General features: G+C 43.3%; 6 protein-coding genes across 11 annotated transcripts; 4 read left to right on the plus strand and 2 right to left on the minus strand.

Moving 5' to 3' along the window:
* Positions 1–3,579: 3,579 nt before the first annotated feature.
* Positions 3,580–5,469, plus strand: C1GALT1C1 (C1GALT1 specific chaperone 1). Its single transcript, XM_064518184.1, has 2 exons — positions 3,580–3,656; positions 3,959–5,469. Exon 2 carries the CDS (start codon positions 4,077–4,079, stop codon positions 5,031–5,033), a length of 957 nt encoding a protein of 318 aa, XP_064374254.1. The 5' UTR covers positions 3,580–3,656; positions 3,959–4,076; the 3' UTR covers positions 5,034–5,469.
* A 3,803-nt stretch (positions 5,470–9,272) lies between these two features.
* On the minus strand, positions 9,273–16,837 carry MCTS1 (MCTS1 re-initiation and release factor). 2 transcript variants are annotated; one of them, XM_064518186.1, is made up of 6 exons: positions 16,567–16,837; positions 14,850–15,002; positions 13,994–14,130; positions 12,779–12,912; positions 11,666–11,733; positions 9,273–9,499 (listed from the first exon to the last, which is right to left on the minus strand). In XM_064518186.1, exons 2-6 carry the CDS (start codon positions 14,882–14,884, stop codon positions 9,418–9,420), a joined length of 456 nt encoding a protein of 151 aa, XP_064374256.1. In that variant the 5' UTR covers positions 14,885–15,002; positions 16,567–16,837; the 3' UTR covers positions 9,273–9,417. The 2 variants fall into 2 exon arrangements, with proteins under 2 accessions (XP_064374256.1, XP_064374255.1); XM_064518185.1 differs by lacking the exon at positions 16,567–16,837 and adding an exon at positions 15,758–15,926 and having other exon boundaries at positions 14,033–14,130.
* A 4,727-nt stretch (positions 16,838–21,564) lies between these two features.
* Positions 21,565–48,368, plus strand: CUL4B (cullin 4B). Its single transcript, XM_064518183.1, has 21 exons — positions 21,565–21,804; positions 22,608–23,123; positions 25,915–26,030; positions 30,744–30,847; positions 31,797–31,866; positions 32,348–32,421; positions 33,549–33,711; positions 33,806–33,895; positions 34,201–34,283; positions 35,413–35,480; positions 36,632–36,750; positions 37,576–37,768; positions 38,882–38,986; positions 39,300–39,410; positions 40,184–40,269; positions 41,134–41,241; positions 41,486–41,599; positions 42,505–42,610; positions 42,684–42,856; positions 43,444–43,596; positions 44,745–48,368. The coding sequence occupies exons 1-21, from the start codon at positions 21,792–21,794 to the stop codon at positions 44,838–44,840; spliced, it is 2,661 nt and encodes an 886-aa protein (XP_064374253.1). The 5' UTR covers positions 21,565–21,791; the 3' UTR covers positions 44,841–48,368.
* Positions 48,369–57,753: 9,385 nt separating this feature from the next.
* On the plus strand, positions 57,754–76,761 carry LAMP2 (lysosomal associated membrane protein 2). 3 transcript variants are annotated; one of them, XM_064518188.1, is made up of 9 exons: positions 57,754–57,948; positions 63,448–63,566; positions 64,081–64,294; positions 64,953–65,114; positions 65,827–66,044; positions 66,631–66,750; positions 67,008–67,086; positions 67,912–68,079; positions 75,384–76,761. In XM_064518188.1, exons 1-9 carry the CDS (start codon positions 57,867–57,869, stop codon positions 75,524–75,526), a joined length of 1,305 nt encoding a protein of 434 aa, XP_064374258.1. In that variant the 5' UTR covers positions 57,754–57,866; the 3' UTR covers positions 75,527–76,761. The 3 variants fall into 3 exon arrangements, with proteins under 3 accessions (XP_064374258.1, XP_064374257.1, XP_064374259.1); XM_064518187.1 differs by lacking the exon at positions 75,384–76,761 and adding an exon at positions 72,682–74,809 and having other exon boundaries at positions 57,755–57,948; XM_064518189.1 differs by lacking the exon at positions 75,384–76,761 and adding an exon at positions 69,395–71,838 and having other exon boundaries at positions 57,755–57,948.
* Positions 75,615–87,611, minus strand: ATP1B4 (ATPase Na+/K+ transporting family member beta 4). Its single transcript, XM_026123115.2, has 8 exons — positions 87,463–87,611; positions 85,410–85,575; positions 84,554–84,682; positions 83,506–83,610; positions 83,040–83,236; positions 82,325–82,381; positions 81,545–81,640; positions 75,615–80,567 (listed from the first exon to the last, which is right to left on the minus strand). Exons 1-8 carry the CDS (start codon positions 87,526–87,528, stop codon positions 80,406–80,408), a joined length of 978 nt encoding a protein of 325 aa, XP_025978900.2. The 5' UTR covers positions 87,529–87,611; the 3' UTR covers positions 75,615–80,405.
* Positions 87,612–89,779: 2,168 nt separating this feature from the next.
* Positions 89,780–121,520, plus strand: TMEM255A (transmembrane protein 255A). 3 transcript variants are annotated; one of them, XR_010391025.1, is made up of 10 exons: positions 89,780–90,022; positions 94,221–94,363; positions 99,673–99,735; positions 107,484–107,573; positions 109,504–109,566; positions 110,269–110,357; positions 112,643–112,805; positions 114,150–114,293; positions 117,952–118,111; positions 118,776–118,915. XR_010391025.1 is itself a non-coding variant. In XM_064518194.1 (9 exons), exons 1-9 carry the CDS (start codon positions 89,965–89,967, stop codon positions 118,932–118,934), a joined length of 969 nt encoding a protein of 322 aa, XP_064374264.1. In that variant the 5' UTR covers positions 89,781–89,964; the 3' UTR covers positions 118,935–121,520. The 3 variants fall into 3 exon arrangements, 2 of the variants coding, with proteins under 2 accessions (XP_064374264.1, XP_064374263.1); XM_064518194.1 differs by lacking the exon at positions 117,952–118,111 and having other exon boundaries at positions 89,781–90,022; positions 112,646–112,805; positions 118,776–121,520; XM_064518193.1 differs by lacking the exon at positions 117,952–118,111 and having other exon boundaries at positions 89,782–90,022; positions 118,776–121,520.
* The last annotated feature ends 376 nt before the right edge of the window (positions 121,521–121,896 follow it).

Genomic DNA, 121,896 nt, shown 5'->3' on the forward strand with positions numbered 1-121,896 from the left:
CATTTCTGATAACTTCAACAGTATCTTCTAAGGGTTCTGTTGATACTGCCAACAGCTGAACTGGTGTTTTAACTAGCCAGAAACATCCATAATAGCTCATCTCTAGCTTCCGCTACCCATTCTGAATGTTACAGCACTGCTTTATGCTAACCTTCTCTCAGCTGCACACTTACGTAACAGAAACAGAGGAGTCTGTTTCCAAAAGAGTGGACAGTCATTTGTGACCATTAACAAGCAGTCACTGTAAAATATGACAACTCATGTGTCAGCTGAAACATTTCACATGAATTGGAACAAACTTCCTCTCACATATGCTTTGATAAGAGCCAATCTCTCAAGGACATTTTGGATCACACAGTGAGAACGTACTGTCTGATGTCTTTCCTTGGAGGCAACAAAAAAACATCAGAAGGCAATGTACCTGCAGCCAATGAAGAACGACAAACAGAACTTAGCAGGGGATCAGCTGTCCGTTGAGACGGGTAACAAACAGAGGAGCTCTGCAGCTCTGTCTGCAGTTCAGATCCTGGCACAGGTCTGTAGGTTTCAAAAGCTGCTATTGTTTGAGAGTGTAGTAGAGTTACTACAAGCGATGAATAATAAGGAGTGAAGTTGCAGCTAAAGAACATCTCAGTCAACAGCAAGTCAGTATTCAAAGCTGAAATTTGGCTCATATTCTGTATGCATGCATAACTACACAGGTTTTAATACAAAACTAAAGCATGGCCATTTGCAACCATATTAGGGGAGCCACCTCTCCTGGCTTGGTCCTGTCTCAGAACAGACTGCTGCCTTGTCACTCAGCAGCTCCCCTGGCTTTCCCTGCTTAACTCCCATAGTCCTGGCCCTCCCTTGGTTATGGGAACTGACTAGCTCCCAGCCCATGGTGGAATGACTTTAAACACTGATCTCTGGTAGCTCTTAAGAACAAAACTGTTTCTTGACCTGATTATAGTAATTTGAGATGGATGGTGTACAGGGTTATGTGTCTGGAGGCTCTACCACAGCTCCAAAACACCTAGCTGGTGCAAGATCTCATGCATTCCTACACCATTTTACTCCTTTTAACACCAAGCAACAATTTCGAGCAACACAGAAGCCAGAAGAGTCTTTTCAGATTTATAACATGCTTTACATGCTGCTTAAACTTTCTCTTCACTGATCTGCTGTTGCATAAAGGCAATGTTGGAAATATATTAATGTGACACTCAAAATCTGTAGCTACATTAGTCATTCTGTCAGAGCCTTGGCAAGAACCTCACTAAAGTCAAGCAGGAAAACAATTTGTTGAAGCATCAACTGAAGCAGTGAGTTGCATCTCATTGAAGTATTTCTAAGTACATGATCAAGCAACTGCTGAAGCTATAAAAGCCACAGTTGGTGCTGCAAATAGGGGATACGTAACATAAACTTTGAACTGACCTCATCACTGGTACATAACCACCTGAGATTCTTCCTATTTACACCTCATAGGCAGCCAGGTGGGAAAAGATAGGATGAGTGATGTTCCTTCAGCGTAGCAGCAGAACCGCCAGAACATATAAACTGACAGTACTTTCCTCTCCATCATAGTGTGTAACTGGGGATCAGTCCAACTGAATGGAACCATTCTGGAGATACACTGATCTAACCAAAATCACCACTTTGTAATACCTGAACCACACACAACGGTTTCCAGGCCCAGAAGAGTCAAGCAGTCAATGTTCTTACAGAACTTTGCCACAGATAACATTGTTAAATCATGCTGTCTGCAATATAGCCACTAGCCTAGAAAGCAGCTTACCTGAGTAATCAAAGCATCTGGGGAACCCAGCCAGATGCCAGGGAGTCCAGAACAGCTGAGCTGTAAATTGACTTAAATCAAAACCACTATTTTCAGCCAACCAGGGATAAAAAAGAAATATATACCTTCCAATATAGGCAAAACCCAGATAGGACTTTATCCTATCCACTATGTTGGCCTCAAGGTACCCTACAAACAGCTAATAAAGGGGGAAAAAACTGCAAAACCTTTCTACAAGAGGCTGAAAAAGAGCTCTGTGAAAAGAGAGCAAATTGTTGTTCAGTCATGCTCCTTCAAGTCAAATGTCAATTCTAAATTCTTGAGAGATGATATGTAGAAAGCAATTCTGTCATATTTATTTCAATCTGGAGCTCAGGAATAGTTGTTATTAAAGGATAGGGTAGGGTAGGGTAGGAAAGGAAAAAAATGTTCTTGCTTTGCTCTTTAAATATTAACTAATCTTGTGTGTGTGTGTTGTCCTCTATTCTAGGGGCAGGAAACAACTGATATATACTATCATTATAGTATACCTCCAGCACAGAATATTGTGCTGGTTTTAAAATGTACGGCAATAAATCCAATAGGGGGTCAGCAAATTTATCCTGGATATGGTTTAAGGCTGGTTCCTCCTTTCATTTCCTGTCCTGTCCCCATTCATGTACCTTCTTATTTAAGAGCAGTGAATTTGTGCTACAAAATTAAACTGTTTTCCTAGCTAGTCACATAAATACATTCAGAAAGATTCAGAAGAGAAACACAGTAAACAAAATGCTAACCAGTCTCGGCAATCATTATTTTGTCGGTACAGTTCATTAGCACAGGGGCAGAGGTATTCCCACCACAGCAGCCCTTGGCTTTTCTGGAGATTTCAAGCTCAGAAGAGTCTGTATTTATTTCATGCTGATCAGCAGGGAAGAATCTGCAAGTCATCCTTCCCCACAAGATGGCAGGGTTTCTCTGCCTATGGTTCTCTCCTCTTCCATGAAATTCGTTACAAGTCCCTTAGCTCAGTAGCTAGTACATCTCTGACAGCCACCTTCAGGGGAAGTTGTGGGTATTTCTAAAAGCGAATCAGCTGTGTTTGCCTGCATTTTACAAGTCTTCTGCAAATCACAAGGACACTCAGGCAACCTCATTCTTCCCAAAACCTCCTGCCTTCACCAGTCTTGCAAGACAGCCTCCCTGCCAGGTCCATCACGGGCTTTCCAAGCGCAGCCCATCTCAACAGCCCCATGGGGGACGTCTGCCATCGCTGGGGGCCAGCCACCTCACCAGCCCCATAGGGATGCCTGCTTCAGTGCCGGGCCAAGGGGATGCCCACTGTCAGCGTGGGGCAGCCGCCTTGCTGTGTGGCCAACATGCAGGGCAGGGACAGGCCGCCTCAGGGGCGCGCGAGGCAGGGCAGGCCGCCCGAGGGGCGACGCGGGGGACAGGCCACCTCAGGGGCGCGCGAGGCAGGGCAGGCCGCCCCAGGGGCGACGCGGGGGACAGGCCGCCTCAGGGGCGCGCGAGGCAGGCACAGTCTGCCATGAGGGCGAGGCACAGACGGGGCAACCAGGAGAGGGCGGCGACGGGGGGGCCCCAGCGGCCCTAGGCGCTGCGTGGCGCGGCGGGCGCAGGTGAGGGGCGCGTGCTGCGAGCGCCCGGGCACCGGGGCCGCGATGAGGCGGCGCGGCGAAGCCCGACGGCGGGCGCGGCAGCAGAGGCGGCGGCACCGCAAGATGGCGGCCGCACCAGAGAGTAAGCGGGCGGAGCAGCTGCCTAGAAGGGCTGAGTACGGCGCTTCCGGCAGGCCGCGGGGAAGGGGCGGACCGCTTCCGGGGCGGGGCTGTGGGCGCCGGTGTGCTCACGCAGGCCGGTCCCGGCGGCGCCGGTGAGTCCCGGGCCGGGGGCAGGGAGAAAGGGTACCGGGGCCCCCCGGGAGGGCGGCCGGGCGGCCTGGGACAGCTCCGCGGGGCAGCACCGCCGCCGGGACTGCCGGTGCGCGGGGCGGCGACGTGGCGGCGGGGGGCGGGCGGCTCCGGTGAGCTGCCGGCGCTGGCGGAGCCTCCGGGAGCGGCGGGGAGACGAGCCTGAGGCAGTCCGTGACGCGGCTCTTGGCCCGCAGCTTCAGCACTAATGAAAACGTCATTTTCTTTTTTTTTTTTCTTTTTTATTCCGCTCCTCTTTCACCAGCGTTGTCCTGGTGCGTGAGCTGAGTTCAGACCCTGACGAGCTTCCTTAAACTCTGCGGAATCTGCGGCAGTCAAGTTCTCTGCGTTAGTCCTCAAAGCGCGTTTGCTCTCTAGGAAAAATGACTTCTGAAAGCAGTTCTTTCGTGAAAGGCATGGTGTTGGGAGGAATCTTCTGCGTGTTGGTCACGCTTCTGGGACATGTTAAGATGGGCCATGGGACTAAAGCACGTCACCACGAGCACCATCACATTCAAGCTCCCAACAAAGAAGATGTGTTAAACCTTTCAGAAGGTGAACGTATGGAGCTTAGTCAAAGCATCCGTGTTTACTGTATCATCCTGGTGAGACCAAAAGATCTCGGGCACTGGGCTGCCGTGAAGGAGACGTGGAGCAAGCACTGCGACAAGGCAGAGTTCTACAGCTCCGAAAACGTTAAAGTATTTGATTCGGTAGCCCTCGACACAAATGATATGTGGATGATGATGAGAAAAGCTTACAAAATAACTTACGAGCGTTATAAAAATGAATTCAACTGGTTCTTTCTTGCACATCCAACAACATTTGCCATTATTGAAAATCTCAAATATTTCTTGCTGAAAAAAGACCCCTCTCAGCCTTTTTATATAGGTCATACTGTGAAATCTGGTGACCTTGAATACGTAGATGGTGATGGAGGAATCGTCTTAAGCATTGAATCGCTAAGACGACTTTCCACTGTTTTTGAAGACCCTGACAAATGTCCAGAGCAGGGAGGTATGATTTGGAAACTTTCTGAGGATAAACAGCTAGCAGTCTGCCTGAAGTATACTGGAGTGTTTGCTGAAAACGCAGAAGACTCAGAAGGAAAAGACGTCTTTAACACCAAATCAGTGGGTGCTCTCATTAAAGAAGCCATGTCCAGTCACCCTCAACAAGTGGTGGAAGGCTGCTGCTCGGACATGGCCATCACCTTCAATGGACTGGCCCCGAACCACATGCATGTAATGATGTATGGTGTTTACAGGCTGAGACCATATGGCCACACTTACAATGACGCGCTTGTCTTCTTACCACCTGCAGGTTCAGACAATGATTGATTGTCTCTTCAGAGAAGGCATGTAACCATGAAGTCAGCCCTTCTTGTGACATGCATCTGTACAGACAGACTCAACTTTTGTATCTGATGGTACTGGTGAACATTTTTGCACATTGAGGTTTGGTAATGCTTTTAATTTTAAAAGTGGAAAGGAGAACTTTTTTTCTAAATCTTTTATACAGAAATGTTTCTGGCTTTTGACAGTGCTGGAATGAAATGATAAAGGAGCTGTTCATGTTTGTGATAAAGGAAATTAAATTTATATGGGGTGTTTATATATGTAAATATTTATTAATGAAAACAAGTGAACCTTAGTCTACTGTTACAAATATATTTTTGCAAGATTTTGATTCTTTGAATTCTTCCAGGCATTTCTAGAATGTCTTTATATCTTTCTAAGCTGTACCAATAAAACTGATTACAGATTCGTTATCGAAGATCAGCTTTAAGCTATTTCCTTTGCATTAAGCTATCAAACTCACTTTTTGTAGTCTCAAACAAATTTCAGTGGACTATAGAATCTTAGTTCATGTTTGTGGATAATGTGGAGGGATGCTACACCTACTAACTGATCGCTCGAATTGATTTTTGTGAGCAATACTCATTTTATCTTGTTCTGTTGAAACTACTCTAACTTATGGCACAGATCAGGCCGAACATGTTCCTATGCTCAGATTAAGAAGCAGCAGACAAAAAATGTAGGAAGTAGGGAGAATAACCTGAAAACCCAATTTTAAAAGATTTAGGTAGCCAGTAGGTAGAGTTTCAGATACATGGTTTTGCTTATTTGAAAAAAGGGTACTATTTTTAAATGAAAGAATATTCTTCACTAAGAAAAGCCTTGTGTTGTTCTTAAGAATTACCTAACAGCAGAAGAACAAACTTAGTATGTGCTACATCATATACTCCCTCAGGGGAGACTGCAACCATGCAAGCATGTAGACTGGAAGGTTAATAGTTTTAAGAAAGTATATCAAGTGCCTGGTAGTAGCAGTCAGGTGCCACTTACTGTAATCTGTGAACATCCAAGACAACCAAAGATTCTCAGTTTTAGTTCTAAAATAAAACTACGTATTCTATTCACTGAACATTATAAGAGACCAAGCAAGCTTTCTTCCCAGTAGGCAGTGATGCTTGCAGCACTAAACTGGAATCTTGGGTTGCCCAACATTGCTTGATGCTGTTTTCATATGCAATTAAAAAATGGAGAGGTTCCCTGTATGAAATGCTTTCATCTTACCTAAATAAAATTAGCTAGTGCTAATATGCTACTATTCACCTAAAAGTTAAGGGGCGGGGGGGTACTTACATTGAGCAATGAAAAGACATGTGCCTTGGGAAACTTTTCCCTCACAAGGAGAAGCTTGTACCTTCCCTACAATAGCTTGAGCTATGCTGCTTATACTGCACCGTCTCCTATCACTATGTGCAATCTTCTAACCCTGTAAGAGCAGGAAGCAAGCTTACAATCTTCTAGAACAACTTTATCAGACTTTTTAAAGTGACCTTTGGACTTTCATTCTCAAGTGGAAAAAAGAAAGATAACGAAATTTGAATAAATATTAACATGGTTAGGTAGCATGTTAGCACAAGAGTAATTGCTCATTTTAAAGTTATGCTTGATATATAGGCATATTAAAATAAAGATTTATTCTATTAGTTTTCATTCCTGTTAGTGGTGCTGATAGTATGACAAGAAGTTGGTTAGCTGTCAGTGCAAATGTAAAATATAGATGTATTTACATATATTTAACACCAAGAAGCAACATATACTGGCACTCTCAACCTTTCTTTGCAAGTGATTCAAAATAGGTAAGTGTGCAACAAAGCATCGTGTAGAACTCCCAAATACTTTTTTTTTTTTTTAAGCACGTCAGTACATTGGAAAGTGCACTGAAAGTTTTATACAAATGGCCAGATCACACTCCATCCCTTCCCCAGTCACAGTAAGTGACAATGACCAACACTTCAATATGTTTAGTCTATTTAAAATTCACCTACCTGACCTAGACATTTCAAGACTTAAGGAGGGTCCTGAAACTGTAAACTATATCTAGGAGCATTACAGGCATTGTTGGTACTAGTGAATCTATAAAACACCTGAGAAGATATTAGATTACAACACCTTTATCAGACCATTTGTAATATCTCATTCTATCCTCAGCTGCAGGAAAACACACAGTTGTGAAACAGCAGCTTCAGACCTGATGAGAATATCACACTTTTGATGGTGTCAGATCCTTCATTTTTTATGAGAAGGATAAGACAACAGCTCAGACACCCAAGCAAGCTACCAAAGCTCAGCTGTTTAACATGGCACGCTTCACCTCACGATTTCTGCATATTCTCCTCCTCCTCCTGCCAGTCAGAGCTCAGCCGACAAACCAAGACACACAAGTGCACAATGGTAGCTAAAACCTAGATAAAACTGAAGTTAGTATTTTTAACAACTGCAGCAACTTGCTAAATTGGTATGTGAATCAATTACAGCTTGATTTAACTTGTTTACAAAATCATTTTTAAAAGACAGGCTTCACAGTTTAGTGTACTCCAACAAAGCCAAAGTGAGAATTAAGTACAATTTTGATTTCAGTGATATTTCCAATGTTCAATACAATTCTGACCTTGCTGCAACAACGGTCATAGGTCAAGTAAGGAAAAGAGTGGGAGTTAACAATCCGAAACAAAATATACCTCATTTGTCAGAGATTTGAGATACGCTGTAACACAGCAGGGGAAGGAGGAAACAGAGAAGATGAGGGAGGAGAAAGCCACACAACTCCAACTGACTAGCTCCTTTTACTCACAGCAGAACCACCAAGGCACAAAGTGATTCCCCAAAGTGCTAACGAGGAATACATTTATAGCAGAGTCTTTAAGCTACATATTAATGCTCACTAGCATTCCAAAGGGAAGGTCTGAGGTTTGACTCAACTTCCTTTTTCTGTGACACTACTGTAATAATGACCTTAACCTTTGTATTCCTACATTAGTAAACAGTTATATTCCCTGTCATTTTCAATAAAAAGTAAGATCTTGTAAATTTCTTTGCAAAGATCATCATCTTTGCAGGAAGAAAAATTTTAAAGTAGCACATATTAGGTAATATATTACCATTGTAATATCTCCCATGTTGTAATTTGAGTTTAGGATCAGATTGAGAACACCTCTGTCACTGTCTTCTGCAGAGGTTGCAGCGCAGGAAAATAAAACATGCAAAACAGCACTGAGACAGGGCACTGCATACAGAATGAAGCTCTATCATTAATAAAATACAAGTGTTAGAATAGAGGCTTGAAATATTAATAAATGCTTCCAGAAACAGAGTTATGAGTGGTAGACCTTAAAATTTCCTTAGTTTATTAAATGATTCCACGGCACAGGCTGCTTTCCATATGCATAGCTTTGGGTATGCAGTCACGAAACAGAGTTGGGTTACCCAGACAAACACACAGTGCTCTTTAGCCAGTACTGCAGACGTACGTGTATGTGGTAGTGTGCACAAGCTGAGATCTCTTTTGACGTTCCACCTGAAGAAGAAACTCCTGGCTACACTGATAACCGCGTTTTGCTATCATGCCTTTGTTGAACAGTGATTTTGTTTCTGCTCCTAAAATAAGAAGGCAAATAGGGAGTAGAGCGTCAGGCACCGATTGGCACATATTCCATTTGGAGCATGCCTGCCATTACTATAAATTCCACTGTAAGGAGAGTGATATCAAACAGCGTTGGCAGGTAGAAACTCTAACGTTTATATATATATTCTTTAGATATGAACTAGCAAAAAAGAATTTATAGTTCACATACTAGTTTAAGTTCATAAATCCTATACAGATAAATGCATCTTAAAAAGAAAACCCTGAAACAAAATACTGAAGTTAATGCTGTTAATAAATTAGGTTAAAAAAATAACAGTTAAAAAAAAAGAGATGTTTCCATGTTCAAGAAACAGGTAGACTAAAGAGATCTTAATCAGAATAAAAAAAAATCTGAAATGTTTTAGAGGTTGTATAAACTGTATTAATTATATTTCATATATGCTTTATATTACTCTGTTAGAAGAGCATAAAAATGTAAACATTTCTTGGCTTTTTCCTCCTATTAGTTTGAAACAGTCTACTCACAGTCCATGCATGATCTTTCCATCAGATATCTTCAGTGACTGAAGACTTGGTTTTAAGACAAAGCAATTAAGAACTGTAATGAAAACAAAATCTAGAAAACTATTGTAGCCTAACAGTACTTTCGCATTCACTTGATTTATTTAGCATAGCCACAGAACAAAGTAATTTGTACATTCAGTCACATTAAAAACAGAAGGAATTACAAAGCAGTCCACATTTAATCTAAGTGCATTCCTTTGGAGTAACACAGTTCCTTTTGTTTCACTTGTACGTCTTCATATGCCAAAGGCCATCATTTAAATAATGGATATTTTCGATACCAATCCCTTTGTTGACCTTCTCACTGTAGAACAAGGAAGAAGGTACATAAGTATTAGTCAGTCAGGTCAAAGATTAAAGCAGTAAGAAATATAATAGTTAAAGTACAAAATACAGTATTTATCAATTGAACAGGCAGAAGCTATCATCCATAAAGTCATAATATCACACACAGGTGGAAAAGAAAATATTTGTTATTACATGTAACCACATTGCTGTACGATAAGACAATATTTGCTTCCAGGTTTTGTCAGCAACCTACCACTGTATTTTTTAACTGCTTCTTTGTGGGAGACAGTTCTTCACACAACACCTGCTACTTTTGTTAACTGCTTCATTCCTCTGTCAAATTAGTACAGCAATTGTGAGTGACCTTCTTCCCTGCACACGTGGTGGTGTAACACAAACAATGCTGGAATGCAGGATTTGACAAGTTCCGGTTCCAGATGTGCCACTGACACAACCCAACGCAGGTGATCTGCTTTGCTACTCTTTGCAGGACATCTACCCACTCCATAAAGAGCCGCAAACGCTAAATTTACATGCCAAGGACTTGCAACATGTTACAGTTGGAGATTATCCCTCTACACCTTTTGAGTTGTATCTTTTAAATCTGGTTTTGTGCATCTCCATTGGATTTGCCTGTATCTTTTCTCCAGCAGACTATTCCATGGGAGAATCTAGTTTTGTCACAATAAGCAAGACATTCTAGGACTAAGAACAGGCTTCGTTCCTCTGGGAACATGATTTACTGTACTCACACTAAAGTGCTCCATTATCCTGACAACTTGCCCGAAAGTAAACAGGAAAAAATTATTGGTTTATTGGAAATAATTAACCAATTGTTGCATTATGTATCATACTCACTCCAAACAGACATCACACTATTTCAGTTTTTTGTTTTATAGTATATCATGCAAAACAGTATTCTAACAGACCGCACAGATTAATATTAATCACTTCATTTTCCTCTCCATGCTGCTTTTTTCTCTTCAATTTATATTGCTTCTCACAGGAACCGGATATTCAGCAGTTAGGCTGCTGAATTTGAACATGGGATTAGGATTAGAGATATTCTAGGCCTGCAGTGATCACAGCAGGTCACACACACAGGGACGCAAGATCTCCCTTCTTCCCAGCTACTCCGAGTCTTTTGAAGGCAGTGTGAGCATCCTGAGGAACGTAACTCCTCAGCAGCTAGAGCAGGTCCAAATCTGTGTTGCTGCAGTCCCACTCTACCCTTGTCCTCACTAACGCACTCGCGCTCTCCCTCGTGCTGCCCTTACCACTTATGGCTGTGCAGTGACCGAGTGCAGAAGATGGATCCAGCTGAGAATTATCCCCCACAAAGAAGTGACTTGTTTTCATCACAGTCAACTTTCTCACCCACACGGGTGCTGGAAGGGGCTGGAACCAAAGCAGGACAGACCTGCTGGGTGCAACTTGCATCTTACTACAAGTCATACAACTTAAAATCACAAAATGATTTAGGCTTCTGATAACTTGGCATTACTTGAATGCTAAGGACAATTAACATGCATTTCCTTCCAATTAACATCCTCTTTGCCTTCTCAAGTAATTTTTCACTTGATGTTTATCCCTTGGACACACACTTCACGAGAAGCTTAGCTAAGCTATTAAGCATGCCAGGCAGGAATGCTGCATGTGGGAGCAAGGCAAAGAAAGACAGAAGGTCACAGAGAAAAGCCTGGCTGATCAACCAAGAACCAGCAGGACTTTGATCTCTGCTATCCCTGCAAACAAAAGCACTTCAGTACTTTCAGCCCCCTCAAATTCAAATTATATCTCTTGCCAAGTCCAGCTAGTAAGTAGTCCATATAGATATTTCTTTGTTCAGCAAGATCTTTGAGAAAAAATGATCAGAGAGGAAGAAATGTTAACATTTTAAATGTTAATGGCATTACTGATGTTGTGTGTCTTAAAATCCATATTCCCATAAAATAACTGTTTTGATTCCATTTGGTAGATAAATAAGTAGGAGAGATATTCTCTGTCTCTTCTTCTCCAGACTGAACATTAATCAACAAAATGAAGGTTTAAATAAATTCCGTATTTGAAAGAAATATGCTGCAACAGTGATTCAGTAACCATGGCAGTGGTAGTTCTATTCCAAACTAACACAGGAATTATGACATGGGACAGGTTATATTTCAATTTTTAAAAGACTTACATGTCCTCAGCTGACATCTTCATTACTCCCACACATAATGCATGTTGTTTTCCCTCTGCCATTATTGCCTACAAATTATTGCTAAGGAAAATGGATTTTTAACTATTCCAGAAAAATTAAAAGCAATAACATGAGGAAATCACTTCTCAAAGAAAGTATCAAAATCCCTAGTTGAACTTTTGCCCCTTTAGTAATTCTAGAGCACTAGCTTTTGAGGATAAGCAAAATAATGTGCTGTATTTAACAGCTGAATCACCATGCACAGAACTTAAAACATTTATGACCCTCAAACAGCAATTACATTAAGAAAAAAACCTTCCAGCACTACATTTAATTTCTTCCTTTCTGCCAAACAAGGAGATGATAAGTCCCTCCCTTTCTAGAACAGTATTACAACTACACAGAGGTCCATTTTAGATTCCAAGGTACAGAAGAATAGCAAAACAAATCTGAAAATGTAAGTGTTGAAATCAGATGAGTCTTTTTTAAAGCTCAACAACACGAGACGCTAACTACTAATCTTTTCCTATAGCATCTGAGTAACAACAAAAGCAGCAGAGTTTGGTATCATCAAGGTTGTATTTGCTCGTGATTCCTTTCTCAGTAAGATAATAGGCAGGAGTGAATTAGGATACTTTTCTTATTTCACAAGTTCATCAGATGCACAAAGCAAAGCCCTGACTAGAGCAAAGCTCATCACAAACCTCTCTCCAAATTCAGTCAGAACAGGACGAAGTTCTTCTACAACTGAAGGAGGTATAAGATTAAGGGGAGAGTGGACAAATTCCATTGTACCTCATCTCTTTGCACAGTTCTGCATAAATTCACAAAGGGGCTCCACTTATCCATTAGATTAATGAAACAGCATCCCACTTTAGTGGGCACAGCAGGAACAGTTATTTCGGGCTTGGAACACCACAGTAAGTAGAAAGAATTAAGAACAATGTTTACTCTGTCAAGTAACATCTCATTATCTGCGCCTCTTTTCAGGTTATTAGTTATTCCATGAAATACTATTAAAATCCAAAGTAATTCAGATTATGATCAGCTGAGAAAACACAAACAGAAATTTACTCATCTCACAGCAAGTGGTAATTCATCATTAAAGGATACAACAACAGTATCAATGGCAGCAGGGTAAAGTTTTGCTCCAGGAGATGTCAGGCCAGGGCACATTATATTAGCTCCACTTAGTACAAATTTAATCGCTCCTTTATCAACCTGCTGATGTGGTAGAATAAATGGATCTAGGAGGGGAAAGATACAGTGTTACAATTAATGTGGCAAGATGACAATAGGAACGACTCATTACCAAGTCAGGTTAGAAGGGGCAGTTAGATGTATGCTGTGCTGAGAAGGTAGGAAGTTTGAGAAACAGTTACCAGAGCTCCTGTGGGGCAGTACTGTCCCCAAAGAACATGAGTACTGGTGTCCCAGTTCACATTTTTTCCTCAGAACCAAACCCTAATCCAAAACTAAGCCTCCTGCATACACATGGAGCCTCTATACAGAATAACAATTCCAACAAGCTTTCACAAATGAAAGCAATCACTTAAGTGGCCACATACAAGGAGCCTTAAATCCCCCAAATTACAGGTATAACCTCTTAAATGAAAAAATAAAGTTTAATGTTAATAGGACCAAAAAAAAAGGCAAAAGACAGACAAAAGTTACAAAGACTGACTGTCAGTTCTCACAGCCACTCTTCAGGTGTCCACAGCTGCTTGAACTGTTTCAAACACAGTTTTCAAAGACTGGGATCTGACTGAATAACATCTTTAGGAACACCTGAGCTCATCAGAACCACAGCAACACAATCAAGAACAGCAAGAGCAGCACACAAAAAAAAACATCCAAGAGATTAAGTTTTGAGAAGTTAAAACCATGCAGTATAAGTTCCTGAAGAAGAGAAATAATAATACAACATTAACTGATGATTAAAGAATATTTTTGTAGCAAGCATCTACAAGTATTTGAAGGCAGCAAAAAGGGTTTAAAGGAACATCGCGAGAATAAAAGTATACAGCATGGGGCAACAGGACCAACAACAAGAAATTTAGACTCAGTCTTCGGGAAAACTCTCTCAAGAATTTTTAGAGCACTTTGTGCTATTTAACTCTTAAAAATGAAAGTTGGGGTTGCTTAACATCTAGCATTACAATAATTCTGGAGAAAGCAATCCATATAGGCAGTTGAAATATCAAAGCAATATAGTATATCTTCTAACCTGGATCTTATCTTTAAGATCTATTCTGGAACCTATCTATGCATGTAAATAAGTTCTTTTTAAGTCAGTTCTACAGAAGCCCTATTAAATCCTCCACTCACCCCTTTCCCCGCCACCAGAGCTGTCCTCAGGAAACTTACATTTGTGGAGTAACCTTAACGTTGGGTAAAAAATCCCTTCTCTTTGCCTGAAGAACAGCAACTCCCCATTCACAGTGAGGATTTCTATATGTTCATGACTGCAAGACAAAAAAAAAAAAAAGTTATTCAAGTAACTACTTAACCCTTTGATATTTTAGGTTAAATATTTCAATTTATACAGTCTGGTCTGTCTTAGCATCTGAGAGTTAAGGCAGTAAATTAACAGGAAAATTTGGAACAAAAAATATTGTCCTGTGGTATGCCCTATTCTTCAATATTTGCCCCCCTGCACATTTTCTTCCCCTCAAAAAAGATCTGCAGACAAACATCCAGCAGTTCTCAAGCTGATTTTTATTCCCCAAATTGCATAAAGGGAGCAGGCAAGGAGAAAGAAATTGGCAAAAATATACTACTCTGTATTCCTCCCCCCCCCCCCCCAAGAGAAAGAAAAATCCAATCACATATGGAAGCCTAAAATTAGTAAAAATAATACTAGTGGAAGCTATCCAAATAAGTTTGAGCTTTCACAGCCATAAAGCTGAAAGCTCCCCTTAAAAGACCAATCCCTGAAGAGTCCCTGAATACGTTGTACATGTACTCACTACTAAGGGATATTTTTATTTTCTTCAAACATCCTCCTAACAATCTTCAAAAACACGAGCACATGCAAACTTTATGGTTTGGCCATAACATGCACTATTATAAGAAGTGATACATACTTCTCAAAAACATTAGGTTAATCTACTACAGAAAGTAAGCATATAAACAAAGCCATCCAAATACCTTAGAAGCACAAGTTAAGAGAGAAGAAACTTACCATCTTACTATTTTGACAGGGTCTTTCTTTGGCATGATCTGGTTTAGCCATGGTTCAATAACAGGAAACTGATCTATCAGTTGATTCTTAATACCTTTAATAACTGAAGTCTTCAGCTGGATGCAGTTTGATACATTCTCCTTTTCATCAAATCTGTCAAGTCAGTGAGAGCATTTCAAAAAAGCAGCATTTGCTGCCTAAAAAATACCAAACCTGAGCAGCATTTTAAGAAATGCTTGCAAACTGGCTACAGCAGTATCACAGCTGTCCAACTTTCGAGTCTCAGAGATTGTTCACAGGGCTTAGATTTGTCCCCTGGAGACGCTGGGGGGGGGGGGGGGCGCGGGGGGAGGGCAGGGGAAATGTCTCCCTAGTAGCCTGTTTCTTCCTCAGAACTGTGTGCACACCCATGAAATGCCCTTTGCTGTCTCACAGCCACACCTCGGCACACAGGGGCATTTCATCCATCAGCAAAATCTAATTTTCTACACTAACTTTCATAACGCTGTTCATATGTGTTTATGAAAAGTCGTTCAGTTTTACCACGGACACATGAATCGCGCTTTATATTACCCGAAAGCTGAGGCAACTTAAAGATTCCACTTAAATTAAACAAGTAATAATTTAAAAAAAAAAAAAAAAAAAAAAAAAAAAAGCATACTACGCGCCGGACCAGCCAAACCCCGCGTGCCCGGGGGCAGCGCCGCAGGCGCCCAGGGCCCCGCGGAGCCCGAGCGGCCGCCGGGCCAGGCCGGAGCGCGGGGCCCGTCCGGCAGGAGCGGCCCCGGGACGACAGCAGCAGCCCCGCGCCGGGCCGCGCCGGCCTCCCCCGCCCCCCGGCTCGGCCCGGCATCACGGCAGCCCCACGGGGCCGGGGGCCCGGCTGGGCCGGGCGGCGCCGCACTCACTTCTTGAACATCCTGGGGGCGGCGGGGGCCGGGCGGGCGGGGCGGGCGGGGGACTGGGGCCCGGCGGGCGGCGGCGCGGGCAGCCACGGCTCCTCGCACGAGGCTCCCGTCCCGACCCTCCCCTCCGCGCCAGCCGGAAGCGCCACGCGCTTTACGGCCTGTCGCGCCGCACCATAACAACGCGACGCGCGCAGCCTCACCGGAGCGGCCGGCAGCGCGGCGGGGACTACAGCTCCCAGGAGCCCGCGCGGCGCCCCCGCGCCTGCGCCCCGCCCCGCGCCTGCGCGGAGCCCACTCCCCGCGCGCCCAACGGCCGCCGCCTTCCGCCCCGCGGCGGTGCCGAGCCAGCCGTGCGGTAAAGGCCCGCCCCAGTTGGCACCACGCCTGCGCACCGCCGCCCCGGGCAGGGCGGCTTGTGGCTGTGCGGCTGCCGGCTCGGGAGCTGGTTCCAGTCGGACACGAGCCGATGTAATCCCCCAGCCCCATTTTCCGCTGGACACGCTCCTGCGGGCACCAGAGCAGCTGTAGGCAACGTGATGGCAAGCAGCAGTGTTAAGTGGCCGCTGCTATCTAAGCCAGTCCTACTGCCGGAAAAGTGTGTGTGAAAGAGTGGACCGAGTGGCTGAAAACAGGCTGGTGTATGCATGCATGCATACCTATGATACACACAGTAATCAAGAGGAGCCTTTGAAGAGTAGGCTTGACCTTAATAGGAAATTCAGGGAATTCCACTTCCCAAATCCCTCCCCGTGCCTTCGTTGTGGCCTCGGCTTCCATCCTCTGCGCCTCAGCTCACGGCCCTCACTCACCAGACCCTCTCTGCGCCTCAGGTGGTGTAAAACGCCCTCCGGAGGAGCTCAGGCTCTGCAGGAGCCGCAGGCGTTAAGTACTTGCACCAAAAAAGCTGAGTAAAGACAAAATTCCAGCACGTGATTTTTAGGAGATGAAACTCAAAAGCTCGGAGAGACTAACAGTAGGAGCTCGTGAAATTCACACCAGACACACTGGCACCCCGGAGTTGCCTCCATTTATCTACCACATTCTTCTGACCAGAAAAGCCTGTCTGCATAGTTTTCACTATGACACAACTACTTTAAAACTCAGCAGATGCCTAATAGCCAATGAGTATCAGAGGGAAACATTTTATTGTGATTTCTCATTGCTGGTCAGTGCAATGTTAAAACATTCACATTTACCAGTAAGCTGCACAGTTCAGATAATCACATAAAGGCGTATACGAAAGGGCAATTTAACCTAATCTCTGTCTCTGCCAAAATGAGATTGGTTCCCGCATTGAACCATCAGTGCTTTTTTCTACCTAAATGAATTTAAAAAACAGAGAAAACTTCCAGTCAGCTACATTAGACCAACAGACTCTTAAAAGGAAATAGTACAAATCCTTTTTCCTGGCACCATATTCACACCTAAACTACTCTGCCTCCTTCGCAGTTTTGTAAGAACTATTGCATTCCACTTTGCAAATCTGTTCCGCGGCAGTTTACGTTACCTAACCGAGGCTGCCACCCCGTGCTCTCCTCACCCCAACACGTTCTCCCAGGCCCTCATGATAAACTAGCTGAAGGACCTGATTTACCCCAGAACTAAAATTAACCCTATCCCCCCTCAAATAAAAGGGTTTCCAGCTAGATCAGCCCAGGGAACAGGCTCAGAGCGCTACACCTCCCAAGCATTGCTGCTGCCGCACAGGATACGATGAACACTTGAGCAGGGCCGCAGAGGAGCCCACACCTAGACAGGCTCCAGCCATCTCGCAGCTGCGCCCTCGTTTATCTCATAACCTCATCGGTTCTAGTTTGTTGTTTCTGGTCTAACCACACGAGAGTCAGACCCCTACTTTCTTTCAAACATCATTCCCCTTAGCATTTTGATCATTTTTATTGCTCCCCTCTGAGCCTTTCCACTTTTGCAGAGCCATTATCCATCCCCAGGATGGCTGCAGCGCCCTGGCACCTCAGCTCAGCACGCGGCGCTGCCAAGGCTGCGCAGGAAACAAACCTGGACGCTCTCCTCGCAGCATCCGTGCTGTGGGACTACCAGGAGCTACAGCAGTAAAGCTATTTTTGTTTTTCAAGACAGCAAGATACAACCTGACTTCAAACGTGCCATTGTCCTATTAAGAAACTATTTTTACACAGTCACTTTTGAAAGTAAAATCATGTTTCTAAAAAGAAGTACCTGATTTTTTGCAAAAGGGAATCTCAGCTCAAACATGCCACTTAAATGGGTAAAATTGTTTGTTATACATTTTATACACATATTAAAATAACAATAATACTTAGTCAAGATAGTATGAATTAAAAATACATTTTCAAAAAGTCACTCTCCCCCAAGGGCAAATGTATTTTCTAAAAGTTTAAAAAGTTCCCTCGCAAACACATTCTCTAACTGCTGTAGATGTGTACCTGCCTCTGATGCAAGAGCCATGCACTGGATGGACTGATCTGATATTACTGCTCTCATGTTCCTGATTCCAACAACAGAATTTTGTTCTAAACTACAAAACTGCTACAGAGGATAGACTTCAACTTTAAAAACAAACTAATTTCTTAAAACTGTCAAACCATTTTAAAGTATTCAAATTGATCAAAGATACTTTGCTTGTAGTTTTTTAAAGCACATGTAAAAACCTACTTTTGTCAGAACATGAAGAAAGATACCGGATGGAGCAAGAATTCATCTCATTTTAAGATCTTTGGCATGCCCTTCTGTCATATTGCACAACAGTGTCTTTATTTTGCTTTCACAAGAACAACTTGCTCATTATTTGCAGGCATAGCACTGTTTTCTCAGGTATTGCACCACTTTTTGTAAAAAAAAAAAAAAAACCTTCAAAAGAGAAAGGAAGAGTTAATAACTACTATTATTTAAACACAAAATATATTTAACAGGAAAAAAATGCAGGCACCTTCAAAATAGCGAAGCAGAAGTTATTCTTCCCCAGTTTGAGAACAGGAAACAAGGTCCTATCTCCAGGATTGTGAAAGAGGTGTGTTTGTTGTCAAACAGTGGGTACTGGGGCCAGTCAGGAAACCTGTCAGAGGATAAGGTGACGGTGCCATGTGCCATCCTTCGGGGTGGAGGAGAAGCAGAACAAACCCGGCTTCCATGAAGATCTCAACCGCCAAACAGAGAAATGGGTTCTGGTGCAGACAATTATGCTTTACAGGGTTTATTGTGGATAATAATGAAATTGTATAATTGTGAATAATAATGAAAACCATAGATAGGGGATTTTATCATATTGCTCTTTATCTCCTTGAAGAGCAAACATGCATGATTTTGTTCTTCATGCAGCGAACTGCAAGAGCAGCCTACATATGGGCCACAATTCTATTTCCTTTGAGAGTAATGGGAACTATCACTGACATAAAGGGGAGGGAGGAAAGGACAAAAAAGATCAGGTAATCATTTTGCTAAGTGCTACACAAAAGGAAATCAATCAAGGATGTCAATCTTGATATTATATAATTAATTAAAACCTAGCAATTAAGAACAATAGTAGCCATAAAAAATAAAATTGTGCTTTTATAAACAGTAAAATTATTCAAATTGTAAAATACAGAGTTAGGAACACATTAATATTAAAAAAACAGGAAAGGAAAGAACTGTAGCATTATACAAATATTCAAGCATTTAACTTTAAAATACTCTTACTTCGTAGCATCACTTAAAATAGTAAGCTACAATCAAGGATCCAATTTTAACTGAAGCACAGTAACATTGCTCATGCTCAGGTTAGAAAGTGAGAGGGAAAATTTGTCACACCGACAAACTATTCCATACATTTTTTGTGTTCCTCAGAATACCTTTTTTAATAATACTTTGCCAAGTTAACTCTCACATACAATATTAGAAACCTAAGGCAAAATCTCTTACCCTCATAAAGGGTACCCTCATAATAAATGGCATGTCACTGAAACCATCTGAAAAATTGGTTTCACACAAGCAGAAAACAGCAAGATCAGCTCATAATTCAGAAAAATAATGCTTTTTTCAACCTGGAAGCTCTCATCTCCTTTCTTCCGGAAGCTGAATTCATCTGGCTCACTGACTCCCTTCAGAGCAGAGCTAATCTCCAGTTTGGTCTCCACACCTCCATCTTCTCTTCCAAACACCCAGGCTTTTTGTTGGTGTAGCTGCACAGACTTCAAGGCTAGCTAACTCCTTGCCCAATATAAACTTGCTTGCATAAAGAATTTGTGAAGAAGATCCTGAGCCCTTAGACTGAAATTTTGTAAGCCAGCTCTCATTGCTACTGAGCCTCACCACCAAAAAGCTGGGCACCGTTGCTCTGGTTGCACAGTCACTTCTAAGTAACAATTTTAAAAGCATGATACCTGGATAAGACTGGCAAAGCAACTGGGACATCTAGTAAATAGATCGACAACCCCTCCTGCTCCTAGAGAGATCACCTGGCAGGATCATATTCCAAGTACAAAGGATTCAGAATTTTCCCTCTCCTCCATCTGTTTCAGTGGGAAAATGGTGAAATCCATTGCACCCAGCTTCCCCTCCGTCTCCAGGACTGTCCCTCCTCTTCCCCCTCCCTCCAGGACACCCCAGACCACGATGGGTTAGGAGCTACGGAGCCGTGCGTGCTCGCTGGCGGGACACAGCGCCCGAGGAGCTGACTGCTGCCGAGCTGAACGATGAGGAAAGGACAACCCTACTGCTTCTCCAGCAAAGGGGACACCTCCTCCCATCTCCTCTTTTATACTCAGTTTCACAAATCATGAATCTGGAGAAATCTAAGCTATGATCTCTACACCTTTGACTTAATTTGGCTTGAGTAAACGACAATTACTGAGAAGAGAGGAAAACCTGACGGCATACTCATTAAAGCTTTGTTTATTTAGCAAACCCATTTACTTCTATTATACATGATTTGGAATGTAACCTCATGACTGCTTTTGCAACTATATAACTTTTTCTGCATCCAGTCAGGAACAAACTAATGTATTTTTTTTAATCTGGAAAAAACATTTTTCTACACAACATTATGATTAGGTTTCAGGCTGTAGGAGCTGTCTGAGAGTTACTCAGACACAAAACATGCTCCAGAAAAACCTCAGGAAAATTACATTCATATCTGTACGAACCACGGTTTCTGTCAAGACAAGTTAGCCTATCTTCTTCTATCAAAATCACCCCTGCCAAGAGCCTTCCCCTGAAGAGCTCCTGTCGGAGAGGCAGGTGTAAACTCTCAGCAGAAGTCCTTTGAGAGTCGCTCCTGGAACAAAATCTCATAGCTTGTGTTGTTACTTTCTCTGCAGCTATTTCTCAGCTCCGGCTGAACCATAACAGTATTCTTGGAGAGTTCATGTTTTCTTTGATAACAGAAAAACACCAGCATCACAAACAGCCACTGACAGGTCACAGTTTCTATTTTTGCTTCCAAGGTTTCTTTTTTTTTAAGTGCTAAGCTTCAGCCCAATGCAAGTCCATGTGCGTTAAACACATTTGAAAAGCAGCGCGATATTAAATAATTACATTGTTTATAAAAATGAAGACAAAAAAACCCTCCTTTCCCAAAAGGAGCCAACAGACAAAACCCTTAACCAGCAGAGCGCGCTCCGAACAGGCCGCCCGAGGGCACCCGGCCCTTGGCGCCGGTTAACGGCAGCCTCGCAGCGAGGCGCCCCAGGCGCAGGCCAGCCCGGCCGGCCGAAAAGGGAGCCCGGCCGCCCGCTCCGCCCCAGCTGCCGCGCGCCGGCCGCTCCCCTGGGGGGCGAGGGAGGGGCCCGAATTCGCGGCTCCGCGGCGCCCCCGCCCGCGGGGAAGGCGGCCCCGGCCCGGCCGCCACCGGCAGCGCCGCCTCCGGGGCCGGGCGGGCGGTACGGGGGCTGACGAGGGCCAAGCCGCGCCCCGGCCCCCGGCGCCGCGCGCGAGCGAGAGCCCCGCCCCCACGCTCCCGCCACGCGGAGGGCCGAGGCCACACCCCCTTCCGCACGACGCACCTCACGCCGGCGCGTGCGGGGGTAACGAGCGCGCCCGTCACCGGCTGCCGGCAACCATGATTACTTCCGGTAGGTCAGAGGGTAGCGGAAAGGAGCGGGGGGAGGTGGCTTCACCCGCGGCCGCCGGCGGCAGTGGGGCGCGCGGAGAGGGCGGCGCGGCGCGGCTCGGTGGCGCGGCCGGGCGGCGCGGAGGGGCCTGCCGCCGCCGCGGGGCCCCCGGCCGCGTTTCCGGGCGGCCGCGCCCCAGCATGCCTGGCGACCGGATGTGCCGCCATCTTTAGGCTCCCTCTCCGCCTAGTATTGACAATAACAAGCCCGGGCCGGGCCGTCCCCGCGGGAGCGCGAGCGGCCAGAGCGGCGCGGGGCCGGCGCGGGCGGCGGGCGGGGCGCGGGCCCGGGGCTGGAGCCGAGGCGTGCGGCAGCCGCGCTCGGCCCTCCCCGCTGCTGTTCGGCGGAGACGCGGCGGCCGGAGCCGGCGGGGAGCGGACAGAGCGTGCGGGGGAGCGGCGGCGGCGGCGGGGAGACCCAGGCCGCGGAGAGGAGAGCGGCCGGGAGCTGGGGGTGGAGAGGCCGGAGCGGAGCCGCTCCTTGAGACAGGCGTGAAGGCAGAGACGAGCCCCGGGCAGAGTCACTGTAATAAGGAAAAGGGAAGGAAAGGCGATAAAGCGATTCCTCCGCAGGAGAAGAAAGCGAAGGAGAGGGAATTTGGAGAGACTCCGCTCGTAAAAGGGGGAGAGAAAAAGGAGTTGAAAGAGTCCCCCGAGAGACAGCAAACGGAGACCGACTCTGAAACTCTCTCTCTGCCTCTGTCACACCACAAGGATTTGATGCCCCTCAGCCTGTTCACTTCTGTGTGTTCATGTTTCCCACAGGTTTCTCTTCCCCCAACCCCCCAGCAGCAGCTCAGGAGGTCAGACCTGCCACTGATGGTAATAGCGGCAGCAGCTCCTCCTGCAAGAAGAGAAAGTTAAATAACAGCAGCAACAGCTCTGAGAGAGAAGAATTCGATTCCATTTCCTCCTGCTCCTCTTCTCCTTCCAAAAACAACTCCTCCTCATCTTCCTCCATCATCACCACCTCCTCCTGCTCCTCCTCAGGGGTTGCCTCCTCCAACCATCACCTCCAGAAGAAGCTGCGTTTTGAGGACTCCTTGGATTTTATTGGACTCGATGTGAAGATGGCTGAAGAGTCTTCTTCCTCCTCTTCTCCTGCTGCCTCTTCTCAACAGCAGCACCAACAACAGCTCAAAAATAAAAGCCTTTTAATTTCTTCAGTGGCTGTGGGGCACCATGCAAATGGCCTGACCAAAGCTGCCTCCTCTACTGTTTCCAGTTTTGCCAACAGTAAACCTGGCTCAGCCAAGAAACTAGTGATCAAGAACTTTAAAGGTAACAGGCCATAATTTGTCACAACCTGTGAGGAGTTGGCGCTCAGCTTTGTGTTTTGTGTTCAACATGAAAACCAGTTGGCTTTCAAATAGGTCCAAATTTTACAGGAAATACTTTTCCGTGGTAAACTTTTCTATATGTATGTAAAGGGGGAAATAACGTGTTATGATGCATACTTGCCCAGTCCTGTTCCTATCTTGAGCTACGCTGTGTTGCTTGGGATTATTTTTCACTGTTTTCACTCTTACCTTTTGAGAAAAAGACCTTAAGTTGTATGTTAAATTAAATGTTTTACTGTATAAGTGTGTAAACCACCTTTATTCAGACTTGTACTGTTTGATACTGCTTTTCTATAATCCTGATTCAGGGTACGGTGTATAGTTAGCGCAGTTTATGATAGGCCTTGGCAGAAGATTATTTTTATATATATATGTATATATATATAATATTATTATATATATATATATGTAGGGCCCAAAGTTATATGTCTCGCTCCTGTCTCTTTTCTCTGACTATAGATTAATCAGTGTGTGCTTCATTTTAAATGTTGAAACTAAGGTGATTATCAGGCTATTATGGAGGATTTCCTTTCCACTTCCCCTGCTTGTCTTTAAAGTAGGTAGTTTGGAATTTTGCTGGGTGTTTTCCTCACAATATCCTTGGTACAGCTTTTACTGTTTAACCTTTTTATGGCGTTTTTTCTGTCATGACATATTCTTACTTTTTTTTCAAGTTTAGCTTGTTTTATAACTCCTCTCAACAAACAGGTGTTAGATCTTCTAAAGTACTGTCACTTGAGACCAACTGATATGGAGAAATGAAGCTTTCTGCTGATGTTGTTTGATATTCTAGTACATAAATTACAAATAGGTGTAGACAGAACATAGTTTCAGGGACCTAAAATCCTGTCAGTTTGCCTAAAAAATGGGTAAATCAGGAGCTTTCCTTGTTTCCTGCCTCTTGCTATCTTCTATGCTAGTCGAGTAGCTTTCTTTTCTGAGTGGTTTCTTTTCCCCCACGTGTCTGTTTCTGGGAGGGCGTTGTTTTGTTTTTTTAAAGATTTCAACATTATGGAGATTAAAACTAATATATAAATGTACTGCTGATACAGATGTTCTGTAAAGATATCACAGAAGGTAGGGCTTACTTTAGCCACTGTAACATTACAGTGATTCGTGGTTGCAGTGTAACTTCTTGCTTTAAAGTGCCCCTGATTCTCAAGAATGCTCTCCCTTCTGCCTCCCATGCTCACGTGTCATCATCACTTAATGTGACTGATTATTTTAAATTTTCTATTGATGATGCATGAAGGTGAGGAATAAAGGCTGCTCTGCTGCTTGTACTCTGTTATTATCTTTAAGGAAAGTCAGCTTTTCATGTTTAAAATACTTGCTAAATATCATGGATTGCATGTTGCTATGATCATCGTTGCCTATGAAATGGAATTTGAATCATGTGCTTAAAACGTAGGTCACGAAAATCTAGCAACTGTAATTCTTATTTATTCTCAGATCCCAAGCTGAATAACATTTTAGCATGCTTTTATCTGTGATAGCAATAACATCCTTTGCAACCTAAACAAGTTCTTAAAATCCAAAATCTTGCTGTTTGCTGTTGAGTAGCTTACTTGTTAATTGCATGTGAAAACAGGCAAGTTTCACTTATATTTAATTATCTCCACAGATTCTTGAGACAAGTGATGTTGCCAGTATTGTAGGAGAATGCTTGTTTATGGGGAAAAAAGAAACCTTACTTCTCTCTGTTGAGTTATCTCTAGAGAAATCAAAAGGCTTTATATTTTATATTTAAGTACATAAAAGTTAATTTTAATACAGTATAAACTCTGGGCCAATTTAATCTGTTGGTGGCATGGCTGTACATGTGACTTTCCCTGCTAAATTGTCTCCACCTTCCTTCTATCTGAGAACATGCCTATCAGAACAAAAATGGTCATTTTATTTAGTTAGTGGAACACACAGAACTTTAAAATAGCCACAGTATTCTGAGGATATGACTTAAGGAATCTCTCTTAGCCTATCGTAAATGCTTTACTTCTGTTGAAGATGCTGCTCAGCACAGGGTTCTCTGGAAAAAGCGGTTGAAAAACATAAAAAGAGAGAATCAAACTACAAAATTTGAGCTATGTGAACATAAGAGAGGGCTTAACTCTCTTAACCCACTAGGTCGAACTCAAGAGAGACATTCCTGAATTAGGTCAAAGCAGGAAGGTTTTCTTGGCCACCATAAAGCCTGTATTATAATTAAGCATTTCCATGTATGTTTCTTAGGGGTTTCCTTTCAAGTGTTAATACAGAGTAGAATTAGTGAGCAGTAAACTTCAAATATCCTATACACAACTGTGTGTTTTGGAATATTTATTATAGTGGTATAACTTTCTTAATCCATCACGTTCAGCTTTTATGTCACTTTCTCATTCTTTTAGCTGTGCTGTTCTGGTAGTGAAAAGGAGTGCACGGAAGATGCAGACCATTGCAAGTCACAGTACTGTGATTTTTGTAACTCATGCATATGGTTTGGGCTGTAATGTGTATCTGCAAGAGGGTGATACGAAAAGTACGCTAAAAACTTCAAGGCGTTACTATTTCATACGTAAACCAGATACTGCTTTTACGCTAATGCTTTCTTATTCATTTATGTATAAATAAAAACTAGAGCATCAATCTATACTTTTTTTCCTCAAAGTAATATTTTTCGTTTCTGTAAAAGGTAAAATGTTCTGCTGTCACTAAATACTTTCTCAAACTGTCTCTCTCTATATATTTTTTTAAAGATAAACCCAAATTGCCCGAAAACTACACAGATGAAACCTGGCAAAAACTGAAAGAAGCTGTAGAAGCTATCCAGAACAGTACTTCAATTAAGTACAATTTAGAGGAGCTCTATCAGGTCAGTGCTTTAAATAAAAGTTGTGTCTTTTTGTTTAAAAACAGTTTTGAAATAATAAGGGAAGCATAACATTTTGTTTGACAGTTGCTTTTCTATCTGACAAACTTCTCTTGCAACAGGTTCTCAGGTTTTAAAATTATCAGTAAAAGACTTGAAAGACCTAAAGTTGAACTAAGGGTTTTGTTTGTTTGTTTTTGGGGGGTGTTTTGTTTGTTTGTTTTTGGGGGGTGTTTTGCCATAAACATAATCTAAGGTATGGTTTCCCTTGCAACAGCTGACAAGAATTAAATAAGGCAAGGAGCTGTATTCTCTTTACTGTTTTTGGGTTTGTGGTGTGTAGCTGCTAAAGAAGTGTGAACGCTGGTCTTTAGGTTTAAAAAAAAAAAAAAAAGATGATTTGAATTAAAATGTAGTCTTCTATCTGAAGGCAAAATCTGCTCATGTTTGAGGATCATAAATAATGGTACTCATTTAGAAAACATTTTTGACTTCTTAAAAGTAAGTAAAATACCATTTTTCTTCATGAATTTTACTTTGATTTTGTTGTCATTTATTATTAGAATTCCAAATGTTCTAACAACTGAGAATCAAAATTCATTTATCCCTAATAATACTGCTGATTGTTTTGCTCTAAATGTTTCAGGAAGTGATCAGGCTTTTGAAATGCATCTCCCAACCTTTTTATAAGCTCCACTTCTGCTTTTTCAGCTTAACATGTTAGAGAGACCCTCCCCCTGCAACTTCCTAGCACTTGTATTTTTAATGACCTAGTAACAGTACTGCCTTAGCTAGGTATTAAGAAGCACTTATGTTTCTTTTACTGTAGTTTTAAAGCTTTTATTACCAAATTGCTTATTGGACTGGTTTCTGTGTGTATATATGCTTCTCCTCATCTGTTTTAGTGTCTCTTCCTCCCCTGTTCCCTCCTCTTTTTAATAAAAGTCCATTTGAATGTGACTGACTCCTATGAAGAGCTGGGAAAAAGTCCTATTTGCACAATGTTTGGGGAAAGATTTAGGGAAGGACAGTTTGCTCTTGGCATGGGCCAATTTCCTCTGCCCATTGCATTTTTAAGCTTAGGATATTCTTGTATAATGTTCAGTTAATTTAAAAACAGCTTTTTCTATGAGTTTGTTTTAAAATAATATATGATACTGTAAAAAAATGTTTTTTCAATATGTGGTGAAACTAGTAAATTACAATCCACTGTAGTTGTTGATATCAGGATGCTTAGACAGAGCATATAACTTAATCTAGGACTGGAAGGATAAACAATATTGGTTAAAGATGCACAGTTTTATTGAAAGCCTTACTTCTACTTCCAAGTTATCACTTGTATGATACCTATGATACCTATGATAACCTAATTTTATTAGTGTTCATGCTCAGAAAATACAAGCTTTCTGTTTTAAATCTCAATTTTAACATTGCAATAACTTAGATACTTTTCAAGGAAATAAAAAAATTTCATACTTGATTGTATTCTATTTATTATAAACCTGAAAAAAGTCTTAATTTAAAAATAGTAATAGCAATCACTAGTGTTTTAAACACTAACTGTAACAGTAACTAATGTCGTTTCTGAACAGCTGCTTGGTAAATAGATCTGATTCCAAATGTTCTTTGGCAGACATCATTATCCAAGCATAGAGGGGAACAGCAAAAGAATCTGCAGAAGTTCCTGCTTCACACCTCAAAATAACTTTTTTTTTTTTAAAACGGAGTTAAGCTTCTTGAGTTTTGTTTAACTGTTGTATGTGTCAGTAAAATTTCACTGAGGAAACATTTTGAGACTTTATTTCTTTTTGGGCTGTTAGCTTTGTGCTCATTTTTTCTCTTCCCCAACAAGAGAATACCTATCTGAGTAGCTGAAGCGCTACAGAACTGAAAGCTTTCCACAAGTGCTTCTCTCTCAGAATCATTTTCCTTCCCTTAGTACCAGAAAGTAAAGGTCTAGTAAGCTCTGGTGCCAGATCCCTACTTAACTTTTTTTTAATCAATCATATATTTAAGTACTTCTGGAAAGTTCTGATATTCTCTCATCAGAGCCATGTTTGTTTTTTTCGTACTTTCCCCAACACAAAAATACAGATGCAGATGCTGCAATTAAAAAACCAAAATGTTACACATTGGAAATGTGACATTTTGCCTTCAGATGTTCTGACCATCCTCTGGGCACAGTTTCCCTGATCAGGAACCTTTATTCCACTAATTCAGATTATGATAATTTTGTGAACTACAGCTCCGGAAGTTGTTAGAAATTGTTGATATATTACAATTATCATTTTGTAATGTCAGTAATTAAATTTGCACGGTATAACATTTTAGTAGTGTTATGCTCCGCAGAGTGAGTTTTAGTAAAAGACTTTGTGTGCTTAGACAATTTATCCTCTACCAAAAAAAAGTAATGCCAGTAAGTCAGGCTGAACTTGCAAATTAAAGTTAAAACATTTTTTTTGTGGATGTTCTCAGTGAAGATGCAAAAGGTTTGTGCTTTATGTTCAGAAACTCAGATACTAACACACATGGTGTTTAACATTTTGGAATTTCTGACATATAAATGGAAAAGCACAGCTGTATATAAAAATTACATAAAAATAAGTGCATATTAACATATGTTAATTTATTTCACTAAGTGTTAATGGGTATATGTGTTTTTTCCATCTACAGTGCAAAGACTAAATCTTCTAAGGACTGGAACAGCATGATTTAAGCAGTACTTGTTTTGAACTGTGAAAATGTGGGTAGTTGAGGTTAGATGGACTGACCAGAGATTTTTACATAAGAAATACAGCAAAGTAGCCAGTGGTGTCATAGCCTGCTAGTTAAAGTGATACTAACTGGGGCTCTGCAGGTGACTAGCAATTTCTGTCTAAAATATTTATCTTTACAGCTCTCAGTTGGCTTCTCCCAAATAAGTAGGTGAAAAGAAGAAATCTATTCATTGCACTTACTTGAAGGTTTAATCAGACTCTTTAAACTTAGTATTTTCCATCCACTTTTCTTCTAAAATCAAAGCAGCATTTATTTCTTGTGTTTTGCTGCTGTTTCATTTAGACCTGACCCTATGTACAACAGCAGAATAGAGTTGAGTGCTGTCAGTAACATGCTCTGGACAATGAACTGTATATGCTTTCATCACATGATTATATTTGTTTGTGGTTTCTTTTAAGACTGAACTATTTCCAAATATTAAGAGTTATATACTTCAGGGATAATTACGTTCTGGCTTTCCTAATAATCACCATTCAGACCTTAAGTACTTAACTTGTATTTGTATATCAGTGTTCAGACAATGCCCTTTTGGTCTTAATTGGTACACTTATGCTCTTACTATATCTGTTTGTTTCTGTCAATAAGCTTATGCACATTCAGTTTTCTTCTGGGGTTTCCTGTTTTTTTTAACTCCTCTATGTCCTAGAGCCAATATTAGCTATAGTGCACTTGCTCAGCTGTGGTGTTACCTCCACCCCCAGAATCATTCTTGTTGATATCCTAGGACAAACTGAGGAACTCCTTGATTAGATCTTTTGATTGTCATGATGACTGAACAGCCACAGTAGTGGTGGCTGTTCACTGTTTGCTGATTGTTTCTCTATAGACTGCTGGGGGACTTCAGAGTAGTGGAGTAGATAGGCTGTGTGTGCTTCTGGACTACATTGTTACTGCATGCTTGCTTACAGCTGCTGGGGAGTGAACTTGATTTTTCCAGTCTGTTGTTCCAATGAGTTAGTTTTACTGGCAATTGAAGTCCTTTACTGGCAATTGAAGTCCTTTTCACTTATAAATAAATAAAAGCACTAGCTGAAAATCAGATATACCTCTCCTCTCCAGCTTCAACAGATATGTTTTACACAGTAATCACACACTGTCTGTTTCTTTCTCACCCATCTGCAGAGTTAAGATTGCTACGGTGCTTTCCAAATCTGGGCAATTGAGATCAATTGTGGAAAAGTCTAGTTACACTTATGGGCTTTTTAAATGCTTGCTTGTTTGCTTGCTTGCTTGATCACTCTCCAAGATATGTTCCCATTAAACTTCTTTTTGCTTCTTGCTTAAAATCACTTGTGAAGCACAGCGACAATTCTCCTAATATGTAATTATGGTCTAAAAATAGGACATTTTGTTTTTGTCAGTCTAAATATCTGGAATACAATTATACTGCTAAAAATTGTTCAGAATTATAACTAAATTGTTTGGGGCAAGGGGTTAAGGAACACACACGCACGCACTCACTTTTGGGGTTGAGGGGAAATTTAATCAAGGTAAGGACTGTGAAAGGAGTAACACTAGCAGTGCTTTTCTACCAATGTTCGTATGGCTTGCAAAGCACAGCAGTTAATAAAATTAAGACCTTAAGCGTCTGCTCTGAAGTATTAAGCCCAGCATGTTGCTGGAACATATTAAACTAACATCCTCATTCTTTGAGAGGCAAATCCTGCAGTTCTTAATTAGATACCAATATTCCAACTGAAATTAATAAGCCCTTAGAAGCTAAGCTGTTCAGGGCATGGCTCTCTTGTCTCCTGTTCCTGTATAGTGCCATGTATCTCTCTGGAGTTTTGCATGCAGCTGAGAACTATGTTAAAATTCAAAGTTAGTAATTCTTGAGTGAGAAGCAGAAGAATTTGGTGTTTCTTTTTCCCCTTTCCTTGTAAAACCACATGTGAGAATACAAAGAGATTTCTTAGTATCTGTTTCTCTTTACTTTAGGCTGTTGAAAATCTCTGCTCCTACAAGATTTCTGCAAACTTGTATAAACAATTGAGACAGATCTGTGAAGACCACATTAAAGCACAAATTCACCAATTCAGAGAATATCCTTTTTTTAAACTGTTGGCAAGCCAAAATACTTTTCACCTGCCAGTATGTAGTGATAAATTTCTTTCACTAGTTCATGACATTAGGCAGTGGTAATCTAAACGCCTAGTTTTTGCATAATTGGGTCTGTTTTCATTTTTGCAATGTTCTTTGTGAGGTCCTGCTAGTTTCTTTATGTCTGTAACCATTTGAAGTTTGTGAGAAAGCTTCATTAGTATTTATGAAACAGTTTGACAAGTTTTTATAGAAGCTCAAATAAGACTGGGCTTTAAAACAGCTGTTTGCTGTATCACTTTGGGGGGGTTGTATGTTGAAGTTACCTTGCTGACATAAACATCAGTCTTGGAAAAACTAGCTCCTGTTTTCTTTTCGAAAACTGCTAGTGGTCTGGAAGCCTATGATGTTGGTGATTCTGAGGATGTAAACGTTTTATTCATAAAGTTTGGAGTTGGATCATACTGAAATCACATTAAGTTGGATATTAAAGAGACTCTGTTAGTATTAGAACTATGCCAGAAACCTGACTGCAAGTCAAATTTTGTAACCAAGAATGTTGGTTATCTCTAAACATCACCTGAAAATACAGTATCTGTGTAATGGTAGACTCTTACGTGTATTGTAGGTTGTTGGTTTTTGAGGTGTGGGGGTATCTTGGGTTTGGGTGGGGGAGAGGGAGAGACTGAATAAAACATTCAAATGTATTTAGATCCTTTCTAAAAATAGCTCAAATAGTTTTGTTGTTATCTGAAAATACTACTGTGTTAACACCAGGACCCTCATTAAAGATAAAAATAATTGGAAGAGATTTAAGTGGTTCTGTTTGGTAGTAGATGAGTCTGTGTACTCTGTTAAATATATTTTATTACTAAAAAAGGAAAAAGTAATGTTGGTTCATTTCACTGCTTACACTACTAGTAATCATAATTTTCTTAATGATCTCTTCATGGATTCGTTGGATAGCGTCCTTTTTCTAAAGAAAATAGACAAATGTTGGCAAGATCACTGCAGACAAATGGTAAGGTGTTTTTTTCTTTTTCAAAGAAAATCCGTTGCCTAGTTCAGCCAATGTTTTACTTATCTCTGTTCCTTTACAGACATACTGTGCTTCTGAAAGGCTTCTTTGTGAAATAAAATTGCATCTAGTTAATTAGAAATCATGCCTTAAACACTTGTATGTAGAGTATTTCTTGACACATTAGTCTGATCTTGGGGGGGGGGGTGGAGAGGAATCTCTTAGCTGTTGCTTCTATGCAAACCTTTTTTCTTTTATAGGTTTATAGAAGGAGCTATTTTCCTTTTATACAGAAAGATGCTAAATGTTATATTGATCATCTAACTGAGATCAGTGGAATATTTTAAACAAACTGAAACTCTAACAAAGTGCTGTCCAAAATCTGTCAGTGAGGTTTTCTGTTGTTGTCAAGCACGAGTTGTGTTGCTCTTCAGTTTCAAGAGTAAAATGATTCTGGCTTTTTTTCTTTTCCTTCTCACAACAGATCATGATTAGAAGTATCTTTTTGTTCTTGGATCGAACTTACGTACTTCAGAATTCAATGCTGCCATCTATTTGGTAAGGGAACGAAAGATAAAATGGGGGGGTGATGTTTAAATTATCCTATACTATCTTGGTGTTGGGCGGAGGTTGGTTGGTTCTGTTTGTTTTTAGTTGTGTGTGTATCTATATATATACACACATACATATAAATAGAAATAAAAAAACTTTCTAGTGACCCATGAATTAGATGTTGAATACCTGGCTGCATGTGGCAAAGGGGGATTGTATTTTAAATCTACTTGCCATGAATTGCAGGTTTTTTCTAGCATAGCTGTGATTGCAAATTTCAGCAAGTAGTTACTCAATCTTTAGTTTGCACAGTAAAAGGAAGGGCCCTGTTCAACAACTGAAGCACCAAGGTTTGGCTTGCCCAGTTATTGGCTTGAACATACTCAAAGAACTTTCAATAACTAGGTATTTTTGAAGGGGAAAAAATATTTCAAGTCGGAGCAAGCTATTCCCATTTGGACTTCAACCTCTCTGTCTCTTTCTAATATTTTAATAATTAGCAAATGTCCTACTGTGCTTTTACCACATAGCATTTGGCCCTTCACTGGGAGGTAAATTACCTGAGTTACTTTGTTTGCCACAGATTGAAGGAGTGGAAAAGGAAAGCCTGCTTTTTTCGAAAAGTGTCCAGCCCCCAACCATTTCACGTTCATGGAAGGTTTCGACTGGAATGCGCAAAGCAGAGATCCCAGTCTTTCAATTTACTGAGTTCCTCAAAGCTCTGTATAAGAGAATTAGAGATTAGAAAGTGATGGACAAAAAGGAGTATTGTTGAACAGCTTAAACATGGAATTGCGATCCAGGATATTATTCTCCATTTCTAGCATAGGCTGCTGTTCATTCAGTTTCAGTCATCCTGCCAACCAGGTGAAAAATAAAACTGCTGCAAAAATTAGGGGGTTATTTAGGAAAAATGTGTGCGCTGATCTGTGGTTTACTATTGGCACTTTGTCAGGGTTTACTTTAGTGTGTATGTGTTCATTCATCCTGTGAGTGATTTGGCAGCAGAGGTGAATTTGGGGAATGCATGTATTTATTGGGTTCTCCATTTGATCTAGATCAAATGTTGTCAATAAGATTATTTGGGGTTGATTCTTATGCAAATTATTGAAGAGGCTTTATTTTCTTTCTAGGGATATGGGGCTAGAATTGTTCAGGACTCATATAATTAGTGACCAGAAGGTTCAGAACAAAACTATTGATGGCATTCTTCTGCTGATTGAGAGGGAAAGAAATGGTGAGGCTATTGACAGGAGTTTACTGCGAAGCCTTCTAAGCATGCTTTCTGACTTGCAGGTAAGTAAACTGTTTCACCTGGAAATAAACAGTTTGGATTCATATTTAGAGCTCAGTAAGCTTTACCTGGATTGCTATCATGTTATTTCCCTAGATTTATCAAGATTCTTTCGAACATAGATTCTTGGAAGAGACTAACCGTCTGTACGCAGCAGAGGGACAGAGGCTTATGCAGGAACGAGAGGTATTTTGAATGTTTAACAATATTTGTTATGCCTAGTAAGGAAACATTTCTCAAGGAGAGGAACTATTCTGCTACTTTATCCAGAATATTATTCTCACTGAGTAGTGCCATATGAGTGTGCTGGGCAATAATACAACTTATATGTTTTATAGTACTTTGGGAAAGCAAATTCACATGCATTTGCCTTCATGGTGCTATTGCTTTCTGCTTAAAACTGGAGCTGCTGCTGCTGTCAGACCAGTATTGTCAATATTTTTTGTTCCTCTTGATTTTTAAAACACGCAAAATTACTTTGACATTTCCAGGTTCCAGAATATCTTCATCATGTCAACAAGCGCTTGGAAGAAGAAGCAGACAGGATAATCACTTATTTAGATCAGAGCACACAGTAAGTGCGATCTTTCATTGCTTTATATCTTTAACTGTTTGGCTCTATTTCTGTTGAGGGCCATCTAATAGCTGCAATTTATTTCAGTTATTGATTGACCATCAAATGCTTCTTTCCCACAGTTCCTTGATTACAGTAAAGCACTGTCTTGGTTCACACAGCTTATTCTTGTAAGCTTCTACTTATTTTGATAGAGTTGGGCATTTGGTTGGAGAAATACAGGTTGCCACCCCCAGTCCAAACAACACTCTCTTGCTAAAACGCAAATGATCAGCTGGATCTCTTTCCTATGTGGAAAAGAGAGGACCAAGGATAGAGAATTCTCAAGTAAAAGGCTCTGAATATTTACATAAGAATATTTACATATTCTTAGTGGACTGTGGGGAATTATTGAATAATGTCAGTCTTCAATCTTTGCTACTTAAAGGCAGGATTTTCTCAAATAGAATCAGGCGGAATTCATGACTTGCAGGGTAGAAGAAATTTCTCCTAATGTAAAGCCACAGCAGTCGTGGCTGCGAGGAAATGCAGGTCAGTGGTGTAACACAACTCTTTGAACAAGTGGTGGCAACTTGTTAAAGAGCAGGTACAGAGGATCTCTGAGGGGAAGGTGGTTTATTGCTATCTTCTTACATTTTGATTTTCTTCCTCCTTCAGCTGTTAAAAACTTTTGGCTTGTTTAGTGGCTTCCTTCTTCCCACCATCATTAGTGACCAGCTCCCTGTTTTGTTTTGATATCTCTTGTGTCAGTGAGCTTTTTTCTTTTTTTTCTTCCCTCCTTGCTTTCTGTCTCCCAAGACATGAATCTCCTCTCACAAGGCAGGAGAGGGTATATTCTTTGACAAACATTTGCCCAATTTCTTCTCTGATGGAATCATTGTCCAGCTGCTTAGAGGTCATGTGCAACAGGTTTGATGTGTGAATTAAATCCTCAGTCAGCAAACAGATTAAAAAAAGGTTGCTCACTGGGGAGGAACAAGTATAAATATGTATATATTCATTATAGGTCCTTGGCCACAGATAATTAGAGCCCTCCCAATGCCAAGTGTAGTTAATGTAATCTCAAAAAAGGATTTAAAACTGTCAATAATGGAAAAAGGAAAAGTAATTCTAAACATTTTTTCTATAGGAAGCCACTAATTGCTACTGTAGAAAAGCAACTTCTAGGTGAACATTTAACAGCCATTCTTCAGAAAGGTAATCTTTCTTCTTTATAGAAATGTTTCTAATTACTGCTTCGGGGCTTTCAATTCCTGTGCTGAAAAGAAAGTGACAGATACAGGTGCAGGGGGAGGACACAAGCTACATCATTCTTTAAAGCCCTTTGCCACTCAGTTCATGAAATAGCACTGACCGTTTTGCAAGAGGGCAAGTGCAAATCTCCTTGTCAGAGGTAAGGGGCCACAGTGGTATCTTCAGATACGCAGCAAAACAAACGAAAATTTAGAAATGAAAATTAGAAACAAAAAAATAGAATAAGAGTTTCTGAATTGAATGTGCTAAGTAGCATTTTGAAGAGTAGAGGTAAGGGAGTAGCCTTTGAATTATGGATGTACCAGAAAGGAAACTTCAATTACTTGCTGCTTATAAAATGCAGCTTGTTTAAAACTTAGTACAGTTCAAGCAATGAAGGATGTTGCTTCAGCACTGCAGTCATCTCTGGAGTCAAGTGACCCTTTGCTCTAAGGGGTAGTCTGGAGATAAGAGTGCAGCAAAAATGGAATAATAAGAAAATGATCACGTTCTTACTAGCAGATTCTGAATGAAACAGGTGTGTGAGCATCTCTATGTACATCTGTAACAGACTCTTTCTATTTACTGAGAGGAGCGTCAAGTTAGCAATATTTACCCATCTACTTTCTCAGAACCTTGCTGTGGAGCATCAGGCTTTCTTTGCCAAAAACTTAAACATGAAGATATTTCTTGGCTGCTTGAACCTGCTTGCCTTTAAACATCTGTAAAGTTTATTTTCCAGCTGGAATTGAGAGTCAGACCTCTGTCTTGCCACGGAACGCTTCTTACTGATCAGCAGAGCATAAAATTCTCAAATCTTTAGGGAACAGTGAATTAAAAGTAAGCAAAGGTGTTGTGATAAGTCTGTTATATAAAGTACATGTAGCCCAAGATATCCCGTCTAGTAACAGGAAGCTGTTAAGGTTTGAGTCAGTTCAGATAGCCACTCTAAGTTTCACTATTGTCTTTCAGTTAAATTGGGTAAATTTCCAAAAAATCTAATTGCTTGATTAAAAAATACTAGCTTTGAAGAAGTCCCTTACTGTAGTAATATGCTGTGTTCTGTTTGGATTACTGTATGTTAATAACTTCTACTTAAATTCTCTCATTTGCAGGTTTAAACCATCTCCTTGATGAAAACAGAATTCAAGACCTGTCTCTTCTGTATCAGTTGTTCAGCCGAGTGAGAGGCGGAGTGCAGGTTCTCTTGCAACACTGGATTGAATATATAAAGGTACTGTTTCTGAGACTCTTGAACAGGTATCCCTATTTTATTGATGATATTTATATACAGATATTTAAATCATCTCTAGATACTCTATTGCATTTTTCTAAGCATTGAAGACTATTTCTTGCTTATAATCATATATTTAATAGGCAGCCTCTGAAACTATACTTAACTGTTCTAGTCCCACTGAAGAAAGTATTGAATTTAATCAAAATATGTTTGGAATTCTTGTTTGTAGCTAGTTGGGGGGAACAACTAGATTTCTTCCACAGATTTTACTGGTAATGGGAGAATATTTCTATCATCTCCCTGCTAAAATTTCTTTTCAGAATGAGTGGTAGCTTAGGCTTAAGTCACCAAACCAATTGAAGTTTAAAAAACACTTGAATATCACTTAAGATCTTTCATTTTCTTATTCAGTGAAAATGTTATCGCAGGAAATATTGTTGTTGTGAAGGAGTGCTTTCTAATGTCATAGGATTAGTGTTAGATAAAGTTCACTTTATTGGTAGCTCTACCTGTGTAAGACCTGAGGATACAGATGGTTTAAAAAGATGTGTTAATTCTCTCACATGCAAGTGTATTTCTTCTGACAAAAGTTCGGATCTGTTTGTTTATGACAGATCGGTTTTGCTTCAAAATATTAGGTCTAATATCTCTATCTCTGATTATATAGCAAACACTTTATAGTGCTTTTATTTCTATTGCATTAGTAGAATAAGTATGAGATTTTGCAAATAAGACTTGAAAAAGATATTTTAGGCTTTTAGAAGTCTTGTCATTTAAATTCGTTACTTCAGGGCTGATTGAAGGATGTGTTTTATTTTGCAGGCATTTGGTAGCACAATAGTAATTAATCCAGAAAAAGACAAAACTATGGTCCAAGAACTACTTGACTTTAAAGATAAAGTTGACCATATTATTGATGTTTGCTTTCTCAAGAATGAGAAGTTTGTAAACGCCATGAAAGAAGCATTTGAAACATTCATTAACAAAAGACCAAATAAGCCAGCTGAACTCATAGGTATTTTTCTTCAGTTTCTTCCCATGTGAGAATTGGGGTGGAGGGACAGGCAGTAATGGCTGATGCAGGTTAAATAGATGAGATATGATGGAATTGTATATTAAGACATTACGCTCAATGCATCATCACGCTGTGGGACTGACTGTGCCCTTATTTACGCAGGTGAATTGTTTGATAGGATACCATTAAACATCATGAACCACCTCTATTCACCAGTTCACTGCCAATGCTAAAGAAAAGTGAAAAATACTAGTGCTAAGGCATTCCAGCAGTTGGCAGAAGTCCAGGTTGTGAGATGACACAGGGGAGAATACTTCTAGTAATTTGATTTTCAGGAGCTTATGTAACTGTGCTGCTATAAGGGGCTCCAGAAAATTATTTGTCTTTACGTATACAGGTGAAGAGAGATAAGGATACCCATAATCTCTATCATGTTATGGGGACAGAGCCTCTGTAGTTCGAAAAGAACATTGTTTACAGATTTGTATATGTTATGCCTGGCGCTCTGCACTTCTGAATACCTTAATTGTTTCCCCACACAGTGAATAACACCTGTTTTGCTATCTGTTGTGGTGTTAGGGGTGTGGTGTGATCCTCTTTTTGCCTTCCTTTTTTAAATGAATTCACTAACTGTAATGTGTTTACCAAACCATTTGAAGTTAAAACAAACCGTAACCTGCTGGAGAAATTGGGCAGTCTATTCAATTCAGTTAAATAACTAAGTTTTACTTATTTTTCTTCTAGATAATGATTTTTTTCACTTTTACTGCAATCGTGTCCATCTATAACAAAATTGACTTTTTGCTTTGACATCATAATATGGACCAGGTTTTTTTACATTGGCAAATATCATTAACGTTATGTACATTAATAAAGCTAGACTACTGTAATTGCTTACCGAAAGGGGACATTAGGCTGTAGCGTTTTTCTAACTTTACAGCGTCTATGAAAATATATTAAACTAGCTGTGGTGAAACGCATTTGAAGGTAACTTCCTTTACATTTCCAAAGGATCTCATAATATTAGGTTTAAAAACAAGTAAAAAAACCTAAATTGCTGTTTCATTTGATACTAAGAAAATATTAAACTTTTTATTCCTTAACAATTTTTAGCTAAATATGTAGATTCAAAGCTTCGGGCAGGCAACAAAGAAGCTACTGATGAAGAACTTGAAAAAATGCTGGATAAAATCATGATCATATTTAGATTCATATATGGTAAGTGTTTTTTTATGTGGGAACAGTTGTTTAATCAATAACATAAAGATACTTTGAAATGACTTTTGCAGTTGGTCCACCTTTTTAAGCATTCATACTCTGTATAGACAGTTTGCTGGTGTTGTGTTTTTTAACTAGTATGTGTGCCAGAATGTCTGTAACAAAACCTGACTCTGAATCTATTGAAATCTTAATGTGAAGGTCCTTGTTAGCTTTACTGAGCTTTGAATTGTGCCCCTTGTAGGCAATAGTTGTTTAAAAGTTCCTGAAGGTTTATGTGATCATTGTCATTGTCAACTCTGATCTCTTACAGGAAAAGATGTGTTTGAGGCCTTTTATAAGAAAGATCTAGCAAAGAGGCTACTAGTTGGGAAAAGTGCATCAGTAGATGCTGAAAAATCTATGCTTTCCAAACTTAAACATGGTAAACATCTATATTTCTTCTAGTTTGCTTTCTTTTTTTAAAAGATTAGTTTAACTGGACTTCTCAGAAGTGCTGTTTGTTTTTTCTCTGTTCGTAAGAGGGCAAAATTCTTTGTGTGCAAGTCTTGAATGACTGGTGTACTTGGGAAGCTTTTAGTTTCATAATTATAGCAAAAATTAGCAAAAATCTTTAGCTTTAAGTTTATTGTGTGTCTTACTCTTTGGAACAGAGCTGAGGTGCTTCTGCAGAATAAATCTGATATGTTCAGAGAACTTGAGGATCACTTTTTCCTCTTGTCACTTACTGCATATGAGATCTGAAACATGAAACTGTCAGCTAGCGATCTTCTAGTCTGGTCTTCATTGCTTCATAGTATGGAGTCTTTGGGTGATAAGAACAAGATTTCTAGAACTTGACCTTGATTCATCATCAAGAGACGAGGTTTGCTAGGAAACTGATTGAAATTAGAATTACGGTCTGAGTGACAGGTTGCCTGTGGAGTCCTAGGATGTTCGAACAGTTATGTTTGTGTGGAAAAACAGTGGGTTGCCAAAACAGCTGCCACATTAAGACACGTTTCCCCACCCCACCTGATTTTTTATTTTTAATAAACTTATTCTGCATCTTAATTGGAATTTAGGTCTTTATTTAAGCATACTTGCTGAAATAGGTTTTCTTGTATCAAAGTGCATTCTGGTATTTAGCATAACTACTCTATGGTGTTGAAAATAAGCAAGATTTAACCTTTAGGAATGAAATTTCCTCTCTTGTAGAATGTGGAGCTGCTTTCACCAGCAAACTTGAAGGAATGTTTAAAGATATGGAGCTTTCAAAAGACATAATGATACAGTTTAAACAGGTATTGCTGGAAAGCCTGCCATGGCTCCTTCATTTACTTTTTTTGAATGAATTATTCTCAAAAGGCCTAATATGAGGGTGCAGGATGTCTTTAGTTGTAAATGTTTCTATTGTAATTGAGTTAAATTCCTTTTGAATTACTCTTGTTGTCTATAATGCTCTTTCCCTACAGAGAGAAGGGCTTTGTAGGTCATTACTTTTAAAGGGAGTAGACAAAATTCCACTTAGAAAAACAGCTACCACTGAAAATCAGTGGGAGTTGATTACTTAATTCCTGTATGTACCTTTTGAAAATTTTACTGAATTTATTAATGGTTTTCCTGAACTGCAAAGCAGAAAACCTGGAACAAGATGCTGCTGCTTTTAATAATAATAGTGTAAAGGTATTAAAAGAAGAATTATAAACTTTTTAACACTGCTATATTCTGATGGGACTAGCTTGTAAGTTTAGTGGTCTAGTCAACCAGTGATGCCAGAAGAATACTTCTGCCTGTTATTTCTGGCAGTTATTTAATATTTTGAATACAAAGAAAGTTTAACATCCTTTCTTTCATTCACACATCTTATAATTGGGTACATCTTCACATCAACCTGCTAGAACACTTCTCGTGCAGGTGGATTTTTTTCTGTAATGTGCCTTTAAGACCATCTGAAAGGTGCTTTCTCTGACCCTGATCATCTTCCATGTAACTTGCATTTTAGATAGCAAAGACATCATAAGATCATTTACTTTCTGTGTGGGTAGCACTCACAATACCTGTTTTTTGGTTTTTGTTTGTTTGGTTTTTTACTAGCTTATCAGCTGTACCTGAAATAAGTTTAACAAACATTGCTTTGTTGCAATTTATTTTGCTTCTTTCTGCAGTATATGCAAAATCAGAATGTACCCGGAAACATTGAACTCACAGTGAATATACTGACTATGGGTTATTGGCCAACCTATGTGCCTATGGAGGTCCATCTGCCCCCAGAGGTAATGAATATACATACATAGTATATCCAGTGTTTGCATATCAGTAATGCATCTTGATATCAACTAGCAACTTGGTTTTTAAATATGGATATAAGCTTTAGGAAGAAATATACAAGTGTCTTTTTAAATAAAGCTTGCTTCCTTTTCCTGCATTTCCCTTTATTTTTCTATGCCTTTATTTAAGGCTCATTTGATCATGAGAGAGGGAGGCATGCTTTTGAAGTGGAATTTGTTTTGTTTTTAGATGGTAAAACTGCAGGAGATTTTCAAGACCTTTTATTTAGGAAAACACAGTGGTAGGAAACTTCAGTGGCAGTCAACACTAGGACACTGTGTACTAAAAGCAGAATTTAAAGAGGTGAGTGTCTTGCTTCTCCTTTATTCCTGTTACTTTGTCAGTTTCAAGTTTCTGGGTTGTACCTTAGAGATAGATAAAGCTTTTTTTGCTGTCGTAGAAAAATTAGCACTGTTTTTGCATTTACTCCTAACATATGACTTCTTGGTATCATCTCTGGATATGGTAGTTTCTGAAATATGTGTTAAGGTATAACATGAAGCATCTAATTTCTGTATTAGGGAAGAAAAAACTGTTGGTTACTGCTTGGGGAAAATATCCTGTGGGTTTGGTTCCATATTAAAAATGACACTAACTTTTTTTTATACTAAAAATTGGACCTTGTTCCATAGATCACCTTGCTTCATCTGACAACATTAAGGATGTTTACTATAGGCTCTTTGCTACTAAAATAAAGAAAAGTTTGGGATTGTATAAGACTATAACTGTTTTTAGAGGGCTTCCAATTACTCCAATATTTCTTTGTTGGCACAAGTATATTTCAAGGAAAAAAGATCTCTTGGAATAGGAATACTTACCTGCTGCACTTTTCTGAAAAGTGTTAATGATAGAACAAGTATTATCAAACCTGGTTATTTCAAAGATCCTTTAGTTCCTAATACTGTGTTTTTAAACCAGTGCTTGTCTTAATCTTTGGATTAAAGCTGTTTCAGACCACAGTTCTAAGTGCTCAATGGCTTTGAGATTTTTCTTGGGTATGTTGATGCATATCTTGGTGAGTTTTGTCAGTGGATGTGATAGTCTAGCCTTCTGACCTCTAGTTTACTCTGCATTTCACTGTTAATGCAAGATGACCAGCAACTTTTATTCTTTCACATTCCCAAATGAATAAAATAGCAATCACTTTCTTTAAGTGATTACACCCACCCACACACCCTAGTGATGTCTGTTTATTTTCTCTGTGACAGGGCAAAAAAGAGCTTCAGGTCTCCTTGTTCCAGACACTGGTGCTGCTCATGTTTAATGAAGGAGAGGAGTTCAGTTTAGAGGAGATAAAGCAAGCCACTGGGATAGGTTGGTATTGAAAACAGCTGACTACTTCCAAATGCCCTTGACTTCAAATACTAAACAATTGTTTCTGCTTTAGAGGATGGAGAGCTGAGAAGAACTCTTCAATCTCTGGCTTGTGGAAAAGCCAGAGTACTGACTAAAAGTCCCAAAGGCAAAGATGTGGAAGATGGTGATAAGTTCACATGCAATGATGACTTCAGACATAAACTCTTCAGGATAAAGATCAACCAAATTCAGATGAAAGAAACGGTATATTCTTTTTAATCTTTTGATTTCTAGAACCTTGGGTCAAGTCTCTGTTGCCCACTCACTTACAAATATTTGTTACTGGGTTGTAACATGTATATTGTATCTTTGTAAAAGATACTTTGGATGATAGCACAGACATAAGAGGGGGATTTAAATGTGAGTTGCCGTACTAACTTAGATTCCAGTGATCCTAGATATCTCTAAATAAGCTTGATTAACAGTTCTAAGTAGTAAATGTTGTTCTGACACTGGATTGTTATGTGGAGCTTTACAAAATGGTTTGTAAACATAGAAACAAGCTCAAGTGAGTCTTCCCTTAATATCTTGCACAGATGATACCTTTAACAATTGTTAATCTATTAACAGCCATCCAGTATAAAATCCATGCAAAGATTTTAATCCCTTGCACAACTTTTTTTTAATAGACAATAGGTCTTCATACTCGTGAAGAATTTACATCAAATATTTGACAATTTAAAAAATCTTAGTGTTTTACACTAAGAACAATTCTTTCTTCAAGTAATGAATAAAAATTGATTTGACAGTTCTGTTGTTCTCTTAAAAACTTTTCTGAACAAATCCTCCAGGTAGAGGAACAGGCAAGCACTACAGAGAGAGTATTCCAGGACCGGCAGTACCAGATTGATGCCGCAATTGTGCGAATCATGAAGATGCGCAAGACATTGAGTCATAACTTGCTTGTGTCAGAGGTTTACAACCAGCTTAAATTCCCAGTAAAGGTGGAGTACTGATTTTTCTTGTTCTAAAAATGTAGTGCTTCTTTTTAAGGTTCCCTTGCCTGTCCCCAGTTAAACAGTGTTTCTGTCTGTAACCTGAACCTTGTTACTACTAGGAAGGGCAAATATTCCCTTTGAGGAATTTTTAGTGCTAGTTGCATTAATTTATCTGAATGTTATCTCAGGCTTTTAGTAAGTTCATAAAACCTATTACCAAATGTTTTCAGAATTGGACATCTGTTGTTAGTAGTAGCTATGAAGCTAACCCTCTTTGTTTGCATGTTGTCTTAAACTGTTCTTGCATTTCATAAGTGCTCTGGCAATGCATTCTTGTGGGGGAGGTGGAAATAATTCAGCAAGTCATGCAGAAGTGTTTTTGATTCTAACTGCTTGGTTGACACTTTCTATAAATGAGTAAACAATGTACAGTAATTTTTTTGGACAGATTATACTAGTTAATATGGGGAATGAAAATCAGATATTGGTGAATGTCTCAAAGCTAATGCAGCCTACACTTGTGATATAAATAGCTTGATTATGTGCATAATTGGAAATAGATTTTCAAATAGACAGTGATGCATGCACCTGTTTGAGTTCAAATATACAGTGCTTTCTATCATTGGAAATGAGAAATAAAAGGTATTGCCATTTTATTCTACTTCGTTACCACACTAAATTCCTGCAGGCCTGTAAGTACTGCATAAGCTGCAGTTGGGCACGTAGGGTTATAACAGGTAATTTAAATGCTTTTTCCTACTCTTTAACATGAGGCATTTTTAATAAAGTTCTTCACTCAACAAAATCATAGGGCACCAAAGCTATTGCAAAATGTACTTGCATCAAGATAAAATTTTACTGGATGAAAGTCAGAAATAGAAACACTTTGGCATGTAACACGAATTCCAGTTTTCAAAGTAGCATTCAATTTGAAAGGGAACAAATATTTTTCACTGCTGTAAAAGGATTGTTAGCTGTAGGTGACAAGCTAATTTTGAAGCTTTCTCTTCAGTCAATTATCCATAGTACTTAAATAGTGATTCCTGTTTCCTCAGTCATCTTGAACAATGTAGATGTTTGGGTTATATGGAAAGAAAGAATTGAGGATTATTGAAAGCAAAATAATAATACTGAAAATCTGCTTTATTTTACAGCCTGCTGACCTTAAGAAGAGAATAGAATCCTTAATTGACAGGGACTACATGGAAAGAGATAAAGAGAACCCAAATCAATACAACTATATTGCATAAACATATGTTGGCCTTTGTTTTACTGCACACTTGGTGTCATACGCAATTGCCAGTGGATAAACTAGCCTGTTGATCCCATTAATTGACTTTTTATACTACCGATGACTGAATGAAAGCAGTGTAATGGAAAAGTATAGTAGAGTGGACTTCTTTCAGTGGTTAACATGCCCATTTAAAGAGTACTATTTACATTTTAAGAAGAATGCTGTTGAACTCTTTGCATGTTATTTAGTAAGATGTGCAGAAGGCTGCAAGAAAGTACCTGGTCTTCGTGATTCCATTTGTCTCTGGGTCTGAAGAGGAGTCCCCTGATACATGACAGATGTCTTTCACACCTTTAAACAGAAACAGAAGGTTACTTAATATAAGAAAATAGCCTTTAAAATGCTTAAACTGCATGCAAACTTTTAATTTACTGTACAGAATGCATTTCAGTTAGCAACATACCATTGGTTTGGCTGATACCCACACTTGAATTTTCCCCTTGAGGGAGGGAAAATGGGGAATAAGTTAAGCTATGCTTATGATCTAGTGGAATATATTCTTGGTCACAATTAAGACAGAATGGTACCAATATAAAATGATGTATAAAGTTTGCAGTGTGGGCATATATATTATATATACAAACACCATTCTTAAATAACTGCTACAACAAAACAGGTTCAGATTTATATTTATATGGCTTGCCTATAAAACTTAGTGTTCACCTTTGGGAATTTTAAGCATAAAACAGCCATAATGGAAAAAGTGACTTTTTTTACTAGTCATGGGTAGGAGGCCTTCACCTCTTGGCAGCAATACTCTACAAAAGAGAATCTATTTGAAGATACTTATGAAAAGCCACACTGTTCTTTTGGTAAAGCTGTAAGAACAAAAATTGCAAATGGATTTTAATACTTGTTTTGCTTTGCAACATTCTAAACTTGAACTAACCTCAAGGTTTAGACAGGGCAGCTCTTAATAAGACTGCCCTGCTTTGGATTGCTTTAACTTAAAGCTTTAAGAACTCAGCCCTAGATGTGGCAGGCCTCCTAGAACCCAAAAGCCTACCTCTCATATAGAAAGATAGTTAAGTATTGCTACAAGGCATCTAGAAGCTATTTCCTTAGATGACCAGAGAGCATTCTTTGTATCTTTATAAAACATGGGAGAACAAGTCACTTGAACGTAGAGCTTTGTTTCAATAGAATGGATTTTTATTGCTATAGTAGTGTATGCCAGGAATATGGGGGGGAGGGGGAGAAGATGTATTAGCAGAAAATGTAACTCCTCCACATAAGTTCTTCCTTACCCAGCCAAGCTTTAGACCTACCATCAGCTGTGTTGCAGAGCACAATGAAAACCTCATCCGCTTTCAGGCACTGATAGTCCTGGGGAATACCAGATATTTCTTGAAAGCAAGATGTTACTTTTGTTTAAAGGCAGTGTAACTTAACTCCTTACAATCTATAACTTTTATCACTGTGATCCCATATTCAGGGGGGTGTGTGTGTGTGAGAGGGGGAGAGAGTGTGTGTGTGTATTTATATATATATTGTATCTGATGTAGCCCATCCTTACTGCTTTTTTGATCCACTGTTTAATTTCATATTTACTTCAGCTGTGTTTTATCTCAAGCTCTTCTATATACAGTCCTCAGTTGACAGTTGAAGTAGAATTCCTACTAAATTAATTTTTGCCATCCTCTAACTGTCATACAGCTTGTGAAATGATCTGTAGAAAATCTACCTATCCCTTGACACTATTGCAGCATAATCACTGGTAGACATCCAGGACCACCCTTGCCTCTGTAAGAAAAATGCTAACAATAGAATTTTGGTAAGAAACTTGGACACTGCTCCTGCAAACAGAGGCAGATCTTTAAGGATTAGTTCAAATAGAGATCCACTGGGGAGGAAAGAATTCCTTTTAAAAAAAAAAAAAAAAGCCTTCTGTATTTTGCAGTCAATGTTCCTTTTTCTTGTATGTGTGTTGTACCTTTAGCCAATAAAAGATTACTTTTAAAAAGGGGTTTTGGAGAAGGAGCATAAAACTTAACTCCTTGGGAGGCAGGAGATGACAAAAATCAATACTGAGCTGGTTCCATTCAGTCTGTTACAGCAAATAACTTGAATATCACCATGTATTTAAAAAATGGTAACAAAGTTTTAAAAAAAAGTAAAGTTAGAAAAAAAAAAAGCAAAAGTAAAATCCTCCCTTGTTAGACAAGTGTGTTGCATTCAGTCAAAGTCCAAAGGCTTATTTAATTATCACATCTATTCAGTAACTTAATTGCAGAAACTTTAATATAGAAGATCTTATCAGACTTCAAGATCTGAGGCAGAACCTAAGCATTTTGTTGGCAATCTAGTTAAAGCAACCCAAAGAATGGACTTTGAGAATATTGGCTAGGTTGAGAGAAGGGGTGAGGGGGGGAGGGAAGAAGGCCTTTTGTTCTTGTATGTTCATGGCTTTTCCCCAAGAACTTGTTCATCTCTTCTGCTAAGGTCTCGCTCATTCCTGGTTAATGACAAAGCTGCAGCCAAGATTATTGTCCAGCCGTACAACTCTGCAACTCTTTGCTGGGATCATGTGCCTGCCTATTGAGCCATATATATCTCTATATAAAAAATAAATAAAAGTGGGCTTGGACTACAACTCATCTGGCTATAATGCAGCTTGTCTGTTTGGCCACACATTTTTAATCTTGACTCTTGCATGCAGTTTATAGCACCTTGTTCATAAGAAATTGCAGTTTATTCTTAGAAATATATATTTTAGGTTTTTTAATCTTTATACCCATAAATGGACTATTTTTTTGTCTTGGCTGGTTTAAAAAGTGACCATTTTGTTTAAATGCTGTAATTGCAAATGTGTTGTAAACATTGTTTTGTTCTATAGTTTACACAAAGGTGCCAAAGTAAATAGTTAATAAAAAAAAAAAAAAAGCAAATTGTTAAGTTGCTTTAGCTGTGGTTCATATTTTGGTCTCTGCTCTTTTTTTTTTTTTTTTTCAGTTAGTCTTGTTTTTTTCTAAACATATCATTTGCCCTAATGCTTTCTTAAAAAAAAAAAAAAATGCATCTGAAGAAATGTTCAAATACCACTTTGTTTTTAGTGATTTCGTATAGTAGGAAGAATATTTTCTTTGAAAAGTTACACTAAAATTGTAAGAGTACAGCAGCATTCAAAAATGTAATATACTTTTTGTATAAGAATCCTTCAGAGTATGTCTGGAGTAGGGGGGGAACCAACCCTGTTACTTTTCAGAAGCCTCTTCACTCGGCTACCAGAATATAAAATTGTGCTTTTTCACTGCATCAAAAAGTTATAGTTTATGCAGACTTGCAAACAGGGCATGTGTCACCATTGCATCCTTTGATGCAAAAAGCAAAACCTTTTTAATGTTTCATAACAAGTCTGATATGGGTACAGAGAGTCTTTCTTAAGTTGGTAAATAATGTAAATACATGTCCTTTCAAAGAGTGAGTCTGTTATCTAGGTATTTTGTGTCATTTAATAAATATTAAACAGTTTTGTGTTGATAAACTCGTGTGTAAAATGCCTTCTTACTCAAATTTCTGTATGTTGGGCTTACTAATGTTTGTGGCTTCCTTAAAATCTTTAGCGTGTGCTTTCATAGCAAAATACCTGTTTGCTACTTAAATATAATAATGAGTAGTTCCTTTTTCATTCAGTCATTAAAATCCCTCAAGTTTTTTAAGTGGCTTCCATTCCTGAATCGTTTTTTTACTAAGTTTTATAGAAGGCAATTAGAGGAGGAGGAAATGAGCTTCCAGAAGGATTGATTCCAACCTTGCAAACTTTGAATGAGGATTAGAACATGCAGAAGTGCCAGAAATCTTTTATAAATACCAAAGCTGGTGGCTTATTGCTGCTACTGGCGGGTACTTGCCTGGTATGTGAGTGGCCTGAACAGGAGACAGCACTACTGGTTGTTTGCCAGTACACTAGTAACTTTGTAATTATTCTGTTACAATCATTAAAGTACAAAGGATAGGGCTCATCAAGTAACTTGCTTGTTATTGATGATGGCTCTACACACCCACAAATCCATGGGCCCTGAGGCGATGCACCCACGAGTGCTGAGGGAGCTGGTGGATGTTATTGCTAGGCCGCTCTGTCATCTTTGAAAGGTCATGGAGAACAGGAGAGGTGTCTGAGGACTGGAAGAAAGCCAGTGTCACTCTAGTCTTCAAAAAGGGCAAGAAGTAGGACCCAGGAAACTACAGGCCAGTCAGCCTCACCACCTGCCTAGAGTGGGAGTGCTGAGGGCTTGCAGTGGAGGTGTGAGGGGGAGAGTGTCTTGGTTTTGCTTTCTAAGTACCTGAGAGATGGTCTGGAAAGACTGATAGCTGTGGCAAAGCAAGTGCTGATTCCTCCTAATGAGCTCTACTGAAGACTTGCATGTGCTGCAGGGAGGCTGACCTTGCACAACACTGCTATAATCATAAAATGTTCCTTGTGCATGGTGTTTTGGAACAGCTCCAATGAATGTCTTCCACTAATATTGTTGCCCAGATGTTTTTTCCATGTTACAGCTTTGAGACCTCTAAATGCACAGGACGTTTTCTTCACTAACAGTTTTTACTTAATGAGAATATTCCCTTTCCAACTTCCTATATTCTCTGAAATCCTACAGAATTTTGTTGGGGAAAAAAAATCCTACAGAAACAGGTATTTGGAGATAGAAAATTATCAATCTACACTATTTCTCTAGGAAAATACCACAGAGCAGTAAATACTTATTTCTGTTACTGTATGGAGTACTGTATGCCTTACAATACTTCATCCTCACTCCGAGAGAAAGATGGTAGCTTCCCCCCCCCCCCCCCCCAGAGGCAGAGGCTTGAGGCTACATTGTGATATTTTCAAACTGAACACTTCAAAATTTACTTCGGGGCTGAGAGTGGACTTGGCACAAAGGATATCTTGTGTAAAATAAGGAGTTAACTGGGAAGAGGAGCCACAGATGTTAAACTACCTAAAATGGTCAGAGCAGTTTCAATGTCTCTCAGAACTATCTTGTACTGCTTAAGGGAAATAAGCATTAGGATGTATGGCTAAAGCAGAAAAGAAGTAACTTCCAAAGTTAACTTTCCAAAACTGGGTGAAGAATTGCAACACCATAAATAGAGCCCTTCTTTTAAGCCCAGGAAAAATAGTTCATATCTAGCAAAAATAACTTTTATTGATGGTTGTTCTTTAGCTTTATCTTTAAATCAGTCAGTTGTTTGTCAGCTTGAAATACTTCTGTTTTAGTTGAATGAAACCATGTATGTCATTCTTAATTTGCTTTTACTACCAAATTTTGTCTTTTCTAAAAAGTGAAAATCTAGAGGTTCTACTCCATTTAATGACATTTTCAGTAATAAGGAAGTTGCAGTAGCTGCTCTTCCAGTAAGTCTAACATTGAGATGCTCCATGTATTTAAGGTATGCACAGGAGCATCAGGATATTTGATAACGTACAGACCATTGCAGAGCTTGAAGGATGCAATGCTTCTTTACGAAGCTTAGTCACTATGACTTTGCAGTTAAGGAGGGGATAGTATGCAAGGATAGTGTTTCTAAGGCTATATGGGCTGGATTTTTTTTTTTTTTTTCATTTAGAATGGTAAATAGTTCTAATGCAGCATGAAATATCAGTGCTGGATTATTAGCAAGATGTTTGTTTAATTAATATGTAGCTTTTTTCCCCTCCACACCAAACCTGATATGAAATATTTATCACAATAATGTATGTTCTGTCTACCCTTGTGTAGGCTCTATAGAAGCTGAGAATATCTGAGAATAAACATTTTGCTGTAACAGTCAAAAACAGATCATTTGTTTCAAAAGCAGTCCTTTCACTATAGAAAGAAAATCTTTCAGTTGGTAATAATTTGAGACTTAAAGCAAGACTGCTCCACTAGTTTTCCTTCCCTACAGGCCAAGCAAGACACTGTGTCAGACGAAGTTCTATCAGGTGCTGCGTTGGGAAGGAGGTACAGCTTTCAGGCTGGAGATGGGAATGAAGATTACAAAATGCAGCCTCTCCAGAGGCGAGCTGGAACCTTGTCACAGTGCACCTAAAGCTTGCTCACAGCCCTCGCGAAAGGAAGAGGTCAGGCTCCCACTAGGGAGCCAGCTCTGCACCCGAACAGCTGTGATTCTGCTCCCTCGCACAAAGCTTGCAGTGTTCTGTATCTCCCTTGACTCAATTTCTTCCTCTTTATCCCTGCAGTGGCTGCTGCTGCTTCAAATCCTAGCTCCAAAAGCAGGGAGCAGATACTCAGGCTGATGCTGTGCAAGGTCACCTCAAATTGGATAGAGATCATTCCCTAGAAGAGTTTTGTTAACCAGGACAAAGTAGTGACCAGGCATTAAACTAGGGTCTGCGGGACCTGGTTTCCTAGCTCTGTCAGAGACTTCAGGTGACTGTAGGCTAATTACATGTATCATCTGCCTTAATTTGTGCTCTGTAAAAGGCAAATAACATTATTCTAGGTTACAAGGCAAGCTGTAATGCTAAAATCCTGCTGTAAGATACGCAGGTGAGAAAATGAAAATGACTGTATAGTATATAGCTTCCCTTACAACCCCTGTAATTTATATACAACTTCCTGCTGAAGTTTGAAACTTCCTGCTGAAATTTCTCAGAAAAACTTACAGTCAACACATCTTTCATAAGAGTTGGAGGCAGGAGGTATGTAGTGTACAAAGCTACTCATTTTCAGAAAATAATTCCTGCTCAGAAGCTGACAGATGTATCTCCAGAAAGTCGATAGACAATGTATGTAGAGAAAAATACAAAATTGAGTACTGGAATTTTTCCACATTGCTGTTACAAGTGCAAAGAATATATTGAGTTGTCAGTCAATCATCTGAAAAAAAAATTTTTTTCACACTGAACCGAGCTACTTCTAGAAGTTTGGCATAATTCACAATATGCATAAAAGTCTCATCTGCTATCTCTTGTTAATCCAGCTGCTTGACTACTGATTACTCTAGTACACAGAATATCCAGGAAAAGCTAGAAATGCTTCTGAACATTACAGTGTATCCCAAAACCAATGGCAACACCATCACCCGCTGTCCCGTAGCATTACGGATGCCAGCAGCAGGATAGCAAAGGAGCAGCCACTGTACCAGTGCCATGTTAAAGCCCAGCTATACCTCACTTTCACCTGCCAACGAAACCAGCATATGATTAAAGCAGGCTGAATTTATACAAGCATGTTTTTATAATATGCCTGTGACAAAATACTGCTTCCTGTACCTCCACTCCTTCCTGCTAAGCTGGGAACCTGTTTTTCCAGCTGTGTCAGTACACTAGATTTCAGAGTGCTTTTGCAGGAAGTTTTGCAGCTGCCTCTGCTGCAACCTGATCTCTGATCCCTTCACCTCACAACAAAGGTTTCTTTTTTTGGCATTCCACGTGATTGCCCGAGTCTTGACTCAGCAGTTTGCTGGAGCAGCAGCATTTAATGGTTTGGTTTCCTACCACCACCTCCTCCAGAAAACCGACAGCTCAGAAACACTGCCATCTGCTTGAAACAATAACGAATCACAGTTTTCACACATTTTAGACGGTAAGCAATTATTTTAGACCTACCACAACAGAGCTGTCAAGAGTCATCCCTCTTCTAACATTGAGCAGACTAACATTTCCATACGCAGCCAAAACACGTCAAATGTCATACTGTGCTGGACAAAGCAGGCTCTTCATTAAGGTGTCCAGACCACAGCAAATTCCTATTCCACCGCACAGCATGAGTAACCAGACTACAAACCAGGGCTACGTGAAAAGGAAAACTTCAATAGCTGTAACTCTTGCAGTTGTTGCCAGAGTTTCCAGAGGGCCCCTGTGGTTCATCCACCTCTGCCAAGTGGATTTAGGACCTCTCCTGCCGTCATTAACCCCATCCTCTTTCCATTAGCCTCTCCCTTGGAATATGGTGCCAAATCCTTCCTCCACCTCCTAGAAAGGTTCTACCATAAGCTGGTCTGTGAAAAAATGTACCACAGAGTAACAAGTTGCTTAAACAGACATCTAATATAGTGAATAAAAAACATTAGAATAAATTGGTAATTACTGCATGCTCTAGATATTATCTCTTTTTCTTCATTTCACAACCTGTACTCTCCAGCATTAGAGATCAGAAACATTAACTTGTTCAGTGCTTTGAACACTTTGCTTCTGATCACATACCTCTCTTGATTTTCTCAAGTCTCAGGATTAAGAAAAATCTGAATACAGACATAATATCCAACCAGCTGAAACTGCTAAGGAATTCAGCAGGGGATGAAGCATATGTTGGACATCAAGAATATGATGTGAATGAAACTCATAGAATGACCTGTACATCTGAAATTAGGCATGAATTTATATTCCTTGCTGAACTGTAGCTTAAAAAAGAAATCACACAGGTACTGGGTATCTGTCTTCAGTACCTGTCAATACATTGTTGAAACTCCCAACATCAAACTAAGTATACCATGCAGTAAAAATGTAATGCGATACAGTGCCATTACAGTCCTCATGTTCAAACCCAGCAGTAACTGCAAGGAATGTCTTAGAAAAACAGGATCAGCTTTGCCATCCATCAGTGGCTCCCATAATTATGCCAAATGAAGAATCATTTCTGCCTAGTAGGCAAAAGGCTAAGGCATTTTTTCTGCATCATACTAGCAACCATTTGCGCTTCTGTCATCAAAGAAAAACAACTGATCAAGAGAGTTTGATCATATGTTACAGAAGTCTCATTCCCACATAAATGCTGCCATCTTTAAGACCACAACAATCAACAAGGAAATTACTCATGATAAATAAAATGCTATGGATATTTGTTAGGGATCAAATCTTACAAGTACTGTATATATTTGCTTTTCACAGAATTTAAGAGGAATCAGACAACATCTGACCACAGCCAGTACAATTCTTTCTAAGGAAAGCTGGAGGATTTGTTAAACAAGGGAGAGGAACACAGATTCATTTTGTTCCTTTCAGAGCTATGAAGAGAAGACAGGCTTTGGAAACCGCCCAAAAATTGGCTTTGTAGGGAGAATACTGCCAAAACCAAGCTTCTGTCAGTAGGCTAGGCAAGAGGCGAGCACTACTGCGCTAATGCAGGAGCACATTCTTTTTAAGAATCAAAAACATATCTTTCAAGGATAATCACCACAGATAGCTGAAGCGTATTGACAAACTTCATCCCTTATGTGAATGAAAGGTGCTTGCACCCACTTACTCCAAGTACAGTTTCATCCTTTGGAGTCTCCCCAAGGACTCTTCACGCAAGGGCAGAAATGTAGAGGGATTACTTTCATGGCTGCCTCATCACTTCCCACGTTGTAGCTAGGGACAGTCTTCATGTACGCGCACCACAGAAACACCAGTCTTTCTTGGTATATTCTGTGACAATAAAAATAAAACAGAGACTTAGCTTATGGTTCCCTGTCTTCATACAACTTCATCTTTGTATTAGTTACTCTTACAGCCAATTTGGCACTGACTTAACCGGAAGTAAGATTAGGCCTATATATTGTTTTTCCGTAATTCAACCAGAAAAATTGTCTTCTCCTTTTCTTTGATTGAAACCGCAAACAAGAAGTAAACCTCTGAATAAAAAGTGCATATGCTACAGTCACGACAAAAAGACGTAATACCACAAAATGCTTGTGGAATGCAATTATATGCCAGGGAGTGAAGATAACAGGAGGACAAAGCAACCAACTAGGGGAAAAAAAAAGAACAACCTGTGTTCTGATATCAACACTATTTCTGGTGCAAAATAATATATTTTACATCATGCTAAATTATATAAACTACAATAGCCTTTTAATCCCACACCAGCTGCTAATCTCACTCTGTGTTATTTATCAGTAACAGATTTCCTTGTTACTATATCTACCATTTGATTTCCTTTCACACTTCACTGAACTTGCACAATGGAAAAAAGTAATCAGTCTTCCTTTTACTTCTGCAGAATGTCTAGTCATTTTACAGTCTATTTCTAACGTACAGGCAAGAGATCAGGGAGATATTCAATACACCAGTGTTTACAAATTAAGCTCATGTCCTGAAGTAAATGTTCCAGCTGACACAAAACATGACATGCCCGCACACAAACAGCTTAGAACATACCACCCATTTTCTCCTGCTCCCATTAGTTAAAACCTAATTTGATGTCTCTATCCTAATATTTAAATCCTTTTAACGGAGTTCCTGCCTGAGTAATCACTCTTCAGGAACAAGACCTCTCATGACCATGTTCCATTTCACTAAAACAATGAAGCATGAGAATATGTAAAAGCATGGCAGATAGGACTCTCCCCAGCCTTTCAACTGCCCCGTTCTTTGCTCTAGACCTGAAAGTCCAGACTTGCTACTTTCAGGGTTAGTGCTTCCATCTATGCCACTTTCTATGTCATTTCAGCTACACTAGAAGCTCCCCCACAGCCTACAACAAATGATGGCTCAAGTATTAAATATAAAATTTACTTTTTCAGATAAGTATTCAGTAAATTAAGCCCAAAGGCTGAATAAAAAAGTGATTATTTCTAAGTATTTTGAAATTACATGACTTTTGATATTCATGTGCAATGACGCTTAGACAGATGCCTGTACAGATATGTATGTACATGATAGGTTGGTTTTACAAGCAGTTATCAAGTACAAAAAAAAAAGCAAAGAATTAGTGAATGTGTCTGACCGCACAAGCACTTGCGGGTGGAACCCCCATTCGTATAATTCACTGGTTTCAGTGGTGTTCCAGTCTAGCCAGATTTTGTTTTGTGATATTCTTTGGAAAAACACAGTACCACAAGTATATAACTGAGAATATTTAACTATTATTTTATCATAAATTGCATTAATTCAACTTCCTCAAGACTTTATGATCACCTCCCTGTCAACACCATCTCTATACCTTCTTAATACTCTCACTGTCTCACTATATCATGTTGAAGTGTTTTATTGTCCTCTTCAAGAGCTTTCATTCTCTCCCTGCATCACCGGGCATGTTTCTTAGTTCCTGGCTAGTCAAATACTATTTGCCATTTTCCTAGAGAAACAGACATATCTTATTCCGATAGGGCCCTTCCTTACTGAATCTAGAGCTCCTGCTTCCTCAGGCAGCTGGGAATTCTCCTGCCCTTCTCCTTGCTGTCTCCCAGTCTCAGACTCTTCTTTCCCATCTCTTAATCATGGCTTCTGTGCCAAAACAACCTCTGTTTCTGTTTAATATCCTCCAGCCTTCAATTCAACTTCCAGCTGATTTTATACCTCCATCTAGTCTCAGATTCACCAGGTTTCTTGTCCACTCTTGTCTTCTTTTCCTACTCCTTCCCATCTACCCTACTGTGTCTTTTCTCCTGCACTTGCATCTGGCAGCTTCTTTCTCTCGCCTTCTTTCTGGCAAGTGTCTTGCACTTAGGCATCAGTGAAAATGCAGCAAAGCGTCCCAGTTTCTGCTCTAATGCCAAACTCCACCCTGCTTAACAGAAGCAATTACTGGAAAGATTTCTAGCCAGTCATTTAGTACGCATGGTACATGTGAATTCTGCTCACACATAAGAGCTAGGAAAGGGCAGAGAATGGGCCTCCTTCTGCGAAGATGGGGTATAATCTTTGATTAGCCCTGGGTAATGTGGGATGATGGATAACAGCATCACAGCAATTAGAGCCTACAGGGACATTGGGAGACCATCTAAGTCCACCCCTGCCCTAAAGCAGAATCATTTCCTGAAGGAAGTTTGTCTAACCTGTTTTTAAAAAACCCATGATCTTGCATGAGAATCTAGTGCAATGCTCTACTAGTCTTTCCTCACTATCTAACTTAAATATTCATTGTCATTTTAGCCCGTTTCTCTCCCCTCTCATTTATTGTAAACATTGAAAATAGTTTATTCCTTTTTTTTGCAGCAGCAGCAGCAGCAGAAGTGTCTATATTAAAAGTATATCTTTTCTTAACATGTTTTCTCAGCTTTGTCTTCTTAACCTAAAATGAGCCCAGTTAACTTTAGAATGGCTGTATGGGGTCAAAGCAAACGCCTGGCAACCTGTTTCTGCAGCAGCCAGTAACAGACATGCAGGGAGGAATGTAAGAAGGGAGCAAATATATAGTGGTACTTCCTTGTTAGGCAATGTCAGCTTCAAACAACGTGCCAGTCAGGGGCTTTCAGAGCCAGAGATGGTATTTCTGTGCTTAAAATGTCTTTCAAGCTTTCTCTCTTAACATGTTTCCTTGTCCATAATTCTTGCTGCATTTTCTTATGTTCAACCATGGCGAAAGATAATGAAATCTTAGAGGAATTTAGCCACTAAAATCTTCAAAGCCCCTCCTGAGCGTGTTCAAACCAGAAATTTTCAACACTGTGAAGTCTGCGAGCGGACTACCAGAGGAACAGGAAAACACGCACCCTTGGCTCGAAGGGCCTCTCCTTGCCAAGTGCCTGTTGCACAACATGGAAATGCTGGAGTTCACCAAAGGAAAGAAAGGTCAGCAGAACTGTTTTTATTAGATGCATAACATGTTTTCCCTCAGCCTTACTCTTGGTAAGGGCTCAAATATTATGAAAAGGAGGAGGGAAGGACAGAAGAGATGGAGAGATAGAAAAAGAGGGGGAGGAAAAAAGAGAAAAAAGATTTGGCCGGGAGCAGGCCTTCTTCATGGAAACCCTGAGCCCAAGCAGACACAAATTAAATAGCAGAATTATACGAAGTGGAAATAGGGTCTTACAGTGGGACCTGGTGGGCACCTCGCTGCCAGCCCCGCGTGTGGCAGGAAAATGGCCCCCAGCCCCTGAGGCGAGAGCCAGCCCCAGCCCCCGCCGCTCCCCAGCTCGCCCGCCCGAGGCGGCACGGCGGGCGCCCTGTCCGCGACCCATCGAATCGAGCCCGGCCGGCGCGGCGATTGGCGCAGCGCGGGCGGCACCGCCCCTCCCCTCACATGACCGACGGCGACGCTTTTGCTGCGCCCGCCCGCTTCCCCCTGCTCTCCCCTCGCCGTCGCACGGAGCCTCTCCGCCTGCCGCCGGGAGCATGGAGCCGCGCTGGTCCCCGCGGGGGCCGCTCCGCCTGCCGCGCTGCTCCGCCTGCCTCCTCCTGCTGCTCGGCACCGCCGGTGAGGGGGCGCGCCGAGGCCTGCGGGCGGGCGGGCGGGCGCGCGGGCGCGGGGGCCTGCGGGCGGGCGGGCGCGGCCGAAGGGGCGGCGGGCCCGCGCGCCAGGGCCGTTGCGCCGCGCGCGCGGGCGGGGGGCAGTTGTTGTCCCCGCGGGGGCTGGCGCGTGCCCCCCCCCCCCACGCCTGTCACGTGGCACGGCCTCGGGCAAAGGCCGCGCGCGCGGGGGCGCCTGGGCCCGTCGGGCCCCGCTCTGGGCGGCCGCCCCGGCCGGGCTGTCACCGCGGCGGGGGTCGGGCTGGCGCTTCTCCGCAGCCCGGCCACGGCCCCGCGGCTCGCGTAGCTCCGTGGACGGGCACCCGGCGGCGAGGCTGGTCCCGAGCTGCGGGACTGGGGGGGGTGCCTGGCCTGGGCCCTCCGCGGGGCGGGCGGCTCGCTGCGTTTGGGCAGGCGCCGCGTGGGCCGCGCCGCTCCCGCCGCTGGGCAGCAGCGCCGGCGGTAGCCCGCCGGGTCAGCGGTGTCGGGTGGTGACCTGCTGCGTTCGTGGGCTTCCTCAGCTGGTGCTTATCGGCAGCCAGGGCACATGTGGAGCTGTGGAGATCAGCAGTCACAATCTCACGCTATGGAGGATGTTCAAATAACTTTTTTTCTTCCTTTAAAAAAAAAAATGAAATAGTCAAGCAAGTGCTGGTAATACCTTGTCATCTCTAAAGAGATGAGTTATATGCGTTTCTGTATTTAAGTGAGGTTTAGGGTGAGTAGAGGGGCATTTCCGTTACAAAGCATTCTCCAAGCATGAAGAGCACTTTGCAGAGTAATGTTGTTCTTTCAGATCATAGCTTTGAGAGTGATGTTGTCTGACCTTCAGTTAGCTTTGTGGTTTTTGTTAATGCTCTATTTACTCAGTTATGAAGCCTTCTACTTTAAATGCTAGCTTTTGCCACTTTTTGCCATTGCATTATGTAGCAGTATTTTACTATAGCTTTCCTATTGCGTAGTAGTTTGTAGATGCCTTTGGTATAGTAAGGGTGAGAAAGTGGATGTTTTGTTTTAACACATGTGCGCACACACACACACACACACACCCCTTGTGTAGCTTTATATCCAAAGACACTGCTCCTATAAAGAGATACGCTGAGTAGATGTTGCAAAAAGCCAGGCTAATCTACTTCTGATAAATGTAATTCCCAGCCTTATGTTTTACTGTCTGCAGTATTGTTATGTGAGCAAAGTTGTCTGATCTTTAGGTTTCATGAAGAGAATGCCTCTCATGCAGATTATATATTATAAATTTAGCACTTAACTGAATGTTGTCCTCTGTTGTGCTAGCACTTCCTGCCAGCCATGTCACTTTGTGTGTGTCATTTTGTCTCTCTTGTGTGTGGGGCTTCTGAGGACATCTAACCAATTACTTAAAAGGTAGGCCAGGCTTCTTATAGGGAAGATGCATCTTCTTTTGGCATCTGGAATAAGGTTCTACTGGTGGAAAAGAAAATTACAGTTATTCACTGTAAGTAGGTCAGGGTGTATAAGGTGCACCTGTGTGTGTTGTGTTGGTCAAGTGTACTGTACGCACTTGCTTACTGTAGCGTTTATTCAGTCTTTACTGCTGCATCTACCAGCACCTGTGCTGAAATATCCCTTTTGGAGAAGTTATTTGCAAGCTATTTTCTCTATAAGGAAAACAGTGTAAGTACTAATTAACTTTGTTCTTTTGAGTAGGGACCAACTCATTCTTAGGATGTTTTCAGTTACTCATAGTAAATAAGCTTTCTTCCTTTTGCTCTCATTTACAACCCATAGCAAAAAATAGAGTTTCACAGCTCAATTATGTCTCTTTTCATCTCTTAATTTTTTTATGAAGGTGGAAGAGACTTTCCTAATATGTAAAACAGCATTTAGAAGCAAATAAATTGCAGTATTACAAAGCAAGTTAGTAAAATGTTAGTCTCAATCTCCTGCTAGTTTTATACTGCTTTTCAAATTGTGGTAAAATAATTACTTCTAAGTATATTGTACTTTACAGCTTAGTCAATAGTCTTTTAACATGCCACGTGATATGATGTGTATATATTGAAGTACCATGGCTATCCTGGCTAGGTTGCAGGGGTTTCCAGAAACTTAAGGCCTGGCCGAGTTCCTTCTGAAATGAGAATGGATGGTAACACAGAGCTGGTACACAGGTTCAGTAATAAATAATGCTTTAACTAAAAAATGGGGAGTTCTTATTTAATCTCTAAGCCACTTCTTGGCAGCAAGTTTGCGTGCTTTGCAGTAGTAAATTGCAAAGCCAGTATCTTCTAGTGCACCACAGATCGCTACACAAACAAAAATTCTCCTGAAAAGGCATACCAAACTGGTTGTTTGTGAATGTACAAGCAATCCATAGTGTCTACTGCCTTGCTTTGGAGGTAGATGTACTACTTGTGTCTCTTAACTCTAGCTGAGGGAATTCCCTTTGTAGGTATTGCCTTACTAGGCATTGCAGCCACCTTGGAAGTCTAACAGAATCTTCTGCTGCATAGAAATTAATGTAAATGGGAACTTCAGCTACATAACTATTCTTTATGTATGCTGCTGTATTCTCTTTTCCTACTGTTCAAAATCTCATGGGTCCTACAGTGTTTAGTAATTCTTATCACTGTATTTTCTACTTGTTCACTGTCAGTCTGAAGGGATGAAGTGAGCAGGGTTTCACTCTACCCAGAGTCAGAATTTTATTCAGTGATTAGGTGATGGAGGTGAGTAAATGATACAAAACCTTGAAAAGCAGCATGCTTTATGGAAGGTAGAAATAACCTTCAGAACAATCTTTTGCTTTATTGGATTATTTTCTCCTTTTCTTTAGTCACTTCTCTAGTTAAAGTATGAGGTTCTCCAGAGAGTTAGGAGTGAGCACCTGGGAAAGTGCCAAGTGGAGAAACCTTCTCTAGTTCCGTAGAAAGATCTGCAGGTTTTAATGGATTGGCTAGAACAGTCAGGCAGACTATTGCAGGAGGGAATGTATGTTGAAATGCACAATAGCCTCAAGTATTTTCAGGAGTAAGGACCAAACTGATATATTTTTTTTTTTTCTGGTATCTCCCTGCAGCCATTCCTTCCCATGAGTCACAGACTTCAAAAGTCTGGGCAGACAGAAGCTCTATTTCTCTGACTTGCTATCTCCTCCTTGTGCTTTGCACCTGGCAGGTTTCACATACATCCAGTATACTGTTACCTATCACCATCTTTGGCAGCCATGCACAGGGGACAGAAATTAGCTGCTTTTTGAAAAGCTTCTTTCAGCATCTCCTCAAATCTCAGTGCTGTTTGGTAGGATATATAAGTAGGAACCTCTAGGGATTTAGAAGACATCTTGAGAGACTAGATGATTCCAGTTCTTTCAAATTGTTTTTATTTGAATTGATAGTCTGAAGAAATGATAGATTAAAATAGATACATACAGAAGTCATGTGTGTGCAAAGTATCTGCTTCAGTTTTGCTGTCAGAATGATGCTTTGTCCTGACATAGTTTGTCTGCTGTGAGAGCTGTAATTCTGCCGTGTTTAAACTGTCCCCATTGCTTTAGTTTCATATATGCTCTAAGATCTTGCTTCAAGTTCAAGCAACAACATTTTGTGCTTCCCTACTGGAAGGGAGTAATGCTAATACTTTCAGCTAGCATCTCTAAACTCCCCTCGTGCTGAAGCTATAATGCTAAACAATCATGATGATGTCAAAATAGCTTTCCCTGATAGGGGAGGCAGATGAGCTATTACAGACTGCATTGCTGTAAGCAGTAATCTGAAGTTCCAATGTATCCCCTGCTAATATTTAAGGGAGGCACCTGGCTGTTGCCTTAGGTTTGAGACCAGCAGCCTCTGTGCACTGAGTTATTATCGACTGACTGATCAGTAAATAAGAAGGCAAGACTTTAGCAAAATAGGCAGTCAGTGGGAGCTAAGGGAAACAAGCTTGATGACAGAATAGAGCCTGACATCTGTTTTCTCTTTCTCTATGAATGAGCAAGGATAGGACAAATAGGTTGCTTCTGTTTCTGATGCAGGAGTCCTTGTTAGGAGGCTGAAAAACCTGTAAAGTATGACTATTAGCCATAACATTTTTTACAGCCCTTCCAGATTATTTGTTATCTCATTTAGTGAGTTCTTTTGAAATAGTCTGTGAGTTGTCTTGTAACAAAACATAGATAATCAAGGGCAGGCCTCAATTTATGTAACAGGGGCCTACTCCAAGGAGATAAGAATATGGCCTGTGTTTCTCAACATGACGCTGATGTGACATTAACTAGTATTGTGCTTGGTTAGTTGGAATGATGTATTCACTGCCACCACTGAAACTAAAACTTCTTGATGCTTGTTGCTTCAAGCTCAAGATAAACCAAACTAGAACTTTAACTTACTGCCTTGTCCTTGGTCCTAAAAATTCTTTCAATGTAATAGTTTCATTAGGGTGATAACACTGATAAATCACTAGTGTGGTATCAAACACTGTTTCCCATGCTTCAAAGTTAATGCTGTCAAGTTTCTCAAGCTCTACCTTGGATGCCCCTTGGGGGGGGGGGTATGACAGTTAAAGCTTCTCTATTTTGACAGACCTTTTAATTCAAAAGAGCATGAACAATGACGAGTTGTAGCTGTAGATTGTTACAGCCAGCTGTCTTGCATGCTGAACTGTCTTTACTACTGGTAGAGGAGAAAACCTGTATTTGGCAGGGAGAAAATCATTAGTGCTGAGGCAAAACATGAAGCAAAATGTAAAGTACCTTGACTTGCATGTGTTGGAGATGGAGGAACTTAGATGGTCTGTGGGAGAGAACTGCGTGATCGTGGTGACAGTATGTTTAAGGAAGACAGCCTGATAAATCTCAATCTTATGTTGATCAGGATTTATCTGTTCTAGGGAAATGTGGCAAACTGAAAATTTTGGACAAGTAAATGAAAGCTTACTATGGGAAAATGCCTCCTTTGAGAGTCAGACTGGGTTAAAAATCCAACGCCTGTAAGAAGTTCTCTAAAAACTTAAAGCAAATTTAGCATACATGTCCTTCAGGCCGGAAGCTGTGGAAACACAATGAAGGCTCACAGATCTTGTCCTTCAGAAGTCATTTTGAGTCATGCTGCTTGATGAAACAGATAAGATAATATGGGAGCTCTTGTTCTACAAGCACTACTCTGTTTAAATATTGCAGTGTTCATACAGTTCTGTTTACACAGTTTCAGACACTGGAAAGCTAGTGTTCATTTAAGTTGGTAGTCTTGCGTCAGGTAAGTAGACTGCAAAACATCCTTTTCAGAAGTTTTCTCAAGTCTTGATAATGCTTCATTGTGTGCTTCCCAGTTTTAATAATTGTTAGAAATCTAGCAATTCTTTCAGTCTGGCAAATGGAATCCAATCCTGAAATAACTTACTCTGTCTACTACTTGGTAATGAACTATCCTCAGAAACAGTTCAACAAAATGAAGTAAAAATCAATGTCTTAACAGCTAATAATCATATCTTACAGGTTTTTTCCAGTCCTATGCTGTGGAAGTAGATGTGAAGGATGCCTCTAATGCTACATGCTTATATGCACAATGGATGATGAGCTTCTTGATAAAATATGAAACAAACAGTAGTGATTATGTAAGTGTTTGGAACTAACCTCTGTTCAGAATTGGTTCAGTCTTGGGTGAAACTTTGAGTATGCTCTGGTACCCAGTTTATTGGTGTGGGTTTTTTTGGTTTTTTTTTTTTTTTTTTTTTTTTTTTTAAACACTATATCAGTTGTTAAGAGTATTCTTAAATGTGCATTTTAAAGCATAAGAAATTCTCATTGCACTTATTTAGGTGGCATACTTGTCAAATTTAGTGAGCTTTGTTTATTGGTGTAGTAGTGTTCTTAACCCAAACAGTAAGTGTTAATTACAGCTCAGCACAGTTAAGGTTTGCAACCAAGTTAGCTTTGTAGTTTTGTACTTGAATCTGGTATAGCTGCTTTCAGAGTCAGGTGTCAGGTAGCCTTTTTCATAATTTTGTAGAGTAATCTAAAATAGGGAGCTAATCTTGTGCAGGGTTCCATCTAACTCTAGCAGGCTTATAATGCTGCCATGGGAAGAATGGCTGTCTGAAAATATCTAAAACTGACCTTTTCTTCTAGAAAAATGCAACCTTGAGTTTGTCGTCCAATGTGACACACGATGGAAGCATCTGCGGTAACGACACACAAGCTGCACTTCTGGCAGTACAGTTTGGAGAAGGTCACTCTTGGAGTGTTAACTTTACAAAAACTAATGAAACGTACCAGGCAGACTTTATCACGTTTACCTACAATACCAATGATACTGCTGTGTTTCCTGATGCTAAAAGAAAAGGTAATATTCAGTGCAGGATCACACTTACAAAATGGTCTCTGCTACAAGTGTCATATCTCATGTACCCTACTGTACATGAATTTTTTTAATGTCTAAAGCATTAATAGAGCATCTAATGGTTTCTGTGCCATATATTGCACAACTGTTGCTCATTGTAGTTGCCTACTGGATGAGAATACAGACTAGTTAGCTTCTCTGACTCTAATATTGCCTTTAAGTGCAATGAAAGGAGGAGGTCAGTGAGGTGCCGTTAGTAGACAATGGGTACCTTGAAAAGTCGTTTTAGTGCGCACTACCTTACCTTCCACAGCTTTTAGCAAAACAAAGTTTTAGGCTTTCTGTGTATTAATAGATTTCCTACTAATAATAGTGTTGTTTTATTTTTATTAAAGAAAAAAATTAAGTAAAATGTTTCTCTTGTCTAAGAACTTGTCTGGTTCTTGAGGCTTCAACTTCTTTGCATTACTTAGCACTTCAGGACAAGATATATAGATAAAACAGTAAAGAGGGGTAAGGGTTGTTAAACTTAATTCCCATGAATTAAATTATTCTAATTCTTTGTTTTATGGAATTATAGAAAACATACCACTACCTTATAAATATTCTTGTAGGTCGTGAGGCATTTTAATGCCAATTAAATGTTTGTGCTTATTTGTAGGACCAATTACCATTGTTGTAAAGGATACTATGCATCCAGTTCAACTGAATAATGTCTTTGTGTGTCATAATACTGACTCTATTGAAGCAGAAAATGTAACACAGTTCTTCTGGAACCTCACTCTGCAGGCTTTTGTTCAGAATGGCACAATTGGGGAAAAAGGTGAGTATTTCAAGCTGTGAATAATCTGTTTTGTATTGTACCTTAGTGCAAGAAGCAAAGTCTCATAACAGAAAATCTACGAACTCTTAAGACTTGCTAACTACGATGAGTAAGACTGATATCAATATCCTCTGGTAGGCTTTGCCTTGTTCCAAAAAAAAAATAAATAAATAAATAAAAGGGGGGGGTTAATCAACAAGTTTAGTGTGTAGTAATTTAGACTGTTTCCCAAGTCAAGGCAGTAGTCTAGTACAGTGAGTATTCTAGTAATTGGAGTATTAAAAACCAGCCCATCAAGATTACTATTGCTGAGTAGAGCATTTGAGCTTCAAGGTTTTTAACTGATTGCTTTCTGTCTGCAGAGGTGGACTCTCTGCTGCTACCTTTAACTAGTCCAGAACGTGCTGCCTTAGCTTTTGGCTCAAGCTCCTGCTAACCAGGAGACTAACACGTCATCCTGCTACATATAGCTTTAATAGGACTGTTTACTTAGTCTACAGCAAATGTACATCACACTTCTATAACCACTTCAAGCTGTCTTTGTCCATATACTTCACTTCAGTGCATCAGAAATAATTAGTATCATATGTGCTACATAAATTAAAGGCCATGGCAGTGTAGAATTTCTGTATTAAACAGAACTTCTCAATCATAAGACTCTTCTTAGTAAAATCTCAGCAGTGAAATGGTGGTTGAAATTTCTTCTGTTCAGAGTCTAGATGTGATGCTGATACACCTACTTCTGCACCTACTGTTCTGCCTACTGATGCCAACATAACTACTGCATCGACCACCACTTTATCACCTGCTCCAACCACTGTTCCCAAACCTGTGGAGAATCCGGACACAGGAAACTATTCTCTTAAAAGTGGAAATAAAACCTGTCTTCTGGCTACTGTTGGGCTGCAGCTGAATGTGTCCCAAGACAAGGTACTTCTCTCATGTTTTAGAAGAATAGGAAGGTTACTGTAGTTTTTTTCATATAAAAAAGTGAGTGCAAGATGTTTGCCTCCTGCACTGCTGACTGTCCTGAAGTGCTTCTTAGTATTGTGCATGTCACGTCTCTGACATCAGAACAGTTATGTGGCATAGTATCTTGCTTCAAGACTTTATGTGGATTCAGTGTAACTAATTACTGGAAATACCTCTAACATGATCAAAAGCCTGGAACTTTCTTTGCTTTTAAGGCTGTTGAGCCCTGCAGGTACTGTCTTTTTCCCGCAGAGGGAGCCAAAGCTAAGCTGTTTTATTAGGTGCGTAAATTAAAAGCCCTGATCTGTGATTGTGATTATTATTACTTTTTAAACAAGTGGTGGTGAGATTTTGCTGGGCAATTTGTTTGCCTCTGTATTAGCAGCTTTTAAACATAAGTAGCTTTGGTTAGACAGTAGCCAGACTCAGTCTTCCTACCATCACCTTGTTCATGACAAGCTCTTCTAGCCTGACTGCTACTGACTGACATACTAGATTCCTAATGACAACTGAACTGCTTTGTTATGGTATTTCTGTATTTCAGCCTCTTCTGATCAACATCAATCCGAAGACAACTAGTGCTGATGGTACCTGTGGTAACACAGCAGCTACTCTGAGATTGAATGATGGAAATAGCAGATTCATTGATTTCACATTTGTTGTTGTAAGTAACTTCTTTCAGTTTAAAAAAAGTTTCCACTTTAATGGCATTGTATGATGAACATTCATGGTAAAACCCTTCCATAGCTTGCTGATTGTTCACATATAAGAAGTAAAACTGGCTAATTGACTGCCCTTGGAATAAAGTTTTGAGAAACATAACTGTGGTAAATGTGCTTGCCTCTGGAAAGCATGTGTTCTCAAGGTTAAATTGTAAAATGCAGAACTGCACACTGACAGTGGTTCTTGCTTCTTAAACAGAAAAACGCAAGTGCAAATGTACGAAGATTTTATCTGAAGGAGGTGAATGTTACACTGCTCAACCATATAAATGGTTCTGGTAAGAAATAATATCTGTCTTAAACCACGTATGGCCTTTTATTCTGTGTGTATATTAGCAAACGCTTCTGACTTTTTTTTTTTTAATGCTGTTTATGCCTACTTTGACTGCCTACTTTGACTTCCTACTTCAGGCCAGTATAGACAGAAGTAACAGAAATGGCTACAAGAGTTAATTTAAACAGCAGTGTAGTATTGTTCTCTCTTTCTGAAGCTTCCTGCCAACAGGGTTTCTTGTGCTCACATAATGATTAAGATACGTAAGTTAAGAGGGCTTTTTTGTTATAATTTTCAGTAGCATAAGCTTTTTGGGTATGGAATATAGTTGTGCCAACTCTGACGTTTTTTGTTTTCCTAAACCAACTGTTTCCTTTGCCTGAAGATACTGCTGTATCTTCCCATTGCTCCCACTTAATCCTAACTGGGAAAAGAATGTTCCTTCTAATAGCTGAAACATTCTTTTTTCCATGCGTGTGTTCTTTTTTCTTTTTTTAGCTGTGTTTATCATAGCTGCTGCAATTAAAAGGGCACTAAAACTAAAATGCTCGCACCTCTGCAATGTTGGGATGAGTGGAGGTACAAGGAAGGCTAGTGTCATGTCCCTGTGGAGGTTAGATTAGTGATAAGCATTACAAAAACTTTAGTGCTTGGCCTCTTACAGCTAAGCAGATTGGTCATATTTCAGACTGCGTTGTATTTCAGAGTAGCCAGTGTTGAAAAGTGGCCTCTGTAGATTCAGCTCTTTAGCATTATGAGTATATTAGCATGTCTCTTACATTTGAAGTGGGCCTGCAGATTTCTGTGTTAATTTTTTCCCTTTGTTTAGTCATTTTAAGTGCAGATAACAACAATTTCAGCAAGTGGGATGCTTCCCTTGGTAGTTCCTATATGTGCCGAAAAGAGCAAACTCTTGAGATTAATGAAGGTCTTCAAATACATACTTTTAATCTAAGGATTCAGCCATTCCTCGTGAAGGAAAATAAGTTCTCTACAGGTAAGAATAAACCTATCAAGCTGTAGTATGTTCTGCTAAAGAATTCTTACTTACTAAAAAAGCGCCTAACAGAGCTGGAACAGAGCTTTTCTCTTTTTCTTTTTTTTTTTTTTTTTTTTTTCCTTAGCATTGTTCCGGTGTTTGTTTTTACATGGAATTTAGTGAACTTCTGAGACTGACATTCAAGTTCAAGGAGAACTGTCAGATTTGTTCCCATTTAAAAAATGTCTGCCAAGTATGTAGGTTCCCCTTCATAGAATGGGAAGGAGCTAGAGACACTGAAGAGGGACTTAAGCATTGCTTGGCAGAATGGGTCAGAAGTTCTGACGTTCTTCCTGACGCATACCTTCTTGTAGCTTGAGTATGTAAGAAAGTGTGAGAAAACTTCAGCAGAAATGCACTTTGATAGCACCACTTGGCATTTCTTTTCTTTTGACCTGTCAGTCTAAGGAATAGGAATGCTGGGAAAAATGAGCTGACAGAGCTACTTCCAGAAACAATCTTGAATGTCCGGGATCAAAGACAAATCCTAAAGCATTTATTTGCTGTGCCATCCTCATCTTGTCTGAGGAAAACTGGACTGGCTTAAATTACTTCATTGTTAGCCATTAGGGTAACGTGGTTTTCATGCTTCACAGTAATACTGTCAGCATGGTCTTGGATTAGACTAATTTGTAGATAAATAGACTGGGTGCAGATTTTGGAACCTCTTGAGAGAGCGAAAGAAACTAACTCTCCTTATGTAAGCACAATAAACAATATTAATTATAATACTTCCTAAAGAAGTATTTTACTGTGTAGTTCAAGTTGCAGCTAGCTGCTTCTTCCCCTTTCCAGTTATAGTGATTTCATCTGTCTCTAACTTGCCTCTGTTGCAGTTAGCTTCTTGACACCAGATCCATGTCACTTTATTCTTAATCAGTAAAAGCACCAGACTTCCCTTAAGCATGAAATAGATGAACCTGGTTCTGTCCTAAAAGTAGCAGAATGCCTTCCCCCTTTTCCTCTACCGATCTTGTGCGCAATGAAAGCTCGTATACCAGGATAGCACCTTTAGCTTACTATAGGTCATCAAATGTTCCGATTGACTATAATGCTTTATATATGCCAGAAATACCCATGAAACCTCTGCAGTTCTTTTTTCCCCTTACTATACAGATGTGATAATAGTTGATTTTGACCATCTTCATATTAAGGAAAATGGTGGTGGTGGTGTGTGTGTGGTTTTTTTTGTTTTTTTTTTTTTTTTAATACCATGCTTGGCAAGCATTCTGTCTTTATTTATTCCTTGTTGCAACCTTTTTCTCATCTACAGCCCAGGAGTGTTCGCTGGATGATGACACCATTCTAATACCAATTGTAGTTGGTGCTGCACTTGCTGGCTTGATTGTCATTATAGTGATTGCTTACATAATTGGCAGAAGAAAAAGTTATGCTGGATATCAAACTTTGTGAATCTGAATGTGATCACTGTTCTGATTTCACTCTAAATGAAGCAAGTGCAAGTTTTGAAGTAAAAAATATATATATATAAGAGTAAATACTAGCCACAGCTAATTGGAGTTGGGAAACAAAGGATATTTTTGTCAGATGAAGCAGAATTGTGTTTTTAGTTTTCCTTCCCCAAGAAGAAGACATGGGTTTCATAGCTGTTTTGAAGATGTCAGATATCACTATTGGATAAATTATTAGGCTAATGATTTTATTTTGCAAAAGCACTCAAATGTTTAGGATTTACTTCTGCTTTTTACAAATTGTAATTTGAAACGAACACATTCTAAACTGATATGCTTTGGCCAACTCCTAAAATTCCATAGAATTTGTACTTGCTTCTCTCCTTTGCATTCCTTAGTTGTTGTCATAATTGTGGGTTAAGTTGACAGCATTAGTCACTGTGACTCATGTAGTATTTAACAAGGATTGTGCGATGCCCAATAACAACTCTGTTTTTTGTAGAACTAAACTTCAGGCTGGTGATTAAATGATCTTATGAAGTGGTAGCAGTAACCTACTTAGATTTGATGAAGCTTGAGTAGTTTACTCCTGCCTTGGTGGTTTCAGGAACCGTTCCGTACCCTGGCTGTACAAACAAAATGGGTAATCTATACTTGCCAAACAACGGATAAATTGGAAGACTTCAGCACAGTTCCCAAATGTTTTCAAATATACTGTTAGGTGCTGAATTCTTCCTCACTTATTATAGCTTGGCAATCCCCTAAAATACAAAATTGAAGCAGAGTTCTGCTAAATTAAAGCAGGCTTTTTGCTGGCATCAGTTTAAAGGGAATGATCTTTTTAAATATTCCAGAACTTTAAAGTGCACTTAACTTTATATCATACTTTGCACAGAAATGGTCTGTCTTGTTGCTTTGAATGACCATTATTTAAAGATGCTTTCATTTAATGAGCCAGTATAAGTTGCTGCAACTTGAGCTGTCTTTAAATCTCCATTTGAATGGTTCTCTGCTAATCAAAATTTGCATTATAACTGTCCACCATTGGCATTCTGAATGTTCAGTGTACTTTGTGTTTGATATGTTTGCTGTTTGGCATTTATTAATGCTGCTATTAAGAGTGCAAAAGCCAAGCAAGTCTGAGACAGACACACCTATTTTTCCTTGCTGTGTGGAAAGGATAATTAGCTTAAAATGCAGTGCAACTGGACTGTTCTTAAACTGCAGCTCTATAGAGACTAACCCTTGCTGCATAACTCTTCTCTGGCCTTCTTATGCTGTAATATATAGTTCTTATTGCATGGGGGGGAGGAAAGGTCTTTTCTAAAAGATAAGTGTGACTCTTTGGCATATGTCATAACATGAGCTGCATAAGCTAGTTATTTAATGAAGATAACTTCATTCCCCCATTTAGAATGAGTTTAGCCTGCATCAATGCTGGTTTGATGTTTTATTAGTGTTTTCTAGGAATGTAGAGATGTCTGTGGCATGTTTGTATACAAATCATAAGATACACTTCTGTTCTTTCAGTAATAAGGGTTTTTCTGTAAAAGCAGTTCAATCTTGACACTGGCTAAGGAAGCAAGAATGGGTGGATAATGCTTACTATAGCATGTAGTCTACAGCTTGAATTTTGCATTGGTTACTGAAATTAATTTTAATGAAACTGGGGAACTACTATAAGTTTAATCCTGGAATAGGCTTAAACACTTTCCATTTTAATTAGGGGGGGAAAATGGTTCTAAAGACTTTCATATTAAAATATCCTTAAATGCAGAAGTTCATATAATTTCATTTTTTAGCATTTTAGTGACTGATGTTTAAAGGCACCAGTTACCTGTGCATTTCTGTTATAGAAAAGGGGTAATTACCACAGCTGTATTGCTCTGACCGTATGAATTTTTGAACTGTGCACAATTTCCAAGTGACAAAATACAAGACTGGTGCAAACTCTCCTGAAACTCAACACAACTAAATGTATCTCTGTAAAAACTCATAATTTAATCTTCATTTATATTTGTTCAGAAATGAAGGTACTGCTATACTGATGTGCAGATAACTGGTTCAAAAAACATCTTAAGTTTGACATGACTGTCTATTGTTATAAAACCACTAGTTTCCCTGTATGTGTTGTTCTGTAGGGAATTGTCAACCTGCTCAACGTGTGCTCTAAACAATAAAGATTGTTCTATTTCTTAAGGAAACTTGTTCACATTTTTTAACTGTTTCGAAAACATATCTTGTATTGTCTGTTTTATTCTTTTTATTTTTAGAAAATAAACTAAATGAGTAAGGTCAACTTTAATCAGCCTATATCTGAGATTCTGTTACTTAACTTGTGAAGGTGCTCCTTGAGGAGTCCTTTCTTGCCTGGGTCTTAATGCTTTGTTTTGCAGCACGTTCTGAAATGCGCTTGGCTAGAATCCACTAGCAGAAGACGGCTTGAGAACTGATTGAGATACTATACATTTAATTCACCGATAGAAAGTTGCTTATAAAGTTTTAGTCAGTTGTAGCTCCATGCATACAAGATGTTTTTATGACTCTGATTTTACTAGCCATCTTAACCTGGATTACAGCTGTGAATAGTTCAGTTTATCTTCCTGCAGTGCTCCTGGAAAGTGAAGTCAGTCCCTCTTTAGCAAGAGTGGGAAAACTTTAGGGAGCCTGTTGAGAACTGGTTAGTAGTTTCATCCACTAAGGTAGAAGCTGTGTAGATCCTCTCTGCGCTGCCAGCTCATCTGTTAACAGTTCTATCACAAGGCTTGTTTCTGTTGCAAAAGAGACCCTGGTCTCCCCTTTGCCATACCTCTTGTTGGTCTGTCATGTGTCCTGTATGGTCTGTAGGACTCATGACAGGAGGACCAAGTGCAATCTAATACAATAATGATAAATCTACATTAATATGCTAATCCCTACTCAACAAAACCTATCATAGAATGATGAGTCTGTAAGTTATGATGCTTGGGAAGGTGGAACGTTACTATTGTATTTTGGGGAGGGGGAGGAGGACAAGATTTTATGAATGACTGTCTAGTGACCTGTTGGGGAAAGGCGTAACTCTTCTAAATAATTAGAGGGAGACTGTAGTATTAAATATTTCTCTTTAAATGGATTTCTTTTTCAAACTTACCCTTTTTCCATTTAGCTGAAGACTGCAGCCCAGAGGTGGACAACTTCATTGTACCTATAGCAGTAGGAGCAGCTTTGGGAGGATTAGTTGTCCTAGTGCTAATGGCTTACTTTTTTGGTCACAAGAAACACCGTAATGCTGGATATGAGCAGTTTTAAAATGGGAAAGTTTTACTTTATTAAGAAAAACGAACTCGAAACACAGATCAGCAACTTGCATGCTAAGTCAGGCAAACTCTTTTTCTTAAAACTAGCGCCTGGTTAAGAAATGATGCAGACTTTAATGTTGTGGTTTATATTTGAACCTAACAATTTACATTGAACATGTTCCGGTTCATAATCCGTTGATAAATTTTCAATTCTTCCAAAATACTACACTTTGAATTTTAGAATCTTGAGAATGCATAGTGGCATTATGTGAATAAACATAGTTTTGTTCCAGTCTGTGGGAATAGCACTTAACCAATATTGAATATGTTTGTGGGTGTTGAATATAAATGTATATAATCAATCATACACTGCAGTTTGTTTTGATTATTGACTGTGCCTTATATACAGTTTGCTAAATATTAAAGCTATGCTCTAAGATATCCAGACTGCTGGTCTTTTTAGCTTAAAGATACTGTGCTAGTAGTCTTTGAGAGAAATTTTTTTCAGTTAATGAATGCATTTAACTTTTTTAATTTACCAGAATGTTCTCTCTTGTAGAGCAGATACCAATAAAAGCATCATATTTTGGTTACTGGTTGCATCTTATGATTGGAGTTAAAAGGGAAGATGACTTTTGTATTGGGGCTAAAAGTCTTGGAGCCAAATTTTCTGGTTATTTGGAACTGATAATCATTCAATCAAATATGTCTAAAAAGTTTGGCCCATACTGCTGCTGGCCTGAACAGGAATTCTGTTTGTCATGACATGCATTTATGGAGTTCCCCATCTGAAGACATGCCTCTGAAGTTTCTAACCACTGCTCAGTAGTGATACATAGATAGAGGTGTGCCAACAACAGAGGGGCAAACTTGAGAGAGGGAAAGGATGGAATGTGCATGGTACTAAACTTTACCCTTTTTAATCTGGAAAGTCCTTGTGACAGTGCCATACTGTAATACATACTGCAGCAATCTTCTCCCTTTAAAGAAGACAAAAAGGGAATTTTTGTTGCTGCTTGCCTTTCATCCTTAGCAAAATAATTCATGTTAAATGTAAATGACTCATCCACCATGTATTAATGAATTGGTATATGTTGATCTTTAGTGATCAAAGCTGACTAAAAAGTAAAATCCAGTTCAAGCAAAGCTGCATCTTTCAAGAAGCATGAATACTGGTCAGATTCTAGTAAGAATATTTTGAAATAGCTCACTGTGTAAGGTACGTGCTTCCTTTCCTCTTCCTCTCAAGTGTTGCTCAGTTTGACAGTAGGTGTCTTCAGACTGCCTGAGTTCTGTATTTTCAGGTGTTGAACTTCTGTGTATTCTTGTTTTCCTTCCTCTTAGCTGACTGGGGGCCTTATATAGCCTTTAATGAAAAGGTTAGTGGTAAGTGTTTACCAGACTGTATCTGAGCTAAATCAGACAGTAAATTCTCCGTAACTACAGCCAGTTCAGTTAGAGGCTCAAATGGTGTAAGTATGCACGTAAAGCAATAGCTGATAATTTTAACATAGCATTGAATGTGTGCGTGATAGTTATCGTGTTCTGATAAGAAATCAAGCAAAAAAAAATTCTAAGCTGTGGTTTTTTTGAAAGCACATAAAAGTCAAGCACCCTTACTAGAGCTGAAGCACGTCTTAAGAAACACTTTGTCTTGGCATCACCTGAATGGAGCTCCTCTCCCTTTACAGATAGGGGAAGAATGTTAGGCTTTGCTCCATGTATGCTTAAGGTGTATCATTGATTTTTGAAATTGGCTGCCAGTGTTGTTTGTCCTGGAAAGGCTTATGTTAATTCTTGCATGAGTATTTGTATCAGAAAGACGTTAATGGCATATTTTCCAAACTGTATATTGAAAACCACTGTAGCATTATAGCTGTCTCTTCTCTTTTTTATATGCTCTGTTGATTTCAATAAGATGTGCATAATTCTCAACTGAAACTGATAACCCTTTTCTTGTATTTGGATTAAATAAAGTAAGTTACCCACCCAAAAGAGTCTTACAGTGTTTTCAGTTCAGTGCTTTCAGCATATATATCTTGGCTGTCTTCTGTAGTTTTCAATAAGTTTGTACTTTCAGTTATGTGATTTGCTATCTGTCATTTCACTTCTAAAACCTAAGGAAACATTGGTGATTTGAGGGTTTGGGAAATCACTTGGGTAAAGCGGTAGTATACCACTCTGTCTTTTATGTTGCTTTTTAACCAGTTTACCATTTCTGTGAGATGTGCTCAGCTAATGTGCTCTGACTGCTGTTTTGGCTTGACATGTCTAATATATCTGTGGGTGGACTGCACATTAGAGGAAGGTGAAGGTTCATGTACAAATGAAGAAGTGTTTTACTAGAACAGATTACATGTGTAGTGCATATGTTTGAAGAAGTCAATCTCTGTATCAGTTCTTTGCTCTATACTGATTTCACTTCAGGTGTACTCTCATTGTATGCAATACAGTGATGTTTTAAAAACTGTAAACATCTGCTTGTTCCTTGCTTTACTTAATTTCTAATGCTTATTTTCCTTTACTAATTTATTCTCCCTTGCTTTTTTTGTTTTTCTTCTTTCTGCAGCTGAAGAATGCTTTGCTGATTCTGACCTCAACTTTCTTATTCCCATCGCAGTGGGCATGGCACTTGGCTTCCTTATCATTCTTGTCTTTATATCTTACATCATTGGAAGAAGAAAAAGTCGTACTGGCTATCAGTCTGTATAGTCTCTTAATTCCGCCTCTACTGCCACCCTCCCTGGTCTTCTTTTCCCAGACTCCCTGCTCTCCCCCATTAAAAAGAAGAAAAATAAAAACAAATGAGTTAATAGTTTATTAAAAAAAAGAAAAATAAAAAACACATCACAACAGAATAACATGGCATGAGTCTGAAGATGAATTGCAGAATTATTTGAAGCTACTGTATGATTTTGGAGAAAGTGTTTTGGGGACGATAGATTTGAGTAGAGCTGATGTGTGTCCACTTGAGAAATGTGATTATTTTGACTAAAGAACACATCTAAGAGACTTTATTTGCATTGTTAATCTTTTTATATGAAAATATTTCTAGCTGCATACAGCTAAACTCAGATAATGCTGAAGCTAAAACCATAATTAAAGGTATGAATGCTATGTAGAAGAGGATTGCACATGCTGTAGGAGAATGAATACCAAACTCTTACAGACTTCTAATTGGAAGTTGTTTTGTGGCTATTGTCTCTTTCATCACTTAGCAGCTTGTTCCTGTGAGTCAGTCTGAATTTCCTATTCCTTCTAAATGTAAAGGTAGTACCTGACCTCACTAATGCATTAACATGACATGGGAAGAACATCTGATTCTTCTAGTAATGAATGGGTCTTAACATCAGTATGGGGAAGTGGACTGGTAACATATGTGAAATTGCTTTGCACTAGCATGATGTCTTTAATGTCTATTCCATAAGATAAGTCTTAGAGAACTTTCACTACTCAAAAGCCAACGGCCTGCTAAAAGAAATGTATTGTGTTATTTTGTTTGACTGCTTTTTTCTTTTTGTTCTGAGTCCAATTGTGAAGTGAGGGAAGGGTGGAATTTCATTGGCTTCAGTGAGTCTCAGCCTTGATTCTGTGCATATGAGAGAAATTACACCAGTGTTTCAGCACTGGTCTGTGGATACTGTGACGCTCGGGAGTGTTTGGAGGAGTCTCAAAGATTGACTAAAAGCACAGACTGTTTAAAGAGATTCCTGCAGTTCCATTGGAAAGCTTTCATGGATTTACAAAGGGTCATTGGAAAGCTGTGATCTAGGAATGCATGCCAAGAGGTAAAAGTAGTCTGTTTTGCTAGGATTAATCTGCCTTTAACATCCTAATTGTGACTCTCTCAAACAACAGTGTTGAGTGTAAGAGCACAAAGTTTCTAGTATGAAAAATGCTGACCACAAACATGCTGAAATTAAAAAAAAAAAAAAAAAAAAAAAAAAGACATGACTTAAAAAGAATAAGAGTATCTGACTTCTTGAAAGTTGCTTTCTTTATTATTGATATATACCTTTTGCAATCCTACATTCCATATCTACACTGAAGCAAGATAGAGACTAGTTGTTTGCAGCTGAATTCTGCCTCATCCCTAGATAGGGTCATGTTGGTAAGACGAAAAGAGCCTCTTGTTCTTTCCAGCTCTTTGATCCAGCTTGGCAAAAGCCTTTCACAACAAGTGAACCCTGTTTTCCATCCGTGCGATGGTGAGAGAGCTGCCAATTCCACAAACAGCTGGTGGTAGCAGGCAGTGGGAGGAGTATTTCCTTTACAGCAGGTGTTTAATAGAGCTGCTTAATATTTAATCTCCCTGTGCATTGAGCCTGCATCTACGCCATAGGGAGAACACCTTCAGTAATTCATGTGCATAAAGGAGATGGTCAACAATGATGTTTAAATAATTCATATTACCATTAAATTTGGGGAAGGGAGATTTTTTTCTAAAGAGTTAGCTTTGACATTAGAGAAATACCTGTGCATTCAATTGTTCTTTCCTCACTGTGACCAAATCTAAGGTTTGCTGGGATGTGACATAATTGATTTTTTTACTGCAAATGGGCTCTTGAACCAAGCCCTCTTATTTAGGGGGTGTAATTTAATGCTGCTGGGCTGGATTGTGTGTTTCAGTTTTGGTTGTCTTGGCCTTTTGTGTTCTACCTTTGCTCTCACAATATTTGATCTCCCTGCAAGAGAGCTGAATGGCAGATTATTTTGAGACTGGCAATTTCTGAATCACAACTGTCTGTCAAAGCGTGTTGCTTCTGTGCTGCCACCAGATGGATTCCATCCGTGGTTTCATGCTCAGGTTCCAGATCAAAGTGTCTTGCATCACGTTTGCTAGGTTATTTTAGTAAAGTGTGGCAATTTCTTAGATGCGTATATATATATTTTATATATATATATATATATATATATATAAGTACTATTTTGGGCTTCAATATAAGTCAAAAATTGAACCAGCACTTTAGGGTTGTAACATGAAGAATGGTATATACAGTTCTCTGAATTTGCAAATGACTGTACAAATTTGCTGAAAGCAGAATATGTGTATGAAACAATAAAGTTAACTGATGTTTATGAAGTTTTGTTTAGTGTAAGTAGACATGCGTGCAGTTTCTCAAAGCTTTCCCAGTGGGGCTGTCGGCATGCCTCATCTGGGTGTTGGTGTGGAAACTGAAACTTTTGCTTCTAAATGGCTCACGCACTTACTTCCCAATTAGTTGATCTTTCTTTGCCTGTTGGATCAAAGCTCAGGTCCACTATCTGCTAACACACAGTACCAGCTGCTTCACGAATCCTTCTAATAGGCAGCTGTGGAATAGATGCAAATAAAGGTTTGCCCTGTTGTCAGCTGGATAGCTGTGAATTGCATGGCCTGGAGCATGGACATTTTTGTTTCCTTTCAGAATCCTACAGAAATAAAAGTGTAGATCCTTGTTTTGAAAGAGCTAAAGCAATTGGCAGACTGGGAAACATCTGTGGTTTTAACCCCTTTCTGATGTCAAAGGGAAAGCTGCTGCTACTGCTGGGTCTTTGTGGCAAAAGCCAGTTTCTGTTGGTTGGAATATGCCCTTTCCCATAAGCTGTGTCAACAGAATAATAATGTTGCCCTATCTCTGCCAGGAAAAATAGCTCATAAATATCCTCTGTTTCAGATTTTTAATATTTCTTAGAAAGCAGCTTTTGCCAGGCAATTGTTTCCTATCCCTGCTATATAGTGAGGCTTACTGTACTGAGCTTCTGCTCTTTTCAGCCCTAGAAAGTTAATCAAATGCTCAAAATTCAAGGATCCATTTACATCCATCTTTGAAATCCAGCCCCTGAATGGCCAGCAAAGGAGACAAAAATTACTAATTATATCTGTTACACTAGTATTTTAAGAATGAAAGCATACAGTTTTACTGTAGTCAGCTTTATTTTCAATACAAAAATGACTTCTTAAAGGCTTTAATATAGATAAGGAAATGATGGCAGATTAGGTATCTGAGCTGGGCTGTGGGACAAACACCAGAAAGCTCTTGTTTAGTCAGTAAGCAATTTTAGTAAATGTGCTTTCCAATGAATACAGTATCCTAAAGTGTCCTGCTGTGTTCTCATAACTAATAACACATGGAGTATATTTTATCTGTGGCTCAAATATGAAGATGTATGATCAAAAACAATCTCATTTTCTAAAGAATCAAATCTACTTTAAAGTGTCCATAGCTCAAGTGTCTAGAAAGGGAGAATTTTACTGTAATAGGTGCTGAAATCACCACAGTGCTTTGCTCTTCTAGGGAACTTTCAGACAAAGATAGCAAAGGATTTTATAGATACTGACAACAACTTAAGCCTTGTAGCCCCCTCTCCAAGGTAACACAACCCCACTGAGGAGATGGAGGAATGGGGTGGATGAGGAAGTCCCAGTTAGAGCACGAGGGCTCCTGGCTCTCCCTCCTGTGCTTCAGCCACGTGCTTGACCTGCTCTGGACAAGAATTCCTCTGTTGCCTGAACTGCTATGGACCTGGCCCTTTTCCACCGCTTCTGCTCGCCAGCCCCTCGCTTACACCCCGGGCGGTGGGAGCATCCGTTGGGCACGAGGCTGAGGGAGGGGCTGGTGGGACGTACAGGAGGGAGAGGTCGCTCCAGTCGATGTGCTTCACAGACCTTCTGGGCTGAAAAACTAATGGCCTATGCTAAGCTCTGCACTGACCCCTTAACGATAATACGATTGAGCGTTTTCCTGCGTTTTCTGGAGCGATGGGGAAGACCAGGTCTAAAGCGCTTGGCGGGACCTGACGCGTTGCCCTGGCACTTCTGTGCCGGAGCAGGGGCAGGAGGAGCCTCCGGCCTGGGAACGGTGCCAGGGAGAGCGCGGCTCCCTGCAGGCCGCCCGTGCCTCCCGGCCGCGGGAGGATGCCTGGGGAGGAGAGGCTTGCTGAAGCCAGGAGGAGAGAGGAACGCATTAATCCTCCCAGTCCAGAAGGGGACAGCTGGAAAGATGCTAAAGCAAATGTTTTTCAGCGTGGTCTTTTCTCCGACACCTTACACGCACTGAACAAGCTGAGTACAATGCCAAACGTGCCCCTGGTGCTAAAGATCCTAGGAGGTTTTTTTGAGATTTGCCATTTTAAATTTTTAACTGTTGCAGGTACAATCCAGAATTTTTGCTGTTTGTTTTTTTTTTTAACAAAATTAGTATTAATAAACTACCATCTTCCTGGCTTTTGCTTAAGAAACGTACAGGAGACTATGGTAAAGTTTAAAATATAAAGCCAGGAAAAATGCATTCCGCAGGGGTCCCTTTCAAAATGACTTTATGAAAATAGTGTTCAGATACCAGGGGGATTTTAATTAAAACTGAAATGGTATAGCAGGTTCTCTGCCTAGGGTATAACTTTTAATTTTTGCTAGTAACAATTTATATCGGTCTTTAAAAATGTGGTTCCTCACTCAATTACATCTTATTTGTTTCCTAAATATGAACAAAAATAAGTTAACAAAAATTTCTGTGTCTGGTTTTCCTAACACAAGAAATGCTGGCTTTCAGGCTTTAAAAAGGAAAAAGCCTCTGCCCAACATAGCCTAAGCGCCCGGTGTTTGCAGTGGCTACTTCCCAATGCTGAGCGTGAATAGGATTCGGCCCAGGAAGCGGTCGTTGTTGACGTCGTTGATGATACCTTCCCCTTTCAGACTGCACTGAATAGGGACCAGGTTATTCCTCTTCACGTCTGTGAAGTGCATAGCCACCAGCGGGGATGTATAGTTGACCTGAAAAGAAGGGAGATTTGTTAAGTATAATATTTAGGGATCAGAAAAGCAGGCAATGCTCTATCACGTTAAGTAAAAGCAGGGAGTATCTGGTTCACAACTGTCAGGCATCTGAGCACGTTGCCCTACTGCTGTCAACATCGCTCTGGCCGCGGGCCGAGACATTTTGTGTCCGTGCCTTGGAGCGCCTGGGGTTCGGACGTTTGGGTTTGGCGCTGGAACGCGCCTCTCGGGTCCTTTGCCAGGACGAGCACTACTGGATAACGAGAGTCACAGATACTTTTTGCCCATTTAAACAGCTGAGTTACAGCTTGTGATTAAAAAAGATCCCTGGTGTTCCTTTGGACCCGTGTGTCCAGAGGACCGGCAGACCTGGCGCTGGGTCGCTGCTCTTCACCCTCAGCCTGCAGCAGCCGCTCTCGCAATAGGCGTCTAAGGGCCTCCACATCTTCTGTTTGGGCTTTTGCTGTGAATGTGCGTTACCTCCTGCCGCCATACAAACCAGCTTAGGCCAAACCAGCGAGGGCCAGCACGTTAGTCGCCGATGTTGGACAGCTCTATTTTGAGCCGCCCAACCTGAAGTGCTTTGGTTTTACCTTTGAAAGCAGCCCCGTGCTTCTCTTCCCTCACCTAACCACCAACTTCCCTAGCCCCCCGGGAACGTGCTGGTGTGGAGACCTTCTCGGGGGAATCAGCAAAGCCAGTCTTAGTCTCCAGAAGGTAGATGTAATCATTCCCGTGCTGGCGAGAGGCGAGCAGAGTCCCCGGGGAGCTCCCGCAGTTTGTCAGGGACAGACACGGGGCCCCGGCAGCGCAGCACCCACCGCCTTGCTCGCTCCCGGTTCGCGCGGCCTCCCTGCCGCCTGAACCTGCCCGAATCGGCCGGAAAGCGCAGCCGTCCCCCGCGCGGTAGCTCCTGCCCACCCCTCCCCAAGGAGGCCTAACGCGGCGCTGCTGCAACGCGAGTTCCTACTTACGTGAGTGATCTTGCCGTAGTAGGGATAGTACATGAGATCAAACGTCCCGTTTCCAGGATAGAAGTCCACAGATCTAAGATCGCTCTCATTGCCTTTCTGTGATTAAAAAAAATATATATATATTCACACACAGCATATGGGGGACACAACACAAGGGAGCTTTAATAGTGGCAACCCTTGCAAGCCCGCAGCACAGCCGAGCTGCTGCTGCCTCCTTGCATGCAGGGTTTGCTATGAGAACCAGCTGCTGCTGGAATGAGTCAGAAAATAACCGTGCCGTGATGGTGCAGGCCAGCCTCACAGAATTTGCTGCCCGTAAATGTCTCCATGCTAAACTGCTTCTCTACTGCTGTCTAGGGGCAGGATGCAGCCACAGCCCCAGGCACAGGAGCCTTCCCTCGACCCCCGTGCAGGCAGCCCGCCGGGCACTCCCCAGGGCAGAGAGGGTCTGGCTGGGCGGGCACAGGGGGTGTGAGCAGCCCTGCTGCCCCCGGCCCCCAGCTCCAGGGGCTTCGGCTGCAAGGCCAGCAGGGCCAGCAGCTCCCACCACCTGCATCTGCCGGGCAGCGCTCGGGAGCCGGCGCCTCGGCGGAAAGGGGCGGACGCGCGGCCTCCTCTGCTGCCGCAGCAGAGCAGCTCTCACCGGGGCCCTGGGGCGCTTGTAGTCCTGGGGCTTGTCAGTGCCCTGGGCTAAAATGAGGCCAGATGCCGGGGTAGGGGGGTCGTCAGAAGGAGGGATTTGACTTTTTTAACGCTCCCAAAAGGGAAGGGAAGCCATACCTGCACTTTGCAGTCCACGCTGACCGGGACCCCAGCACCCGGTCGGTAGCCGATGATCTGCAAAACACAGGATATGGACGCTCACTGGAAACGCAGAGCTGGGCTTGCGGTGCCCAGCGCGTGCTGCCTCCCTTCGCCGGGGCTCGTGCCCTTGTGCCCAGCGCATGCTGCCTCCCTCCTGCGGGGCTCGTGCCCTTGTGCAGGCCAGTGCCGCTGCTCAGGGTGAGAGTTTTGTCCCCGTGTCCGGGGCTGCTGGACCACTGCAACGTGCCCCAGCCCGAGGGCAGGACGGGAGTCTCGGGGGGGGGGGGGGGGCAGAGCACATGCTCCCCGGGAGAACCACGTCCAAGGCCAGCTGCTTCCCCAAAATCCCCCTCACATTTATTTTGCCAGCAGCACGCAGTGAGCTGCCAGGATATTGGACTATTTCAAACAGTTTCTGTTCTATAAATGTCCCTGTTATAAAGAGACCAGAGTCGAGGATGTCACCTCTAAGCTCGGTTCCTCTCGGAGAGGCGGCTGCACAGGACCTGCCGGGCACTCAGGCCTTCACCAGACCAAACCGAGCAAGTTTCGTAAGCATTTACTGCTTACGTTTTGTAGCAGCTACTAGCCAGCAGGTTTTGAACCTACAGTTCCCCTTCCCTGGTCTGAGAAAGGGGAGCCCGTCAATGCGCGGTCCTTAACCCGCTCCGACGCCGGGGTTTCTCCGTACCCGGTTCATCTTCAGCAGGACGCAGGGCTGGCCCCTCGAGTAGCCGAACGTCGGATCCCCGAGGCCGGAGCAGCTCTGCAGCAGGGAGCGCTTGAACCGGCAGGCCTTCTTCTCCTCGCCCTCGTGGCCCCCCTGGACGAAGTAGCGCCCCGCCACGCACTCGATATTCTTTTCCTCCTGAACTTTGTCGTCATAAGCTGATGGGAACCAAGAGAGCGTTAGTGTTTGCGGGTACCGCGGGGGTCTGGCTCTCGGTGGACGCCGTCACCTCGGGGGCTCCCGTCTCAGCGGCGCCATAGAGCAGGAGCTCCCGGATGGCCCCACGCGCCTACACAGGTGACATGGGGCCGAGAGCTGCTCCGTGCCCCACGAGGGCCCCCCCGCGGCACCAGCTGTGGCTGCCCCAGGCCCCGCGAGCCCCCAGCCCCGAGGCGGGTGCCGGCCCGCGCGGTTCGCAGCGGCTCACCCGCCAGGAAGCGGTGCATGCTGTCCACGTAGGGCTGCCACGTGCTGCGCTTGGACACGTTGAAGGCGATGGTGAACCCGTGCAGGTACGGTCGGATCATGACTCCTGGAAAACGAGACAGGCCGGGCGCTGGGGGCCTTGCCGGGGGCTCGGGGCACCAAAGGGGCTGAAGAGCCGCGGGGGGAGCCGCGGGGGCCCCGTCCACCGCAGCCGGCACCAAGCAGGCCGCGGGAAGGGACGGGAAGCGCAAGGACAGCGCTGCTTTCGTGGCTACGACAGGAGGTCTTGCGTAGTGTCTCACCACCGCTCCGCCAAAGGGTAACACATAAAGCTACCCTGGGGTACCTTCGAGGTACGGAGGGGCAGCAGTCGACATGAATGCCCAGAACCTATGAAAAGCCTAAACTTGTCCATTTAAACGGAGGACACTTAGAAGGAGCAATTAAAGTAGTAACTGGAATGAATGCTTCACGTTGGCCTGTTCAGAGTGCCTAACCTTCTTGAGAGGACCTTTCAGCTGCAGACGTGTAGCACTGCAACCGTACTAACGCAAGCGATGTCACCCAGGGTTTCTGATGGCTGGCTGACCGTGCGAGCGTGCCCTACGGAGGGACAGTGTCCGAGGGCCGTGCGCGCCGCGCGGGCAGCACTGTGCTGAGCTGGGCTCCAACACCCGCCAGCAGAGCGGAAACCTGCGCGGGTGCACGGCCTGGGGCTGCAGCAGCGGGGATCTGCCCCAGCCTGCGTTTCGGAGTGATCCCGGGTATGCCTTCCATGCTGGGGTTTTCTTTTTTTTCAGAACAAATTTTACCCTTTAAAAACTTGTCTGAACTCTTTCTCCATTTGCAAAGAAGTGAAAACAGAAATAAAGCCACACTCTTCACCTGGTCCGCACAGCCTCGCCTCAGCTCTCTTTTTATCATGACTGTTTTTGCCCGAATGACGCGCTTCCAGCTACACGGGGGCAGAGCGGGAGAGGCAGGCGCGCGGCGGGGCGGCGGGCCCGGGGCTGGGCCACGGCCGCGGTGGCCGTGGTGGCGGCACCCACCTGGCGGGGAGACTCGGTCCCTGTAGGTGGGCGTGTAGGGGCTCAGGGTGAGCAGCATCACGTACATGCAGAAGGCGAACATCCCCGCCAGGCACGTGTAGAAAACGAAGTAGAACAGCAAGATCAAGCCTGCAAAACAGGGAGGGCAGGTCGCTGCCGGCGCCGGACGGGCCCATCCGGCCCTCTGGAGGCGAAGCCCGCGGAGGCCGCCGGGCCGCTGGCTACGTCACAGCCCGGTGTCCGGGGAACGGTGTTTATTTTTCCTCCGGATCCGCCTGACGGCTGAGGTGGTCTCCAGAGAGCACAGCCCGTGACTGAGAGCCAGCGGCTTCGCCGGCGAAGCAAAGCCCCGACGCAAACATTTCCCAGGAGGAAGACGGCGGCGGCGGCCCTGAGAACGCAGCTGCGCGCGGCCCCGCGCGGGGCTCCCCGGGGCGGCGGTGGGAACTGCGCGCGGCCGCCCCGTCCCATCCCCTCTGCTCCCCACGGGACGGGCACAGGGCTGCAGCACGTGTGCCCCAGCCACCGCCGCACCACACTCGGTGCCGCCGACCCGCTGGGGCTCGGGGCCCCTCGTGGACCCCGCAAGGCAGAAACTCGGCCCCCACGGGTGGGTGCTGGGCCCTCCGCCCCCGGGGCCCTTCTGCCCCGAAACCTTTGCTCACGCGAGGGCAGCTTCCCCAAGGCCATCTGTGTCTCGCTGCATCTTCACCTGCCAGCTCCTTATTGCCCCGGCTGCAAACATGTACTTCTAACATCTGTGACGGGAGCGATGGCCCCGGTCGCGCAAGGACGCTCGCGGGCGAGCGGGGAGGAAAGGCAGTGTCCCCGAGGGGGCTCCGAGCGGGGCACCTACCCCAGCTGGTGGCCGTCCTGCCCATGCAGGTCCTCTCCTCCCGGTTCCACAGGAAGAGCTTCAGGTCCCCCGCCAGCTCCCGCCACGTTTTGCTCCCCATCGCCTGCTTGGTCTCTTCCTCCTCCTTGCTGTTGGGATCCTCTGCCTCCCCCTCGTGCCTGCGCTCCTGGAACGGTTACAGAACACAACCCCCACATGCAAGCCGAATGTCTCATTGGCCAAAAATAAATCCAAAAGCACTTAATAGCTGGAGATGTTTCAAATTTCCATTTTCCCATCATCACTCTTGAGCTGGAGAGAGGCAGTTTCTGGCCGCACTGGCTTCTGATCGCCAGTCGCTTTTCCGCGGCACGCAGCTCCCCGCGGCCACCCCAGGCACCGCCTCTTCCCCCCGCAGGTGCGGACACTCTCCGCTTTCAACCTGCGGGAACACGGCGAAGAGAAAACCCGCACGCCGGAGAGGCGGATTTGTTCCCGCGCTTCTGCAAGGCCTCTCGGCTGGAGCGCACCATTCTCTGTGTCACAGCAGATGACACCAGGTGGCATTATTTAAGAAGCCATCCAAGTTATTTTTCTTGGCATGTGAGCAAATGTTTAGTCTTTGGAGAAATGCCTGCGTTGTTATTGTTTAATTACACCAAGCTCCAGGGAAAGGCAGCTCCCCAGGCAGCGAGGGAGTCTGCTTTTGGCCTCGGCCCCGCCGGTGAAAACTGGTTTGAACAGAGGCCACAAGCACAAAATCCTCAGTACCTGAGTCCTGGCCAAGAGTCATGCGAGAGGAGGTATGGCAACCGTCCCGAAAAAAGCCCGGGGCCTGGGAAAGCTCTGCGCCTCTTACAGCGGGCCGGGACCAGGGCAGAGCTCGGCGTGCGCCCGGCGCGGGGATGCGGCACCCACGCTCGCCCCCTCCAGACCTGGCCCGCGACCGGGGCAGAGCTGGGCTTGGTCTCAGGGTCAGCTTGCAGGAGAATTAGGGCTGAGCTATCTGGGGTGAAAAGCTGCAAAACCCGGACGCCTCACTCCTGACAGCAGCCTGCGCAAAACGCGAGTGCCCCCCTGCATCCCGCCGGTCGGTCTGAACGCCAACGGGGCAAAACGTGACGCAGCAGCGGGCGGCAAAAGCCGAGGGAGCTGAAACGAGAAGGATGGTTTCCTAGGGCTCTCCCAAAATGAACCCCTCAGTGCAGGCAGCTTTCAATCCAGAGCTTTATTTTTTTGTTTAAACACCAAAACCCCAAGCAAACCTCACTCCCTAGCTAAAACAAGGGCTTGCAGTGCCGAGGTTTGGGCGAGCGTGCTCCAGCGGGGCCCGGACTCTCTCCGGCCGCCGAGCCGCTGATCCCAAGCTCTCTGGTGCGGGCAGAGAACAGCAGCGCTGCACGCTGCCGGCGGGGGGGTCGCTGGGTCCGGCACAGCCGGGGACAAGGCACTGAGAGCTGGGTTTGGGTCTCCATCCCCTCCCTTGCCCTGGAGCAAAGGCTCGCGCGGAGGCCTGCCCGGGTCGCAGCCCGGCGCTCGGCTGGGAGAGGCGGCTTGAGGCGGCCGCGTGGAGCCTGGTTTGCGCCGGGGGCCCTGGGAACCGGCTGTCCGCGGGCACCTGTCGGTGCGAGCGGTCACAAACGATATGTTTATCTCCCGCAGCTTCAGGACGGCCCTGGAGGACTCCAAGAAGCAGCTAACAGCTTTGCAGAAAATCCGATTTAAAGACACCTCTGAATCGAGGGGGTTTTACGCTCCGCTTGAACACACAGGTACTGCCAAACGGTGAGAAATGGGGGGAGACTACGGCTCCAAAGCCTAAAGCAAGCTTTCTGTCCCAAATCTGCACCCGAAATTTGCCTGAAACCGGGGCGCTCGGAAGGACTGCGGGGATGGAGCAACGGCAAGGACGGAGGATAGCCGGGTGCCCGGGCCGGCCGGGAGGACCTCCCAGGGAGCCTTTCGAAGGGGTTAAATCAGCCAGCCCCTCCCGAGGCCGAGCTGCTGCACTACCAGGCGTGAGGGAGCTGCCTGCGGCACCTCGGGGGTGGCCGGCGGCCCCCGGCAGACTTACCAGCAGCACCGGGGGGGGGCTCCTGAGCTGGCCCTCTGCTCCGCGCGGGGCGGCGTGCGCGTCCATGCCTTGGTGCGAAACGCCGAGACGCGCCGCTTCCCACCCCAGCCCAGAAGACTTCGGCGTTGAGGAGCAGGTCAGAAAATAACCTGCTTTCACGGGGTCGGCGAGCTCGACGCTGCAGGCTCCCGCGCGGGCGTCCGGCCCCCGCTGTCTGGTGCCCTTTACAAGGCCCCCGCGGTGCCCCACACGTCACCTCCGCCCCGCCACGGCCCGATCGCGCCCTAGATGGGGAACCGCTGGGCTCGCTGCCGCGCCGAGACCCGGCATCTGTTAATAAACATTAGCAAATCGCTAGGGCTCTCGCTGGCCGCAGGCAGGGGTCAATATGTGCTTGTCAGTCACCGCCGGCCCTCGTCCACCGCCTGCAAAGCCTCTTCTGCAGCGGAGGGCGGCGCGAGCGGCGGGGCTATATTTATTGCCTTGAGTCGGGACAGCAGCCAGGACGGTGCAGCGCCGCTCTCCCAGGCGCGACCGCATGAGCCGGCCGTGGCAGCGAGACAAAATCCGGCCGGGCCGGCTCGCGCGGCCGGCATGGACTTGCGGAGGAGGCGCCATCCCCCGTGCGGCTCCGTGGTGCAGGGCCGAGCACGGCGGGCGGCCGGCGCGGGGCGAAGTGCCGCGTTTCGCACTTCCCAGCGCCGGGGCGGCTGTGAGCCAGCGCAGCGGCGGGGATAACGAGCGGGCGCAGCAGGCAGGCAAGGTGCTGGCAGCCGCCCCGCTCGGCGCAGGGCTTGGCCGGGGCCCCGGCGCCGCGGCGTCCTGGGCAGGGGCCAGGGACGGAGCCGCCGGCAGAGGGGCCACCGCAACGCGGGGGACGGGGCGCAGCCGTGAGCGAGGGCCTCCTCCGGTTCACGTGGGGTGAACAGCGGGTTTCCCCAGGGGCTGAGCGTTCTCCAGCGCTAATTGATCTGGGCACTCGTAACCTGCCTTTGCAACTTTTCTCAGCGTACGCTTTCTCTTTTTTTCCCAGGAGAGGCTGGTAATTAGGCTCTTACCCCATAAAAGTGTGGGTTTTTTGAAGCCGATACAGGATTAGTTTCTTTTACCTTGATGAAATATGCTTTGCCCTGGAATAATTACATGATTTGCACTTAGTGCCTCTCTTACCAGGGCATTACAGTGATTTACAAGCAATTTTGAAGCCTGCTGGGAAGATGCTCTCATCGCCATTTTACAGACGCCGTACAAGAAACGGAGAGGCTAAGGGCCCGCCTCGGCCGGCGGACGCTCCCGTGCGAGGAGCTCGCCTGGCAGCGGTTTCTCCGCAGGACAGTGCCACGGGCACCAACAGGCGTTAGCGTGAGAGCAGAAACCTCGGGGCACGGATAAGCCAGCAGCTGGGCTCATCTTCCCAGTGGCATAACCGGAGCTACCAGCGCCGTAGCGACGAGGGCTGCCGCTGCCCTGGGCTGGTGGAGCCGCGGGTCGGCGTTGGCAAGCAGGATGGGCACCGCACCGGGTCCCTCGGGCACCGGGAGGGCTGGAAAGTGCCCGTCCTCACTGACCTGGGCTGGGATCAGTGACGCTCCCGGCCCGAGCGACGTGTGTGTCTCTGGGGTAAAATTGCTCACGATTTCCAGCTCGGCTGCACCACCCGTGCTGGGTTGGACACAGCCGGGAGGAGGCGAGCAGCAGTGCCGGGAGGAACGGCGCATACCCGCGAGCTCTTTCCCCTTGCCTCGCTCACGTCTCGCTGCACGCCCGCCCTGCGGTGCAGGCGACACGTGGGGAACGGGCAGGAAGGGCTTCGCTCCCTCCTGCTGAGATCACTCTTCATGGCAGGCGAGCAACCGCGCGGCGCAATGCGATACCCTCCGCAAACCCCACTGGCAGTGCGCTGCGCTCAATTAAAACGCCTTCCCTGCGCGGGCGCCGCCGACCTCTTTGCAATTAGATTTCTTGGCTCTGGGAAGGTCTTTAACGGATCGGGGCGTACTGTGCCGCACAACGCAACCGGCGGCCGTCGCGTCCTGCGGTGCCGGGAAGGGCGCTGCGACGGGCGGCACCGCCGTGGTGGCGGTGGTGGTACCGGTACCGGTACCGGTACGCCCCACGCACGGGTGCCCGGGGTCCCGGCTGCCCTGGGTGGCCCAGCCTGGGGGGCGGCCGCGACGTGCAGCGCTTAAACCTCCGACGAGAGGGCAAAATATCTTAAAACACGTTTTGGGGTCAATCGCACAGAATTCGGGTCACGGCCGGGCCGTCCCAGCGAGCTGACGGCAGCGCGGCGCCGCCTCGCCCGCAGCCTCCCGGGCAGCGCCCCCCGGCGGAGCCGCCCGCAGTGGGCGGGCCGCCGCCATCGCCGCCGCCGCCGCCGCCGCCGCCTCAGCGCCCGCCCGCCGCGCGCAGGCGCCGCTGCCTCCGCCGCTGGCCTGGCCGTGGCCCGGCGGGCTGCGGCGGGAGCGGGCAGGGGCGCAGCGCGGCGCGGCGGCCGGCGCCATGCGGCAGTCCCTGACTCAGCAGCGCCCGGGCGGCATCGCCCTGCCCGACTCCGTGGGTAAGTCGGGGCGGCGGCCGGGCCGGGCCGCGGCGGGGGCAGGGGAGGGGGCGCCGCCTGCCTCGCGCCGCCGGGCCGGGGCGGCGCGGCCATTTTGGGTGGGCGCCTCCCCGCCGCCCGGGGCTGCGGCGGTGCCCGAGCGGGGCGCGCGGGAGCGGCCGCCGGCGGCTGTGGAGACGCGGGACGCGCCGGGGGGAGCGGCCGGACCGCCCGGCGGGGCCGCCCTTGCCCGCGGCGGCGGCGCCTGCGGAGGCCGCGGCCCCCGCGACCCGCCCGGCCGGAGGCGCTTGGGCCGGGAGCGGCGCCGTCCCCTGCGCGGGGCTCCCGGCCGCTGACCCGCGTCTCCCGGCCGTGGGCGCGGACGGCGGGGCCGGCAGAGCCGTCCGGAGCCCCGCTGGCGGCGGCGCGGGCCCCGCGGGGAGGGGAGCGCTCCTGCCCGCGCCCGGCGGCGAAGCTCGCATGGCTTCGCGCCTCTTCACTTGTGGCCTTTTTTCCCCCAAAGGACACGATGGAGAAGCCCGAGGTGCTCGGGTGCCCTCTTGTCTTTTTTCCTTCTGGTAATCAGAATGAAATTTAATTAAACCTGGGGCAATACGAAAGTATTTATCTCAAACTTTTAAAGTAATCCGCGACAGCCTTGTTTTTAGAGTGGGATTATACACGGCAGCTATCCTAAGAGCAGATCCTCAGGCTCACAATAAAAACGGTGTTTTGGAAGCCCGTGTGCGGTTCATGTGCCATTTTAGTAAGAGAAGCAGCCTGATTAAACATAGCGCTACTTTCTTTAAATCTTCCCCACAAAATTAAGCACAGCATTTCAGGACACCTTGTATACTCATTTTGAGGTAAGCACTGCAAGTCTTCAAGGTATCTGGTTTGGATAAATCACAGAAAAAAGGCTGTTGCTCTCTCTTAAAAGCGGAGATAGCAAAAGCTACGTGGTCTTGAGAGCATCGCTTTGCTGTTCTTCTGTATGTAAAGCAGTGCCGCATTCAAAACCAAGGAGGAAAACTGCAGAGTTAATGGGGAGTACTTTTGGCAAAAATTAATGTTGAGATAGATGGCTTTTGAGGGGAGCTCTTCAGTATGTTATTTAAAGCAGTTATGAGTAGACATACTGGATAAGAGTAAATGTCCACTGAAACAGCTGCAGGCTCCCTTACAGAAGTACAAAACCCACTTTCTCAATATACAGATAATAAAAAGCGTGCTTTCCGAGAAAGCAGTGATGGAGTTAGTGTCCCAATACAGAGATGCAGTGGATATGATCACATTTTGCATTAATCTTTTTGATTTGTTCAGATCTGGAATGAAAACATTTTTTAATACTCTTTGTAAGATTTAAAAGAAAATGAACTTTCATGAATTTCCTATTTGGAAACCTTTTGTTTCACTTCTTAATTGTATGTTGATGTGTGTCAGTTGTGAGCTAGGAAATCATGTAGAAATTAAGATGTGGAAAACATGATTGTTCTGAAACACGTATGGAGTATATAAATAGCATTTCAAGCTTCTTATTTTGAAGTATTTTCCTGCAGAAATGTTGTTACAAAATTTACATTTTACTACAATCATCTGATTCTGAGAAAAACAGCATTTTTTTGCAGTTTTTCATTGGAATTTTTTGAAGCATCTCTAATGGAAAATACAAAAATATCAGTCTGTATGTGTGAACTCAGTGCTCATATATACTGTACACTTACTCAACCTTGTTCTGCGGGGTTATTTTACATAGCACACAAACATCTGCACACCTACATAGCCAAACTGTAAAGAATTCAAGCTGTGCAAGGAACATATGGCTGTTTTTACTTATCCTCTGCTCATTTTCCAGCCAAATTACTCCAGTAATCAGAATATAGGTAATCCGTCATGTGTGTAAGCAAGACTTGCTCTTGCTTTCTGTCCTTTTAAAACTAATCTAAGTAGGAAGTGGCAACTTTTTTCCCCAGTTTCTTGAATTTTGCTCAGCTAAACCTTAAGTTCTGATGCTTTGGAACTTAAGACATTTATGTGACACTTACATTTAAATGATTATATTTGAACTGGAGCATTGCATAAACTATATTTTAGTGTTCGAGAAATAATACATGCAGAATGGTCTGTTGTTTTGATGAGTTTTAAGTACTTTAAAAGTCTACGTTTTATGTTATTAACTTATTTGGCAGATTTAGCAGAATAAAAGGATTAACCCCAAATGCAACCTTAAGTATCACTAAATAATCAGGTACATTTATCTCCATCCTGTAAAACACAAAATGACCTGAAGAACTAAGGAGTGCTGATGCAAGATACGGCCTGGATTTTAAGTGTACTCTAGCAGTTGTTTGAAATATTTTTTTTATTTGGAATTAATAACTCTCTAGTTACTGATTCCAAGTAAGAACTGACTAACCAGTTGCAGACTCTCTGTCTTTAGATCTTGTGGTGTCCTTGAACTGCAATTACAGCCGTGCTCAGGGGTATAAGCAAAGGGTTTACAGGTGGAGAGCCTTCCTTCCAGAGATACTGGTCAGTCAAAAAGGATGTTACTTTTACCTACAAGCCTTCTCTTGCCTTTTATCCGCTCATGTTGGGTTGTTGGGGTTTTAAGCCTGTTTAGGACCTCTCTGTTTGCAAGCTCTCCCACTTTGTGCAGGTCGAATGACCCAGCCTCGTGCTGATCGCAGCAGTGCCAGCCCAGTTCAGCACCGGCATGGCGAGGGAGTGCTCCTGCGAGCAGCGCGGCTGGCGGGCCGGAGCGGGCACGGGAGCACGAAGTGTTTGTGCTTTATCCTGGGAGAGCTGTCCCTGTAGAGGAAGGGAAGTAATTTGCACCATGGGTGTCCATATGACTGTGTCAGTGTAGCTATTACAGTGAAAACAAAAGATCTCTCTGTAGCTTTACTGCAAGTGTATGTACCTTTTCAAAACAGAAAGTTACCTAGCAAGGCCTGACACACTCCTCTTCTGGGGAAATTTGGAGAGGGAGGTTATCTTTGACTTGGCCTAATTTTTCATGTTTGCCTTGCAAAGTTAGCAGTTCCTTTGTGCTGATGTCTTATCTCACCACATATAGACTGTCAGCCCTTGAATGCCTCAAATGGGGGTTCCCAAACATGGTTTGCCTTAGGGAATGTGCTAAACAGCAGTGGGAGCAGCTCCTTGCTATTGAGCCACAGCTGTGCACTGCTTTGAAATAACCTGCACACTACTAGGCCATTTCCCAGACCACTTGGGAACTTCTGGGCTGGGAAACACCTTTGCTGTTTAGGTGTGTTGGAGAACCACGGACCACGGGGCTGGGATTCGGAATAGCCCTGGCAGCTCGCAGGGAGCACGTGCAGCCCCAGGAGTGGCAGAGGGACCGTTCCAGTCTGTTATCCTGCCAGCTGCACTTGCTTGTGTTGGGCTGTGTTTACATACTGTATGAAATAAAATCAGAAGGATTGTTTCACAAAGTGATTTGAAGATTGCAAAACATACACTGAACGAATGCCCCTAAAGATACTGCGAAGTGTAACATCACAGCCAGCTTTCCTTCTGGGCTGATGGAATTGCTGCTTTATATTTATGCTCTTTTGGGAGATCTATAAATATATAAAAGAAAAAAAAGCCAGAATCAAGCAGCTGTATATCAGCTTTGCTAATCCACAGATTCATTATTCAAACAGTGTCTAAAAATACTTGGTACTTGCTGTAAGTAGAGGTTGATGCCATAGGAGCAGGAGAAGCGATTGTTAGCGGTGGTGTCTTATTTACACAGAAAATTGTGAATGCCTTATGATATAGTTACAGCCAAGATTTCCCCCTCAAAACAAGTTGTGCGTAGTGTGGCTGTTTAGCTTGATGTAAGCAGACAGATCAGAACAGTAGTAAGTGCCTAGGTAATATTTCTTATTGGCTTAATTGTCCCAAACAGGAGGGGGGGGACTGGGAGGTTCATTTGTAACCGAATGAGCTTTGCAGATTTACAGTTCTTGAGGCTCTCTTCTTCCATATCAGAGCAATGATGAATAAATTTGAATTCAGATGCCCTAACAGTGGTTGGTAAAGCATATAAGTGAAGGTGAGAAGTGACAGCCAAACACAAAAATGTTCTCAAATTACAGGAGAGGAAATTCAGCATCATGTGGTTGGCGGTGGGATAAGAATTTTGCGATACCGTGACTGACCCCAGATGGAATTAGCAAATTCTGTTGTGTATGTGTGTTTTTAGGGTCGTTCAATAGAAGAAAGAGAAATTCCCTCTACGTAACTGTGACTCTCCTCATTGTGTCAGTATTAATTCTAACGGTGGGCCTAGCTGCTACAACAAGAACCCAAAATGTGACTGTTGGAGGTTATTACCCAGGGGTTATTGTAAGTATAGAACTCCTAGGTAGGTCTAGAAAACTTACTGCCTACAAAGTCCCTTGTAATGCTGCAAATGTTATAAAGGGTGATTGTGTCCTTAATATTAACATCTGCTCAGCTACTTCATTGCCATTTGATTTATTTGATTTGTTGTTATTTTGCACCTGCTGCTCATTCCCATGCAAAAATCCCATTCAGTCAAGTGGCAGTTTCCTCTGAGCTTGGGTCATGCTAGCAATGAGACAGGTAAATTGGTTTTATGTCGGCCAAAACAACCTTAGAACGTCTTTGTTTTCACAAATCAGACTAAGCCTAGAAGTGAGGGGAAGAAAGGCCATAGCTGCCAAGAACAGTTGGGAACCCAGGTCTTGAAATACAGCCCATTTGAATTCATGGTCATAAAGTTTACTCACAGAAGTATTTAATGATTTGGGGTCTCTGAGGAGGACCACATTAGTAAAAGCTTTGGCAACTCACTGGAGGAGACTGCATATCAAAGCTTCTGGCACATCGATTTTTATTAACAAGTGAAAATGGGAAAGGAAGATCTTACAGCTTCAAATGACTTAATTTAGAGAGGACTATTGGTGCCCAACCTTCCTGCCGTTGGACATACAACTTTCTGCAGAAGCACTTGGAGAAAGTACATCATGCCTTTCCCCCAGCCCAGAACCAGCCCTTCTGCATATGCACACTGCTATGCCTCTGCATTAGCAGACGTCTAACGCAAGCTGGAAAGCAAGTCCTGGTCTGAGGAGTCCTCAGAAGGGACCACAACAAGGACTGAGCTGCAGGCCAGATTAGCTGTCTTAGGTTGGGTGTAACTGCAGCCTGCCGGACAGAGGCTCCTGTTGTAACAGCCATGGAGTATTGTGCATTTAGCTTCGAAGCCTGGAAGTTGGAGGTTTAAAGCCAGTCCAAATCACTAGATGGAAGATTTTCCTGTCTTACAGTTGTCTGATTTATTTATCATGGATTGCTGATCTCAAGGAGGTTTATAATTGTCTGTGGATAAGCTCTTCTATGACTGAAGACAGGCCCTTTCCAGCCATTAGTTTGGAAACATCATTACAGACTGTTAAGTCTGTGGCCAGAGGATTGCTTTTCTGGCTTGTCACAGTAGCTCCCGCATTTAGGCTTGATTTTTTTTTTTTTTTTTTAAGAGAAATATAGAAGGAAGGTGTTGAGAAGGGTGATGAGCTGTCTTCAAACTCTCAGTACTTATCCTATGCCTCGTCAACCTGGATTGAACCTCGTGCTTCAGAGCAGATCCCACAGACTGATGCAGATGGGTAGAGCTGGTTGTTCACATCCTCTTGACATCTCCCTAGCTATTTATACCCTGAGAACGTCAGCATCGCTTATGGTTTTGTAAGACACAGAATCAGCTCAAGGAATTCATGAATTTGTGGACTCGGGAACGGTGTCGATTTACTTGCTTTGTTCAGAGGCAACCTGACTGTTTGCAGTCGTAAGCTTGTCACCAAATTACTTCTCAGAATTAGTTTGTTAGTCTGCTGGGTGGAAATCTGTGATGACCTCACCTTCCTCCCTGCACAGAGAAACGTTTCAGTCTGCTGCTGGATGCTTCAGCAGGTACTTAAAATAGCTGGTGTTTCGTAACAAGCTGGGATTTCTCCCTTTGCTGTGGAAAAAGAGCCTGCTGTGAGGCATGAATACTCAGTGAGTTGTGCCTGAACAGGTGACTTCTGCAGCCCCAAAGAGCAACTCCATGCAGGTATTGTCACCCAAAAGTTTGCATGGATGTCAGGCCACCAGTGATTCCTTTGCACCATTAGTGATGTTACTGTTACTACCCCACACTGGTAAGGAAAAGATAACGCCAAAAGTCTCTTCATATGCTGGGTGATTTCTCCTTGCGTGCATTAGACTCACAGGGCAGGACAGTCTTGCAGAATTTTGGTTGTTCTTGTAGGAGTTGTACTCCTGTTCTCCCATCCTGCGTGTTAGTTTCTGTAGGATGGTATAACACTCTATATAACACTCCACCTAGTTCATGTTCTCCAGAGGGAATATTATTTTCATGTAATTCTCTAGGGAGTTCAGGAATTCCCCTGAAGCCACACCAGTATTACCCAGTAAGAGACCTGCTGAGCCCTTCATGTAGCGTAGTGCCTCTCAGCCAAGGGGCTCAAAGTGTTTTGAGTAAACAAAGCAGTAGGCTCTCTGCAGACCAGTACCCAAAGCTGTAAGAGGGGTAGTGGCCTGTCTTTGGTCAGGCGACAAACCTGTGGCAGTCTGGGTTGTGTGCAGCCTAGCCTGCATGTGATGCCTCCTTGCATAGGTGCTGTCACTGTCGCACACCCAGCTGGCACGAGTTCCTCTGGGAGGGAATAGCAGATCTGTACTGGGCCATGAAACCTCCAGCATGTCTTATAGCTGCCGTGCCTAATGCATGTTCTTTCTTCCTCTGACTTGCATGCCTTGGGCAAACAGCTCTTGGCAACAGCATGCAAGGAGGAAACATGCATAGAAGTGGTTGTCTGGTGCTGGGGATCGTCTTCCCAGAATGTTGCTGAGGATGAACAGAAAAGATTTAGCAATCTAATTTAGAACTGGGTCCTGGAGACCTTCCACACATCAGTGGGTTGTGGGGGGGTTGTTTTTTTGTTTGTTTTGTTTTGTTACAAACAGTGCAGGGAGGCCTTCATCCCCTTCCCTGACTCCTGGCCAGTGTCTTCACAGCTACTTCTGTGGGCACCTGGTCTGTGCTTCCACAAGAAATAACGTATTTATGGCTGGATAGGTAACCTGGGCCTGGGAAGCCCAGGCTGCAACAGTGACGCTTTGCAGACAAAAGTAGCAGGCACAGAGGTCCAACACCCCTATGGAAGTGAGGCTCACAGACTGAGAGGTTAGTTTAAAAATCCTGCTTCTTTTTAAGTAATAACTTACAAGTTCTTTCCTTCTGTTGTGAGTCTTTAAGAAAAACATTCCTCAAGACCTTTCCTCATAGCTTTGAGCTCCAAGAACTCTTTCTTGCTGTGTATAATGGAAGTAGAGCTTCCAGCAGCTGCAGAGGCTACCAAATTTTGTGCAGCTCTGTGCAATACAGCCGGATTCAGAAATGGGACAGGGCCTCTCTGGAGGCCACAGACAGAACAAGGCTCACAAGAACGTCTCCTCTGCTTTGGCTTGTGAAAGGCCGTTCATGAGAGACACGTGCTGCCTCCAGGTTCAGCTTCCAGCATCAGTATAAATGACTGACCTTTCTTAGGCTTTGGCTGGCAAAGCTCTTCTGTAGTGATTCCTTATTAAATATATCTGCCTGAGGATTTACTGTGGAAAAGCGCATTCAGTTGTAGCCTCTGCTCCTTTCAGACAGACATCTCAGGGGATCATCTCCACCAGCAGATAACAGTGATACCGGCAATGCAGATAATGAAGGTCCCTTTGTCCCATCAGTGGAAAAACACATGTTTTTTCCCTTTAATGCAGGATGACTCCACTGATGTATTTGGTCTTTGCCTGTTGGATGTATAGCTTCACTCCAGTTTGTTCTTTTACCTTGAATTATCTGTCTTTCACCTTTCGGTTTGTGCTGCTCTGAATCACCAAGTGGAAGTTTCTTTTGGAAAAGTTGGGTGTTGGATCAAGCTCAAAGGGCACAAAATGGTTTTCTTCAATGTTTGCCTTAGGTGCATGTGTTGCCAAACGACTTTCCTGCTACTAAACACCACCAGACTAAAAATAGTACCAGGATCCTTGTTGCTGTTAATGTCTGGATCTCCCAGGTTTTGGTCTGTAAAACTCCCATAACATGGGGAAGGTGGGGATTGTTGCTTGCCTAAGCTGAGCAAAAGAATAATGATAGAAGACTAGCTGTATTAATAAGGGTCCAGCCCAGAAGCATTGGCAGATGAATTTGGGCTGGTTCAGCAATGCCGCCAGCTCTCTGCACCTGTCTGCCTGCTGCCCCAGCATTGAGCAGTGCCTGGCTTCATTGCTATGCTGCACGCCATGGTAGTTAAACGGTCCCTGATGGGAGGACAGCGGTGTCTGAGAGGAGTGCAAGGCAGGCCGCTGGGAAGCAGCAGCCCGATCGGCTGCTCTGCTTTGATCCTGCACTGTTTGAGTCAATGCCCGTTACCGCCTCTGGCACTAGCACCAAATATCACAGAGCTAAGCAGAGTGGGAGAAGATCGAAGTCCAGCTTCTCACCATGTCTGTGTCTGCTAATCTCTGTGTGTGTTTCTGCTTGTTAATACTGGATTTGTTAAACCTTTGTTTCTCATTCCTAGATTTTACAACATCAATTCCAGGTTAGCTGGCCCATTCTTGAATCACTGCAGCTTGTTTCCTGCCTTATTCTGCTGCTTTAGAAGTGGTCAGTTATTTAGCATCCTCATCCAGATCTTCATCACCTCCTCTAGTTTATCGAATGGATGTGTAGTCTGCTTAATGTGGGCAACGGCAATTGTAGGACTTTTTCAGCATTTCTCAGTTTGCTGACCCCTAGAAGCAGAGCTGCATATGCTATGGGCTGATCAAAGACCTTTCTAGTTGTGATGGTTACAGAAGTACTTCTAGAACTTCCCTTGTGGTCTACTGTTCCAGGTTAAAGTCCTTGTTTCTGGCCTGGCCGAAGTCTACTCTGTCCTAGAAGCATCTCCAGTATAGCCAATAGTTTAAGGCTTTGGAAGTAGGGGATAGGAAATTGCACTCCTAATGGACTTTACTGAGCTGAAATAAAAACATAATTGCCAGTTACAGTAGCAAGGAAAGATGCTTTTGCTGGACTGTTCTATTCACTGGAGTGGTGTGAGCTCTTCTGGTAAAAGACTCTGGTGCATTGGACTTCCCCTCCCTGCAAATGAGGGGGGAGTGGAAGAAGCAAGTGATTGCTAAATCTTTTCCCATTAAGAAATTTTCTGTTGAGTCAAACACTTAAGTGGTTGCTCACGCCCTTGGTGTGGTCACCCGTGGCTGGTCCTGCAAATGCTAGTGGTATGGTACTGCTAGGTTCACATCCAGAAGCTTCTGAATGTTTGTGGGGTTGTTCCAAAACAGCAACACACATTTTCATCCACCACTCATTTCTCAGCCTTAATGGGGAGGGAGGTGAATTCAAGTTCATCCTTTTGGTTTTTACACATGCTTTTAGTGTCATATAAGTGATACGCTTGACAGTTCTAGCTAGTGAGAGACTCCACTGATTTCCTTGCTGAAGGAGGAGTGCTCACACATTCACAGTATGTTCTTTTGCTGCTTCTGGATTTAGTTGTGTTCTGTCTGCATGTGAAATATGTTGGATATCTTCCTGATTTAAATGCTAACAATATGTTGTTTTTCAGCTTGGTTTTGGGTCATTTCTTGGAATAATTGGATCAAACTTGATAGAAAACAAAAGGCAAATGGTAAGTTCACCAACTATGTAGACTCTTTTTAAAAAAATTAACCATAACTCAAAGAAATTTTGTTTATAAAGAAAGAGTGTTGTTCCTTTTCCTAATCCTTCCAGGCTGATGTTGTATGCTTCTTGAGAACTAGAGATGGTTTCTGGCAGCCCAAGGAGAACAAGGTTGTTAACTCTGACATTTTTAAGTTTTAAAAAACACTCACAGAGGTACAGAGTGACTATACACAGTCTCATTGAACTCAGTGGGATCTTTCAGGGGTTCAAATTTGAGTGTGTGGGATTTTCGGGGTACTCAACACTTCATAGACTCATGCCCAGTTCTTTTACTGTAGAGTTGTTACAGTGCGAGATATGTAATGTGTTAAATAAGATAAATATATTTATTTTAAATCTTGTCAGTTTGGGGCTCTGGAAAAATTGCTTTCGGCTACTTTCTATTTGAAGAAAGGATAGAAAAGAAGAACAAGCAGGTGGTGTAAAAGCCAGTCCCACAGAGTGGAAGTGAAAGCCCATACAGGGCCCAGCAGAAAGCCACTCATGGGGATGTGTACTTAGAGGTCTCTGCTTTAGGTGTCTCTAGAGAATGAGTCACTGAGGTATTGACCTGATGAAAAGGGTGAAGCATGGTGTAACTGAAGAGCAGCCAAGTTCTCCTGCACTGCTGATAAGCGTGTATGTTTCTGGTCCTTGTTTCCAAACACCTCTTGAAATGGGAAGCAAGACCTAGAGACTTTGCATGCTGTAATGCAGCAACTGAGAGTGTGGAAAGCATAGAAGGTGCTGGCTAGACAAGATGCGCTTATCATAACTCTCGTAGCAGCCCTAGGGCAAATAAACATCTTGTTGCTTCAGTGTTCTGGCTTTGAGGGCTGTCTGGGTATTTACCAGCATCTCTGCGCTCGGTCTTCTCCCAACATGCTCTGTGCCAGTTACAGTTAGCAGTTCATACTTGTAAGGAGTCGCCAACACGCACGGTGGGCGGCGTATGCGTGACCTGCCGTGGCCTTGCCTGGGCCCTGCACATCACCAGGAGAAGGCCCTGGGGCCGCGGCGTGGACGGCTCTATGCGGTGACAGTTACCGCTTTGCCCCCGCCTCCCTGCCCAGCCGCCAGACAGGCATGGGCCAGAGCCCAGCTCTCTGCCCAGGGCTCGCAGGAGGGTGCTGCCACCCTTTACTCCAGCCCATGAGCGCCAAAACAACCATCTGGCTCTGTCACCTCTACCTGTGGACACCTCTGCCTCTGCCTCCGGTTCCCTCCTCGGCCTGTGAGGAGGGTTTCACGGGATGGGGCCAGGCAGCCACTGTCTAGGCAGCTCTGGGTGGAGTCGCGCGCGGCTCTGCTGCCCCATCCCATGGGAGCTGGCTCTGGGTTGTGACCAGCAGCACTCAGCGGGGAGCAGGTGGGCAGTGGATGTATGATAACACAGAAAACAGATGAGACCAGCACTGCTGACCTGATGTAACTGAGCTTGCGCTGAGGTTTGAGGGACAGAGGTGGCCCAGGTTACACGCTTTTGGCAAGCACAGGAGATGTGTGGACTTGGCTGCGTCTCTGATGACTCCAGACACATCTTGCAGATGCTGTTTCACACCCCCCTCCTCTTCCTGCCCGTGCCTGAACTTAGTGGTGGTAGCGCTTGGGGGTGTCAGTAACAGGGCTCAGTGTGGGGGAAGTCTTTGGGGGAAAACTAGTGAAAAAAACAGAGGTGTGGGCAGAGAGAGATCAAAGGAAGCTGGTAGCTGGCAGTCACCGCAGGCTGTCAAGCTCAGGCTTTCCTAGCCAGTCTTCTCTGCTCAGTGCAGGCAGCTGGCTGGAGGTAGTGTGGGGATGTGCAGTCCTGCTCCTGGAGAGCCAGGTGGACCTGCCTGGCTCCTGGCTCGGCGTGACTCACCCCAGAACAGCGGCAGCCACCTTCCTCCCCAGTGATTACCCCATCCTTTGGCATCAAGATCCTTCAAGCCTTCCCGGTATGAAGGTTTCTTGGGGCAAGGGGTGGGACTGTACTGCAGCTGCCTGTCCCTGTGGGCTGTCCAGCTCGCCTGACACTGCTACACGCTTTTACAGCGATGGAGCTGCCTTCATGGAGAGGCTCAGGGATCAAATAGCAGGGTGTGCTGCCAACCAAGGCTAAGGCCAATTGGCCGAGCTGCAGAGGTTGTCTGGAGAAATTCCTGCTTCTGCTAAACCAGAGGCTGGGCAGTGCTCTGCCCTTTGCTTTTCAAGTAATGTGTTGCCTGCAGAGCAGAGCGGTGGCAGGAGGAAGTGAGGTGAGGCAGACCCTGAAGGAGAAGATGACTTCCTTTCCCATGGTCAGACAGGGCCCAGGGTAGGTGGGTTTCCTGATTTTTTTTTTCTTTTTTTTTTTTTCTCCTGGCTATGCAAAAGCAACATGTCCCATTTCTTCTGTCTTAGCAGGATTTCCAGGGCTCTTGCTCATTGTGTATTAGGAGCATATCAGAGTCAGACTGAGAAGAGTCTGACTGATATTATACATTCTTCACAGGACTGTGCATAAATGACAGTGTGACTTGGACTTGACTTGTTCGTTTGTTTTCTAAAAAGCCCTAGGTAGCCAGAGTTTATTCTTTTCATCTCTGTATCATTTTGTGCCCCTTCCTGCAAAGTCTGCATGACAGCTTTGCGAGCATTGCATCACGGCCTCCTAGGTTTGCAGGGTAGCGTGTCTCTGTGCTGACAGCAGCGAGGGCATCGAATAGCCTTTGCTCGTTGTCCCCTTACTTTATTCAAGCCTCCTTCTTACCCAGGAGCATTCAGTTTTGCAGTGGCATTTTTTTCTCCGTTACATCTTTCTGTAATACCACTGGCAGTGCAGGATTCTTTTTTTTTTTTTTTAATTTCTGTGAGCTCCCCAGTGTGCTAGGTTAGTAAAAGTCAAGGGGTGTTGCTTGTTATTCAGTCACCCCTAAACTAAACACAGCTTGTACAGCTGTATTCTTGTGCACACTTTCCCCATAAGTTGGCTGGGGAACGTGAGGAATTGACTGAGCCAATTTGGCTACAAGGTGAACTAACAGACACCCCTTAATTCTCTGCTGTCTGCCGACAGAAATAGCCCTCTCTCGTTTTTGCCACCCCGGCGTATTGGCTTTCATGCCACGTGTCTGCACTTCCCACTTGTCAGACCGAGGGAAAGCTTTCAGCAGAGCTGGTTCCTCCAGAGACGCTGGCTGCCCGCGCAGACACAGCCCAGACTGCGCACCCGCGTTGCAGGCAGCTGGGATTTATACAGGAGCTACGTGGTCAGCAGTTTTCACATGACAAGTCAGCATTTTACATGGCTTCGTAACAGCCGTCCCTGCCATGGAAAAGTAATTACCAACAGCTTCATGGCCCACGTATTGCTGGAGTGTGGCCCAGAGGGAACTTCTGACCAGAAAACTCCTATTTTATGGTTCCTGCGTTATCCAAAACCAGTTTGTCTTTTTGTGTCTGAAATCTGCGCTGAGTAACTGATTTTGTTGGGACTTACGTGCATTAAGACAAATAGCTAATATTACATGGCTCTTAAAAGGGACTTGTGCTTTTAACAACAGTATTGCCAGCTCCAAGTCAAAAATCATGTTGACAAATCATGAGATTAGTTGAAAAACATGGGATTTTTAACATGCATTCATATGTTTTAATTTGCCTTCTGATTTTCTTTAATGTCTCATAAATTTTCAGTGTTTGGTTTTCAGGCTTTTTTTTTCTCCAGCTGAGAGTGAGAAAATCCCATTTATGTAAAGTTGGCAAACCCATTTCTAACACCAGGTCCTTAGATCCTAGAGCAGGTAGGGCTGTTGTGAAAATATCACCATTAACTTTCTGTCTTTTTAAACAATCATATCAGCAGCTCCAGTCTGCAAGGCGGTAAACAAATATCCTTGGCGTTTGGCTCTCTTCCTGCCCCCCGGAGTCATGCTGCCCAGGGCACATATCCTCTTTCATGCACGTATGAGACAAAGGGAAGTACAGAGAAAAGCTGAAATTTGTACAGACTAGCCTAGGCCGCAAAAGCCGTTCCTTCCACAGAGGCTGTGAGAAGCTGTGCTTTCTCCTGTTCTGTGGTTTCCCTGGCTGTGGCAGTGAATCGGTGCAACTGTTACAATTGATAGTGTAATTTGTATTCCAGACATGGGCATGAAATGGATCTGAGTGGGGAGGAGATGCTAGTGTTGACAGCTAATAGAAATAGCAGGTTCCCAGCACAGGACCTGATACTTCGCAATAGCAGCTTGTTGCTAGTGACAGTAACTTGTTTGTATGCTCATGGGATTAATTTTACAATCTGCTCTAACTGCCGCTGCAGTTTTTATTTGCAGTGGGGCCGTGGAAGTCTGGGATACTTTGCTTCATCTAGAAAACTGCTTTATTTTCTCCTCTTTTGAAACTGATGAAAACGAGCGATTGTAGAGGGAGGGTTCCCATTGCCCCAGGTGAGCCCTCCGGCACCTCCGCTCCTGCTGCACCGGTTGGCGTGGTCTGTGCATGGACGTTGCTGTCGCGTGGCAGGTCTTGACTGCGGGATGCAGAAACATCCCCTTCCCCCTCTGATGAGTTTGAGGTGTTTCCGTGATCCTTCCCAGTGCGGCGAACGCCTCCCTCCCACCACCAGAGCCACCTCCTGGCGGCCCGGGGGGAACTGTGTGGAGCATCTTTTAGGCCTCTCTCTGGTTCATTTGTGGGAGGAAAAATGCAAGCGAGCATTTCCTTGGTGCTTTGCACTCATCTGAGCCCTCTTGTTCAGTTTCTTTGGCTCTTCTTCCTGTCTTACTCCCTTATTCCATCTCAGCCCTCCTCTGCCTCATTACCCTCCTGTTTTCTCTTAAATCTTCCTCTCTGATCTTGTGTCATTGAAATGTGTGGTAGCACCTTGAGTCAGCTGCGGTCCCGCCTCCGCCAGTCTCCTGCCGTACAGGTTTTGATGCTGGCCTTGCTCAAGCTGCTCCACTTACAAGTCTGGCTAAGGAGGCATCTGGCGGGGCGTGCTCACTGCTGCGCTCGCAGGCAGCCGCTCCGGAGCAGGGCTGCGTCCTGGGGGCAGAGGGGCGGCAGCTGCCTGCCCTCGCCTTCGCGAGCGCCCTGCCTGCGGAGGTGCCTCTGGCCTGCGCCATCAAAGCGAGCCGAGCGGCACGGCTCTGTTCTGCTGCCATCAGTCCCCCGCGGTGCAGCCGGAGCAGCGATCTGAGGCTGACTGCCTGCTCGCTGTCTCGCGGATCTCTCCACCGCAGCCATTTGCATTGTCTCGCTGCCTTTCTTCCAGTCCAAGGAGGCACTGGTTATGGTGCAAGCTGTTATTTGGTAATATCGGTCCAGCAGACAGACAGACTCTGGCCCTTGGTCTGCTTTTGTGTGGACAGGATGGACATAGATGTGTCCACACACCAGCCTGGGTTTTCGCTCCCCGCAGTGCTGCTTCCCCGGTTTCTGTAGCTGATTCATGCCCCCAGGAGACAACCTCCTGTGGCTGCTTCGCATCATCTGCAGAGAGGGAGAGAGAAACCCTGCTTCACCCCTGCCACCTCTAGGGCCTTTGGGGATTTTCCGCTCTCCCTGTGAGCCACTTCAACCAGTGCGAGAGAAAAAGGGTGTTTCAGACAGAGAAATGACCTGTTTTTCTTCAGGATCATATTGACAGGCAGGAGCATGAACGGGCAGGGACCTGCCGAGCCCCTGCCTGCAAGCACACAGCTGACCAGGGGCTGCAGCAAGGGCAGGAAGGTAATGTCAGCTCTCGGTAACCACGTCTCGCTGAGGGAGTTTTGGGTAAAAATGGTGTGGTTAACTTACAAATCCTGAGATACTTTAAAAATGCGTTTAGGTCCTTTCTGGCTTGTGTTTATCAAGGGTTTTGGTTTGTCTTCCTGAGGACTAGATCCCTGTGTAGTGAAAGGAACTGAGATTTTGAAGTGTCCCCATAACTGTGGCACCTGGGTCTCTATAATAAATACGTGCCATGCCAGGAGATCCAAGGTATCTGTCAGTGCTGGCCAGGCTAGTTGTTATTTTTGTGTTTATATTATTATATTTTACTATTGCTCAAAGCTTTTTTTTTTTTTTTAAACCACCTTTGTGTTTGTGGAGGAGCTGCTCCTAACAGCTGCCAGAGATCAGCAACTGAAGGCTGCATCACAAGAGTGAAAAACCACTGGGGAAAAACCCACTAAAGCTTTCAAGGGAAAGCTTCCCCTTCTTCAAAGGGAAATGCTGCTGTTCCCCAAGCTATGTCTTTGTCTGTGCACCTGTTTATGGGACTGCATTGTCTGGATGGCAAAAGCTAAATGAGGACAAAATATTTCTCTCGCCCCTCAGTGATCCCCTTCTTTTGGTCTCCCTGTTCAGTGTCTCCCTTCTGTTCACTTCAGGCAAACCCCTGATATTTAGCACCTTGCAGACACTGGAAGTGAATCACATTTGAATGCCACACTTGCCTTTCCCTCCACAAGCCTGTTAATATCCTTGGCGGTGTTTTGGCAGGGTGATGATCAGCATCATGAGCTCTTCACCTGTGGAGAAGTGGTCTGTAGTGTTTTGGCAGAGGCTGAGCTGCAGCACAGGAGCAAGGAGAGGTCACATTGGCGTTCGTGTGTGATTCCTCCAGCTGAATGCTGGCGCTTACGCAGAGGGGGTTTTAAAGCAGGGTAGTGGGAGTAGAGGCTTCTCATTTTGCATGTCTGGGTTGAAGGTTGAGTACTGTTGGTTTATTTTCTGAATGCTTTAGCCCTAATTTTAAAAACTGGCAGGATAGGGCTAGCAAAGGAGGATCAGGTGTGTCTGACTTTACTCCTTGAGCTGAAGATGGAGAGGTCTGTTCTTGCAGCCCCTCCAAGCGGGGGGCCCCTGTGGGCTGTCCCTGCAGCAGCCCTTCAGGGCCTGACTCTGGTTAAGTGGCACAGAGGAGCCTAGCCAGGCTGCAGTGAGAGTGTAGGCTGGCTCATGTTTTTGTGCATATACCTGCATAAAAGCATTCTTTCCTGAATGCCCAGTCCCACCACAGAGGTTCCCATGCAACAAGGTCCTGTGTTCTTACAGCATTATAGTTGACCTATAGGTGAGGAAGGGTGGTGAATGCATTCAGGCACAAGAGACAACTTATTTTAGTTCACTTGTCATGGGAATAAAACCTGAGAGCCAACCCTATAAGTCCATGTTTGGCTGTTGAGGCAAACCCCTCCTATAGTATGACGGCTGTGCACCCAGCCAGTCAGCCAGCAGAAGCTACTGCCCTCAATCCATCGCCGTGCTACAGCTCAGCCCTTACATTCACCGAGGTCTTGTGGCCATTGCTGGCTTCAGCAGAAGCTAATGTGGCTCATGGGCTGAAATGGTGAGCAGCTCTCGCGGCAGCTCTCTGGGGTGGAGGGAGAAGAAAATGCCTCCTTTCTTTCCAGGGAAGAGTTAAGGACAGCGGCAGCCAGGAGAGGAGGTGTACCTACAGCGTAAGGTTAGCACCTGGGAATCATGGATAAACTTACATTACAGTATCAGTTCCCCAGAGATCCGGTCTGGTAAGATGCTGCTACTGCTGCTGCAGTGCCTCTACGTCCGCTTAAGGACAGACTTTCCTTTGAGACACACATCCCACTGATTTCAATGAGACGAGTCTGTGCAGCCTGGGCAAACATTTGGGCCATCGATTGCTTGAGGGCTTATTGACTGTGGTTTATAAATCCTTGTGGAAAGGGCATGAAACACTTGGTTGTGGAGAGGCAGATGATACTTTGCTTTGTTTTCCTTTCTCAGCTGGTTGCATCGATCGTCTTCATCAGCTTTGGCGTCATTGCTGCGTTCTGCTGTGCCATAGTAGACGGAGTCTTTGCTGCCAGGCACATAGTAAGTGCTCCCGGGAGAACAGGGGTCCTGCAATACTTTTACTCGAGGAAGACAAGCGTTGTGCCTACGTTCAGCATCAGACCACATTTCGCTTTATGAATATATCAAGTGCTGAATGCTGCTATAAGTCCAAAAGTTTAGAGCGATGTATCAGCTTTACAGAAATATTTTGAAATGAGCAATAAGCATTAAGATCTTAACACTTTGCTTTAGTGTTTTTGTATATGCTTAGTATGTTAGTAACGTATAATGTGAATTATGAGTATTGCAAAGTGACAGTGTACAAGCCGTAACATTCATCTTATTTTTGGTAGAAGCCGTTCTTAATACTAATTGAACCACTGTATGTTGTAGTAAAATGAAGCAATTTGATATGAAGGTCACTGAAGTGTTACACTGTAGACAGGAAACACTTTCAGTCAGTTCTGAGTTTCCATTCAATGACTTTAAAAAAAAAAAAAAAAAAAAAAGAAGAGCTAGTGCTGTGATGACCAATCACAAGTACAGTGGGACATGCAAAAACCTCAAAGTATTACTATAAAAATGAAAAAACGTAATTCCATTTCAAGTTTTAAATTGAAATGTATAACTGCAAACAGATATTTTTTTCTCCACATCTCTGCTGTTTGGTTTCCATTGGTTTTGGAATTTTTGGTGAAATGGTATTAAAAATAGTTTGGAGGTTTATTTGTAGTCAGAATGGAAAGGAATTTTGGAAGGTCAGAATTACCCACAAAATGCAAATTCCATGTGTCAGCTGGCTCTTTATTCTTCCTTGTAAAACAGACTCCTCTTTCTTGCCTCTGAGCGTCCAAACGGTAAAGATGACTTGACGGCAGGATTTGCTGACAGAGCAAAGGGTAGCTCAGCTCAGCTGCGTGATAGGTCACCATCTGTCTGGATGTGATGGGCAGGACTTGGCGATCTCTGACCCCCATTTCAAGGACATGTGAAGCATTAGCTTTGATGAAAATGTGATGCTCTTTTTGACTCCTGGCTGATCCTGGCCACAGGAGTATGAGCCCCGCAGACTTAGTCTGTGATTTTGGATGCTGACCTCGTGGGCTGGGTAACGGCATGAACTGGCACTTCCTCCCTGCCAGCCGCGGGGATGTTTGTGTGTCTGTGGCAGCGAGAGCTGTGCGGTTGGAATGACGAGGGCTCTGGTTTCTGCTTCTTGATTAATGAACAGAATTTGGCCTCACTTCACCTCCTAACCGTCCAAGAATGTCATCATCTCACTTGAGATGTGCTCCTGCCACCCCAGCACATAGTGTTCCCTTTTGCCTGCTGCTGCCGTGGCTTGCCACCGTAAGCTTTGGCTCAGACACCCACAGAGCAAGTCTGACTGCTCGCAGGAAGGGCCTTGAGCGAGGGTTTGTTTCCATAGCGCGGTAACCAGGGTGCACAGGAGGAGGGCAGCTACGACCGTCCTTGCTGACCCTGGTACAAATTTAGTGTTGCTTTCTCTGAGGTTTTGGCCTGGGGTACAGGCTGCCCCAAGTGAGACTTTAATGCACGTTGTTTGCAGGCTGAGCTATTGATCCCCCAGAGCTTTCCCATAGTTCCCTGAAGAGCCCAGAAAGACAATTTTAGCAACAATTTAATGGCAGGTTGTTATGAGTCAGCGTGAAGAACCCCCAGGAACATGTCAGGCAGCCCTGGGATGTGCCGGGGAAATGAGGAAAAAATAATTCAGTTCAGGGTGGCTGCCGTCACCCAAAGGAGGCCAGCTCAAGAGCCTGTTCCTCCCACGTTAACTTCAATAAGCACATGCCTCAAAAGACCAGAGTTAAAAATTATCTGGGGCTGGGGGGGGAGGCTGCCAGGTTACTGAAGAGCCACTGCATTCAGGTCCTGATGTGAGAGCATTGCCGTTTCTGGTTTTGATTATAATGCAACACTAAGTCTAGTATTTTTTCTTCGGCAGGATCTGAGGCCACTGTATGCAGGACGATGTCAGTATTATTCCAAGAGTACAACTCCACCAGAGGTGAGAGCTGGCTTTACTACACTGTCTCCTTGAAGGGCCTGGCTTCGTGTTGCAGGTGGAGAAACCAGCTGCCGGGCTGTCGCTCTTGTTCCCCAAAGCTCTGCGCATCGAGGAGATGGTGGGAGGCAGGGCCTGCGAGTGAGTGAGGTGCTGGGAAAGTCAGTGTGGGTATTGCTGCGTATTTGGCACAGCCATGCTAATGAAGGAGCTGGTAGAGAGGAGGTGATGGGAGAGAGAAAAATGCACCAGTTTCTATGGATCTTCAGCAATCCATGCATTACAGGAGCAGCAGGATGGTGGATTGAGAGTCCAGACAACAGTAATTTCTGTGTATATAAAGAGCATGCATCTTCCTTTGTGCCTCTGCTGTTTAATGGCTTTTATTATCTGGGGAAGAGTTTTAGTTCAGCAAGGTCTTGTCTGTTTGTAAAAGTTGCACAACCCCCTTCCTATGCAGGCACGTGCTTATCTATGACTTCCCCATGGAAGGGTGGTCTGTTTTAGTTTAGTGCATCTTTATTCCTGTGTAACTGTATACTTCATAGGAGCTGTACTGCTAGATAAGGAGAGAAAAATGTGCCTGGGGCTAATCTTGATACCAGTGCAAAATCTACATATCGAGCAGGCCAAATAGCATTAGAAACTGTGTGGTGGTTGTATCCTCATGTGTATCCTCTCTGTATTTCTTCTGAATTCACACAGGCAATCTGTCACCCACAACGCCGTGCACCCTGCACACCCAAAATAAAAACCAACACTTGCTTCTGCTGTGACCTGTACAACTGTGGAAAGTGAGTAAGCTAAACATACCATTCCTGGCCACGGGAAGAGCAAGCACTGGTCATACTGGTTTGCAGGTGTTCGAAGGGACAGGATAAGGCCTAAACAAAGTATTTATTAATGACAGCTGTTGCAGAAAGAGGAATTACATTATGGTTGCTTGCTGCAAGACTCCCAGTCAAAGAGTGAGCAAGTAAGAATAAAGGGGTCTGTGAAATACACTGAAGTCACCCCAACTACACGTGAGCATGCTACAGGCCAGCCCAGCTGGAAAAGCGAAGAGGGCAGGAGTTCCTGGTACTGCCATTCTTGTTGTTTTCCCCAGCTTTTCCCCTACTGAGTGCCCCTTGTTCTGACACCTTCCTTCTCTGTTGGCACCACTATTTGATTGGGTTTTATTTTGTTTCAGAAGATTGAAGGTATAAAAACTGGAATACTCTTCTTCCTCATCTTTATCACTGTTTTGTCCCCCACCCCTGGTAGCAGGGAGGAAAGTTCCCAGGCTAGGGCTACCTGCATGTTCACAATCAGTTTCCTTTCTGCCCAGTGAACGTCTGTCTTTCGTGGTCACAAAAGGTTGAAAAGTGCATGGGCACTTTGCAGAGATGTCAGGAGGGTAGTTACCAGCAGAACACCACAGCATGGTGATCACACTATCGTTAAATCTGGCTAATGTGCCTAAGCTAACTTAATTTACAGCATGCACTGCAGCGTGTCATTTGGAGCGCCTAATGTGTGTCAGTAGCCAATTAGCAAACTGATTTTCTTAGTGCTGCTTCTTGCCTAGGGCTGTTTAAACCTTAATATCTCTGCTAGTAGTTAGTTGGGCTGGCCCCCACTTACGATGCTGACTGTGGTGGAGGCTAGATCAAAGAATGCTGCTGGGGCAGGGTGATTTGGTGTGTTGGGAAGGGTAATCCCTGATCTCTGGCCTGTAGGACTTTATTTCTGTGCTAACCACTACGGAGAGGTGAAGCTCATACCTTCCTTGGACAGTTTACAGAACACATTCCTCTTTACTACGTGAAGGGAATAAGGCACAGAGAAGTTAGAGGAGTAGAAATACTTGTAACTGTTCCATATCATTCCTCTTTTTTTAATCAGGTTGGTTCAGGGTCCTGCCTCTCACTTTCCACCCAGTTGTTACAATCTTCATCTTACCTGGTGCTACACAAATGACACAAAAAAAGAGGAAAAGAAGAAACTGACATTTAGTAATGAGGGAAGGAGAATGGCTTTTGTGAAAGGGTGCAGGTTCCTGCAGGCCTTACAGGGAGTCTGCTGGGGAGCTGAGCCTGGATCTTTTCGTTTCCAGGCTCCTGCTTCTTGACCTTAAATATGAGGCAGTTCTTCTCAGTTTTCTCAAAGGCCTTGTGTGGTTTGATCCTCACCCCATATGTGAACTGGGAGATAAGTCATTCATAAGCCCTTAGAATTGTTTGTTCCTGAGATGTATGTTTTCTTAAGGGGTATTTGCTGCAGTCCACTACCTCTGATATTTTACACCAAAAGCCAGTCTGTTGCCCCAAGTGGCAATCAGAGAGAAGTCATTACTGAAGAATCCAGCGTGTAAGACTCTGACCCACATATTGGCAAGAGCTACTCTCCCTATTCCAAAATAATGATTCATTCCTAAATATGATTCAACTGAGTTTTCTCTGTCTCTTTTCTACATATGGAAAAGTTTAAAAATGTTAGCAGAAGGACCTCTGCCAGGGTCCCAAGGGTCCTGCCAGCCCATGCCATTATAGAGTTGCAAAGGGTGGGTACCTGGAGCACGGAGGGCCGAGAAGGCCGTATTTCATGGCCATGCCCTGCTGTGCCAGGACGCCAGCTGTGCTGTCCTCTACTTTTGTCCCACCCAGCTGCTGTCGTCACTGCAAGAAGCTGCTGGTGTTGTGCACCTCAGGGACAGCTGCCATTCCTCAGGACGTGGCCTGATTTCCCTGGTTAATTCCAGGACTGGTTTCTAAAACACTTGGGAAGCCTCCAGGATGAAGGTCTGGCTCTAAGGAGATTTCAGATGATAGAAATAAGAGGCAGATTCAGACTCAAGGGCATTTTGGCATTTGGAGGGCTTGCAGGACTTGTTTGTTTCACAGATCAAGCTCTTCTACCACTGTCGTGCAGGGAGATCTCAGATGCCTCAAGGATGGAATCTAGCAGGCTTTAATCCCTTTCCCTCAGAAATTAGGCCCAGGCTATCACTAAATTGCAGAATGCATTTTACTCTGGTGGAATTGCTTAAATTTTACTGCGTGGTACATATTTTTACTGTTGCTGTTTCCTAATCCAGCAGAGTAGAGATCTCTGGAGGCTACTATGAATATATTGATGTCAGCAGCTGCCAGGACATCATCCACCTTTACCACTTGCTTTGGTCCGCAACAATTTTGAACATAGTGGGGCTATTCCTAGGGATCATTACAGCAGCAATACTTGGAGGCTTTAAAGACATGGTAAGATGGTACCAGTTTCTCTGTAAATTAAAGGAAACAAATGGAGCAAATTGTTTTGGGTTTTTTTTTAAAGGAATCATGCAAACAGCTATTGTATTTCAAAGTGAATCATTTATGCATCACTGCAATCAGGCCAGGAAGAAGGCTATGAAATAACTGTTAGGAGAAAGTGAAAATGATTCAGTTTTCTGATCTGGTGTCACCTCCTGAACACAGTTAGAAAAGATGAACAGAAATGGGAAATTGCATTTTCAAAAGGAACCTTCTCAGAGGTATTGGCAATGTCAGGAGTAAAAATGAGCTGTTTTTTAAAAATTGATTTTCCTTTTCATGGCACTGACCTCCTGAAAAAAAATGACTGGCACTGGTGGGTGCTTATGAGTTGATGATTTTATAGCAGTGGTAGAGTTCTGAGTTTTACAGTATACTTCAGCAGCCCTGTTTGGCTGAAACTCTCCATCTAGTTTCCTCAAAACTTATGCAAAATTTGAGAAATTGAACTGGGGCTGAAACCAGATAAGCGATTTCAAGATTCAGATGATGAAAGAAATGCTGTTCTGACAATGCAAATTTTGAAATACTCTTGCTCTGCCAGACTGTCTGTTACCTTCCATACATTTTTGTTCAGCAGAGGACAAATCAAGCAGGAAACCGAGCATTTAATAGGTAAATTTGGGGTTTTCAGTCAGTCCCTTGTGACTCATTTGGAATAGTAAGAAATAAGACGCCCAGAAAAGGGCATTCATTGTCCTGACAATATCTTTTTCTTAGAAATAAATCTTGGGCGCTTTGGCAAATGTGCCTTATTTCAGAATTATGAACTTTCCTACACTTTTTTCAAACCTACCAAAATCTTCCCAAACAAAACGTGAGGCACATTCCCAGCTGTGCATTGCGGTCCTTGAGATTTGGTCCACACCAGACAGCCTGTGAAACTGCAAAAAGATGTACAGAAATGTCTGTGTACAAGAGGAGTTGAAATATGCTGATCTCAAAATTCAGTAAATAACAGAGTAATCAAAATTAATGGTTTCTTTCTGCTATTTCTGAAAATTCACTCTAAACAGTCATTTTGTTTCAGTACTGGCATGCACTGGGCTATTGCCAGGCTTGTTCTGGAGAATCTAAAAGGGAACAATGGATGGCCAAAGAATGAAATGACCTCAAGATTTGCCTGCTGCCTAAGAGGAAACTGGATTGCCAGTTGTTAATTCAGCAGAATTGGGCCCTAAAGACACACACTGCTCCTTTAAATCATCTCTGCTTTCATTCAGCTGTCAGTTTTCTGTGACTCCGATGAGGTCCCGGTTAGCAGGCTGAGATTCTCTTTTTGTTTTTTGACAGACTCCCTCCCTCCCTACGCTGAACTGTACGGTTGAAAATGCGCATCCTTCAGTATCTTATTATTCAAGGCCACAGGTGACATCTTACAACACTTACTACCACAGCACTCCTCATCTGCCTCCCTATTCTGCGTATGACTTTCAGGTATGGAACAATACAGGATATTTTCTTATTTAGCTGCAGGGTTAAACGTAGCCTGGTCTGCAAATCCCGGAGGGCTAACTTCCTGTGTCATTTACATAGCTTAATTCTTCTGTTCATGCAGAGAGTACCAAATCTTTCCTATTAACCACTGATCCGTGGCTGCGTTCCCTCCTATTAAGACAGTGTTTTCCTGAGAGCTCCTTTCTAAGAGAAGGCAACAGAACATGCCACCTGCCTCCCTTGTCATTCATTGGTAGAGGCCACATTAAAAATAGGCAGTGCCTGTGACAACCACGATGCTCTGAGGGTAGAGACAAAGCAAGATGTTCAGGTACTAGTTTTTATGAGACCAACTGCTATGCCTGAGAGGCAGATGAGCCTTTGGAAGTAGGCTTTTTGAGTTTCTGAAGACATGTATGTGATTGAAAAGTTATTCTGTTTTTTTCACACACTTCAGCTGGTCTAAGAAAAGATCCAGTAGCTCTCTGCAAACCTAACCTCAACTGTAATGCACCCCTTTCTCGTCTTATGTTATGGAATTATGCAGTTATGGAGCACTGCAGTTAGAAAGTGTTGTTATTTGTACTTTGCTGTCAACTTCTGAGTTTTTGCTTTTTGAACCGGATGGGGAGTTCCTACCTCAGCTCTTCTGTCAGGTGGATGTTACCATGGTGGTGACAGTGATTTAACACATCATACATTTTCTTTGCAACCATTGCGGCTGGAGGCTTTTTTAATTAACAAGTGCTTAATTAACAAGTGTTCTTGGACATCAGCTAAGAGATGTGGTCTCTAATAGCCACAGAGCTGTGCACCAATAACCTCCTTCCTCAGAGCCGTGCCCTAACGGTAACTTAGATCTAAACCTTTCTGTCTTTACTGGTAGTGCCACAGGCCAACACTGTTGTCAGGGCCTCCTGGAAACGTTTGAACATTTCCAACATCAGAATTTCTAGGACTTGTTTATACAGGTTTGTGACCTATCTTTGATATTAGTGCAGCCTGGGACTGTCATCTGTGTTGTATAACTTTCTACAGTTATAAAGATGCCAACCATAGCATATACCAAAACAAGCTCTACTGCTAAGCTCTCTTGTCGGACGCTCAGCTGATAATAAGCACTGTTTAACTCTGGGTTTGTCTGTACTGCAGCCAAACCAGCAGAGAGCTCAGCATGGGCGGGTTTGCCCTGCTTTTCAGCTAAAAGGACTACTAGAGCTCTCCTGGTGCTTATATCTCAGCTGGCCAGATGAAAGGTGGTTGAGTCTCTCTGCGTCTCACTACGGTGGTAACACACAGGTTTTGGCTTAGAAGTTGGCGCAAAAGGTGGGTGTAGTGTGAGGTAATCAAAATTTAAAGTAGCCAACTCTCACTTTTGAAAGCCAGTCGAGGTCCGAGCGCTGCTGATTCTCCAGGAAACCTGAGGGCCTGTGTGAAAGCATTAACTGAGTGTCAGGGCACAGAGAGCGCCCCTCCCCCCCCCCCCCCCCCCCGAGTTGGCTAAGTTAAAGGGTGTAGCTGCCTGAGTCCAAGGGCAGCTCCTTTGCTGATAAGAGCTGTTGTGAAGAAAGGTAGAAGCAAGCACCTGCCCTTCCTTGCTTTTGGGAACTGCTTTTAAGCTGAGGTTTTACTGCTGGCCCCCACATGTGCTGTATTGCAGCTGCGCAGCAGCTACATCTGCGCTCGGTCCTGCCTCCATGACCCTGACCCTGACCTGGACCTGCCAGCTTGGCTTCCTTGCCTGACCTCAGACCTGCGTCGTCACTGCGAACTTGCTGGGTGATCAGTGGACTGTGTCTGACCCTGACCACTGACTGTGGCCCTGATCTTGACCCAGACTTGCTGCTCTGCATCCCGGCTCCTTGTTGGCGAGGTCGCTGCTTGTGCCTGCCTTATCGTGCTGCACTCCCAGCTCACCTTCCCTTGCGGAGTTGCCGGGCCTCACTGCTCCCTCACAGTTAGCACAGGTGGGGGCCAGCAGTAAAGCTTGAGCGTAAAAGCAGTTCCCAAGGGCGAGGAACACCAGCCCGCGCAGGTAGCTCTCCACAGCAGCTCTTATCAGCCAAGGAGCTGACCTTGGACTCAGCCGGCTAAACAATTCAACTTAGCCAACTAAATTCCTAGACAGGAGTTGTGCTCTGGGCCCATGGCACAGAGGCGTCTGGTGTGCAGACTCTTCTCTTAGGCCTTACTCTGTGATCTGAGCAATGTCTGAACCACCCTGATACCTTCTCCTGTGTTGCTCCCCATGTCCTATCGAGTGGGACCAACCTTGCTTCTCAAATCCTTTTCAAAAGTTGCATTTCCTCTTGCAAGAACTTAGCCAATTCACACTGCTCCTTGGTCATTCCACTCATCTGTCCCAAGGGGAAAAAAAAAAAACAAAAAACCCTCCCCCCAAAAACCAGAATTTCTAGGAATATTTGTGCCTGTGCAAAATCTCTGCTTTCACACAACTTCAAAATGGCACAACCAACTCTCTGTTTTTTGGAGGCGCATAAGCTGGCTAGTGTTGGCAAAAGACTCGGATACCACTAGTGTTTGCGCTGTAGCTGGATTCTCGTGGCTTATGACATGTCACCCCGCTGAACAGAACCGTTTGAGGTGACAGAGGCAGCAAGCCTTTGCAATGGGCCTAGACAGGGATGTGGCAGGAGGTCCTGGTGAACGCAGTGGCCTGTACGTTACTTCTCACTCTGTGTGCATGGTTTGGTGGCCAGTCAGGGGACAATCAGCTGAAAAAGTTTCAGTCCTTGAGCATTTTGACTTCTGCAGCTAGTGAGCCAAGTTTGGCACTGGAAAGTGAATACAGATGAGTGGCTTATTTCCTCACAGCAGTGGCCTATTCTGCCTTTTATTCCCTTTCGTAAGAGAAGAATTAGAGCGCAGTCTTTCCTGTGGCCAGCTTCATTAATAAAACCAGGCTGCCATCTGAAGCCAAAACAAGTCAGGCCTGCTCTACAGCTGCAACAAAGCCAGCTCTCCTCAAAGGCTCATGGCTGTTGCTAGGCAGCAACACACAGATGCTTTGTAATGTTTAAAACCCAAGGTTACGTTCGCTAACTGGTATCAAAAGCTGCGCCCGCTGCAGCGATATCGTTCCAAATGTCTTTGCTGTCTGGGGGCTCCCAGCGATTGGGCTTGACATGAATTGGGGAATGAGGGAAAGCTATTGTTATCTAAATGAGAATGAGGAACAATTTCTAAGGCTTTCTGTTAGACTCGTAGATGATCAAGCTAGGCTTTCATTGATTAGGTATCTGCTTAATAAACTGTAACAGATTAGCTTTAGGGAAGTGACATTATTCAAAAAAAAGATACTGTTTGAAAACAATCTGTTATTACAGCAGAATCAGTCAACCCCCTCGTCTGTCCCCCCAAGACAGAATCGTATAGTCACCTCCTATCCCCTATATTGTTTGCAGCTCAGCCTCGCAGTGCGTGAGTGCCCTGCTCCAGCGCTGATGCCTTAGCGTACACTCCCACGCCCTCAGCAGCACAGTGCAAATCCTCCCCAGTTGTGTTTCTGTCAGGGCTTTATGCTGGGCACATTCCGGATTCACAGTCTCTGCCCCCAGCGTAAGAGACGAGCCAGTCTTAGGGTGGCGAAAAGGTGCTTACTGTCTAAACGCCAAAGCAATAACGTGCTCTATTTCAGTAACGCAGCGTGCTGATACCGTGACCGAATACCTTCCAGGCGCTATTCCACAAGTGGCCCATTAGGGCGGACCAGATGGCAAAGCGGGTAACACACAGCACAGCTTGGGAATATGATTGTCAGGAGTAAAAATACGGCCATAGGGGCCAGAGGAGTGAATGTAAGTGAATGAGACTGTGTCTCTTTATATATGTGGAATTCATTTGTCTGGCCTATTTCTGGACAGAATGCAACATGTTCACAGGTTTCTGATAGTGCCAGCATCATATGGCTTAAGACTTTAGACCTAAGGTATTTTTGATAATGAAGATATTTTTGAGAGCTGGCATTAATTTTCAGGCATGCAGAAATTTCATTTCTCCATCTTTTGAAGCTTTTTGCTAACTGAAGGAATACATTATTTTGTTGCCATTAACTTAGGGTTTTTTTAATTAGTGATAAAGAGAAAAGGCAGTACAAAAGCAAATTATTTACAGCCTAATCATTGTTGCCACTGGCTGATGTGTGAAACTCAAGATGTGAAACTAATCTGTATTCAGTTGTCCAGCCTCTATGAAATGCAGCAGGTAAACAGCAGAAGTCTAAGGAATCCTATGGAAAACTTACTTAGAGTCTGTGCTTACCTCAAATGCAGCAAGTTACTTGTAAATTTATTTGTATGTGCTTATGTTTTCCAGAATTGTCTTGAAATGTTAATAAAATTATATTGCTTGGAAATGAAGTATTGATTTACCACCATCCTTGAAATTAAGCAAAGCCTAATGCTTTTAAGGCTCTTCTCCAAATGCAATGCTGACAACAGTCGTCTTGCTTTCTCCCTGCAGCATTCCAGCGTGTTTCCAGCCTCTACTCCTTCTGGCCTTTCAGATGACCCCCAGTCAGTGTCACCATCTCCCAGCTATATGTGGTCCTCTAATGCGCCTCCTCGTTATTCACCACCATATTTTCCACCTTTTGAAAAGCCACCACCTTACACACCATAAAGAACAGGGAAAAGAAGAAGGAAATATTTGCCGTTGAAATAATTGTGAACATTTTGTATTTATATTTTACTGTGGGAGGGAGCAGGAGGATAGATAAAGAAGAGAATTGCAAATATGAATACCAGATTGGACCGTTCTTTCTTGCAAGACTTGTTTTAGAGGTTTAACAGCTGGGTATGGGGAAGGAGACATACTGCTGATGTTTCAGTGTTGGTGAGTAACGAGTGACCTAAATTCCAGCCTCTGTGTTCTACAGTGAGGTTCTCGTTTTTTAATAAAGTGATACGACACACATGATATATTCTGGTCTGCCTTACTCCATCTTGAGCCAAGCTGAGGTAAGGGTAGCCAAGACCAATAGTTGCCCTGCTTAAGGTGATGGTGCTTGCAGACAGCTCAGCTTGCTGCTTGTTTCATTTGGCCTTTGGCTTCCGGACGTTGAGCTATCGCAGGGCTGCAGGACCTAGCTCACGTCACTTGTTGGTTATGGGCTATGCACGCACACAAGGAAGTTCTAGTGAGGAGCCAGGATGGTTTCTCAAACTGTAGCACTGTTACTGATGGAAGGAGGTAACATCATGGGATATTTTCATGTGTATCATAGCAGGACAGTTGGAATATTGCTTTTTTTGAAGGGTAAACATTAATAGACAATCTGGTTTATTTCAGGATGCTTCTAGGAGGTGAAATGCAGTTGTCTGTCTCAGAATTCTTGTATAAATAATGCTGAAATCGAACAGTTTGGGTGGTTGCACTGCCTCAATTTTCCTTGTATTGCTATAAAGAGCATCAGGAACTGTGCACAGGTCACTGAAACACAATACAGTGAAGACACTTTTTTTTTTTCCTTCTATTTGGTTGGGAATTTTTTTTAAGACTACTTTTAACTTTTTTAATGGATTGAATCAGCATCCTGAATAAGCACTGTTTTAGTAGCTATATTATGGGCTGCACATAGGGAACTCCCACTACTAGTTCTCTAGGATGTAAGTCTCACATGGATAAAATTCAATACCATGTCATGTAGGATGAAGCTGATAGGAATTTGCAATTATTGTTGTGACTTTCATTTAATCTTCAGCTGATGACTATGCCGACTGGTCTAGATGCCAACAGATTTTGCATGCATCCTGCATAACAAAAGGAGGTCGGCTTTGTTATGTGACACGGTGTCCTGTAAAGTGGGGTGCTACTCCAGGAAGTGATTTCAGGTGACAGCTTTCAGATCTGAGCTGCTCAGCCTGAGCATTCTCAACTCTGCTTACTTCAGGGATAAATATAAGGTATCGGCGGTTTTACTCCTTATTTCCAAAAAATTTGATTTTCTTTGCATCAGATTGTGGACCCTAATCCTAAATTGTCTATATTTACATTCAACCTTGATACAGACAAAAAGGTACCTAAGAGCTAAGTCTGGCTTTCAGAATCTAAAATTGGTATACATGCTAGGAAAAAACAGCTGGATTTTGAATTGCGCTGTCTCTGAGCTTGTAATCCTAACAAATTTGAGATTCTGACAGAATGAAAAATAAGCACTGAAGTCCCTGATCTCACTTTTCGAAGTACACCCACACTTTATAATGCTGTTTTTAATCCTGTGCATTTGCAGAGCCTTTATGTTATGTGTTAACCTTATCATTCCACTGTCAATACAAATCAGTGTATTAGTAAGCTAAAGGATGACACTGTTTATCCAGAAGCAAGCGTGTAACATTTCTCCAACAATGAAGACAAATAAATGGGCTGGAGAAAGTAATACAATTCACAGGATTTAAAGCAGTAATGTATGCAGAACATATCCTGGTAACATTTCGTTTTACTGTTGATTTGTTTTGTTGATTGTTGAAGTGCAGCGCATATAAATTTGGGTACTGGAAATAAATTAACATACTAGGGCTTCATCCATTTTATATTACGTTTGCCTGAATGAAACCTTGTTAAGAAGATTGTGTGCATTTTAAAATAGGCAATACTTCTCTTGATAAAACCCCCCACAAAAACTAGAATTTGAAGGGCACATTAATTTCTTAGTAACAAAAAGCCTTTTATTGCTACATCTTTGAAGTAACAGTCCTGTCCCACTTCTGACAAGCATATACTATGCCATTTGTGCCTGTCTACTAAATAGGGCTAGAAGGACGAGAGGACACCACAGGACAGGACTTACAGCATATTGCTAAGAAACTGAGTAGGATTCCTGAGGGTAGCAGGGAAATAATAAGGAAATGGTTTTGTCATTGTTTTTGACTTGACAGAAATACTAACCTTAGGAAGTTATCCAAATTCTTTTTTTTTTTCCTTTAATGAATCTAACCTAAAGCATTCTAAGTCTCTTTAAACAAAAATTACATTGCTGCTTTAAATTCACTATCAAAGGACAATTCCATTTTTACATTTAAAATAATACCAGTGGGATTTTCTGTTCAATGACCTGTTTCCTTCCGCTTGAGTAAAAATACGCATTTAGTGTAAATGCAATATTCTGCACTGTATCCATCATTTCATATGAGAATGTAAAGATTGTGACTCATATGTACCCTTTTATTACTTTACCAAAGTTAAATAAAATTGTGTGAATTTTGTAAACATTTACAAATTGCATTTTACATTTTAGCAATTTTCCTGTGTTTTACAAGCATTTTTAATGGCAGTTGCGGAATTTCAATGTAATAACAGCATGCATTAAAAACAAACAAACAAACAAAAGCTGTATTTGCTATATTGGAAAACAGTGCTTCTACTAGGAATACCTACAGAGACATTATGTTTTAAGTCGTGTTTTACAAAGCCCCAGCTGCCCCCTGCCCCGCACTTCATAGCTCTGCCGTTTTGCCCACAGAGCGGGGCGCGCTGACTTCAGTCCAGCTGCTCACCTGGTGCTACTCTGCAGCCACAAGGCCCTGCTCTAGCCACAACCACAAGACTTGAAATCTCACTGTTTTCTCTGTTCAGTAGTGCCACT

This window comes from Dromaius novaehollandiae, chromosome 11, assembly GCF_036370855.1.
Source record: "Dromaius novaehollandiae isolate bDroNov1 chromosome 11, bDroNov1.hap1, whole genome shotgun sequence".
Taxonomy (NCBI): Eukaryota; Metazoa; Chordata; class Aves; order Casuariiformes; family Dromaiidae; genus Dromaius; species Dromaius novaehollandiae.

What these genes read in the sequence shown, in the direction of transcription:
- C1GALT1C1 (XM_064518184.1), top strand. Translation starts at nt 4,077, where the DNA reads ATGACTTCTGAAAGCAGTTCTTTCGTGAAAGGCATGGTGTTGGGAGGA.
- MCTS1 (XM_064518185.1), bottom strand. An exon ending in CTGCCATTGATACTGTTGTT is followed by an intron (nt 11,734 to 12,778) that starts GTATCCTTTAAT and finishes AATAATTTGTAG; the next exon opens with GCAATAATGGCAGAGGGAAA. An exon ending in AAGATGTCAGCTGAGGACAT is followed by an intron (nt 9,500 to 11,665) that starts GTAAGTCTTTTA and finishes CTTGTTCTACAG; the next exon opens with TGAGAAGGTCAACAAAGGGA.
- CUL4B (XM_064518183.1), top strand. An exon ending in AAGATCACTGCAGACAAATG is followed by an intron (nt 31,867 to 32,347) that starts GTAAGGTGTTTT and finishes TTCTCACAACAG; the next exon opens with ATCATGATTAGAAGTATCTT. An exon ending in TAAGCCAGCTGAACTCATAG is followed by an intron (nt 37,769 to 38,881) that starts GTATTTTTCTTC and finishes AACAATTTTTAG; the next exon opens with CTAAATATGTAGATTCAAAG.
- LAMP2 (XM_064518188.1), top strand. Translation starts at nt 57,867, where the DNA reads ATGGAGCCGCGCTGGTCCCCGCGGGGGCCGCTCCGCCTGCCGCGCTGC. An exon ending in CCTGCTGCTCGGCACCGCCG is followed by an intron (nt 57,949 to 63,447) that starts GTGAGGGGGCGC and finishes CATATCTTACAG; the next exon opens with GTTTTTTCCAGTCCTATGCT. An exon ending in AAACAAACAGTAGTGATTAT is followed by an intron (nt 63,567 to 64,080) that starts GTAAGTGTTTGG and finishes CTTTTCTTCTAG; the next exon opens with AAAAATGCAACCTTGAGTTT.
- ATP1B4 (XM_026123115.2), bottom strand. Translation starts at nt 87,528, where the DNA reads ATGGACGCGCACGCCGCCCCGCGCGGAGCAGAGGGCCAGCTCAGGAGC. An exon ending in GCCCCCCCCCGGTGCTGCTG is followed by an intron (nt 85,576 to 87,462) that starts GTAAGTCTGCCG and finishes TAACCGTTCCAG; the next exon opens with GAGCGCAGGCACGAGGGGGA. An exon ending in ACTACGGCAAGATCACTCAC is followed by an intron (nt 80,568 to 81,544) that starts GTAAGTAGGAAC and finishes CCTTCTTTTCAG; the next exon opens with GTCAACTATACATCCCCGCT.
- TMEM255A (XM_064518193.1), top strand. Translation starts at nt 89,965, where the DNA reads ATGCGGCAGTCCCTGACTCAGCAGCGCCCGGGCGGCATCGCCCTGCCC. An exon ending in TCTTTGCTGCCAGGCACATA is followed by an intron (nt 107,574 to 109,503) that starts GTAAGTGCTCCC and finishes TTTCTTCGGCAG; the next exon opens with GATCTGAGGCCACTGTATGC. An exon ending in ATTCTGCGTATGACTTTCAG is followed by an intron (nt 114,294 to 118,775) that starts GTATGGAACAAT and finishes TTCTCCCTGCAG; the next exon opens with CATTCCAGCGTGTTTCCAGC.